General features: G+C 34.2%; 4 protein-coding genes across 6 annotated transcripts; 2 read left to right on the top strand and 2 right to left on the bottom strand.

Moving 5' to 3' along the window:
* The first annotated feature begins 6,691 nt into the window (after positions 1-6,691).
* Positions 6,692-37,929, top strand: LOC131842002 (protein dissatisfaction). Its single transcript, XM_059190434.1, has 10 exons — positions 6,692-6,701; positions 12,284-12,364; positions 12,915-13,076; positions 32,231-32,385; positions 32,956-33,120; positions 33,464-33,574; positions 35,024-35,263; positions 35,544-35,625; positions 36,949-37,054; positions 37,483-37,929. The coding sequence occupies exons 1-10, from the start codon at positions 6,692-6,694 to the stop codon at positions 37,682-37,684; spliced, it is 1,314 nt and encodes a 437-aa protein (XP_059046417.1). The 3' UTR covers positions 37,685-37,929.
* An 802-nt stretch (positions 37,930-38,731) lies between these two features.
* On the bottom strand, positions 38,732-43,194 carry LOC131841931 (cysteine and histidine-rich domain-containing protein morgana). The gene is made up of 6 exons (XM_059190329.1): positions 42,979-43,194; positions 41,708-41,844; positions 40,889-41,091; positions 40,278-40,494; positions 39,865-40,059; positions 38,732-39,084 (listed from the first exon to the last, which is right to left on the bottom strand). The coding sequence occupies exons 1-6, from the start codon at positions 43,055-43,057 to the stop codon at positions 38,857-38,859; spliced, it is 1,059 nt and encodes a 352-aa protein (XP_059046312.1). The 5' UTR covers positions 43,058-43,194; the 3' UTR covers positions 38,732-38,856.
* A 613-nt stretch (positions 43,195-43,807) lies between these two features.
* Positions 43,808-81,407, top strand: LOC131842094 (WD repeat and FYVE domain-containing protein 3). Its single transcript, XM_059190598.1, has 55 exons — positions 43,808-44,008; positions 44,193-44,438; positions 47,968-48,126; positions 48,669-48,861; positions 48,966-49,030; positions 49,311-49,432; positions 49,560-49,598; positions 50,382-50,583; positions 50,966-51,285; positions 51,361-51,743; positions 52,119-52,288; positions 52,596-52,763; positions 53,141-53,286; positions 53,572-53,728; positions 53,877-54,076; positions 54,604-54,762; positions 55,348-55,479; positions 55,590-55,744; positions 56,171-56,392; positions 57,144-57,293; positions 57,679-57,848; positions 58,168-58,542; positions 58,764-59,048; positions 59,131-59,711; positions 59,967-60,122; positions 60,866-61,151; positions 61,594-61,714; positions 62,173-62,351; positions 62,719-62,808; positions 63,578-63,787; positions 63,888-64,066; positions 64,239-64,417; positions 65,323-65,525; positions 65,881-66,065; positions 66,692-66,950; positions 67,562-67,710; positions 68,053-68,156; positions 68,368-68,465; positions 68,633-68,862; positions 69,144-69,249; positions 69,563-69,712; positions 70,173-70,391; positions 70,841-70,992; positions 71,439-71,566; positions 72,559-72,793; positions 73,152-73,378; positions 73,651-73,904; positions 74,316-74,570; positions 75,178-75,366; positions 75,719-75,995; positions 76,379-76,672; positions 78,893-79,132; positions 79,906-80,069; positions 80,592-80,699; positions 81,087-81,407. The coding sequence occupies exons 1-55, from the start codon at positions 43,808-43,810 to the stop codon at positions 81,249-81,251; spliced, it is 10,791 nt and encodes a 3,596-aa protein (XP_059046581.1). The 3' UTR covers positions 81,252-81,407.
* A 6,700-nt stretch (positions 81,408-88,107) lies between these two features.
* Positions 88,108-113,552, bottom strand: LOC131841920 (protein numb). 3 transcript variants are annotated; one of them, XM_059190314.1, is made up of 7 exons: positions 113,182-113,552; positions 94,624-94,899; positions 93,687-93,838; positions 90,980-91,191; positions 90,226-90,421; positions 89,808-89,964; positions 88,108-88,781 (listed from the first exon to the last, which is right to left on the bottom strand). In XM_059190314.1, the coding sequence occupies exons 2-7, from the start codon at positions 94,828-94,830 to the stop codon at positions 88,470-88,472; spliced, it is 1,236 nt and encodes a 411-aa protein (XP_059046297.1). In that variant the 5' UTR covers positions 94,831-94,899; positions 113,182-113,552; the 3' UTR covers positions 88,108-88,469. The 3 variants fall into 3 exon arrangements, with proteins under 3 accessions (XP_059046297.1, XP_059046298.1, XP_059046296.1); XM_059190315.1 differs by lacking the exon at positions 113,182-113,552 and adding an exon at positions 109,411-109,625; XM_059190313.1 differs by lacking the exon at positions 113,182-113,552 and adding an exon at positions 101,918-102,983.
* Between the last annotated feature and the right edge of the window lie 1,022 nt (positions 113,553-114,574).

The raw sequence follows: 114,574 nt of genomic DNA, 5'->3' as shown, positions 1-114,574 counted from the left end.
TTACTATAGTTATTATTCAATCGAATTTGTCAATTTTTATTTGTCTAATCAATTATTATTTATGTACCTAGTCCTTTTTTATGGCGCAAGCCAATATGACGTGACTAGAATAGATATAGTATATAACAATTAAATGACCCCAATAAATAGCTTTAATATTAGATACCTCATACATTATTACAAATAGTAAAGTCGATGGTTTCAAATATATTATACAACTACATATTTGTGAAATATACGCAATTCGTTGATTATATTGTAAGAAACATCCAAACAGGAAAAAAGTAATTTGAGTTATCAAGAGACGTGACTTACCTAAATAACGTCATTGTACATTAAAAAATACCGCTTCTCTTTACGTTTGCATCTCTAAATCTTTGAACAAACAGTCGGCACTTCCCAGTAATGGGTGCCTTTCCATGCGAACGTGCCGCAACATTTTTAAAAGGACTTTTTCGCGACTCTCCTGGGTCTGTTTGTTTAGCAGGGCGACAATACTCACTTGTCAGGCTTTTAACGAGCAAATGAATTCTGCGGAATGATCTGAATCCGAGTAAACCGTTTAGCGTTTGTGAAGTGCCACAACGATATTTATATATGTACACCTACGTATAAAGCGAACATTTTAATTTTTTATTGCATGTTTGAATTAAAGATTACTTTTATTTGTATATTTAAATTGTATACATTAGTTTAAAATACAGCTGTTTATTATCTTTAGATCTCTTTTTTTCATCTTACAAAGATGAACTTAGAGAGAGCGATGTTTATAATTAGCCGAGTTCAAAGTTAATCAATATTATGATATGATTATTGAATAATTATTTTTGTTAAGTTTGTAATATGCATTATATTGGAGTCAGTCTCGAGGAAGACTAGTGCTATGGTCTATATTACCATTCATCGTGTGTTTATAAGGTTCCTAGTCATGATAATCCGAAAATTCATACACTATAAAAATAAGTCTAATACTAAACGGAACTACTGAATAATGGAATGAGTTGTTAATTTTTTAATATCAATGTTACATAGCACGGCAGTGGACCGCTGGGGGGCGCAAGCGTTAATTGAAATAAATTGTCACGTCTCGATGTCGCTGGCACATAAATCAGAGCGCTGGAGGCGACCAGCTAAGTGCCTGCTACGCATTGCTACGGCGTAGCAACATGTAGACACGGCGCTTGATTACTGTGAATTTAGTTTATGGTTGGATAATGTCGCATACGCTTTCAAGATATCGTTTTATTACTCTAAGGATTATTAGAAAGTAGATAATGTAAAGCAAGAAATATCGACTTAACATAACATTAATAGTCTGGTTGCTAATTTTAATTACTTATGTTATACTAGTATTATCTGCTTAAGACACTTTTAATTTTAGATAGGCAATTTAAGATTTTTTATCTATGATTAGACTTCAGAGTTTTAAATATGTACAAACGTCACGACTCAGCACTCGATCGGTTGGGGAGATATGTTCTATATATATAATGAAATAATACTCAATAGCAGAGTCTGCATACATACAAAAGGGTACCCCAATAACTCTACCCTACTCAACTCTCACATAACAGTGTCCTGCTTAAATGTTTTCTTATCATTGTGATCACTGTCTTCGATCCCTCGATCATCATAAAATTAAAATTAATATAGTTCGGTAATGTCTGTTCGTTCTCTACGTCATTATCCGAGGATGACGCTCTAAGAGACACCGCGAGACGAATTAATTCAGCCAAATGCGGTGAGGCTGGCGCGATTTTTACCCGTAGTGCTCATTTGTCACAAGTACAGGTGTATACCATCGCACCGTTAAAAGCAAACACGAAACCTGTAATAAACTCGGTCTGTACGGAGGAGGCATTCGCCTCCTTTTATTAGACGTTTTATTGAACTTATAGTTTTTATCTTTGATATACTAATTTACTTGTTTTTTCATACTTTTATAGCCATGGAAAATAAAATGTGCTATTTCCCAATGTTTATGCTATATGGGCAATAGTTAAAATACATGAACAGAAAATATAGAACATTCTAAGCATGATAAGAGGTAATTCGTAATGTTGTCATTCACAACGCAAAGAATATGTGTTACGTATATTAAAAAAACTTACACATATCCAGTTCAATTGTTACAGTGTTTTATCATTTTGAAAATTCAAAATATATTTTTAAAGAAAATATCAAAACGGTACATTAGCAAAATTAGGTTTATTTGACTGTTATTCTTATTAAAAATATTGCATATCAATGTAGTTTTAGATTATCTTTAAATTAATTGGTAAAAATGTAGTGTAGGTACAGAATATTTGTCAATAAAAAGGTATGTAGACAAATATACATATAATCAATCATGTGAGAATAAATTTATTTACAACAATTGATATTTACTTGTCCAAATTTTATAACTGTCACAACTCCTTAGTCGTTACTCGTCATATAATGATGCCGAATGAAGGGTAAAGAGCCGTGTTTTGATACAGAATGAGTTGTCATTACGTGTCTGACAGCACATTCACGTATTCAAAGATACGCAGGGATTTGATAATGAACCATTCGTTGTGCGAACTCGGTAACTATGAGTAAGTACGGTACTTCATATTAGGGTTGCCAGTAATTGTACATTATATAATAATAAAATATATATACATAAATACTTAATACTAATTTTACTCCTCCACTGTGCTTGTTAAGTAGTCAATAAAATTAATATTTTTACCATTTGAATGCATTTATTTTTAATATTATATTATTTTCTACGTAGTTAATTACTTTTTGTAACTCTTGCCTGAAATAAAACATATTCCTGAAAAATAATTTAGCTAACCCAATTATTGTAAATACGATGGGGCTAATTAATTTGAATCTGTTAATTGCAAGGAAGAAAATTAATGAAATAAGCTTTCACTCATGACATCTATTAACTAAATCGGTTATATTTGTATATAACCACACCTATAATCAATACCAGGATAAATATCTCGTCTATGTTTGCGTTTAATATATGTAGGTACTGACATAGATATTAAATGAAAAATAAAAACGAATGTCAAATATATATATAAATTTTATTGCAATCAACGTTTATGCATTAAAAAATAATATAAGACACGTGAATGCAAACAAATTTTGTGCCATTATAAATAAGGGACGTGAGGAGCCCTCTGACAATGGTGTGGTCACGCGCGTATTATTTGATTTTTTCCAAGTGCTCCTAAGCATCACCCCTTTCATTTTATGCCGGTCGTGCATATGTTTTCTCTTTTAAAATGAACAATTGCTACTATACAGCGAATAAAAGATTCAAATATTAGTTTAAAGTTTAAGTGTTTATCTCAGATTTTAGTTTTATTCGTCAGATTATTTTATAAATAATGGCGTGTGAAACTCCCATGGACATATTTAAAATTTTTTGAAATACTTTCCCCGATATTTTATACTGGAATTAGTATTTCAAATATTGAAACTGATTTAACAATACTGACAGTTTCACAGGTGAAAGTCATTTATTACTTAAGTTTTGCAATAGATACTTACATGGAATAAATATTTACATTAATGTTAATTAAATACATGTTAATTATTATATTAGCGTAGAATAATTAACAATATCATAAAATATTGTGTCTTACTGCTCTATCTAGTATTACTATGTGATAAAAGTGTTAACAGTGCTATAATAATTACATTTTATAGAAAAAATCTTCAAATACGTGAATATTTCTGACATTTTTTGTTACATTTATGGTGAATTGATATTCATCAATTTATTAGTAGATAAGAATACGTATTCTGTACCGATTACAATAATAGCCTATTCTTACTATTTTAACAATAAATAACATCAGGTGTAAAAATGAGATTGAGAATTGGAGAAAATTATCAATTATAAAAATATATAACAACTAGCTTTTACCTGTGGCTTCGCTCTGACTTCCTTACTGGCTGCTAGATGGTGCTGATTTATAACTTCATTACTGGCTCCCAGATGATGTTAAAGTAGCAAAACATTAATATTTTTATTTTGTTTTTTATAAAAACTATATTTGTTTTTTTTAATAATAATCCTATGTTCATTTTAAATACCTCCAAGAACATATGTACAAAATTTTATGATGATCAATTCAGATGAGCGTAATTCAAACAGGTGTAATAAAAACAAAAATTCTGAAAGTCTTTGAATGATACGATATGAATATTTATTTATTTCTCCAAAAAAATTAACATAAATATAAATAACAATAGCATTCATACTATTATAAAATATTTAGGAGACTGGACCTTGAACTTCATATAAGATCTGTATCTTAGGAATCCTAGACCCCATCTCATACGCAATTTGGTAACTTAAGTGAACTTAAAGAAAATTAAATATGATAAAGAGCTTTAAAAGAATATCATTTTAATCAAGTAACAATAATGTAGATTATAGGCCGCAGTAATATGTTAATCAGTGAATAACACCGGTCTTCATTACGAGTATCGTTTCAGTCAGACGAATTAGCGTAATCCAAGTTGAGTTGAAATAAGGAAATAGTTAATGCAATAGGAATGAATAAAGTCCAAAGTACTATCGCGTGCGAGCCACTCCTCACCGGCTCGCTTCTGGATTATCTCCCACTATATACACACCGAGCCGTGCTATTGAGAGGACTAGGATTTGGGGAACGTGGACGTCTTTCAACTACCGACAAAAATAAACAAAGGCCATGTGCAGATAAGCTATTTTATACTATTAGCACATTATTAGACACGTTTATAGGATTGTGCATTAAAATGTACAAGTGCTGTTAAGTAGATTACTTAAGTTCTATTGTAATGACAGACAGAATGACAATTCTAAAAATGTACCATGGAATTTTGGAACTTGTGATTCTTTGGCTGAAAGGTGCCAAAGAATCCTAAGAAAACTAAGTTTCATTTTTGTTCTCACGCCAATTGTAGTTCAATTAAAGTTATTTAGTATTTATAGTATGAACTAAATCTATATGTATATGTATGTGTTTATATATGGTATACATAGATAATATCCCAACTAAATTAGATATCAAAATATGTAATGGACAATAATATATAATGGACAATATAAATATGGTATTACTAAGAGTACATTAAAAAACATTAAAAATTTGAGAGAACACTTTTAATATAAATAGATTGATTATAGATTTTAATAAATAACCTAAGCTATCTTTTTAAATTACGTTCACATTCTGCACCTGGGCATATTTCTATATAAGAAAGAAACTTGTTTTAATTGTACTTTTTTGTATGTTTATTTCTAATGGGATTTTAATTATTCTTTTCCAATTTATAAGGTTTATGAGTAATCGTAAACGATTAAATAAGAAAACCGTCAATCTTAAGATAATTGTGTTGAAGTCTCAATATTTACTTACGATTAGACTTCGATTTCCTTTTGAGGACCAAAATATATTTTTTCTTAAAGTTACCTTATTATCTTTCAAGTAATTTCTTACAGATTCAACATTACGTTCTTTATAATGTCTAATATATTATCTACATATTTTTTCTGATACCTAGTTTAACATTGAATTATTGAAATCAACATAAAGTTACACAAAAGCTGACAAGGGCTGAATGAATCAAGGTATTGCAAATAATCTTTGGTTAAATGTGAAAAGCGCCTAAGCACGTGGCAAGTTCGCTTAGTAGCTCGATCGTGCTCGAGCTTGCCAGCTACGCGCCGCCCCCTCGCCGCCGCGCCATGCGATTGGTTGCCGCCGCCGCCCAAACAATTAAGCTGCCTCTCACCCCGACGATCGACTTGACGTTTTAATGTTTACTCGACAGATAGTTTACACGATTTGTGATTTTTATACGGATCTGTGTAATTTTGGTAGGCGATATTTTCAATTAACATATGCTCATTTGGAAGGATGGACATCTTCCTTAGAGTTACTAAATTGGTATATTTTTAATAATATTTGTAACTCTAACATAATTTTTAATTTATTAGGTAATACTACTAACGCTATTATGGAAAAGTGATATAAATGATAGAATAATTTATCTTAAAACGGTTCGTTACTACATACGATGAAAAAGATATAAGCGAGTCGAAAAATATCTCAAAATAATAAAAAAGTGGAAAGTTTTCGAAATGAAATGTTGCGTAAACGTGGCCTTATCACGTAACGTGCCCATTATGTTTGCACGTAATTCGGTCAGATACGCCGCCGCTGATGCCGTGACAATGTAGCCTGTGGACCGGGACACAAGATGGGATCAAAGCTATCGCACTCGCACCCTAACAACCCACATAACCCTCTCCCGCTCAGGGGGTGGGACTCGGTGTAATCAGGGGATGATGTGACTCGCGATCTCCGCAGAGGCTTCAAAGATCACAATTATCAGAGCAGTCTGCCGAAAGCCGCGACTGGGTGGTGAAGTCATTTCACAAAAGTCATAAATTTCGTAAATATATTTTTTTTTCACACCACTGTCCACTATAAAATCTAAATGTTAACTGAGAGTGTATAGGGAATTTTTGGATATTTTTATAGTTGCCGAAAAAGTTTGTTAATTGTTTTACTAGTAAGTGAAAAATAATAATTATGTGTGTTAAAGGCAGTGGTAGTGCGTGTTAGATTTTTGTAGAGTAAGTAGACCAGCAGCCGAGCTGTCTGCCTTTTGGGAGAAGCAGCGGACGCCGGTAGTGGCCGTCCGGAGAATGGGAACAGGTTAGTGCTTATTAATTCACTTCAGTTAGTCTTACTGAACAACACAAGTTATCTACTTTAGAATATCGAAATTTGTTTAATTTATATTATATAATAAAGAATTCTTTTTAAATAAGAAATTTAAGAATACATCATACATACTACATGAACAACTAGTTTCATAGTTCAATTTCTTGTTAATGCTCGTAGGTACATACATTTTATATGATTTGTGATGAATAGAAAATATTATCTTAATACCATTAAAAATAACTTCTGTTTTTATAAACAGAATCTACCAATATAAAAGTATCTACTTAACAAATAATAAATCATTAAATACTACGGAAATCACTTACATATTATATTTATAGTATTATAAGTGTCTCATAAATTAGACAAAATAGCGGGCAGATGTCAAATACATATAAGCGTTTAGATCGATCGACATTAAGATATAAAATTCGAAAGCACTTCAAATTGACGGCAGATTTGACATATCCTAAAAGTCTGTAATAGACCTACGTGAATAAAGATATTTTGATTTGACATTATTATCCGTAGCCTAATTCTTACAACAATATCTAATTAGGTAATTGTATTGTAATAAGTATTGCTGTATACCTACTTAACTGTATGTCTAAATAAAGTAAAATATCCTATAACAGTTTTAGTAATTTGAAACAATATATGCATTTAATATTTTTAAACAAATAGTTTAGATTTCTATCTTGTCTCGTCAGTGCCTATAGTTTCTGTGGTTCATCTTGTTATTTCAGTAAAACTATATAATTCTGCCATTCATGGAGAAACCAATAGTTTATGACTCAGAATTATCCATACACAACGCGGCACCACTCATTATTCTTTCAAATTAAACAAGTTAATGAAATATTTTTTTATATTTTTCTATTCTTGCCTAAATTCTAAATTTTTATTAAGCAATCTAGAGGCTTTTACTATATAAACGATTAGGTATTTGGGAGAAAATTTTATACAGCGTTAGTTAATCGTTATCCTTCGATATTTTTGAAAAATTAGCCTTATGAAAAGTCATGTATTTTTTTCAAGATTGGAACTGATTCAAAATATATTATTTTGAACAAAAATTTTCTTGCCAATTCTTCTTAACGAAAGTAGCTAGTCGAACTGGATGGTAGGAATAGTGATAAAAAATTATGATAAAATTGCATAAGAGGCCTACAAGTCTCTATAGGTATGAATATGAATAAATATTTCTTGACTTTGACTTTCTTATATCCATACTATAGTTGCATACAATCTTTGCAAGGTTATAAAATACAAAAAAATATGGCCAGCCTTACCAAGAATGGTATGTCACATCTATGTGATTTTATTCTTTTATTTATATGAAATGGGACCACGTCAAATAAAAAGAAAACAATAATTTGTGTACCTACTTATATTTTCGATTCTATCGAATTAGGTACTTAATATCAGTATCATAACCATAACTTGGCTAACTATACTAAGTTGTAACATTGTGTGTACAGCCATCAGTAGTCGTATTGTTCGTAGTTAGTACGCAAATAAGATCGTGTAAGTTCAGTGAGACGGGACAAAGCCCGAGCGGAGTCCTCACTCCTCACGTAACTTAGGGACAGACCCGAAACTTCGTTAGTTGTCGCACCCTCGCCAGATTCCCTTATACAGTATGTTTTTGTAACGTTTATAATTAAAATAAGAACACAGTTGTGAACACAACTAAAGTGTAAATATAGATACATATTACTAAATAGAAAATTTCTTTGAAGAAATTGAATTTATTGGCAACAAAATTCTTTCATTATTTTTAAATTAAAATGTTTATTTTTAAAGTTTTTTAATTCCGCTATAACTGATATTCATAAGATTATAAGGCGGGTATGGTGTAAAAGGTTCTTCAAATTAGTTATGTACCTATATGTAACAGGGTATCTACTAGTAATAATCATTATTTCCTATCACATGTTGGATGTCTCACACCATTGATGGTTGCGCAAATAAACAAAGTCATTGTAATTCAGTAAGTAATTATTGTAGGTATAGCAGATAGAGTTTAGTGTAAAAATCTTTTCCTTATAAATATATTTTTACTGATTACTTATCAGATTACAGTTGTATTTTATGTATGGAAATGGACACTGCTCTGTTTTAAACACTTTTGAAGGTTGTTTACAATTGTAAATATTCCAATAATGTGTACAATTATGAAAATGAAATTATAATTGCTTTCACTACACTAAACTGTTGAGCACCAGATACTGTTGATGTACGAGTATAAAATTATGTAACTTTTTTGACAAAATTAACTTTTGAATATACCTAGATGTCATTTTTGCCACTTACTTCAAAATAAATTATCACTATCCCTACGTTTAGCTAATTAGCTACTTCAGTTAAGAATAGCTGTCAAAAATATAAACTGGTATAAACAATAGATATATATCCTAAAGGGCCTCTTTTTAATAATATATATTAGTTATTATATTATATTTTTTAAGGTTTATAATTTTAGGTTCTTAGTTGTACAATTAAGTTATGTAAATTAATTAATTAAATTGTAATTTTACTACCTATATTAAAAACTGTTATATACTTATATTCTTTTTAAACTTGTCACTTTGTTAATTCAGTTACTTTACAAACCTTAACCTACTTAAAAATATCTTTATAATTTAGATTACATTATTATAAATTTATTAACATAAACATCCTGTATACAAAGTTTCATGAAAATAGTAAGCATCTTATGTTTGGTCTTCATCTTAAGCCCACATAGTAGGGACATCGTGCGTCGGCAAATCAACATAGAGCTGATATTGTTATAGAACAAAGCTGTAATGTATTACGTTATCGACTGGAAGAGTCTGTTGTTGCAAAAGATTAAATTATATTCGATTACAATTTACATATACATGTATATGTCTTTTGAGTGTTGTGCTGGGACATAGTTATTTATTTAAGCGAAACGAATAAAATATCGTTATTAAATTAGTCGACTTTCAATATAGCTAATAGTAGTTAAAGAGTAATTGTAAATATAATTAAATAAAATATAATTTAAGTTATCCTCTAACCAATGTAAGATTTAAAATTCCTGTTACAGTTTTTCACATTGAATAAATAATTGATGGCCTAGTGGTCTAGTGGTTTAGCACACTGCTTTTTTTGCTGCTTCCGACGGTCGCGGGTTTGATTCCTCGCACGGTACAAACATTTGTATTCATAATTATGATTATTTCTATGTGTCTGTGTGTTTACTATGTATACTTCTTATGTATGTGTAGTACCCATAGCACAACTCTTATCTATATCGGATTACTTTGTCCAGTGGCATTATTATTATATTTTCATTATATTAAAACTTAGTTTATACCTGTCTGCACTCCTTGACTGTATCAGTTGCACTTGTTGTAAGCCGCTATAAAAATGTCTGTATACTAATAAATATTAGAGATAAATCTACTATTGCCAAATGAAAATATAGATCATATTCTAACATCATGCAAAATATCAAAATAATTATGTCTTACATAAATTAGTTATAAGTACAACCTGATATAGCATACCAGATCATTATTAAGTGTTAAATCCATTGTTGATTATTGATATTACTAATAACTAATATGCCCATGCCTACTACATAACCCGGTGTAATCCAGTAGACAACAGTTGTTATACAATAAATAAAGATAATAATCACATGTTAAATATGGATTAGTGATATATAATCGTTCGCACTAAACATAATCCCTAATGTGCATAATATATCGGTAACTAAGTAGGTATATCCGTTTTCAAAGCCGCGACTGCGTTCACAGCCGTGGAAGATTGTCAAACGATAGTTTGAATGTGTGTTGTATTTCGCACGATCGTAATTTATCGCACATTATCATAGTTCAATGCGCGGGCCGTGGAGGGATACGCATCGCTGCACAATGCACATCAATATATTGACACTACCTACTGCGCCCAGCTTTTATTAGTTTTAATATTCTATTATACATATATGTATATAATAATCATTAATAATTCGCCCCAGTATACGTTCCGGTGCAATTAATGTATTGATTTGTGTATTTTTTTAATATAATATAGACCATGTCACTTGCTGATGACCTAGCTTTTTATAGGTTACAGAATAATTATTTTTATTAAAAATAGTATCTGCTTTAGAAAATTCTAAGATATACATATTCATTAGAGCTATTTTTATTTGAAATTATAATATATATTGTTTTTATTTTAATGTATATTGTTTTATTGCAATGTCTCCGAGTTTTTTTATAAGTACATAATAACGTCTACTATTTATGCGGCGCGAATTGTCTGTGGTGTGAATCTAAACTTGATTGTAGATACTTATAATTATACGTTTCTGATTTACCTATACTCAAACGTACCGAATTGAGACAGGTACTTCTCTTGCATTAAATCGTTTATATATATTCAAAGCAAAATCCAATAAATTTCTTCTGTCATAAAATCCCTTTCAAACTACACCAAAAAGGGAGATAATTACGACACTTCGCGGCTTTTCTTAGAGGCCTGAAAGACGAACAGCAAAGTCGTCTAAGTCCGTTTCGACGAAAAAAGAAAAGATCTTTACTCAAAAGGATTCAAGGCATTTAGGGTGGCAACGTGTCACACCGTACATGTATAAAATATTTGATGGTGGTTTGTTTTACAAACACCATCTATAAATATACAAGTGGTTAAAGTTATATTTAGTGGCGCTTGTAGGTCATTTATAAACATAATTCAACTGTGACTATACGTTAGAAACGCTTTATTCTATAAAGAAGTGAAATGAGCTAATAATTAGATTGAAACTCTGTCATTTCAAATGCAATATTAATATAATAAGCTTCAAATAATATAATTAAAAGAAAAATAAACGACCATCATCCTAAATGGCAGTCCCATTGAAAGTGGCAAAAAGAACTGCATAGAATCGGTCCTAGTAAAATGTAGGTATTTTATGGAAAACTTCGGTGTAACAGTAGGCTTTTGTAAGCATTAAGGAAAAGGGGCGAAGGGGAAGGCTTCAGTAAACGGAACAAAAACACCAACGTTATTAGCGAGATTGGTGTAATCTGACTAATCTATTTTGGGAAAGGGGCTCTGCGCGGTGCTTAGAGGTGTCAATTAATAAATAAACAATTTCTTATAGATAAGTAAAGCGATATTGTATATCTATACGGTCCTAACAGCTACCACAGACAAAGCGTTATCTGCGGCTGCTCCTGAGTTGTATTTGTTAAGGGCCATAATGGTTATGCTTTTCAGAACTTCATAACATCATCATTTTCTGTTCTTCTATCTATAAAAATTACTTTGTTGTTTTATTAATTTGAATAAAATTACTAATAATTAACGGTGACAAATTGCTTTATATTAAAACGAAACTAAGATCCAGTTGTATGTATTTTTAATTTTCTAATTAGCTTAGTTAGTTATTATAGCCTTAGTTATTACATATATCGTAGACCATATCATTATTTTTTAAGTTACATATAAGATCATATGTCGTAATATAATAAATATAAAAATCATATATTTCTATCGATATACTTACATATAATGGTGTGCTGTTTTAGGTGATCGTCTCCTGGATATCCCATGCAATGTTTGCGGAGATAGAAGTTCGGGGAAACACTACGGCATTTACAGTTGCGATGGTAAGAATGATGAATGAATCTCCTTAATAAATACTAATAATTTAAACAGATCAATTGATATGAAAGATAGTTTTTAGCTGTATGTAACAATTTATTAAACGATTTTAATCAAATACAGGTAAAATTAACTATAATTACAAATTGTGGTTAAGAAATAAATGAAAATAATATTATAGTAATTAATCTAAAAATAGGAATGCAATTTTCACGATCATGCTGTACCTACAAAGTTATTATTTGTATTAAATATATAAAATACTTAATAATAATTATATAAGTAACTGAAGGCGTAAGTAACTTACGGAACCTTACGTTTGATTTATATCTGCTAAATTATATGAATTATTCTTAAGTACCTAAGAATAATACATTATTACATAGATATAGTCATTTTCGTACGAACTTATTTTTATATGGGCACGTTGAATGTTTATTTCATTATTATATATTTACCTGCACATCGATAAAATGAAACAAAACCTAACTTAGTTTTGTTTCATTTTATTGAAATGTATTGTTCAGAAAACTTCAATTTAGTAATTTTTGGCAGGATGTTCGGGTTTCTTCAAAAGGTCAATACATAGAAACAGAGTGTACACATGCAAGGCTGGCGGGGACATGAAAGGCAGGTGTCCCGTGGACAAGACCCACCGAAACCAGTGCCGTGCCTGTCGACTCGCCAAGTGCTTCCAAGCCAACATGAACAAAGACGGTAAGGCTGGTCTGGGCCTTTGTTATAATTATGTAATATTTTTCATATCTATGTTATAAAACTAACGCTACGCCTTCGTATTCAGAACAATAATATAATAGTTTAGAATTCTTTTGTTTATGTGCCGATTGTAATCAAATAAATACAAAATGTTAAGAGAAGTTGGCTATAAATATATTAATAACAATTACCTACACACAAATGGGTTAACGCTGTTCTAATATTAGCGCACAAAACAAATTCTAATTTGAATTCCATTGCATTAGCTAAGTACCCGTCTGTACATAAAAGATACTTGAGAAATACTATAATTAGGGGAATTATAGTATTTCTCAAGTATCTTTTATGTACAGACGGGTAGTTATGGTTTACTTATGATATAATTCACTCATTGCCAATTTTTTTCTGCCTTATCACGTTATAAAAGACGTACTAATGACCACAGATTATAATTTATCTAATATGCTTTGTATATACCTTACATAAAAAATTCTCGTGTCATCGGAAGAGTATGGTAATGTTAGTTACCATACTCTTCCGAAACGTATTGAACGATTTTTATGAAATTTTATATACAGATTCAGTAGGTTTGAGAATCGCCTATTATCTATTTGTCATACCCCTAAGTCCTGAAGGTTATCCGCTCCTAACATTTCTTTTTCAACAATTTTTTTTTATAATGTAGCTTTAAAAATACATAGATACAATCTTAAATTTTTATATTCATATTCTTTAATGTTACATTATGTTGTAGACAATAATATGGATGTATGTATATAGAACGTATACTTAAATACATAAAATGACAATGGATGTGGACAATAGTCCAACGAAATCTATCAGTAGTTATAGTCTGGCGTGGTATTCGTGCGTCCATCAAGCTCACAGCAGGTTGTTTTGTCCCCTGCTCACTCGTTGAAATATTGAGTGAAATATAGCGTCTGCCGGCGGCCGGCGGCCAGTCCCATTTCCACCGCTGTATTTACCCGATTCTATCTGTCATTACGTCATCTCGATATATCCAATATCCTGTACCATATTGCGTTTTTCTGTCAGCCTTTGTCACTTTTATTCATCGAAAACAAAACATTTTAACATTTCGTATAACGATTTTATGTTTCTATAAATTGTTATAACGCAAACGTATTTCATTCAGAGGAAAGATTATATTATTATATATATTATTTGCTAAAATCCGAAAAATACTTAATCGACATTAAAGAAGTCTTTTACGTCATAGTTAGGTATATAGGTAGTTTCTTGTCAGTTCTTCTCATCTCGAAATCGTTTCAAACTGACGGTAGATTTGACATATCATAAGAGTCTATAATAGACCTACATGAATAAAGATATTATAAATTTTGAATATAACACTTTAGTAACGTAAGTTGTATTTAAAAAAAACCCGGGATATTGCTAATTTGTAGATAAATCTTCTACGGCACGATTTCAAAGATACTTATTTCTTGATTACATTTGCCACCGATTTTGATATTATATAAACATATTTATGCCCTGAGACATATATTCAGTAACTTTCAATCTCGTATCTAGTATCACAGTATATGCAAATGCTCTCTTTAAGTAAAATCTTGTGAATAATTGAATATGCATGGGGTCCCATGTCAGCCGCAAGTTGGGTCTAACTCTCGATTGTAACGCCTTTCATTGCTTATTTAGAAGAGGTAAGTGACTCCTATAGCAGTACTGTTATATACCTACAGCGCAAGAATTCAATTTAGGAGATTTATCTCATAGTTTGAGTTATTGTTCTTTTTTTAATCTAGTTAATTTATATAAAACGTTTGCATTTTATTTAACGTACAAACTTCACTAACATTGACTATTCTAATAATATCCTTGGACAATAAACACAACGCCATCTAGTCAAATGCTAAGCATAGCTTGTTTTATGAGTACTAGACAACTGATAAAAATACTTAAATTTTTTAGACCAAGACCGATACAAACAATCATGCTCATGAACACAAATGTTTGTACCGTGCAAGGTATCGAATTCACGACCATTGGAAGTAAAGCAGTGTGCTAAACCGCTAAACCAGCGAGGCCGACATTGTGACAATTATTCATAGTACCAACATAAATAAATTCAAATGCCATTGATTACACGTTATGTTGATCCTATATAATATGTACAGATCGAACGAAAAATCGCGACAGTAACCATGGACAGTAATACCTTGATTACTGTGTGTCGCTATTTTTTCGTTTTCACAATTTCATGGTAATAGTTGAACAACCTGCACCCATCGGTATTGAGATCGCTGTTACTCCAGTCAAATCGTGACCACGCCTGGTGCAACCTAATCCAAACGTCGAGGGAGCCAAACTTTTGTTAAGCACGAAATTGTTCGTGTTAAGAAAGAACTAACTACTAAATAAGACTCTAAATACCTACATTAGCTAATTATAACAATATTTTTGTAAAAGATAAAAAAACTTTCTTGTTCTTTCTTGTTTTGCCTATTTGTGTTAATATTAGTTACATGAAAATAAAATAAAACAGTTAAAAACTGTGAGAATGATGCGAGTATTTTGTATACGCCATCGTGTGCCAGGTGCAGTATTACGAGTAGGTAGATATTGTAGATACTCGTATGTATGTAACGGCGTGGAGGCTGCTGGGGGACCGGAGGCTGGAGCTCCACGCTGCGGTCTCGCCGCAGGTGCTCCGACGCTAATTTATTCACGAGCATCACTTTGTGCCGCCGCGCGCCGCGGCCCGGATTACCTTTATATGTTTGCTCGCTTGTAATTATACGCCCTCACGAAACTTGCTCGTCGAATAGCTACCTATTATCTACTTATTCGTCATCTACGTGAATTACATAATATTTATCATTTAGTTCTGCAATTCCAAATTTAAATAATAAGAAAATTATTTTGTTATAACAGTACTAATTCCGTTATGTAATATATGTGAGCATGTTTTTATGTAAAATATTCTTTATAATTAGACACAGTTGCCGACTTATTTTTAATATGACTTCTTAGTGTATTCAATAATTTAGATTCGTATTACTTAATATACATTTTTTTGAACAAACCAAGTTGATAAGTAATTTAAAATTTAATTTATCATAGCATCTACATATCAGTATTGTAATGAAATAATAATAATAGTTGAGCTGTATACTGATAATCATTATAATTATTCAAACATCATCGTAGAGAGGCTTGTACATACTTATTGAATATACTACCGTCTCAATTTCGTATTGATTAAAAAAATGTAGGTATCAAGCTATATAAATTGCAACTTTTAGTAATGTAATTGTGCTAAATATATAGAGAGTGTGGCTAAAAATCAGCAAGTTGCCGAACTCCGACTGGCATGGAGCCAATCAGCTAATACTAATATCGTTGTGCAAACACGGGTCAACTCCAAGTTGAGTGTATTGATACTGACACTCCGACGTCCGGGCCTTCCAGCTGAAGGCCATATAAGCACATCATTAGGTAAAACTACCTGTAACTTATGAACAATTCCTTATGATAAGGATTCCATTTGATCACAACATAAGTTGATTTATAGCAAAGGAGTAGATAAAAGTGCCACTTTTCATTGTGAATTGGCCAAGACATTCCAGTACATACAATCGTATGTAAAACTACACTAGTTAGGCCCGCAACTTCTTACTGCTTTTATTTCTAAATCAATAGGAATAAAATGAACGTAAAATTTTAAATTAAACTTACCACAATAATCAATAAAGATCCTACATAAATTGGTTAAGTCATTTGAAAGTTTAGCGCGCACAATCTCACAAATAAAATAAACATACAAATATTCTAACAATAATTGTTTTTGACTCTAATAACTTTAAAGTCACACAATCGTATTTTTTTATAATTGCTCCTAATGTAGTATTATTACTTAACTAAAAGTGCAATAAAAATGTATATACTATTATAGTAATAATAATAATAATAATATCAGGACAATTCACACAACGCAATCTAGTCCTTAACTTAAGCTAGCTAAAGCTTGTGTTATGGGTACTAGATAACTGTTATATATACATAGATATTTTTTTATCTATATATACAAGTATATATATATATATATATACAAGATACATATAAGTATATATATGTATATATATATATATATATATATATATATATATATATATATATATATATATATATATATATATATAGATATATACAACAACAACAGATAACAGATATATATGGACAACAGTAAAATTAGGAATACATAATTTTACAAAAGTAAGAACTTCCATTCATTGATAGATGGAGACGTAGATATATGTAGGTACAGAGAAGAAAATATAATCTCATTATTAGTTAGTACTTTCAATGCACACTTTTTTATGTTTCAAATTTTAGGTTGAAGACACGTATATCAAAATCTGAATTATCATATAACATAAAATCGGTCTTATAATTCCGCAGATACCAGATATTGATAAAAGGATGAATGAGCGTGAAATTAGGTCACTTGCCCACTATGTGTAAAGTTCACATAGAATTATCTAATACACTATATACCTTACAGTTTATATTTGTTAATACACATTACAAAGTGTTCTTTTAGTGCGTTCAATAAAGAGTTATTATATTACTTTATATTAAATCGCCATAGCATATAAATCTGGCGTCAAAGTACTTATTCAGCAACAATTTATCACCTTCAACTGAGATGCAAAATAAGTAGTTATGACAAGTATCCACTTAAATAAGTAAAAAGATACGTAACTCCTAGATACTAGATAGACATAAAGACGTTGTTTTGTAGTTAAATAGTCATATTCTTGTTGGAATACCTACTACTTATATATGGTATTGATGCAGTGATCTCTAATTTTATGAAATATATTTAAGCAGATTTTTAAATTAAAGTTTTTAAGGATAAATAATTTTTGTTCTCCGTATAATATTGGTATACAGAAACCGTATCAAAAAGTATCTCATTTCTCTATTTCGCTCGTTGAATATGATATAGGTTCGGGAAAATCGGAAATCTCCAAACCAACCGTTTGAACCGTCAATAAACTTAATACCCAATTTAACTTCACAAAATTAATTTAAAATCTACCAGTCCGCGAGCAAGCTATGCCTCCGCTCACCAAGTTATTCGCACTTTTTAATATTCGTTGAAAAAGTTAAAGGGTTTATTTCGAAAAGATTTTTATGCGAGTCCTTATTCTCTAAAGTTAATCAGTTGCCTTCACAAATTCAATAGGAAAAAGTAATATTTTATTCTAAAATTACAGCTGTCCTAATGAACAAAAAACTTGTATATACATAGTTACATGTCCTGTCACATTATCTATATCACTCCATACACATATTTATAAATCTGTGTTTTTGTACAATAACTATTTATACTATTTATACTCCATAAGAAAGATTTTAGCTAAAAAGGTACAATGGGATAGTACGATGCGATTTTGTCTATCTTTTTTTCATAACTACGAGTGCTAGCTGGATGATGTCGGGTTAGCACTCGCAGTTATAATATCACATTACATTTTTTAATATTTATGGGGAAATTGAAAATATGTACATGGTTACTCTTGTAATTACTTATGTGTTGATATTCTTATTTAGACGATGATACCGGAGACGTCATTTACTCCGTACATCACGCTTCTATTCCGAACATAACTTGGAAAACTAGTTGCTTAGCGGCAGAAACAAATGAACATGAGAAATTAACAAGCTCTGAACTGAAATACGTAGAGCTCTAATATTAATAACTTTTTATAAGCAATTACCATAAAGCCTTGTGATAAAACCTAAGTGTCGCGAAGACGTGTCGCCGTCGGCATCGCAGCCGACAAGGGGCAAACTTTTCAATTACCGCCATGTCGTGTTACCCCGCAGCGGGTTAAATTAATTCTCTCCACTTCACAAAAAGATTCACCTTACCCCACACCACCCCTGCGAACCGACATCGGCCGCTCTACGTTTCCGCTCTTTTTTAAGTCTGTTTTCCAGAATGGACCCGTAACATACTGACGTTTCGCAATATTTATTTTTAATTTAACGGTTCACGCGCAAGATTCTGATTGTTTGGAACGCTTACCTTTTCGAAGTCCTTTTGTTAAAAAACGAGAATTTCAGAATGTAATGAATTGGATCGCAAACTCGTTACGTTGTTCAATATTTGTGTTATTCCTTTTGTTGATACGTTTTAGATAGAATGTTCTACAGAATCTTATATCAGTACGTACCTAATTATATAAAGGATTTGTTATTACAATATGTTAAATTAATTTCCAGTGTTATTAATTTAAACATACAAATTGATACTCACATAATTATTTAACGTAACCAATTTCCTGCAAGGTTTTAAGATAAATACATATACCTATATCTTTTAAGAATATTAAATAACGATTTACTTAACTCGTTCTGCTATTCTGAATTTATTTAAGTACCTATATTTCGTTTTAATTGCTTTTACACCGTAGTGCTCTATAAATTTATATTACCCAATAAAGGGCCATCGCGTGTAAACCGTATCGAAACCGGAACAAATTGAAGATCGCTACTTTTGAAACAGTGTTTAGGATCACTAACACGTGTTCAACACCTATTGCGCTCCTGACTGCAACCGAGAGCCCGAGGGGAGTAGCCTCTGCAGAGGGTGTGCAATTGTATTTTAATAGGAATATTAGTAATGCTTGTGGTTCTCTATCTATTAATTAGCACTACAGTTTATTGTTATAATTACAATATTTAGAGAAACGTGAGAAATTTTAAAAAATGCATTGTTTTATGTTATTTTTTCTTAGTTTCTATATAAATAGAGAAGCAAATGAACTCTATTATAAAAAAGAAAAAACATTTGCGTCTACCACGATTGCAGATATTAATATAATGATAAACAATAATAAATTCATATTTATTCCATTATATTAGTATGTATGGAAATTTTTAAACAGTAAACATCTAGTATATTAATATTAGGTTATACATAGATAAATATGACATACATATAGGAAAATTAAAGCATTACTATTTCACCCTTTTTATTCTTATATTAACATTTAGGTAATATTTACACGTGCTTACATCTAACATTTCATAATACAGAATACGCAAAGGACGTTCACAATAAAGGGCAGCCGTAGATATCTTCGATCCGATTATGTGATTTATTCACCGTTTCCGTGTTTACCCGACCTTCCTCTCCACTAACTAAAATATTACCTATATTTTGACAGAGCAAGTGATTCAACCCTCGGCTTCGGGGGCGAATCTCGCCCGTCTAATTTCATTTTAATGTTGTGCGTGAACAAATTATTGCACTGTCATATGAATAAAAATAAAATGTTTTAATGGGGTAATTCGATACATCTGGTCCAGGAATTTTTTGTTAAGTTCTCGTGGTTCGTAATTAATTCTCGCGTTGCATAGGGAGGGTTAATTGTATTTATACGGGAGTGGATTAGTTCAGGTCTATTAATAATTATTATTTTGTGTGTTATGTTAAAATTCAATTAAAGCTTTATGGTAGGTACCTACTACTGGCAGTAGCATTTTAGTTGTTTTCCTTTTTCTAAAACGCTCAACAACAACACTTACATAGGTAGATATATTTCATTTATAACTTAACTTTAATCACTATACATAGCTTTATCTCTATTTACATTTCAGTTTTTCGGTATTTATCAAATTCAGGCTCTGTAACTATAATAATCTGGTCGGATATCTGTAACTTCAAGTTCCTATATGACATTTCTACTTTCTATAGTTCAGATTATCATTCAGTTATTTTAAATAAGTACATTCACCCTAGCGGACATAGCTGGGTTAAATGTTTTCTGTATAGTATATCATGACTATTAGAGTACTGCCTGCATCCTTACCATAATAATATTTTTACGAATGTCATGGAAAGCATCTTATTTCATAGTTGCAAACGGTACTTTCGAGTTGGTCGATAAACTTTGTGGTGTAACAAAACAAAGTTATTTATTGTGGCGAAATAAGCGGCACGGTGCACTTCCAACTTGTTCAGTTCTGAAACAGGCTCGGTGCTCAAAAACCGCTGGCGGTAACTTCGCGACAAGTTTTTCAAGAGATGGAACCTAGTTCGTATCTATACTTTAAAACATTATTGAGACATTTAAGTCCTAAGCTAGGACTCTAGTACTAGTTTAATAGATAAATCGAATCGTTTTATTATGTATTATAATAATACTCATTTTTATTATATTGTAATAGATATTTAGACTTAAGTTATTTGTTGTTTATTGTAATACTGGGGATAAATAAAACGTAGGTGTAACAGCTGTTTGAAAAATATATGTATTATATATTTTACTATGTATGTACTACATGATGATAAGTGGTAAGCATCGCCTATGTACAGCAACACAGCAATCAATTTAACTTGATATTATTTATAATAAATTGTTTATAAATGAAGCTTATCAAGAGCGTTGTATGATCTTGTCATTTTAGAACAACATAATCACTATTCTGTGATTACAGTTATGTTACCCTCTACATGTGCAACAAAAAAAAAATATCGAAAATAATGTTTTTTGTATAATAGATAAGTTCTGTGGCCGCGGGCTCTACCATTACAGAGAACTTTAAATTGCATTTGTTACTAGATACGTATCAATATAATGGGAAGATCATTTTCAATGGATGATCGAGCAAATACTCATGTTACGTCACTTGGTACAAAGTTGCTTCCCTGAAAATTCAAATTAATTATCATATGCCTGTTAATATACCTATCTTCACGACTTTTAATCTAGTCGGGATAGTCTAATGCGTAGTCAACCATCAGCGTTATGACAATTTACGGCATATCCACCGTGATAGAGGGCGAATTTACCACTGTTTCACGAATTACTTTGGTATGTTATCGATGTGTCCATCACTGGAGAATTAGTCAGAAATATAAATAGGCAAATATATTTTTTTAATATCGGTCAAATTGAACTCAAGACCTTTTGAGTGTAAGTCTGGATAATAAACCATTAGACCACGACGGTCTGATGTGTTATCTCAAGAAAGAAACCGCACAGAGGAAGATAGGGCACAAAGAAAGAGAGGGCACTTGATTAAATGTGACCCATTGTTTATTCGTATAAATTTATGTCGATATGAAAAGCTCACATAACAAATCTTGTATTGAGAAACAAAAGCGAATATGTGAGAGGTTACCGTTGTCGTCTCGACATTGTTGGACATCTATTATACATATACGAGGTGTTTGTCCGGCTCTTGAGCGGGCGGTGGACCCCACACTCACCGGGCGTAAGGTGAATAAAAACCTGGATATTTCTCATATTTATGTTGGTGCACTCAAAAATATTCCCTAAGATCAGTGGTACTCGGCTGGCTCTTTAAAGAGATGTACTCTTTAAGTGCAGTCATGGTAAGGAGCAATTTTGCGCGCAGGTGTATTAGAGCGTGGGACATCGCCCACCTGACGCGCCCCCTCTGCCTCTTCGCTGCCCTCCGCCCTCTCTGGCTCGTTAATGATGATGTGCTCAGCCAGCAGACTATTTCACTTCTGAATACATCTTTCTCACTTTTGGTCCTCCATCCTTTTCGCGCATGCAGCGGTTCTCGGGGTGTCTCTGTCGTCCAACATTCGCCTGGTCGCATCCACCTAGTCAATTCGGCAAACGCGTATCTACTTTGTGTCGGAAATGTAATGGAACAAATGCGGCTGGAATTAACGTCGAAACGAATGTCGGGACACGGGGTCGTTCTCTCGCCGGATATTTTCCACGCGATGATTTTGATGCGCATCTATGGAGCGGTAATAACGTTTGCGGTTTATATATACCTGAATAAAACACCTTTAGATAATAACTCAAGTGCATTTTATACATCATACTTAGGTCTCTACTACCCTAATACATAATCGAAATATTTATTTTAAATTACAAATTCGAAGTTGACTAAAAATGGGTTTATAGATGTTACCCTACTAGTTGCTTTTTTCATATAACTTTATAGACACTTTGCAGTTCAAGTTGTGTTGAGGTAATAAAACTAATTCTATTATAAATGTACCTACTAACCTGATCAAGTTCATGTTAACAGATACCGAGCAAATTCTAAAGCAACATAGGTATTGAAACATACTGTAATAATATTAAAGCACAAATACCTAAAACTTTATATATATAACACATAAACATCTCATCAAAAGGCTCCATAGGATTAATGTTATGGTGCTATTAAGAATTTTGAGATTATTGTCCTTAAAGGAAAAAACATAATAAGTACATTTGTCAATCAATCTTTATGCCTATATTCTGATATTTCAAGAGCTATATAGAGTATCTACCTCTCCTTTTCGTCAGTATTATCGTCACTATACGAAACAATTATTACAAATGTTTTACCTGACCTAAGACGTTACGAAATCCAGCCATTTTTATAAAAATGATCCGGAAGCAGATACACACATATTAACTATTCTGTTAAAGCTTCTCTATTGTAAATTGGATGTGGTGGTAAGGATGATCGCTCTTTTGAGTATTGTGATGCGAAAAATACGTAATTTAACATCTTGATCCGGGTAAGTAACTATTATGTGTTAGGTGGAGCGCACCTCGCCTCTTGGCATTCGCAAACGTCGAGTCACGTTGTTAAATTACCCTCATGTCCGTCGTCCATGACGGTTGTATCAGCTACTTCATAACCTTTTCAGGATGATGCAAACACTTTCAGACGACTAATAACAATAGGAGGTAGGAATATATTTTCTAATACTCCATATATTGTTATTAATTATATAAAATAGGCACTTACTTTACAGAAATTAAAACCGCCAATATTTCTCTTTTCATAATTTCATTAGATATAACTCTTTAATGCATACAGATTAAAAATAAAACGTAATGTTTAAAAAGTGCATTACAAAAAGCGGTTTCATATATATACTAGCTGTACCGGCGACTTCGTCCGCGTGGAATTTAACTTTATTTATCTAAAATAAAAGTAGCCTAAGCTACTCCTTATTACATAAGCTACCTGCCAAAAAAAGACCCGTCAAAATCGATCCAGTCATTTCAGAGATTAGCCGGAACAAACTGACAGACAGACAAAAATTGTAAAAAATGTAATTGTAATTGTAAAAATATTTTTTTACAAATTTGTATTCATATGCATGTAGTAAAAAACTGTTATTTCAATACTACAAATAGACACTCAAATTTTATTTATATGTATAGATATATGACCAGCGCTATAAGCAATAAATCTTAAAAATAATAACTTTTTAATATTTTCATTACCATTGTTTCCATTAAATTCTTATAACAAACTAGACACTAGTACCTTCTACGACTCCGGTTAGTAATTGGCTGGAAATTAGAAGCTACTGCCAAACAGAAAATATTTAATATGCTTTGGTAAAGGGGCGGAGCAGGTCCGTCAGAACAACATCTTTTCCTGAAAACAATAAAAACAGCTGGAATTTCAATTATCCTTAGACAGGGCAAATGTATAGTACAATAAGTATAATTTAAAGATTGTTAGATGAGTGGTCTATTAAAAATATGACCGTAAAGACAAATTTTCGCGGTTGTGTTTTTACAAACATTCACTCCGTTCCTCTATCCAAAGAGCTTTCTGTTTAGATAAGATTGATTGATTATTTTAAATACAATATGTACGTACAGTAGATGTATTGGATGTAAATACATACTAAAAAGTAAAAACCTAAATATTATCTATTAACCAATCACTAGTTAACTGAAAATATTTTCTTCTCAGTATTATGAGTAGGTATTTTACGGACATGGTCATTGTCTCCAAATGCCTCACGGCCGTTCTTTAGTCAATAAACCTTTTGACCGTACACCAATTCGGCTTCGTGAAGCTTTCATAGGGCAGGCGGCGAGCGGCTGGGATTATTGGGTCATTAATCACCCCACACCCGGCACTAGTAGACTTGCGCCTGCCCGGCCCTGTGGTCTGCACCTTCTCCATCACAATATCGATACCAAACTCCTTTAAGATTACAGGAGTGGTAACCATACAAATAAGTCTCTAGCTTTAAAACAGCAACTATTTTCTTAGTTATTTTAATTGCAAATCAATCTTTGTTAATATTTAGTATTGACGTAGTATGAATACGAGACTTTTTTACATTGTTTGGTATTGGAATATTTTGTTTCCCAATTTGAAATTATGATTAGGAAATGTTAAGAAAGTAAAATTGGACTGAAACAGTATGCAAAGGTGTAAATTATGGTTAAATATACGTGCTTAGTTTAGAATACTATTCATTAACATTACGAGTATATGATTAGATAGATATTAATAACTTTGTCGATAAAATTATCCACACATCACTAAAATATCGACCTCAGAACTTCGTGTAAGGAGCCATAACGACGCAGATAATGTAGCTCACAACCACCCAGCAAAGAATATGGATTTATGTAGTAGGTATATACTTAACACTTGCGTTTACATACATAGAGACATACTAAACCACCACTATAAATACATTGTGAGAATATATAAACAATTTTCTACTTTGTCACAGTAGCATTATTGGACGACTGTAAATATTGTTACGCATTTCTCATGAATCCTTGTTACGGTAAGGTAAGGAAGTGTTTGTGTGACCATAATCGTATTACTAAATAATTTATTGAATCCAATACAAAAAAATATTACAATAACATGTTAACCGTAGGTATATAACTTCATTAGTTTATTTAAAAAATCAAATTTTTAAATGAACTAATGTAGTTATATACTTAATTATTTAAAAAATAATCTCCAGTGCAATGGAGTATCCATCTAAACAAAAACAAATGAAGATTTTATAATAATAGACAGCTTTCCGAATAACCGGTAGATTGAAAAATAATTTTTGACTATTCAAAAGTGCTTAAATTAAGTTTATTTGAATAAATGATTTTCTATTCTATTACTTCTTTTAAACACAATTTTTAGATACCTAGACAATCCATATAAAAAAATATATTCCACAATTGTATTTAATAATTTATGAGCATTAGAGTATGTGTGTGTGTATGTGTATGCGCGTGTGTATCGCACCCTCGTTATTTTTATTTTTTTTGTTTTTCCGAATTTGTAACTTTGTGTCAATATCCTAATCTTTATATAATACTAGCTGTACCCGCGACTTCGTCCGCGTAAAATAGTGACCTTAACCAAATAATAAAATATATGTATTAATAATCTAACCCAATAAAAAAGTTTCATCGTTCTAGCTCCAAAAATGAAAATTTCACATATGGCTGAGTCCTGTGAAGGTAGGTACTAATATTTTCTCAACAGCCTAAAAAATAAGTTTCAAGCTTCTAGCTTTAAAAATGTCAATACTTGCATACCATATTTCACCTTTTGACCCTTACAACCCATTTTCGTTAATTATATTTAATCAATACGCAAAAAATAAGATTCAAGCTTCAACCTTTAAAAATGACGATACTTCTATATAACCTCCTCTTTCAATCTCTTATAACCCTTTTTCGGATTAAAAAGTAACCTATGTCCTTTCTCAGGATCTAGATTTTAAACTTCATTTAAATCAGTATAGTAATTTTGGCATTTAAGTGAGACAGACAGACAGAGTTACTTTCACTATCGTAATATTAGTAAGGTATTTATTAAACTGACCAACTGACAAAAAAGCGAATGAAAAAAGTTTCATCGTTCTAGCTTCAAATATGACGAATTTCCATAAAAACTATTATCTGCTATTTTACTTTACCCCTTGAATGGTGACATTTTTACAAATTTAAATGTCATATTTATTTATATTTAATGTATAGTCTAAAAATTTCTTTAACTTCTTTTGTAAATTGGTAGTCCAGTTGGCCAATAATATAATAAAAATTTGTTAAATCAAAATAATAGATGTGATATTCTAAATTGCAAACATCCCTCTACTTGCGCAAACCATACTTTGACTCTACTGGCCAGAAGGGAGAAACGCGTATTCCGACCCTGAATAGCTCGGATGGAACGGTAGATGTTGTTTCTTCCAAGGAAATGTTGTTCATATGTATAGACAACTTCATTCTTAATATTATATATTGTTTTAATCTTCAAAAATATTAATAATATGTGATTACGATCTTGTCCAAGAGCAGGGTCATCAGTTATAGCCCGTACCAGGATTATATTTATGTATTTATAAAATAATATTGCAGAGCAAACGATTATACATTTAAATTCATAAGGAGACAACGGATTGACAATAATCAGTTGCTTGCGCAACTTCGCATGCGCGCTGCTTATACAAATGACATATATGTTTATTTATGTCGCATATCTAGTACAATATTGGTGTAATTCAGAAATTAAAAATTTTTAAAGTTAGACTTAATACCACAGTTATAAAGTAGACTTTCCAAAATTTCTAATTTTTTAGTTAAGCCAGTATTATACTATGTGTGTATTAAACCGCATAAAGATAACCTTGTATTTCCATTTTCAACCCCTTACAACCCTTTTTTCGCATTAAAAAGTAGCCTATGTCCTTCCTCGGCATATAGACTATTTGCGTACCAAATTTCATTTAAATCGGTTCAGTAGTTTTGGCGTGAAAGCGAGACAGACAGACAGACAGACAGACAGAGTTACTTTCGCATTTATAATATTAGTAAGGATTATAAACTCGAAAGTTTGTGAGTATGGATGTTTGTTACTCTTTCACGCAAAAACTACGGAACGGATTTTGATGAAACTTTGCAATAATGTAGCTTATGCATCAGAATAACATATAGGCTAAATTTTTATTGAAGTTTAACGTGGGTGAAACCACGGGCACAGCTAGTATACAATAAATATAGCAATTCGTATTACTTTTTGGTACATGTTGTGTTAGTTTTGTTTCAGTAACTATTCTGTACGACTTGATAATGTTGTTGTAGGCGATTACCACTTTCAGCATGTGAATCGTCAACTTGTATACCACAATTGCATAAATATAAATTGTATCAAAATTTTGTACTTGATTGAGAATTTGAAATTGAATGTAGGTACTATAACTTTCCAATATGTAGATGTTAATAACCTTTTATTGGCAACTGTATTTTATAAAATCAACAACGCTGAATAGCAGGTTAATTGATGGCTCGCGGGTAAAAAAATAACAAATACGCACCTACTACTGTATAGTTTTTGCAAGAGCTACCAATTTAAAAACACATTTTGTTTGCTTTCAATTCAACTGTGCGAGGGGCTTCTTGCTGATGTTTGAAGTTAAATCTCCCTTTTAAACGCTTGAAAAGTGATTCAGTGAACGCCTTTTGAAGGGGCTGAGTGACTACGACTTAAATATTGGATACATTGAAGTCGATGCGGGTTTTTTTAATCTCGTAAATTATTAAAATCTTTTATATTTTATTAACTTAGGTTCATTCTATGTCTTAACTAATACTCCTTTAAACATATTTCTACTATATATTAGTATGCTAAGTCATTTTGTACCAAATTATGATTATATTTAAAAAAAAGGATTAAACATTCCTGTCACTAAAAAAGGTTTATTAGTTCCTAATTTCGTATGCATATTATCTAAAAATATCTAGTTTTGTTGACATATCTATACTTAGATAAAAGAAGTCAACTCTACCTTCTCGAATAACAAAGCCGCAATGACGTAGCGCCGCGGTCATCAGATCACGTGTAGATTTTGTATCACATTTGCCTCCTTTTAATTAAAATCTAGCTTATCCACATCACACTGCAAACTAAGCCCCTTGCCTTGGCCGACCCTTGACTAATTACTTACATACAAAATCACACCCTAATGCTTTATAATAAAGGTCCTTTTATATAGCAATTATCTGACGTGATCAGGAATGACGCGAGAAAAAGCACGTGTTCTATTTGGGATTACACGCGCCCCATAAACAAAAGGTAAACAATTGCGTTCACGTCTCTGTGCACGCCATCTTCCCAACCAACTAATGTATATATTAACATATATACATTAACTTACAAAAATATATTTATATCGATCATATCTAGGATTATATCCATAACGATACGAAAAGATCATATCAATCAAGAATATTACATCTCTTTGTAATATTCTAGACTATCATATACGATACTACTAAATTTTTTTTTATAATTTAAGAAAATTCCACATACAGAGTGTCCCAGAACTCTACGTCAAGTCAAAATGGGGCGACAGGATAGATTACAACCATCATGAGAATAGACAAAAAAATATCTAACACATACAGTTTGAGAAATTATGGGCATTTAAGAAAAACCTAGATATTTGGTCAAATTGGTCAAATTAACCATTTTTCGGTTATAGTGGTTAATTTTTATTCATTTAAACTTTGGAACCGTAATCCTAAATAACATTTCTCGAACCACAGTAAAAAAAAATGACACAATTGTTCCATGTTTTCTAAAATTAAGACTATTTGTAAAACTATGAATTTAAAATTTTCATAATTTGTCGACTTTGAAAGGCCTTCCTCTAAAAAAATGTACTAAAGTGCCTTGGCAAATGCCATTAAAAGTTCGCACATTTAATCAAGATTGTAAAATAGTATAATACCTACTTGTTAGTTTCATACTAAAAATAAACCAGTAAAACCTCAAGTAACCCGAGTTTTGCAAACCCATTTTACTCAGTTCAAATGTTATTTATTTGCACAAGCTCTTGGTAGGGACTTAATTTTACTGCAAAATGATGAGAGAGATGGATAGTGGATATGTTTGCCATGAGTGAGTAAAACAGATAGTGACGCCACTTTTACCAAAGTCAACGAAAGTAAGTAAAATTAATAAAATAATGAAAAGACAAACCTAGAAAGATTTCTAGATTTGTCTTAGAAAATCTTTCCTAGAAAATCTAAACCAAGTTTTGTTTAGGTTTATTGGAATAAAAGTCAGATGCAGAAGCAGAGAGGGAAACTCCTAGCAGTTCTCGGAACTTATGACCCGGGTATAGGTTTAAGGGACCCCTTTGCCGACTTACGTCAACATTCATCTTCACCTTTCGTGTTGGATATTCAGACACCAATCAATTTATTATAAAAAATTCCTTCTTAAAACCTTGAACCGCATTTACAGAAAATAATTTGATTGTTTTGGCTTAGTAAAGCCATGTAGGTAAGTCATTGATAATTTTCTACAATTTTGTATCTGGAACTAAGAGATAAATTGTTAAATAATACATTTTTATCTCATGCGAAGAGTAGTTTACACTCTAACAAATAATGTATTTCCGTTAGTGGGAAAACGAATACAAATGGAATTTCGTTGCAAGAAAACAATACGCTTTCGCGTTTGTTTTACATACACAGACTAACTTTAAGCCTCGTAGTGCGTAACCAATGCGGCGCGCGGGAACTGCAGCGTATGCGCCGAGCCGCATCGACATGTGCGGACACAATAGCCACATTCTCATGGACTCAACACCGTTAAGCTGATTGCGTGACGTCATCACACCCTAGGCCAGTTGCACATTGATGCAATTACGAACTGCTATCGACTTTATATATTTTTTTTATATAGTATAACAGATACGAAAAAATCCTTCTGTTACGTCTTAAAGTTGTACTGAATGTATGCAATTAATTAAATATAAATAAAAAAAGGATATACATAAGTTATGTGAAAATTACAAAACACTTCAATAGCTGAAATACGTTTCAGACATACTATATGTCGGAAACGTATTTCAGTGTTCTGTACGATTTGTTGTTACGAATAACGAGGGTAGTGTGAAAGTTAGTTCTACAAACACAGGGTTTGTACCACTATGTCGTCAAGCATGTATTTAATGTGTGTATTTGCTGATTCTTATTCTAACTATATGTTTTACATTATTATTATTAAAATCAAAGACTGTTGTCATATATAAGAGTACATAGGTATATTTCGATTGTTTTATAATATTTTTTTAATTATTAATTATATAGGTATAAAAAAAGATTTTAAACATTTAGAATACCGGTTAGATTAAATTCCAGTATCATAGTATCACGTAGTATCCAGTATCATATATCGTAGTATCACGGCTCTAAGTAATAAAGATTAGAAGAAAAATCACTAAATGATGCTGTCTTTTATTTATACCGTTGATGATTGATGATCTTTTGGATTGTAATCAATTACTAAATACCAGACGTAAAAGTAGCTAACAATTAATAATATTATTGCGTTAAATGTTTATTTAACTTGTAACAAAAAAATATTAACGCAGATATGCACGCGGCCTATTGTTACGTAGACTAAAGAGGGCACGATCCCGGCTTACTGAAGGATCGAAGCGAATAAGCGGTTCACGGCTATATAAGTCTATGATCCGACGTGTAAAACAACGATACAACATGAAAGTTACATTCAATAGTCAATACACGTGTCTCAGGCGGTAATAGCCTATAGAATTTCCTAACATTCTTAGAAGTCACACCTACAAACGTTACGCAAATGTTTATAGGTGTATTAGTGCAAGTGTGAGAAACGGTTAAACCGATTTGAATATGGTTATTTTTAATATTGTAGCAAACTTTATTGTTTAATTCAATTTGTACATACCTTGTAGTGCCAAACAAGGTGATAGTCTATAGATAATGGTACCTAAATCACACCCATCGATCAGCTCATTCAAATATAGCCCATTAAGTAATTTGTTAATTTTTCATAATTATTCTTTTTATGGCTCTAATTAACAGAGTTGGCAATATAATACAGGTTAAATTATCTAGGGTGTAATTCAAAGTTTGTATGTTTATAATCGATATAGGAATTAAAATAATATAATATAAAACTAAACTATTGCTTCAAAATATCAGGTCTAAAACAGAAGCTGGTCTTATGATAAGTTAAATCTACCATCATCATATAAGCATTAAGCCGAGAAGAATTGATAATAAATTCTGCTCTTACTCTGTTCAAATCAGATTGTAATGTACGTAACTTTAACTATTATAAAAATAAAAAATCTGTATTGATGTAGGTCTATTACGGACTCTTATGTCAAATCTACCTATAAATATATTTTTTGAAATTATGATTGATTTTAATATATTACCATAGTATCGTATAGATACCTACTAGGTAAATCGCCACCCTCGTGTGACTTATACTACAGGTCAACTGTGTGATTAAATTAAAAAAAAAATAGATTTATATATTATAATTAAAAAATTGTTCAGCTGTACAGCACGAGCGTGGTCCACGCAAGCCTAAGTTACACGCGGGTTTATCTGCACTTCCGCCTCCGCCTCTGGCTCACGCTCATAAGCCACACCCGCTCAAGCTGTCTCCTCCATCGCCATACACTCCACTCACACAACCCTTCAATTTCCAGGTAAGAATCTGATATATGTATACTTTAAAGATATTTTCATATAAAGAGTATCGAGTATTACTTATCTACAATAATATTCTTTTTTATTATCTACTTATATTAATTGTTTTTGTTACTAAACATGACTACCCCATTATATCCAATTTAATTATCAGACATAACTTAAACAAAAACTATATAATTACCTAGGTACTATGAGGGATCTATTTATCAATTGACTTTAACAACACATATAAATTACGTACCTACGCCCTGAATGAACAAATCCCCACATCAAATTTGTTTAAGTTTTAATAAACTCTCTTTACTCGATTACTGTCACGTTCCGTCAATTGGTGAGTTGTTATTTGCGAAATTATATTTTATTTGCAGGCAAATTCTAAATTAAGATTTTGTTTTTTTCTATAACACCATTCAGCCATTAAGCCATTTTTACCATGGGTAGGTACCAAATTTGATTGATGAGACTTGTAAGAGCTTTCACTAGGTGCCTACTGAAATGCGTTCGGGAACAATTTTGTACACAGTTTAGTTCTAAATTCATTTAATAACTATTGAATATTTCTGTAGTTTAGTATGAGCGAGCAGGCTCCATTGAGTACTGCGTCGTCAGCGGGCTCCAGTGGTGCTGGTGGGGCTGGCGCAGTTAGCCCACTACCACTCATGCCTGAACCCTTCCTAGCGCCACCTCCACCAGGCCTGCTCCACATTCTCATGTCTACAGATAAATGTCAGGTAGTAATAGCAAATATTTGTTATTTCATTCTATATATAGTCAATTTTATTCTATAAATAACATAGGTACCTACTAGGTACTTCAATCGTAACAAAATCTTCATTTTCTAACGATAAAAATGGCTTATAATAGGTATTCACAGTAAAAGTAGGTAGATTATAATAATTGTAAAAAATCCCTGTTCAAAATCTGTTATAACAACCCTTATTACAATTTAAAATGTTAACCATAAATATTTAATTCTACTAAAATATCGCTGAACTTTTAGTCATTTTTTTTATTGCTCTCGTTTTTTTAACGTATCAAAAATAACGACACTTAACGTAGCAATATATTGTAAAGGAATTGATGTGGAGCGCCAAGCAGTTACAACTACAAGGTGATCCTACACTACTGCGACCCCCTCCTAGTGCTTTTGGAGCCCCATTGGCACCCACCTGGGAATTACTGCAGGTACCTATCTATCTAATTTTACTGATTTAGCAATTTATTCACTGAGCACGTGTAAAGTTATTACTTATATTATGTAGTGACATTTGCACCACAGAAATGGTAGAATTATCTATAAAATATTGGGACAGGCTTGCTAAACTTCACATTCAACATTTTTACTCTACATAAAATTTATATCGAAAAAGTTGCAGAAGATTAATAATTAGCTTAAGTAACATCAAGACTAGACTAGACTAGTGCTAGTAGTGACAAGCTGATCTCTAAATATCAATTCTTATATCTACCCTTCATAAATAAATAGGTACCATCTACTGTAGTCTCTAAGCGAAACCTTGAAAGGGGTAATTCATTCCACAATTTGAGTGTGCGGTAATAAACTCCTAAGAAAACGCTCTGAAGGTAGGTATAAAGACACCATACATGGGAAGAATCCTGTTTCAATTCTACTATAACTTTAAGAGATATTCCTGTGTATTAAATGTTATCAGTCGTAGGTAGTTAGATATTGTTTTAATTTGCTCTAACTTATCCAGTTCAAGATATGTTGAATATCTTAATATCGCATCTGTAGTTGGAGATTTATGGGGGTGTATACAACATGTTTAGGTAGGTGGCTTTTTGACTTTAGGGGCGGGCTCAGAGTCGCGATTGGGCGGTCGGCGGTGACTTCTCGCCTTTACTTGACTTTACCCCGCCCATCGTAGCGCTCGCTGTCTCCAATGTAGCGGCGTAACAATAAAGTTTTCAATTGTTTTTGTGCGCATTATTATATTTTGAAATTATAATGTTTACGGCGTTTAGCGGATATGTATAACCAAGTGTTGATACTATCGCTTTTTTTTCGAGTCATAATCCTGCCACCTATCTACTACATTCTATTAATACTAATATTATCTATATATTGTAGAAAGAAAGACAATGGACTATGTTATGGGGAAAGTGTCCCTATGTATAGGTATCTTTAAAACTACGGAACGGATTTTGAAGCGGTTTTTTTAATAGATAGAGTGATTCAATAGGAAGGTTTATAGGTAGGTATATATAATACATGACACCCGTGCGACGCCAGGGCGAGTAGCTAGTTTTACTATATTTAAAAATTTACCTAGTCCCTAGTCCCTTTAAACCTATAGATACCTAGTAGATAGATAAAAATAACTTGAATTAACACATAGAACTTAACATAACAAACTGTTACTAAAAATCTCATGAGGAATACCGTTTAAGTAATTGTTGCTGGCAGCTTGTCTACCATTCTTTTTATAAACTTTATATTTTTATATCTATTTTTTATACGTCACTTTTGACTATCTATATTGTTTTGTTACTTCTTGCTGTGACCCCTTTTGGGAAGAATACACATTTTTACTAATATTTTGGTTTTTATTAAAATAGTAGTTGTGTTCCCGCTCCAGTAACAGTAATAATAACTAGATTTTTTTTTGTTAGGAAACAAGCGCCCGCTTGCTGTTCATGGCTGTGCGATGGGTTCGATGTTTAGCGCCATTCCAGGCGTTAGCTCCAGGGGATCAATTAGTCTTGCTACGAGCAGCCTGGAAGGACCTATTTCTTCTACATCTTGCGCAGTGGTCTGCACCCTGGGACCTGGGACCTTTGCTCGCTGCGCCCACAGCCAGAGCGCGTTTACCTCTAGAGCCACTTGCTGATTTAGAGCTTAATACATTGCAGGTAGCCAATATTTACTTTTATTGATTTATATGCTTAAAACAAAATACATACCTAAGTATAAAGTGTACTGGCCCCGTTATTGCGTACCTACAGTTGTATCTATTGTAAATTACAATTAGAATGCTGGTATTAAACTACCCACCTACCAACTGCCATAGATAAAATAATCGGGGTAGGTACTACTTAACATGAGACATAAAAGTCATATGTCTGTCTATGATCTTTATTTTATTAAAAAATATGAGTAAGAAATACCTACTCTATATTTTATTATTTCCAGGAAATATTATGTCGGTTTCGTCAAATAGCACCTGATGGTAGTGAATGTGGCTGTATGAAGGCAATTGTGCTTTTTTCGCCAGGTAAGTAACCACTTTACAAATAATTCTACATATAAGTACCTAATCTTCTCCAGGTCACGGTAGATTGCTTCCGCGTTATAGGAGAGTTCCCGTATCTACCTATATCTAACGCCTTTTTACGATACAGTATAACACGTTACGTAGAAATTATTCACATTTAACTTTTCTCGCAAAAGGGGGTTACTGCCTACCTACGCTACGAATTGAAAAATTTTGTTTCCTGAGCCTTTTCGCGAATCATTCGTCAAAAGAAACTAAAAATAATATAGGAACCTAATAACTATACCTCTTTAGAATTTTAGAATTAATGTTTATTAATCACTAAAAAATGATAATCTTGTGATATTCAACCGTATGTATAAATAACACAAACATTTGTATCTTATTCGTATATATTATTATATTATAGTATCTACCTACCGAATGACTTTTTGTATTCGTCTGTTCTCATTCGTAGGAAAAAGTAGAAATATAGATAATAGATTAAAATAATCTTTATTCAAATAAACTTAATATAAGTAATGTCGAATAGTAGTTAGTACCTAATATCAGTTTGAATATTTTATAAATACCAGTCATTAGGTCCTAGACGAAGTTGCCGATAAATACCACCAAAAAAGTTATCTATAGGTACCTATATAAGTGAACTTGGTTACAGCATAAAGAATGGAAAACCACCTAAGTCTTGCCTTACATAGATATTGTTACAAGGAATAATCTTTATTTTTTATATCGCTTAGATATCACATCGACTACAGTGTGACTATTGATAATGTATGTAACTTAAAATATTAAAACTATGTAAAGCTTAAGTAAATGTACAATCAAGTCGTAACAAACTCCATTGGCTGCAATACAGTCTTTTAAACTTTGACGCCTTCTTGGAAAAATTCCTCACTACCAATCTTATGGATTGCCTTAGGGATACAAATTATGTAATATTTTGTTTACTTTTAATTGTAACTGTATCTATATTTTATGGGTGATAATGGAATGGCTTTCTGTTTCTACCCAATGGTTAGCTGGTAGAGAATGCCACATGGCATTACGCTCGCTAATTGTACATTATTTTAAATAGTGCAATAAAGAATAAAATGAAATAAATAAATAAATGGGGTGCACCATTTGCCTTCACTAACGGTTTACACTGGCGGGGCACCAGAGGATTTACTTTTCGCATTTATAATATTAATAAGATTTTGTTTATTTTTAATTGCAACAGTATTTATGCCCATATTTATAACTACATATAAATATTTATAACTACATAGTATAAATATTTATAAGCATTTTGTAAATAATCTATGTTTTTTTTTCTTTTAGATACACCTGGACTTAGTGAAACGCAACCCGTGGAAATGTTACAAGATCAAGCTCAATGTATCTTGGCTGATTATGTACGGACTAGATACACCAGACAACCCACCAGGTAATTGATTGATATGTGATATTAAGCCATAAAATATATATAGGTCCTATATATATTTTATGGCTTACCCACCTGTGAGCATGGTGGCCTAGTGGATTACTGGCACTGTGTTTCAGTTGTAGGATGCATATTAACCCACTGCCTAATCTCACGGTTTTTATCATGTAATTTCACTAAATTACAAGATAAGAGGCGTGATGTCTTAGTCCTTTTAAAATTCAAAAAACATTATTCATGTAGGAAATTTTAGCCGCTTATGAACGTCAAATTATTTGGCATTCATATTTTTCCCTACCGTACCTTTGGAATGTTCATGTACCTATCTAGGCAACGGTTACCGTTTAGTATCAGATGGGCCGCCAGCTAGTTCGCCATTCTGATTAGGTATATAAAAAAAAGCCCTAGTTGGATAGAGGTATCGTTTCCAGATTTGGCCGTTTGTTGCTGTTGCTGCCATCGTTGCGTGCCGTTCGCGCCCGTTCGATCGAGCTACTCTTGTTTCGAGACACTGTTGGCGACGTATCGGTGGCTACATTGTTGCACGACATGTACCGTATGCAGCCCGTGCCAGTCTCCGCGACCGGGTTCCATGCGCCGCCGCCTACCACCGAACACTGTAGTTCCCCTTAAATCGCCCGTATAACTCGAGTATGTGGCTGTAGTTTATATAATACCTGAACCTAACGGTATCCTATCCATACTGATATTATAAATTTGAAAGTCTGTTTGTTACTTTTCATGATATAATATATACATAAACTTTTTATTGTGTACACAGATAAAAAAATAAGAAAAACAGTAAATAGTAAAGTAATAACAAAAGGCGCTTATCGTGCTTATCGTTATAAGTAATTTATTAAAGACAACCTAGACAGACCAAATGGCTGAACAGATCCTAATAATATGTACCTATAAACTAGTGTTATATGAGTCTCTGTTATCTATCTCTGCCGTTAATTTGAGCATGAGGCATTCGTCAGGGTAACTATTTTAAAATTCGTTTTACATAACCTGATCTCGCCAGAAAAGTATATACATACGTATTTGCTAAATAGCAAACAAAAATATCGCACATTTTATTTATATTCGGCGCTTTTGCGCATTATTTATTATTTAATTGAGGATAGGTTCTGTTCAGTATTATCTAGCAAATAGATATTATTATTTTAAACAATACGTTCGACGTGCATTTTGTATATACAAATAAGTATTACCGATTGAATAATAAATACATTAAGTACGCACTACATTTTTGTTGCATATGTACTTGAAATTATGTAATAAAATATAATTCAACATTTTCAATAATTTTACAGGTAGAATAAAATACTGATCGTAGTTTATTTATTAATCTAGTCTAATGTTCTAGTCTTTGACAAATAAATTGTAAAATTGTATAGTTAAAATATGTAAGTAGATAACTAATAATATTACTAGTCATATGTATAAGCCATAACTATACTTAATCAAAGATTATTCGAGTCACAAAGACTATGTTGTTACTACTATTATAAATTATCTATATATTTCATCTGTTCATAAAGTCTCTTGAAAAAAACTTATTGTAAATAAAACATTTATGTTAAAATCTAAGATTATTATTTGTTTAGTAGTTACACGTCAGAAAAAATATCTACAAGAACCAATTAAAACAATATAAATAATAATAAAAGCAAGTTTTATTTTCTACTGTCCTCGATACAATATTACATCAAATACATAATCGTGCTTCACAATCCAAATTCAACTAATAAAAAAGTGAAAAACATTTTATACATAAATAATAATAAATTTTGTATATTTCAATCTGTTACATTAACTTTACCAATAGATTGTATTGCTTCCACTGTAGAGAGGTCAACTGAATCATCTTCTTCCGTAGGTACTAATGGTTGTGGAAGAACGGGTTCCTTCTTTGGCTCTGCTCTTGGAAAATCTAGCTTACTCCAAGCACCTGGTTCCGCCTTTTTCAATTTAATTTCAACTTTTGTGCCCAGCATTGAAGCAGTACTATTCTCTACATCTATCACCTACAACAAGAATATTAATGTGTATTTCATATGGACAGGTCAATTACTTTAGTACATGGTAAAATACAATAGACCCTGTCCATTAAAATAGGACTATGACGTAAAGTACATGCACAAACATATTGCGTATATAAATATATAAAACATAGGTACAGTCGGATTAGATTACCTTTTCATTTTCAGAGTATTTATTTTAAGTTTCAGACAATTTATATATTTACATTGGTACTTGACAGTGACTTTTACTGTAGATAACGCTGATATGTTCCATCACTTTTAATACTTATTCGATTCGTTATAATAATAAATACTTTAGTTATAAAAAAAATAATCACAAAAATCAATACATAGAAAACAAAAGTTAAAAATCTGATTATATAGTGTTTTGCTTATTTCTATAGAAGCATGCAGGGCAACATTAACATCTTACTAATAACTTGTAATCAGGACAAGGTATAGTTTAGTTGCGTAATACTAAATGGACTAATGATGGACACAGACATGAACTGGCCACACAACTGCATGGATGGGGGAGTCTAAGAATCTCTCAACATAAGAGATGTGACTAGCGGAAAGATTCACAGACAGCGCCTGAGAGCCGACTCATTGGACCAGCCTCATAAACTTAAAGGAATACATCAATTCAAGAAGAAGAGCCATCAGATTGGACTACTGTATGAAAAACAGATTGCCAATTAGAAGAATTTAAAATAAAAAAGAAAAATATTGAGAACTGATGTAATGAAAATTATTTATGATGAGTAAATAAAATTTACTTACACCTCTTAATTCAAGATCCAATTCAAACGTAGCATTACCTTCTTCTTTAAAGACAAGCTTCGTGTCGAGTCGAATGGGGTTCAATTTTACGTAGCTTGTTGTTGGATCGTATTTCTTTGCATAAACACTTACTATGACATAGTCAGGTGTTTGATGCCAGTCCCAACGACACTTCACTGTGCCAGCAGCTGGACCCTTAAACGGAAAGTAAAAAGCTAAGTACTGTGTATTTTATTTTACGGGACTGGAGCGGTAAACAATCTGTCCTACCTGACCTACCCATTAAAGCGGCAACTGTGTCGCCAATATATGTATCTATAACTGTACCGAATGAGATTTTTAAAGTTGTATGTTGATAATGCATATCTTTGATTATATAGAAAAAAAATGTAATAATAATAATAGTATCCTACCTCCTTAGTCCATTTGTGGAAACCAGTGGTACATCCAGGTTGACTTAGGAAAGTATTGAAATCTGTAGTTCTTTTCTGACAACATGACCAGAATTTGAGACCCTCATGGAATATTGGACACCCTGGATGATAAGTGCACACCAATTCGTTTGTTTGTGGACCTTCATATGACACATTGCATCCCCCATTCTTACATGTGGTACCAATAGGTATATCACTATTGAAAGAAATAAGTCTAATGTATTATACAGATTTATTATATACACAAATATTATTAGAGATGCTGTAAATATTTGAGTTTTTATGTATGTGGAATTTGTATTCCAATCTATGAACTCAAAATTTAAGTTTTGTTTTAAAATCGCTTGGTTTCAAAGAATGGGAAGAACAGATAGACAGATGACTATTTTTTTTATGTAATGTACCATATATGTATATCTAGATATGGATTTAGGGAAAAACTGTTAATTAGAAATTACAAATAGACATTTTTTTTATTCAACAGATATAGATGAATGTAGACTTACATTATGTACTGAAATCTTTCAATCTAGGTGAATTCAGTATAGTCATTATAATTGACAATAATAATAATTTCATAAGATTCATACCCATCACTGGCAAGAGTTACTTTTTGAACAGTCTTTTGAACTTCTGCTTTAAGTGAATCGGCAATTTGTGGCTTTAGTTGCACAAGAGGTGTTTCAAAAGGTGGCCTAGGTATTTGAGGTGTTTGTATGGGTGCCCTGATCTCTATGACTTCCTTCTGCTCTAAGTTTTTATCCAAACCTTTCTTTTCTGGTTCAGGTGGTTTCTACAACAACAATTTACAATAATTATATAATATTACTTCAGTAAATAACATTAATAGATTGATTATATTAAGTAATATTTACAAACAATGAATTATGTAACATAGTTACCTATTCATATTTAAAACAAATTAAATGTACATTTTCACTTATATAGGTATTTTACAGTTGCAATCGTTAACACACCTTAAGTAAAATGGTTCATACAATTATGGAAAATATCCATTTTTAAATTGCTAGCTAATGTTACATAATAAAGGAGAATTAGAATTTCAGTTTCAGACGAGTTGTGAAATTATTGTTTACACTTAATTATATACCATAATATGGACTGTGTACTATTTTTGTATATTTCTATGGAATGTTTGAAAATTTTTGGAAAATATGTAATTTGGTCAAAACAATGATGGGACAATTAAAATTGACCCATAATCATCAAGAATACTTAGACCACACTTAGGATAACAGTTTAATGGAAAAAATAACACAACTTACACATACAATTGTACCAATAGCAGTAATGTATGTTTATTTACCAAATCAATATATAAACTATCCAAGAAGTCCTGAAAATTGATGTTAGCAAAATATTTCAAATGTTTAAAAAATTATACTAACCACATTAGAATGCTTAGATGTTGTACAGCCTTTTATATTTAAAAATTCAGTGAAATCAACACTTTTTTTGTTGCAACATGACCATCCTTTATAAGCGTCATGGAAAACAGGAGCTCCTGGATGGTGACTGCATTCATCTGAAAATTAGGTAAATATAATAATTGTTGTATGACAAATAAGTGATATTATAAATACATTCTCATTAAAAATTATAAGAGTTTCCACCTCTATAGCCCTTCTTGAATTACCCACAAAATATTCAAGTTTATCTGTGCTCACATGATTATACAATTACTAATTAAAACTAGTGTAGATTTAATTAAGGATTCAGTTGGGACTGACCTGGACTGGTCAATCATGTTCATGCAAAAGAATCCAGGAGCTTCAATAGCTTGTTTAAATACTTCATTTCAGTTAAGTGATCTGATGACAATCTTGCTACTTGAGAAATAAAATGTAAGCACTTATCTATCACCATTGTGTAAAAACTACTGAGCCTAACAGTTCTTAGATTATCAGAGACATAAATAGATGCTGTACTTTATCCCCTATCTTTTGGCATTGGTATAATTGAGTGGTCTCTTCCATTCATTTCCATTCACAGTCATCTCATTATTCTCTTTCTTGACATATGTTTTTACTCTCCATCCATCTCATTTCAGCCTTTCTCTACCTCTATCCATATACACATATATGTTCCCTTTAATTCTTTAATTTAATTCTCTACATTCCTATGCATTACATGGCCATCTCATTAAATTGGGGAAGAGTAAATAAGAGCAATTAGAGATTGCTAGTCATTTACTATGTCAATTCAAATTCAACACTTCAATGTGTTCCCCCTGGGCACAAGTGTTGAATTTGTCATCAAACATCTGGCCTGACTTCATATCCATCCTTTCACTTTCCAATTGTTGCCTGCCTACCAAAGGTGAATGCACAATACCATATTTATTTGAAAACAGTTTTTTTTATAGTTGGACAATAAATCCTCATGATAATATTGCAATAAATCACCAGCTAATTGCTTTACATTTCAAATAGTAAGTGTATGAAAAATGGAACCATGTTATTAATAACAGATAAATATGTGGTTATACACCTACTGTAATATACTGAGGTTATTCCGCATGGTTTTATGTAGGTATTGAAATTTATGTGTTATCCAGTACCGTGATTTTATGTAAATTAATGTATATAATGATAACAATCGATAGAAAATCAAAGAGCAATAAAAATGTAAACAGATGAAAAATCTGGAAAATTCCAACCTTTATCATTTTTATTAGGGTCGAAAAGTTGACCACAACCGCGATTGTAACATTGCAGTAAATGCTTATTTTCAGGCATAGTGGAGATAATTTGTACAAAATAAAATTCACTTTTAATTATCAATTTATTATATATTGATGTATTACTATGACTTAAATGTATTTTGACAGATTTAAACAAGCAAAATCGCTTTCCTTTAAAGGATAAACAGAACAAAAAAGCAAGATCACAGAAATCACATTGATTGGTAAGGCGTAAGCTGTCAATCCGTCATTCTTTCATTCACCTTCAAATATAGTTGTTCCAAAATAAACACATACCGAGTCTCAGTGATTACTTACTCAATTACAAAAACTATTGCACTTTGAGTATCCTTAAAGCTATTGCATTGTTTTACGGAAACTGAAACGATAATTATGTGTTAACCCGGCACACTTTTTAACATTCAGAAATATTAAATATTTTTTATTTGCTTTCTTCAGTTCGGCCCGAAAATCTGATTGTGATTTGACAACACTGTCATCTATTTTATTTCTCTTGTTTGAATACTGTGGGCGTAAAATTGTACAACAAAATAATATTTATAGACTAAATCTGATTAACTATTATTTCTGTAATAATTCCGTTTAATATAAACATCAGTAAAGTAATTAGTATTAACAATGTACTCCATGTTTTATTTAGAATGAATTGAAAAATGTTGATGTGTTTAGAATATTTTCAACCATTAGAATTCCCTGTCGTTAAAATAATGGTGAAAAATACAAACACTTATATTCTCCCGGATTTTACATGATTTTCTATTAGTTTGAGTTATTAGTGCTCAAGATGAATTTGATGCGCAAATTACGAGGTGCCTCCGCCTCGGCTTCTTCTGAAGCTGCCGAGGCACCCAGTTCATCGTCTCACATGCAGTTGGGTCTCATGCACCTCAAAAAACTTTTTGCTGAGTATACACATCCGCCCCAACCTTTGACTGAAGCTGAAAAAGACGATAAATTGTACAATATGCTACCACTGTTTTGCAAGGTAATGTTGCTAAATTACTTAAGCTAATAATGTAAATATTGATTTTCTTGAAAAATGAATATTTAATGTATAACTAATATCTGTAATGGACTATACAGCGAAATAGACAATATTGTTGTATTGTATAAGTGTATTGTGTATTGTCATAAAATTATCAGTGTGGTTTAATAAAAAGTTTATGCAGGTATTTGGAACTAGTCCGTCAAGTGAGATGAATGAAAAGTTTTGGGACATATTGTCTTTCTGCCAGCAAGTTGCTAAGCTTATGGTATCGGAGATAAGAAAAAGAGCAAGTAATCAAAGTACAGAGGAAGCGAGCTGTGCCATTGCTAAATTCCTAGAAATAGAAAACTCAGAGGAATCAAGTAATGGTTGGATGCTGCTTTCTACTTTAAATCTCTTGGCAGCCGGTGATCAGTCATTAATTCAGGCAAGTGTAATTTAAGCATATGGAGTAAACATGATACAATTGATTATTTCTGAATGGAGATATCTAAGTAGTACTAATTATATCATGAGTATATACATTGATATACATCACTGTGTTATAGACTTTCATTAATACTGGTTTATAAGTGCTCATTTAAAAGTGATTAGTTTTTTAATTTTATTTATCCTTTGATATCTATTGAACTATTTGAAATGGTAAACATTGATGATGTTCTAATCTAATGTATCTTTCTGTTTCATTTTATACTATATATAGTTTAGTAGCAATTAATATTAGGTTAATTATTTATCATTTAATATTATATATTAAATAACAAATATCATAAAACAATATTGACATATTATTGTAGTAATGTTATAAATCTGAGGCATACAAACACTGTACAATAGTATATTTCATTTACAAGCTTTTTTCTAATACATGAATATTTGAATAGCTACAGTGGACCCGCAGTAATTGGGCCCCTGTCTTATCTGGCCCCCCTTGTAATCCGACATGGTCTATTATTTATTATTGAATATTTTTTTGACAATCTTGACTAATACGTAATTGAACAAGTTTGTATCTTTTAATAGTTGACATACATTTTTTTTTTTTTTTTTCCCTTTTAGATCTTGCAATCAGTCACATGGACTATAAGCAGATGTGGTGTTCCGTCTGTAACAGGTAGAGTGCCGCTCTCAGTAGAACAGCTCCTCGCTCTTAAAAAGTCAGTCCTGTCTGACTATCTTGGTCAAATATATCACGTCTTTTCTTTAATCGGCGCAAGTTTTCAGGTATTGTAAGTTGCCCAGCGAATTTATTTGGGTGCCTGTGTAGTCGTGATTTGTATTTGTTGCTGTAGTCATCAATTACATCCTTAACCATGGGGATATCAAGTAGTTTGTGGATCTCAGTTGTTTTTATAAACCATGGTGCATCCGAAAGTTGTTTCAATATATAGTTTTGAACTCGTTGTATTGTCATTATGTTGGAGTCACTAGCAGAGCCCCATAGTTGTATCCCATATGTCCAGATTGGCTTAAACATTGCCTTGTAAATGAGAAGTTTGCTATCGATAGCCAGTCTTGAATTTCTACCAAGCATCCAGTAGAGACTTCTATATTTATTATTTATTTCTTCCCTTTTCATTTGGACGTGCTTTTTCCAAGTAAGTCTGCGATCTAAATGCATTCCTAGATACTTAACTGTATCTTGATGTGGAAGTTGAGTACCATTTAGGGTAACTGGTGCACAATCGCCTTTCCTAAGGGTAAACGTTACATGGACTGATTTAGTCACATTGGCAGCAATTTTCCACTTAGTTAGCCATTTTTCTACTTCATTTAGGTTTTTTTGTAAGATGTTGGAAGCTTTAATTGGACATTCGCTCGAAGCAAGCAAGGCTGTATCGTCAGCAAACGTTGCTGTTGTAATTTCAGTACTTTGAGGTAAGTCGGATGTGTACAAAATGTATAAGACAGGTCCTAGTACAGAGCCCTGTGGTACTCCTGCACGGATTTCATAAAATCCTGAGGTGCAGTCATTTTCTTTCACCTGAAATAGCCTATTGGACACATAGGACTTGAATATTGAATAGAATGTGTGTGGAAGCAAACATTTAATTTTATATAGTAATCCCCTGTGCCAAACTTTATCAAAGGCCTGTTGGACGTCAATGAACACAGATGAACAATATTCTTTCTTTTCATAGGATTTTCTAATTTTGCGGCATACTCTATGAACTTGTTCAACAGTGGCATGTTCTTTTCGAAATCCGAATTGATGATCAGGGATAACAGATTTTTCTTTGAGAACACTTGTTAGTCTGTGCAGAAGGGACATTTCAAATAGCTTAGACATGACAGGCAGTAAACTAATTGGTCTATAAGAAGCAACCTCATGAGCCGGTTTACCAGGTTTGTGTATCATTATGATTTGAGATACTTTCCACAAGTCTGGATAATGTCCAACTCTTAAAATTGCATTATATAACATTGTGAGATACACTATGGCTCTGGAAGGCATCTCTTCAAGAACCTTTTTGTCGATGAGGTCAAACCCTGGTGCCTTGTTGTTTTCCATGGTTTTTATGTTTCCATAAATCTCTTTGGGTGTCACTAGTTTTAGAGGAAGGTCTAGCTGAAGATCCTGTTCAAGAATTGAGTCCATTTCAGATTCGTCTACATTCGGAGCAGCATTGTTGGGCATGAAGACTCTACTAAGATGATCTGCAAAAGCTTCAGCTTTACACTGGCCTGTTTTGGCCCACTTTCCGTCGTGTTTCCTAAGAGGTGGCTTGTGATATAATGGTCGATTAAAGTTTTTACTTGCTTTCCATAGTGAGTAATTAGATGCCTTTGTGGCAGTCAGTCCTTCTAAATAGGTCTCTATTGCGGCAGTATTAGCCTCAGAAATCAGGGCTTTTAGTTCTTTGGTTGCTTTATTGAGCAGTTTTTTGTCACTAGGGTGTCTACTAGTATGCCACACACGCCGAAGTCTCCGCTTTTCAAGTATTTTAAAACGTATACTTTCAGAGTATACTTTGCGTTGTGGACGTTCAGTAGATTCAGGAGTACACATCCAACAACTTTCTTGAATTATTGTAGTTATAAATTTAGTTGCATCATCAATGTCAGATTCAGTTTTAAGTGCAATTTTTAGATCAAGTTTTTGGTTTACAAGTTCACGAAAAGAGTTCCAGTCTGTTCTTTTATTATACAATTTTGCTTTTATATCTGTATTAAGAACAGTATTTCCTACTGTCAATATTACTGGGACATGATTAGAATGAGCATCCAAGCATGTCTTTATCTGGTAGAAAAGTCTAGATAAGCCCTTAACGACAAAGAAGTCTATGACATCCGGTAATCTATTGGGATCAGCGGGCCAATTGGTAGGCTCTGCAGTAGAAATTGTGACAATATTATTCCTGTCTAGGCTCTTCTTAAGTTCTCTACCTCTCGTATTGGTTAATCTAGATGCCCAATGAACATGCTTTGCATTCCAGTCTCCACCAACTATAAATCGCGGCCATCTAATCGCGGTATCAAATAGGTCATCATATTGCTCGTTTGTTATTTTATGTTTAGGAGGAGAATAAATCGCAGAGACATTGAATGTTCCGTTTCGATCTTCAACCGCAATAGAGGCTGCTTGTATGTGGGCTTTTTTAAATTGCGGAAGTTCGTAGTGATGTATGCCACTTCTCACGATAATGGCAGCCCCAGCATGTCCTGTACCGTCGGGATGATTGGTAGTTGACATACATAATGATTTATACTTCAGAGTGCATATACATACATACATATATAATATAGAATCTTATCACTGGATCAGTAATTTGTCAGATTACAAGATACTCTTTTGTAAAAAATTCCAGACTATAGGGGACCCTTAGGCAGCACTCTAATCTGACAAATTCAATGGTCTGACACTGCCCTGCAAAATGTTTATCGGATAACTGGGGGTCCACTGTATTGTCATTCTTATATAACATAAGATATTCAATATTAATGTTTGTTTTCAGGTCATGACTACTGCATCAATACCTTCAACTTTAGTCAAATGTTTGTATTTATTTTTTGACCTTCCTGAAATACCTGAATCGGAAGCAGATGTTCAAGATGGAAATAGTGAGTTTACACCCAGGGAAAGAAGGATTTTATTGCAGAAAATATTTGTACAGGTATGTAAATAGACCACTTTATTTTAATGTATGAATTTTCTCACTAACTGGTCCCAGTAACTGTATTCTCACCATAAGTTTTGCAGCCATTCACAATCTAGTTGTAAACATAAGTCTTGCTATAAGGCAGCAACTAATTCATTTAACCAGATAGTGATAACTTGAAATAATTTATTTTTAGTTATATATCTGGGTAACATTTAAACATGGTGTAAATAGTTAATTAGTTGTATAATTATTTGGAGGTAGTGCTGCAGAAGACTAGAGAAAATAAATACATGTTGAACGGAAATTCTAGCTGGAACTCTGATTAAAAATACCAAATTGGTTTTTATAAAAATAAATATACTTTCAATAGGCATTATTTTTACATTACTTAATTTCATATGTATTCCATTGTGTAACGAAAAATTAAATGTAGTCTTGTTACTTAAAACATACTTATGTAATGTTTTAAATAACAAGACTACATTTGATTTTTTGAAAGTTTGTATATTTATAAAATTGTGAACTACATTCAATATTACAAAATAATTCAACAGGTACTGGTGAGATTATGTAGTCATCCATTTCCTTGTGAAGAATTGGCAAGGAAAGATGATTTGAGTTTGTTATTTTCTGCAATAACATCATGGTGTGCACCATACAATATTATGTGGCGGAAGTCTGCAGCTGAAATATTAATGACGCTATCCAGGCATGGATTAACACAATCTGTGGTACAATATATACATAGTAAGTGTAATAGATAAGTAATACTAACTAACTACTATGAACATAATAGACACAAATAACCTTCTTTTATTCTTATTTCAATAATAAAACTTTAATATTTTCAGATAAAGGGTGTGTAGGACTCTGTATAGAAAATATGCAAAAAATACCAGAGTTGACTCCCTTAGAGGTAATTATTTTATTATATAATAATTTTTATTCAATTAAAAAAAATACTACCATGGTATAGTGATCTAAAAGACTGTCTACTCTCATCTTTCAAAGTTGCAGAATTGATCCCCAAAGAGTACAATCATTTTTTCATTAGTACCTACCTCTGATTGTTTCAGTTTGAATGTTTCCTATGTACTGTATGTATTTAAGTACTATCCTTATTGCATAGTTTGGTACAATGTTGCACTGTGAGATCTTGTACATGAATTATCTATTTATTTATTTTCTTATTACAGGTAGTAGAAATGTTTGTGGCAGTTTTTTGCTTCTTGAAAGATTCAAGTGATGTCAGTCAATTACTACTTGATGATTTTCGTTCCTGTCAAGGATATTTATTCCTTTCCGAGTTCCTTCTGAAGTAAGTGAATTTTAGAATAAATCTGAAGTTATTGTGCATCTGCATCTGTATATAATCTTTCTTTGTTTTCTTTTTAATATTTTATTTTCTTAATTTTTTTATTTTGTGTTTTGTTTATTTATCACAGACATGAAACTCCAGATGTACCTGATTATTTGACATCAGGGTAAGCACTGTTTTTGTACTAAGATAACATTCAGCATTTAACAGTATTTTTTATTAATTCATGATAACTTGATCAGGATATATTTCTTAATAATTTATATGTATAGGATTGTAATTGTCTTTTAAACTGTACAATAAACATTTTAAACTATTCCTAGTAGATAAAATAATATAAAAGTAACAAGCCGCAGTGCATACTGATGTTATGCATGCTACTTTTTTTATTTTTTATTATAATGTAGGTATATTGTGAACAAATCGTATAATATCTTATTAGATATTGGAAATGTGCAATATCTGTTAGAGATGTTTGTTATCCAATCACATTTAAAAGGCGGAATAAATTCGAATGAAATGCCTTCTATGTGTCTGTTACTATATCATGTTTAAACTGGACCCAATTTCTGTGAGGTTTGATATATTGTAGTAAGTAGCAGAATGTAGTCAACTAGCTATATCCATATTTTTCTATTTATGAACCTACATAAACTATTAACCATTCTAAGCGCAAATTAAAGTTTGTTAAATTAAAATTAATACAAATATATTATTATATTTATTCTATATCCGGATATATCCTCACTGCACGTAATCGTTATATGTGTATATAAAGTTCCACTTTTGTGGAAGTCCTAATACAAGGACTTGTTTCTACTCTTTATTTATCAAATGTATGTTTGGCGATAATTGTATAAAACTTATTTATCGCCAAACTGTTAAGTGGGTTGGTGAATACAAACATTCATTTGCTGTGGATGTTAGTTAAATAATGATGATCTTTTAGGCTGGAGGAGGAGCGAGTAAGCGGCACGGAAGCTCGCGCGGCGCTCCGTAATCTGGTACTAATGGTATCGTCGCTGTGCGCATGTGGATTCTCTGAGCTGCGCCCCACACGGGTCCCTACAGAATTATTTCAACTGCAGGGATTCGTGCTCCCGCAGCCCTCCACGCCGGGACAGGCGGTTAGGAATGTACAGGCTTTTCAGGTTAACTTTTATTGCTATTTATTTATTTTATTAAAATGAAATCCACTAAAACAGCATATGGAAAAAATATATACGTATATAAATTATTACAGTGATATAATAAAATTATGACTAACTAAATAAATTAACCCACTGATATTATTGTGGATTTGTTTGTAATTAGATTTGTCATACTCTAATGATAAAATAATAATCGAATATTTATTTCCTATTTACTCATTGGGGATAAATATTCTCATATATAGAGATAACATCCTATTTAAATTGACTAATTTGTAATTCTGGGTTATTTATTTATTCAGATTTTTACATAGTATAATTTACAATTCTTGTCTGTGGCGAATTATTACGTGTATCCAATGTTACATAAATTTTGTTACAGGTTTTACAGTCTGTATTTATAAAGTCCAATTCGCCGGCTCTGTGTTGTACGATATTAGATGCCATATCAAGTGTTTACCACGCCGACAATGCGAATTATTTCATACTTGAGAACCAGAACACACTTAGTCAATTTTCAGAAGGCATACACACCAAGAATGCAGAAATTCAAGAAAAATTCTTTGAGCTTTTAGAGTTCATTGTTTTTCAGCTAAATTTTGTGCCATGTAAAGAGTTAATATCTCTATCCCTTTTGTTAAAAGCTAATAGGTCAAGGAACTGTAGCATATTATGTATGAAGACACTATTAAATATTTTAAAGTGAGTATTAGTTCAGATTAGTTGAAATATGTCTAGTGTTAACAATTATCTATAATTTACATTACAATTTCACAGACACAATGCTATATTCAAAGAAGTCTATAGAGAAGTTGGCATGCTTGAGGTATTTGTGACTTGCCTCTCTCGTTATGCAGTATTTCTAAAGGATAAACAATTATTAGAGGAGGAAAAAACCAAAAAAGAAACTAGTGAAATGGAAACAAATGAGTTACCTAAAGCACCTGAAAGAAAGAAGAGATTATCATCTAAACAAGATTCTCTCATAAAGGATCCAAACATTGAGACAGAAGAAGAGGAATTAGGTTCATTGGTGATGGAATGTTTAACAGCACTATTAAACAGCAATTCTAATAATTGCAATGTGTTTCGGGACTGTGGAGGTGCTAAATGCGTTCATGGGATGCTTGTGCATGAATCATGTAGAAACATGGCATTAGGTATGTCAAATACAAGTTTGTCACTATTGTGTTCAAGTATACTTATTTTTAATTTCTATGTCATTACATTTACAGGCTAAAACTACAATACCATTGCTTTAAGTGAAAGAGATTTAAAAAATAATCTAGTCTAAATTTGTGAATTAGTGGCATTTAATAATCACTTTGTTTTTGGATCTTTCTTTAAAATCATGGAGTAAAGTTATATAGTTAAATACATTTAGAACTTAAGTTCTGTCATATATATTGGCTGAAAACATAGATTATAACAATATCATAAATGATATTGTATAAAAATCCATATTGCTCCTATTATTATAACTGATGTAAAATTAATAAATCTAATATGTCTTAACTGATTGAGATGTGATTAAGGTGTGATTCGAGAGCTGATAGTGAGTGGATCAGGCGAGGAGGATATGGCAGCACTGCTGTGTGGCATGCATGCGGCACCCAACGATGCCCTACTTCTCAAGCTGCATGTACTTAGGGCGCTGTTGGCCTGCCTCAGGGACTCGCATCGCACTAGAACCATATTTCGAAAGGTTATTTATTATAATATAATAATAATAATAAAGCCTTTTTCCCAAGATTGAGGGTATATTATGTAGTTTTCTGAATGTCCCACAACTCTATTTCTATTTAATTGTGTTTGATATATATTATATAGATTAATTGTAAATTAATAAATACTAAAATTTACCTTTTATGATTGGTTATTTAGTCAGTTTTCAAAAGTAATTATTTAATAATAAAAGAGTATTGTAATAATAGTAAAAGAAACGAAAAGTTTGTAACTAGAAGTTTTATCTTGTAGCCTAATAATTTAATTAATTATTTTGATATTATTAGGTCAGTGGCTTCGTATATGTAACAAGTGTACTAGTCTCCCTGGAAGGGAAACTGAAAGGAAATGAAATAATGGACCATGATATGCTACAACTCATACATATTGTGTTCTACACAATCAGTACTGCAATGAGGTTCGAGCCAGCCAATGCGAAATTTTTTCATCATGAGGTTTGTTTATTTAAATATCGTATATAATTGATGCATTGTTCCACATTGTAACTACTAGTTATATTATTAATGTGTTATCTATGTAAAATCGTACTCTGTCAAGGTTCTGCTGTGAATAAATGTGTATATCTGCAATATGTATGATATAATACATAAAGCTGCATCCATACATATCATCTACCAGTAAATAAATTATAAGCCATGATTCTTACTTTTAATTTATTACATTATTTTTACAGCTGTAGAAATCTTTCCCTTCTATTATGCAGGTCAGAAACGTTGCGATAGAGCTGTTACTGTATTTCGCAATAATAGCTCAATACAGTTAGTTTCTAGTGATTTCTCGAACCATGCATATAATTAAACATATTTTGTAGATATGTATGACAACATTATGTGATACAATTCGGCTGCTGGGTTGCTTTACAGAAGATACAGAATTACAGAACGACGTTGAAGTTGGCGACATTGAACTTTATGAAGTATTTCATGAGATATTTACTGGGAATATTCTGGAAATGACGTAAGATTAAACTTTAATATATTTAGTTACGGATCGCATTGACACACTCCGCTCGGTAATTGCTTTGAAACATATAGATTATCCATACTAATAATCTAAGACGATAGATTTGTTTCTTTGTTTGCATTATTGAATAGGCTCGGAAACCAGAATTAGAATCCTACATTATCAAATAATAAAAAATAAATACATTCAGAATGTTACCATACAACCATTAAAACTCGAAAGAATTTTGTGAACTAATAACCATTTTGAATTGAGTCTATATCTGTTCTTTTTTTCTAGATTCCCTGAGAAAGTTCCGGTGGTATTTGTTCATGCTTGCATAGTCTTGCGACTATTGTATGATGTTGCGTTAGATTCATTTGACAAGCCTACATTTTGTGGATCTTTAAATGTTAAGTCGCCCAGTTTAACGAGACAAAGTTCTGCCATTAATGAGGTAATCTATGTTTTAACATCGTAATATTTAATATTAGTATCAACAATCAAATTGCTCAAAAATGTATGTGCGCTACCAGTATTAAGGTACCGACACATTATGAATAATATAATGGATCATATTATGTTAGAATAACGTTTAATTTTAGTCCAAACCTGCTGGTCGTACTGCACCTTTAAACCTGTCGTCAAGTGGAGGCACGTCGGGAGAGGCGTGGGTGGTACATTCTGGTGTGGTCATAGTACTTGCTAAGTTGTTACCCGCTCTACCACGTCCCCCAGAACACCAGGCATACGCATGGGCGATACGGGATTACCTTGCTCATGTACTGAAGAGTCTTGTAAGGAGGTAAATATAAGTATTTATTTTATATACCTGTCATCATGTCATTGTTATCTCTCATAGACACACCTATATTGAGTTTCATATATAAATAACAACTGATAAAATTTATAGTATATAGTCTGTACATATACAAATAGTTTTATATTTAATGAAAATCATATGAGATAAGGTATTTAATATCATGTTTCACGCAACGTTATTTAGACCTAAATTAATCTAGCTAGTGCTTATGTTATGGGTATTAGTCAACTGATACAAATACATAGACATATATATATTTTGTAAATACATGGAAAACACTCAAAGCAAAACAAACAATCATACTCATGTATACAAATGTGTGTACCGTGAGAGGAATGGTACCCGCAACCATTGGAAGTAAGCTAAACCACGAGACCACTGAGACCTTCAAAAATATGGATCATTTTCAATTGAAGTATCGACAATTATAGACTATTCATGTAACATAACGTCCCCGTAATGGAATCTTCGTGTGCATATAGGAGTATTTTTTGTATGTTTGCGTGCAGCGAACGTAATCAGCAAGTGATGTGCGGCGCGGGGCTGGCGGGCGTGGTGCTGCGCGTGTGTGGGGCGGCGCTGCGCGGCGAGCGACATCCGCTGCACGCGCCCGCCATGTACATGCTGGAGCGGCTCGCGGCCCACGCGCTGCGGCCCGCCGAGCTCAGGTACCTGCACACAGACCGCCGTACTGCCTGCCACCCGCCGCACGCGCCCGCCATGTGCGGAGCGCGAGCGCTGCGGCCCGCCGACATCCACAGACCGCCGTGCACGCGCACGCGCCATGTACATGCTGGAGCGGCTCGCGGCCCACGCGCTGCGGCCCGCCGAGCTCAGGTACCTGCACACAGACCGCCGTACTGCCTGCCACCCGCCGCACGCGCCCGCCATGTACATGCTGGAGCGGCTCGCGGCCCACGCGCTGCGGCCCGCCGAGCTCAGGTACCTGCACACAGACCGCCGTACTGCCTGCCACCCGCCGCACGCGCCCGCCATGTACATGCTGGAGCGGCTCGCGGCCTACGCGCTGCGGTAAATGTAGACAAAGAAAACGCGCGCGCCGCAACCTCGCAATTTCTTTCGTGCGTTCTTCATGATCGCGCGAGAAAAATGTGTCTTGTAAAAGCCAGCCATTGGCTGCACCATCTCGCAGACAAGGTAGTGTTCTGCTGAGTATAATGCCATGGAAATCACAAGTCTTGCATTTATGTATAGATGACGCGTATTTCAATAATTTGTTTTTTATTTTTCAGAGAATTTCTACGAATGGGAAATCCATTGAATTGTGTGGCACCTGAATCTGGTCAAGTTTGGAAACCCGGAGGACCAGTGCCTCTCACTAGGATTAAAACTTTAGTGTCAATGACTACACCTCGTGATTACAGGTTAGTGTAATACAATATATATTCCTCGACTATTATATTTATTTGAAAGATTTGCATTGTTGTATTGGTTTAATAAAATCCTAAATTAAGGTCTATTATTTGAAAAACAGATCTCAAAACTCGTGCACACTTCCACCATTTGTGGAGTTTGATATGTCAGCAGAGGGCTTCGGATGTCTGTACTTACCTAGCATCGCGCCACAGTCCGCTAATTTGAATGCCCTCGGTACACAAGATAATGCTACTCTAGGAGGAATTGGATCAGGTAATTAAAATAAATACAAATGAACCCATTTATTTGCCCATATATCATCATGTTATTGGCATGAATTCGTATAATTATATCATTAATACGTCAAAAGTGAAAAGTTAGGTTATGTTGCAATTAAAGCTAAAGAATTTAGAAATATTTTTGTGCTGTGTATGGTCTGCTATATCACATTCAGTTTAGACTCTTATGTTAATGCTTGAAGGTTACGAAGATATAAATGATAGTTTTAAGGCTGTTAAATAACTTGATTTGTAATAATAATATATATATGTATAACTACGTAATGATGCTTGAGTGTCATTTGAAAAGAAAATGTGTAAAATACTGACACTGTACAGTTAAAAAACATAATAAAAAATTAAATATCTTGTATTTATACTTTTATTAGGGTGGTTTGACAGAATATTTTTGTATGACTAGGAGACCGAGTGTTTCCGCCACAAACAGGGCTGACGTACTCCACATGGATATGTGTGGAGAAGTACTCGGAACCGCGCACTGACCCGCACTGCGTGCGGCTGCTGACTCTCGTAAGAAACATCAACAACAGCCGCGACGAACACCTCGTTTGTCTCGCGCTCGTACTCTCCGCGCGGGACAAGGCCATCATTGTCTCCACGCAAGAAACCCTCGTGCCACATAGTGAGTATAATGCAGCCTATTATTCTCAGTTCATTAATGTTATGTGCTAAAATATTCACCAAAGTATAAATGTATAAACTGCTTTATTTGTATATACCATAATATTACAACATTAAAAAAGGAGCAATATATAACAGTTGAAGTTAGTTAAAAGTAATCAGGAGGTAGAAAGTTACGTAATGCAATATGAGAACCACGATAACCTATACTAGATATTACCTGTGCTATAGGTATCAGTGAAATCTTGAGATTATTAGAGGAAGTTCATTTGATTCTACTTATTTTAATCATGTTTAATATAACTTATATGCTAATTGACACATTTCAACACTGTCCCCATATAATCCTACTTAGGATTAGTAGGATTATATTGATGAATTATTGTTTAAATTATTGTTAATGATTGAAATTCCGAAAGGAAACTACGCAATATGGCTTTTCTTTTTTGGAATTATATTTCTGTGTGCCCTCTTTCAATAGTAAAACAAAGCATATTTGTCGTACAAATTTCACAGAACTTATAATTCATTTAATATATTTTTAGAAATAATATACTTCATTTCTTTATTGGTGTATATATGATCAATACTTAGAGTGACAATTGGCATCAATAGTGCCATCTATTTTTGCGTATATTTTTACGGATAAAATTAGAAATCACGACCAGGCTGCTTTACAGACAATGATTGGCTATGTGGTAATAAATATGTCAGATAATATGTATCCTTTTCTAACGGTATGTTTTTGGCAGACGTGGGCGAGTGGGAGCCGGAGGGGTCTGGCGAGTGCGGTGCCCGCGTTTGGTGCCCCGATCTGCAGCACGAGGGCCAGTGGCACCATCTAGCGCTCGTCCTCAACCGTGCTGTACTCAAGAATTCCTCCTTCTCACTCTACCTTGACGGTCAGTACATAAACGCTAATGCTGCATAAACAATTCAACTATAAGAATTCGTAATGTTTCCGAGTTGACAAAATGCCAATATATATATTTTGTGTCTGTGTACATGTTTCCGTCCTTTCTGCGACTAAATTGATGAATGGATCTTAATGATATGTGTAATTGTGCGGATGAAGTCGCTGGTAAGAGATACGAGTAATATCAATATACATTAGACATAATGCGCACAATTCATCCGTTTCGTTCATGGACTGCTGATAATGTTTATTGTCCGAGTGACTGTTCATGTTGTGCCTCAATACTCTCGAACAACCGGACGTGATAACAAACTGAATTTTATAGTTTTGTCAATTAGTAGCGTTAGCAAAGAGATATGTTTGCGGTGCAGGTCAGCACATGCACTCCGGCAAGCTGCACTACGTGAGCGCGAACCCTGGCGGCGGCGCGGCCACGCTGTCGGGCGCGTCCAGCGTGTACTGCGTGCTGGGCACGCCGCCACAGTGGCGCCGCTACTCGCGCCTCGTCTGGCGGCAGGGGCCCGCCCTACTGTTGGAGGACGTTAGTCTAAACCCACTTCCGTACTTAGTTTGTTTCTGCCACTGACATTTAAACTTTCTGTTATTTGCATTAAAGTTCAATTTCCCATTTAAGAAAACAATGTAATATTAACCGTTACAATTTTTATTATAATTTTACTGAACAGTTTACGTTGATAATTATATTTAGATTATAGCTATTTTCAGAAAATTAAATAAATACAATGTGATTCGTGTTATTTCTTTAACACTCAAGATAAATTATGAAATATTGTATGATGATGGATTTATAGCATGTAGTGTTGTATAATTTACATTTTAGTGCAAATTTTTTTTTTCAGGTGTTACCAGCGCAAACGGTATCAATAATATACCAGCTAGGCCCACATTATGTGGGCACTTTACAAGCCCCATTGCCCCCAGGTCCCAATCAAGAACCCTTGCCTCCACTTGTCGCTGAAGAAAAAGTTGTATTCGGAATCAATGCACGTGCTATGTCACAATTAACTCTTGCCAAGATCCGAAAAGTGTACAGTAAAAATGATAATAAAGCCATAGCGAAGCAACTCGGCATGTCTTCACACGAAAACGCAACGCCTATAAGAATTTTGCACAATTCCGCAGGTCATTTGATGGGCCCAGCCAGATGTTTGGGAGGGACTGTAGTGGGTTATTTAGGTGTTAGAGTGTTCTGTTCCAAGCCTGCTGCTATTATGGTAAGTTATACAATAAAGTTTCATAGGATTATACAAAGCGAAAACTTTCTGAATTATTATAAGATTAATTTTAAAATAACATTTTGTGAATATTATTCAATTTTATTTTAAAATCCAACTGAGTGTTCTATCGTTATTGGGTCAAGCATTTATTTACCTAACTAAATTATTTTCCGTAATAAATAATGACATCTGAACGATATATCTACTTTTCTTTTTAGATTGACACAGTCGGTGGCTGCTCGGTATTATTAGGTTTAATAGCGATGGCTCAGGATGTCGAGTGTTTGTATGCGGGAGTGAAAGCTCTAGTGTGCGTCGTACGGTCAAATAAATCCGCGCAGGCGGAGATGGACCGCCGGAAAGGTTATCAAACTCTCGCCATGCTTCTGAGAAGGAAGAAGCAATTGCTCAATTCCCACATACTACATCTCATATTCGGATTAGTCGGTACTGTTGACAGTCAAAAGGAAACCTCCTCTATACCTAATTTAACTGCATTCCAGGTAAACAATATAAATATTAGTTACATAATAGTCTTGATTCGTATTTTAGTCATTATAGTTTTACGAGGGTTTTTCCTTACAGGATTTAATATGTGAATTGGATGTATGGCTGGGTGCCCCAGGCGGGTTGATAAAATCTCTACTAGAACATTTATTAGAACTAGCAACAGAAACAGCGCATCGAACGCACAACTTACGCACAATGAGGGATTTGCAGCTAGTGTCTAAACTACTTTATATTATAAACGATGTTAAAATCGTCAGCACAAAAAATGTGCTCATTCAGTTGCTAGCAGCATTGTTGGGAGGACAACCTCGACCCAATGATTTATTGTGCCTTGGCCAATTTATGGCGTATACATTACCTCTTCCAACGCAAACCGAAAAGGATACAGTCCTAAAAGAGAGTGACTGTGAGAAAGAGAGCGAGGGTGAACAGATAATTTTGCGCAATAAATGTTTTAATGTATTACACGGCCTGTTGTTTACGGCGCGTAACCTGGTGAATACGATAGTGTGTGAAGAAATATCACGAGTGCTGGGGATGGACTGGCTGCTTATTTTTATGCAGGAAAATGTTCATCCGAGTACAGTTTTATGGGCTTTAAGAATACTCGTTATTTTGTGTTCGGGACAAGGTCAACCATCAGCTATAATGCAGAGGTATATACAATTTAATTTATCATAATTATTTAAATAACAAGAATCAGAGAATCTATTTACAATATATACCCTTACGTATATATTGTAAATAGTGAAAGTGCACGACAAATAATAGTTTATTATGTAAACAGATGTTTATGTTTATAATGTTAACAATAGACATGATCATAATTGATCTTAAGGTAATTATAAAATGATTTTTTAAATATAGTATTAGGAACAAACTGCTAAAAATAAAAATACACGTACCATCAGATTTCGCGAGGGTGTCGGCAACGGGGGCTGGTTACGGCATACGGAAGTGTCGTCTTCACCGCAGCAGGCTGGCGTGATGGTCACCGCCACGCCGCACTCCAATTCGCACTTACACACGTCGCTGCTTCACACTTCCGGATTTGTACTACTTTCCTGGTGAGAAATTAATTTTTTTTATATTCGTAATTCAATACGTTCTTTCTCGTTCTCTTTATCTACATTTACATACATATTTTTTTCTGCATGAAAGCTTATTTGCGCGTGAAAGAGCGTGTGGAGCAGTGTTTCCTAACCTTTTTTGTGGCATGCCCCACATTAACCTTTCTAAACTCTTATGCTCCTTCCCCTTTCGCCAATATAATGTACATATTTAATTATTTTTTTTTGTCACTAAAGATATTAAATTACACGTTTTATGAAGAAATCGCTAGGAAATTATTAATGTAACACTGTAAGTGAATTTTCAAAACATAATGAACTGAAATAAAAATCTAAATAATTTAATAAAGATTTTTTTATATTAATTTGGTGATAAAACAGTTACTTGAGAATTTGTTTTCTTTTTTCATTAAATTTTGAGACCGAAAGCTAGTATTGCATTTAAATATCCCGGAACGGAACGGAAACGATTAAACGTGTCGAGTACATATTCGAATTACCTCCCTTAAAAATCAAATCACCCTTTGTGGGGCGTCGGCCCCGCGTTGGGAAACACGTGTTTTATTAATATTTGCATGCAACCTATTTTATTATTCTTATGTGTCAGTATAAAGAAAAAAGTAATCGATTTTATCTGTAAAATCACATATAATTTTGATAAAACACGATTAAGATTTTTCATTATAACATTTTATATTTATACAACCGGTGTTGCATATAGAACGTTGGTATCGCCGCAGGCTGGTGTCGGCGCACGTGCGCATCCCGGAGTTGTACTACCTGTCGTTCGGGCTGGCGCTGGGGCAGCCGATGCGCGCGGCGTGCGGCGAGCGCGGTGTGTCGGTGGAGCGCGTGTGGGCGGCCGCGTGGGGCGCCGCGGCTCCGGCGCGGCAGTCGTCGGCGGCGCTGGCGGCGCGCATCTCTCTCTGCCCCGAGGCCGTGGCCGTGCTGCTGGCCGCCGCGCGCGCCCTCGTGCACGACCCGCAGCCCGACTGGCTCGCTGACCACCCCGTCGCCATAGTACAGGTGCGAGACGTGTTTTGACTCTAGTCCAACGTTCAAGTTAGACATCAGTCACGGGGACGTTATGGTGCATGAATATGTGCACATATAATAGTATATAATTGTCGATACTTTAACTAATATATGACGATAGATGAAAATAATCCATATTTTTATGGCCTCGGTAGTCTAACGATTTAGCACCCCTCTTTGATTTCTTTCTCTCTTTATATTATGCAAGTATTTACAAAACAAAATCTAAATATTAACTGTCTAGTACCCACAACACAAGCCTTGCTTACTGTGGAACTATGGCGCTGTGTTAATTGTTCAGGGTTATTATAGATATATATAATACCTATGTAACCAATACAAACAATTATACTCATGAATACAAATGTTTGTACCCTGCGAAAATTTAAATTATTTTGAAAATTATATACACATTGATTTGATGGATTTGCAGGTGTTATTCTCACTGTACAACACATTGCCTGACTTTGTCACCATCATGATGACTTCCGAAGTTCTCACTGCATTAGCCTCCACATTGTTCCCACCAAACACCCCTGATGATATCCAGATGCGTAAGTAGAATAATACGTGAACTTTTAAAGGTTTTGCTTAATATATATATTGTGAAGGTTTTGCTTCATATTTTATTATAAAAATACCAATTTTTTCAAGAGTTACTTATAATGCAATACCTTACATTATATGGTGCCATCTTTGGTATTTCTTACATGTTAGTAAGACTTACAAGAGGAGTAAGATGTAATGTTTCATATTCGCTAGCGTCACCATTATATTTCACCTTACAAACAGGAACCACAGCAAGAAACTGTACGATATCTGAATTAATAATATATGTGATAAAGTGAAAGTGAGCGATGGGTGACTGTTAATTATTCATAAATGGGTTAGAGATTTCCGTGGAAGACATTTTTATCCCTCTAATAAACAAGTAATACTAATTTAATGTATAATTACAATAATTCAACTGAAATATCTCATTTATGTAACCAATAATGTAATATTATTGTAGCCATTTGCGAGAGCGGCGAAAGTTCTGGTGCATCAACGCCCGGATCTGAGAAAGAAATAATCATAATGGGCAATTCCGCCGGGTTAACGCAACACCCGGTCAGGCAAGGCGTCATGGATTTCCTGAAAGTCATTGTCCTAGATTCTTTATCAATTAGTGTGTCCGGAAAAGTTTCACCCGTGAGTACATTACTATATTTAAGACTAAAAATCTACTTTATTTACAATATTACTGTTTAGAATTGGCGAAAATATTAAATAACAAAAAAAGTAAGCCTAATTTTTGAGATTTATTATGGCCAGTTGTTCCAGTAGTATATCTTGAATATGGCGATCATTGAATAATAGGATAGTTTTTTAATATGAACAAATTATTATTTAAGAAAAGGTACAGTATTGATTAAAACTACCGATACACTTTTTTAAGTTTGTCTCACTTATTTGTTGTACAACACGAGTGTTTTTAATACAATACAGTAGGTTTTTATTAAACAAGTAACTATACAAAAATACTAATACTGAAAGTCGGCTCGACCGTTGGTTCTAGAGCGCAGCACCAGCCACTGACTCAGTGCCACCATCAATGTTTTGTACGCCATGTAGCCCCTGCTCCACGCCAAGATCATTCTTTTATAGCGTAAATATTGGGAATTTTTTCGTTTTATTTGCGCACGTACACTGCACTATGTAATTAAACTACTGATTAATAACTAATGGAGAGTTGATGGATTTATGTTTTAATTAAATTATGTATTTTAATAAATAAAAAATAAAAAAAATTTAAACGCTGTGGAGTAAGTATCAGTGGCTTAATAGGATTAGTTATTAATCACTGGCTTAATTAATTGCTTTCTTCACATCTATTTTTTTCATTCATTTTTATTTCTTTTGTTATGCTTTAAAATACCAGACATTTTGTGTTACAGCTTTAAATCATCCATAACACAATATACATTAATATTGGTGTATAAATCGTCTAACATATATACCTATACATATATCACCTATCATTTTTGCACTGTAATCGTCATCCAAGATTCGTCTTTTATATTAGTACATTACATAGCGCCATCTAGTTTTAAAAAGCAAAAGTTTTGTCTATCTGTTTTATTACCTTTTACGGCTTAATGACTGACTGGATGTTAATTAAATTTGACATGAAGGCCGTCATATTACGAAGATGAACGTTGGCTATATTTTATATCATTAAAAGCAGATTGAGTCACTCTAGACTGCTAGTATTTATATACAACACCTATGTGCATTGGCCACACAATCCTGATGAATGTATGGCCTTACAGTAGTCAACCATCAGTAATTTTAGAGTTATGTTTATTCATGTAGATAGACTTGGAATTCATTACAGTTATTCAATAATTAAGGCACTTGTTACTGATCTGTTAAAGGTCATCGATCTTGTTCTCGACGCATCGCCAGCGAATTCGACTAGTCAACAACAGATTGAATATCAGACTGAAGTACTCACCACTTTAATGGAAAACTTATTAAATACAGAATTGTTTGGTTCCGAATCTAATATATCAAATGTATGCTATTTAGCTGCGAGGTTAGTTGATAAACTTTGGCAAGGGCAACTATCCAGAGATCCTCACGAGGTATGTACTATATGAGGTGGATATATAAAAAAATATTATGTACTATAGTAAATTCTTTGTTTTAATTTTCTAAGTGTCTAAACTGATAAAAATGTTCCAGGTTTTCGATTTTATTGTGAAATTAGTTACTCAGGCGAAAAAGAAATCGTCAGTGATATCTCTAGAAGGACTGCACCATTGTCTTAATAGAACCATATTGTTCTTACTATCTCGGTCTACAGATTCTATAGCTGATCAAATGTCAGTACTCGAGGCGTTACATAAGCTAACCACCAATAGGTTAGTCAATATTTGACTATATGTTGTTATGTATAATTTAAAAATTGCTAGATCATGTATAATAATATATTTTTATTTAAAAATAGAAATAATTAAAATAGTTTTGATAGCTACTTTTTACCAAACTTTTTAAAAGGTGGTGATGACACATTAATATTTATATTTTTTTTAGGTTACTAATTTTCGGTGCAGGAAATCACGAACTAGAGTTCATTGGATGTCTAACATATTGCTTAGTACAGTTGAGCGCGAACATGAAAATAGCGCTAGACTCTCATATGCGCACAACATGGCACGTGAATCCCAGCGGAGACCTCGAGTCCAGGGACGATAAGCTGACCACTCATCAAGGTATCTGAATATCTGAGTATAGTGTACAGTCAATTCTTGTTTAAGTAGCTTCTTATATGAGTCGTATTATTACTAATGATTATGATAGGACGTTAGTTCAGCGCGTGTTGTACAAACAAATTTATTGCTACACCCCCGTTGAAGGCCCGTCTGCTTCTTGTCTAACTTGAGGATACTGTCAAGGCTGTCATACCATTAAATTTAGAAGTACCTATAAACTTAGTATGTGTGCACGGATATTTGATAAGTCTGAAATATCCGTTCATATGTTTAAAATTTGAACAAACATATGCACATGTGCGTAGCTCAGTCTACATGCGCAATGTTCAATACTAAGCTGAGTATGAACATTCATGTATGGCTGATATGTGTTGGAAGTATTTTAAGTTATGTTTAGCGGCGGAGTGGGATGATTTCTCTTTATTATCCTTATTATAGAATGTTTTTATTACTATGGTTGCAAACGAGCATACGACTCCACTGATGGTAAACGTTACCGTAGTCAATAAATGCCTGAAACACCAGGGCGTCACATACGCGTTACTGACCTTCAAGACTTCTTGAGAAAGTCCATGCTGTAAGCTGTCGAGAAAGCCTGGGCCGGTAGTTCATTCCAAAATCTAAGGGTACGCAGGAGGAAGCTCCTCTGAAACGACACCGTCCGAGGCCACTTAAAGTGATTTTAGGACCTTTACATAAACTAATATGTACAAAAATATAAAAAACTGTTTTTTTAACCACAAAGGGTATTATCAGGGTATCATTATTACTACTATAAGTGAGGCAGGAATAACTGATTACCGCGAATGGCGTTCTCTTTCTACATTCGTACGTTCTACTTTAGAATGGAGAGGAGTGATTAAAGTTGCGTTAAGTTGAGTTATAAATGTACGTGTGGGCGTTAGGTCGCAACCTGATGGGCGGCGCTGCGCGGCGCGTGTGGGAGGAGCTGTACGCGTGCAAGAAGCCGGCCATCGAGGAGGTGTTCAAGGTGACGCTGGCGGCGGCGGCCGCGCACGCGCGCGCGCCCGACCTGGCCGCCGTGCGGGAGCAGCTGCTCGACCAGGCGCACAGGCTCTGGCTCAACTACATCGACGCCGAGCGCAAGGTCAACACTACACCGGACACTCACTACCCTCACTCTACTCATTCTATCACTACTAATAAGGATGTCATAAATTTGTACAAAGTTTAAACAACAACCAGTGTAAACAACACTGGTTGTTGTTTAAACTTGGTACAAAAGACATACAGTTACATACACACATACAGTTAGTAGTAACGCGGCCATCGAAACTAAGGCGATGTGCTAAAACGCTAAACCACCGACGCCGTCATATATGAAAAAAAAAACTAACTTAAAGAATTCGCTATTTCATGTCTAGTGCTGATTGTAATAGAATACAATAAAAATATATTATTTTAGAGCATATTTGCAATAATTTAGTAACATTTTTTTCCAGGCGGTTTACCGAGTACCGTGGGAACTGCACAATCAGATACAGTCTAAAATACAAAAGGTGACAGGAGGGCTGACTCGCCTAGCGTCCAGAACGAAGGTAAAGAAGGAGGAATCGGCAAAGCAACGCCCACATCCACCTCGGGAACATGCCCTCGCATACATGCAGGATCACGTGCAGCTGGTTAGGTAAATATTGCACTATATTGTTCTTACAGTATTTTAAGATTGTTTGGCTTATATATAATATTTTTACTATTTAAATTTTTGCTGCTGAAAATGGCTCTAAATGTGGTTTTTAATGTTACATACATGTGTGTGCTACCATAAGATTATAAGGCCTGACTAGTTAAAAGTTAAAATATAGAAATATAAAAAGAAAGTTAATTTAATATTTTATGTTATTATTAAGATTCTAATACTGATTACTACTACACAAGTGGTAATCTGTATTATAAGTTAATAATGATGAAACTTATAAATTAACGATCTCGATGGTCTAGCGGTTTAGCACTCTGCTTTAATTTTGATGGTCGCGGGTTCGATTCCCCGCGCAGTACAAACATTTGTATTCATGAGTGTTATTGTTTGTATCGATCCGCATATTTTCCATGTATTATGCAAGTTTTACAAAAAAAATATCTAAGTATTTATATCAGTCGTCTAGCACCCATAACACAAACTCTACTTACCGGGGGACTAGATGGCGTTGACAATTGTCCAGGGTTATTATTATTATAATTTAAATTAAGGTCTAATTTCGACCACTAGTTATTGTAAGATATATTTAAAGAAATATATCTGGTCGCGGACAGACAAGCATGGGCAAACGCACGCGCAGCAGCAGGCGTGACGGGAGCGCACACGTTGCGAGACGTTCGCGCCGAGTGGGCGGCCGCGTGGCGGGAACTTACACGTGAAAGGGCTCTTTGGGGCCCGCCCCGCGCCGCGCCCCTGCACAAGTGGCTGCTCGATTCCACCGAAGGCCCGTGCCGCATGCGTAAGATGCTTCGCCGCAACCACCTCTTCTACCTGCACTACCCGTACCGCCCGCATCTGCAACATCCCGACAACGTACGTACTTACACTACATTATATGTTCTGCAGTTTAACATATGTAAAATAGTGTTTTATTTGATAAGTTGTTGATATAAACTGATAATTTTATTTGTATTATAGTTTAGTTGTTGTGTTGTGCTACCGTAGATATTTGATTATATGTTATAAACATGGTAAAATATCTACATATGTTTAAATTTGGAATAAAAATGTTCTGACGAAAACTAGCTGCACAGGAGCATCCTGTGGGCAAACACTGAAATGTACTTTCTTTTTTGTGATTTCATCAAATAATAATCTAATTATTTATTTTTGTGTAACTAAAATAAAAAATTAGCTGACGGAATATATAATGACATGACCGTCACATATATATGAACAAACACGAATGTCACGTCATTGTGTAATTACCGTTGTACCCCTAATATGTTGGCATGAAGGACTAAGATCTAAATAAAACAATTTAATGAATGAAACATTCACTTCATTTTACTTCCATCTAATTGTTTCTACACCAAATTTTCTTGAATACCTTCATGAATTATCGTTAAAATCTTTTATGTTATTTTAATCCTAATTAAACAAATTTACAATTTATTTTTTCAAACAATAACTTTACTTTTTAGAAACAACTCAAGTACAAAGTGGCTCAGAGTTTAGACAGCAAAGAATATTACAAGATGTATCAACAATGGCGAACATCTTCAACTAATTTGGGGGAGAATGACTTCATAGACCCCGCTGATTTGGAGACATATGAAGAGGAAGTTGCGAAGTTTGTATTACTATTGAAATAATTATTATTTTATAATTACCGGTATATCTGTAAAATGAGATAATTAAAAGTACTATGTTATTCCTGACCAATACTGAGCCTGCTTTTACCAGCTAATAGAGATAATAATAATAATGTGGACTATAAACAATGATATAGTTTACCATCACTATATTTATATGTCAATATATTTCAAACTAGAGAAAATTGGTTAACACGGCGCGATGCTACAGTGGAATGTAAGTTACGGTCGAAACCAGTGAATTCATATAACAGTATCCGTACCTGCTATCATTACCTTAAATAAAATATACATTAATTAAGAATTTACTATGTTTCAAGTAACAGGGATTCATCATTGGATGTAGTCAACGAGGACGGCTCACCTTCGGACTTAGTCAGCAGTGGCGTGGTCAGCCGTGGTGTTAATCAAACATCTGGAGAAGGTACCTCTCAAGTATACTGCTAGCTATCATCACTTAACAATAATAGTTATTGCTTAAATATTGTTAAATCATGATTTCGAATTTTTTTATAATTTATTATTTGATAACTTCTTTATGTTAACTTCTTGATTACACAATACCTCTATATTGTTTTATTATCTGCTACTGTTTTTCATGGACTAAATAAAAATATTTTGTTTCATTATTTTAGCAAATGAAGATGGTCCTGACAATGAAGATGAGGATGAGCCACCACAACCGCCGCCTGACAACCAAACTCTGTTACGACTACTAGAACATCATGAGAAGGTGAATATATTTTCAAACACAGTCCAACAATCCATGTATACATCTTATTTACTTTATTAAGAAAACAGTTGTTAATTTCATAAATTCGTCCTTATTGTCTTTACTAGTAAAGTAATTTTTTATATATCTGGTAATAGAGCAAGTGATAATTTAAAAAAAAATTACAGATCTCTCACATGTTCCGCTGTGCAAGAATACAAGGTCTAGACACTACAGAAGGTTTATTATTATTTGGTCGAGAACATTGTTATATCATTGATGGTTTCACTTTACTCAAGAACAGAGAAATTAGGGATTTAGATAGTTGTCCTGACGACTACGAACCTATACTACCCAGTCAGGGCATTCAAAGGAGCAATCAACGGCAATGCTCGAAATTTTTATATGAGGACATACGGTGAGTTTTATATTAGTAGAACTAGTTAAATATAAGTTATTACGGATTTGTTTGCAAACCGATTGCAATGAATAAGTACTAAATGTCAAGGCAATTCTCAGTTTAGTATGCAGAAATTATTTTAGTGGTCTCATGTCAAATATTATTTTAGTGGCCTCGGTAACATAAGTGCGACATTATATATATATAGGTATAAATTTGACTTATTTATGATTATTTGTGTACTTTATAAAAATGACGAATTCCTTTTATTAACAGCTCTTGTTTTTTGTCATAAACAGGGAAGTACACAAGAGACGATATTTGTTGCAACCGATTGCACTGGAAGTTTTTTCAAGTGATGGCAGAAATTATTTACTTGCATTTCCGCGAAAAGTGAGAACGAAGGTAAGCTTAATGTAGTAAAAAAAACATGTTTATAATTTACTGTACAATAGAACCATAACTAAATGTAGGCAAGAAAATGAGAAAGACTGCGCATTTTTGTAATCGATATGAATTATACAGATGCCAGAAAGAAATAATACAAAAAATAGAAAAATTCAGTCTCTCAACTTTGCGCGCGCTGACTTTCACGCGCCTGATAGCGCGTGAAAGAACGTGTCTTGTAAAGAAAGCTAATCGTATTATTTTGGTTGGTTTGCCATGTTATGTAGGAGTGGTATAATGTGTGGCTTATTTGAGTGGTGTTGTGACGCAGGTGTACAGCCGGTTCACGTCGCTGGCGACGGGCATGGCGGACAGCGCGGCGGGCTCCGTGGCGGGCCAGAAGCGCGGCGTGGCCGTCGAGCAGCCCGCCGGCCTGCTGGCCACGCTCATCGGGGACACCTCCGTCACGCAGCGCTGGCTGGTCCGTATTACTATCACAGTTTTATGTTATACGGCCAAATATAAATATGTATATATGTACATAGGTATTTATGCATAGTAGATTAGTGTGTATTCGTATGTACGTATTAGGTGATGATACCGGTCTCTTACTGTATATACATACATCCATGTGTCTGTATGATTAATTTACTATATTTATTATGCCATTATATTACTACTATACGAGTGAGGCACTTTTTATAGAGATAGCATAATATTGTAATATATATTGTACCTTAAACTGTCCAAGTTTAGATAAATTATCATTTATTAATTTAATTTGAATTATATTTCTATTATAGCATACTAGTTACAAAACAAAATCCTTTTAGTATTTTCAAAAACTTAAGGCGATGACACATAGAAACTAAAGCTTTAGTCTATCTTTTTATATAATATAGACCTAGATATTTATTTACATACTATTTTTTGTTTCTTAGCGGGGTGAAATATCTAACTTCCAATATTTGATGCACCTGAATACTTTGGCTGGACGATCCTACAATGACTTAATGCAGTATCCAGTTTTTCCATGGATACTAGCCGATTATGATTCATTAGATCTGGACCTAACAGACCCGGCCACTTTTCGGGACCTAACTAAACCAATGGGAGCTCAAAGTACAGACAGATTGGAACAGTTCAGGAAAAGATATAAGGTAATATATATTTTTGTTAAAATACACAAAATTGCTATAGAAAAATTAAATCCAGCTATTAAAGGATTATAAATTCTATCTTCACATTTTCTTATTACTCTGTAAAACATCAAGTGGTACTTTGGTAAATGGAGTTGTAATTGAAATTGACGAGAAACTTTTACTGATCTAATACATATTATGTTCATTTCAATTTACTAGAAAAGACAAAAATTCTCAATTCTACAGTAATATTTATTGTTCATAAATTTTATATAAAATACGCATTTAATTATGATGATTCCATAAGACAAAATAACAGTTGATTTCTTTCGATTTTTTTTGTTGGATCTTGAATCTCTTCTATTATATGCCTATGATTATATATACTAAAAATGATGGTGTTTCACAAGCAAATTCATGCTGGCACTGCTTATTGGCTTCGTTATGACATTATTACAAATTGAAAGGAATGGGACGACCCACACGGGGAGACGCCGCCTTACCACTACGGTACCCATTACTCATCCGCTATGATCGTGTGCTCTTATCTCGTGCGAATGGAGCCATTTACGCAGCACTTCCTGCGGTTACAGGGTGGACATTTCGATCTAGCTGATCGGTAAGCATCTTCCTTTATTGATAAATATAATTTAAAATAATATATTTTTCACTGTTTACTCCGGTTTCCGTGCTCTGGAAAAATAGGGAGTATTTGCACTGCCGCAATCTGAACTTGCTGAAGTGAAGGTTTCTAGTGCATTATTTTGTGCATTATTTCAACACCTGACGACATGTTTAGTATTTATCTGTATATAATGGGGACTATCAGTAACTAATATTTATTACCATAAAAATATTTTTTACATATTGTTAATTACCAAATGGATAGAGTAAGAAATAATTTATTAATGACGGTTTACATGAATTCAAAATATCCCCACAGAATCCTTTAATCCCGTCGGGTATCTTGAATATTGTTATTATTCATATTTGTTTTATATTTTATAAACTATGTGTAATAAATGTATTAATGTTGAATTATTGCATCGTTCAATTTTGTTACAGAATGTTTCATTCCATAAAAGAAGCGTGGAATTCAGCATCGCGACATAACATGGCTGATGTTAAGGAACTCATACCGGAATTCTTTTATTTGCCCGAATTCTTGGTCAATTTAAATAACTTCGATTTGGGTAAATATATTTTTTGTATTAATATAATAACGAATAGTAAAATAAAACGTCTTTAGAGAATAAGAAAGGATTATAATCTACTCATAACATGAACATAAGTGAGAGGGGGTGTACCACAAGGTTTTAGACCTGTTGCAATTATAAGTTAAAATACAGGGAAACTCAACCGTGTCTCTTGTAAAACATGACAAACTTTAATTTTTTCGTTGTACCGTGCCAGTCATCCGCTTTATTCTAATATGATGTCACGACTTAGCAAGATCTTCCACCTTATTCTGAAATGGTGTTATGACTCGGCGACCCGCGCCAGTTCTTCAGTATCATTCTTATATGGTGTCACGACTCGGCGACCTGCCTAAGTTCATCCGGCTTATTCTGATATGGCGTTGCGCTGCAGGCTGCAAGCAGTCGGGCGTGGCGCTGGGCGACGTGGTGCTGCCGGCGTGGGCGCGCGGCGACCCGCGCGAGTTGATCCGCCTCGTTGTGATGTCGTGTTGTGTTGTGTGTCCGCTGCAGGCTGCAAGCAGTCGGGCGTGGCGCTGGGCGACGTGGTGCTGCCGCCGTGGGCGCGCGGCGACCCGCGCGAGTTGATCCGCCTCGTTGTGATGTCGTGTTGTGTTGTGTGTCCGCTGCAGGCTGCAAGCAGTCGGGCGTGGCGCTGGGCGACGTGGTGCTGCCGCCGTGGGCGCGCGGCGACCCGCGCGAGTTGATCCGCCTCGTTGTGATGTCGTGTTGTGTTGTGTGTCCGCTGCAGGCTGCAAGCAGTCGGGCGTGGCGCTGGGCGACGTGGTGCTGCCGCCGTGGGCGCGCGGCGACCCGCGCGAGTTGATCCGCCTCGTTGTGATGTCGTGTTGTGTTGTGTGTCCGCTGCAGGCTGCAAGCAGTCGGGCGTGGCGCTGGGCGACGTGGTGCTGCCGCCGTGGGCGCGCGGCGACCCGCGCGAGTTGATCCGCCTCGTTGTGATGTCGTGTTGTGTTGTGTGTCCGCTGCAGGCTGCAAGCAGTCGGGCGTGGCGCTGGGCGACGTGGTGCTGCCGCCGTGGGCGCGCGGCGACCCGCGCGAGTTCATCCGCCTGCACCGCGCCGCTCTCGAGTCCGACTACGTGTCGCACCGCCTGCATCACTGGATCGACCTCGTCTTCGGCTACAAGCAGCAGGGCCAGTCCGCGGTCGATGCCTGTAATGTCTTCCATCATCTCTTCTACGAGGGCAACGTCGATATATACAAGTGAGTATAATACACACAAATATTGTAGATATGTTTAGTAGTTTATATAGTCAAACGATCCCTATTCGTTCATATCATAGTAGTGTAAAAAACTACAGTAGTTTAGGAAAAGCAACCATTTTTTAAAATGTCGACTACTTCGTGATAGGACCATTCTAGGATGGAATATATAGGTGTGTATTTAGTTTATGTTATCTACAATTATATTCTTTCTTTTTTTCGTACGACATGTGGTTTTCACATGTCTGTTTTGGCTGTCTTGTCTTCTAATATCTTACTTAATATCTATCTTTAATATGACAACAATTCGATGAGAACAACGGTAAACTTGTTACGATAATAAATCTGTGTCTTTCAGCATTGATGATCCACTGAAGAAAACGGCCACTATCGGATTCATAAACAATTTTGGTCAAATTCCAAAGCAGTTGTTTAAGAAAGCGCATCCTAGCAAGAAAATGTCACAGCGTAGTTCGACCATTCTGGATCCTAATAATATCATACCATCGCAAGGAATCACTCCACCAGAGAAGCTATTTTTCCATAATTTGGAAAATTTAAGGCCTTCTTTACAGCCTGTTAAAGGTTAGATTTTTTTTTAATTATCTCTTTTCAAAAAAGTGCACCGAGTAAGAAATAATTTCGCGAATAACTTCCTAACTATGAGCAATCCTTATAATTGAACTAACAAGTGTCTGAGGCGTATAAAATATAATTAGTGAGCGTGTTACATCAAAATAATAACTGCATTCTATAATTACATTATATCTAGGTAACCGAATGGTCAAGGCTAACAAACACTGTGTCCCATAAAATCCTAATTGACTAATTTATAAATAAAAACTCGCATTTTGCAGAAGTGAAAGGTCCGGTTGGTCAAATTCTCTACACGGATAAAGCAATACTGGCCGTGGAACAGAACAAGGTGCTAATGCCTCCGTCGTACAATAAATATGTGGCGTGGGGCTTCGCGGACCACTCCCTCAGGATTGGTAACTACGACAACGATAAAGCGGTGTTTGTGTGCGAGACGGTCGCGCAGGCTTGCGGCGAGATTGTTACCTGCGTGTGTCCGTCTGCTAAGACCATCGTTACCGCGGGCACTAGTACGGTGAGTGTTTAGTATTTATTACTAAATGGACACCTTTATAATGTACATGGAACCGTGAACAAAATTAAAAGTGTATCTTTAATAAAATGTTATAATGTTGTAAATTATTAATTCTTAATGCTATCAACAAGTAAACTTTCGTTGCTTCTCATAGTAATAACAACTAATAAACATGTTTCATTGTCGGCTCAGTTCCGTGCACCCATAAGAGGCTGATCTAGACAAGCCGGGGGCTCGTTATATTATTTAGTCAGTTTATGATCTCTCTTGTAATTTTACGATGATTCCAACCAAAACTCGCAGCGTGTAAAGGGGTTGAACGGGTCGGATTCGTCGGTTTAATCGGTTTATGATCGCTCTAATAATGTTACAATGTAAATAGTATTGTAAGTGCGCGTGGTGCTCGTGCAGGTGGTGACTGTGTGGCAGTACTGGGCGCGGCGGCGGCGGCTGGCGGTGAAGGTGTGCCTGTACGGGCACGAGGAGGCGGTGACGTGCCTGGCGGCCAGCCCCGCCTACAACCTGGTGGTGAGCGGGTCCCGCGACGGGCAGGCCATCGTGTGGGACGTGGAGCGCGGCGCGTTCGTGCGCCAGCTGCTGCCGCCGCACGCCGCCGCCGGCCCGCCGCGCGTGCCCGTCTCCGCGCTCGCCATCGACGACCTCACGGTGACGCCTCTCACGCCCCTTAAACATCTCAAACCTCTCACATCTCGCGTACACACACACGTATATATATATATATTATAAATTTATTGTGGCAAACCAGTCGACACTTAAATTAATAATCAAATATAACCTGTAGCGCGGTGGTTATCCTCATCACCGTAGCGTTATATATGTTGTGACGTGATGAGGTGTCGCTACTTAATATATTATTTATTGTAGTAGGTAGGTAGTGAGTATACCGGTAAAATGATTGCAATATTTATTAGAGATTATTAAGTCTATTGGTAGTGCTACATGGTTTATCAATAACGCGTCCAGTCGACGCGGAGTCGGGACGTAAACTGATTTTACACTTAACTTAAATCTATATTTGTGGAGATGTAAACTAACGGAAGGGTCTCAAGTGTCGACAGAAATATTACAAGTGTAGACACAAACCAATCGTTAATGAAAGAACCGAACAGTGCCGAAAGTAATCATACCTAATAAAGTGAAGTAAAGGAACCTCCTCTGCTAGTCTAGAAAACTCAAACAATGAATCCAGAAGTAAAATAATTTATACGATGACTAGACGACGACTGTAATGAAAAATTATGATGTGGTACAGGGCGACATCGCGACGTGCAGCGGCAGCAGCGTGTACGCGTGGTCCATCAACGGCGAGCTGGTGGGCGCGGCCGACACGGGCGGCGGCCGCGAGCGCTCGCACCAGGTGCTGTGCGTGGCCTTCAGCCAGACGCGCGAGTGGGACCCGCTCAACGTCATCCTCACCGGCTCCAGCGACGGCGTCGTCAGGGTGAGCGCCACTCGCGATACGTGTAGGCCGCAAGGGTCGACGAATAACATAATAACAGTCGGGATAGAAGAATAACACTATATTATAAAAATATTAGCTGACCCCGCAGACGTTGTTTTGGCATATAAATTAATAGTGCTATTAAAAAATAGGGCTGGGTGATAGAAGGGTGACAATTTTGGATTTTTTTTTAATGCGACATAATAAAAAAAATATATATATAAATATATACTCTTTAATTTATCTCTTTGATTTTTTTATGGAATTTATATAAATTTACTCTTTGTTAAATACATTTAATAAAATACCTAGTCATTCTAATCAATCTATGAAAAAAATTTGCTTATTGCAGATGTGGTCAATAGATTATGTGGCAGAAACGGTGGAAGATCAAAATGAGAGTTTAGAAGCTGTTAGTCTAGATCCTGAACCTACCTCGATAGATATAGACAAAGATTTAGATGAACATAAACTTTCTGTGCAAGATAGTGAAGACACTAAGTCAGAATATGACGCGAAATCCGAGAGTGAAATAAAAACCGAAGATATGGAGCAAACTGACCGAGAAGCAGCTATAAAACGGGTAGAAGAACTAGTGAAACAAATGAGTTTATCTCATGAAAATGAAGGTAAACATTGTTTTAAATATTATCACATTTTGTTAGAGTATATGTTGAACATATCTAATGTTCAGTGTTGTAATATTGTCATTGATAGTATATTTTATTTACTCTGTATCATATAATAATATATTTGTATATGAGATATGTAAACGGATGTTTGTCTTCCTGAGATATTTATCTTAAAAGCAACATTATATCAATAAATATTAGCAATGTGGTATAAATAGTAAACATATTTTTCTCCAAACAATTGTAATTCAAATATTTGGTCCTCCCGAACATTTCCTGCTGTTTCTGACATTTGACTGTTTAATCAATTTAGCATTATTTAGACAAAGCTGTTCAGTCACACTTAGTATTAATATTTATACTAGTATTATAATTTGTAGGAAATCTCACTAAATCAGGATCGGAAAGTTCTTTATCTGATGCATGTGAGACCACGAGTGCGAAAGAATCCGCTCGGCGGCACGAGGAGAAGGATATTTGTAGTGATAATGAAGATCCACAGTATTCGGAGGAGAAGGAAGACAATATAGACTCGTGCGACGAAGCGAAACAAGAATATGATAACGAGAAAGACTTAGATATCGAAAAGGACACTATAAATAGGAGTAAACTACAGAAGCAAGGGAATGTCGTGCTCAGGAGAAAATCAAAGGGGAATCCCTTGTATCGTAAAAGTAGGTTCAATTTATCGATTTTACTAGTCTTGCATATATGTAGAACTATGTAATGGGATATATTTTTATGAGTTCAATTAAAAATTCAATCGCACGTTAATCTATACATCTATACATATAAATAAAATTGGAGTGTGTGTTTGTAATATTGAAATAACCGTTTTTTACTACATGCATATGAATCTAAATACTGTACATACACCAGAGTATTGTTTTTTTTTTCCAATATTTGTCTGTCTGTTTGTTCCGGATAATCTCTGAAATGGCTGGACCGATTTGAACGGGACTTTTATTGACAGGTAGCTGATGTAATAAAGAGTAAATTAGGCTACTTTTATTTTAGAAAAATTCATATATTTTAGAACAAAAAAGAAATTCCACGCGGACAAAGTCGCGGGTACAGCTAGTAAATGTATTGTGCAAAAAGAGAAATTTCTTTGTGTTCATTCTGAAACTTTTCCACTTCCACTTCGGGTCGTCCGCTGGTCCTTGCGGACCGCAGGGTGCGGGCCTCGAGCAGGGCTCTTTACCCTGGCGTACTGCTAGGGTGAACCACCCCAGCGTAATTCGTTTACCGGCCGGCCGGAGGGCGTCTGCTTTTCAGCAGCCACCTGTAGCCGTTTTGTGGCGGGGATCATACTTTTTGCTCGCCGAGCCGGCTTAACGCGGCCACGTCACGCAAGTGACGTGATCACTCGGTGGAGAGTAGGTCGCGAGTGGCGTCCGGTGGGCGCGCGTGTAGGGTCCCGTAGATGCATTTGTCGCCCGCTGTCCGCACGCGAGAACATCGCGCGCGTCAACCGGACGACGAACTGGTCCACCGATTGGACCTTGAGGTCACGGGCGATCACGTCATTGCGGACGCACCGTCCGGTATCAGTGCACAGACGGAGGGCGTCGTTTTGTTGGACCTGCAGTCTCCGCCGCTGTGAGGCCGAGCACAGTGCGTTCCATGCGGGGGCGGCGTATGTGAGCCGCGAACGAATGTAGGTTTTATAGATCCCTACCTTCGTTCGCAGCTGCAGCCTGGATTGTAGGACCGGTTGCAGCATTGCGCGTGCGGCCTTTGCTTGGGTAACGGCCCGGTCCACCTGCGCCGTCACGCGCAGCGACCGGTCTATTTTAACCCCTAGGTAACGCACTGTGCGTTCCCATTTTATGGGGGCCTCTGAGTGTAAGGGGCGGCGGATAGTGGCACCGGCTGCGGGTAAGTAGCGTCACCGTCTTGCCCACGTTGACGGTGGTGCGCCACTTATCCAGGCACTCGGGGAGCAGATCCAACAACCGCTGCATTTTGCGAGCGGCAGCATGGGCTCGGCGAGACGATGTGAGAAATGCACTGTCGTCGGCGAATAGAGCGAGGACGACATCTCTCTCTCCCTGTCGGAGCTCATCCCTCAAGGTGGGGATGTCATCTGTGTACATCGCGTAGAGCGCTGGCGATATGCAGCAGCCCTGCAGGACTCCGGCGGCGATTGGGCGCGTGGTAGAGTCACAATTCTCGACTGAAACATAGAAGCTCGGGCCAGAGAGGAATGCGTCCACTACCCTCACGTATGCGCGCGGCGTGCTCGTGTCGAGCAATTTCGACACGAGGCCATCGTGCCAGACACGATCGAACGCCTTCTCTATATCGAGAAAGACGCCGACCGTGAAGTGGCCACGATTGTGCTCGACACCTAGGTGGTGGAGCACGCGCGTCAGCTGCAAAGTCGTCGAGTGGCCGCCTCTGAAGCCGAACTGCTCGTCGCGAGGCGTCAGTGTCGGCCTCAAGCGACAGAGCAGGAGGCGCTCGAACGACTTTGCTACGTGCGAGACCAGAGTGATTGGCCGGTAGCTTGCCGGCAGGCGCTTGTCCTTGCCGGGTTTCGGGAGAACTATGACTCGCCCCAACTTCCAGCTGTTGGGAAATTGGCCGGTCCGGAGTATGCCGTTGTAGAGCCTCGCTAGACTTACTAGGGCTCTAAGGGGTAGCTGTGCGAGCGCTGCGGTAGTGATCCCGTCCGCTCCGGGCGCTTTGCGCTTCGGCAGGCGGCTGACGAGCCGCCTTACCTCGCCGGGCGAGATGAAGCTCATTTCATTGACGTCCGGCGGCGGAGCGGTACGGAATTCACCGGCGGCGGAGCGGTATGGAATTCACCTCTGAAACTTCTTGGCATTTCATACTCTGTTTAGTCTGACGTAACTTTAACGAAGAATGATATGGAGTTGATGGCACAGGTGGCGGCAGTATCGGCGAGTCGTCGGAGTCTGGTTCGCTAGAGGGCGCGGCGGTAGTGCAGGTGGGCTGCGGGGTGAGCGGGGCGGGCGGGGGCGCGGGCGAGGGCGGGTTACGCGCCAGCAAGTCGGACACGAGCCTCACGGACTCGTTCGTGCTCGTGTCCGCGCCCGCCTCGCCCGCCGCCACCTCCTCTACTACGCGGCAAGCACGCACCAACGCACAAGGGCAAGCCGATGCAGGTCAGTTTACCAGTTTACTTTTTTTTTTATTGATTAGAATGGCAATTGAACAGATGAACTAACTACCTAATGAGAAGTGGAAACTGTCGTACACTACGCACGTTATCACATGCCTCTTGTTCTGTAATATCACTGCCTTATGACACTCCAACGGAAACATATTTTACAAATCAGTGTGCTTTGCTTAGTAGCTGAAATAGGTAAGACAGACGATTTTTTTACAAAGTCTAATCTTGGTAATTTTTATTAATCAATTACACGCAAATAATAATGCATTGAATGTTTTTAATAAGTATGCAGTATGGTAGACGAAGTTTGGCATGGGTACCTCTGTCTTACCTATTTCTGTCATCTAGCAATTTGCTTGTGTCTTTCAAAGCGTGAAATATACGAACGACTTAGATGTCATGCATTCAGCTAGAATGCATGACATCTAAGTCGTTCGTAATGATATCCATTGTAGTACTATTCATGAATATACCCAGCGGTTGTCACTGTTTATCAGATGGGCTTGTATTTATTAGTTCACTCACAACCAACAAATTTTATGTAGACAAGCAAATAGTCTCATCGCACGTCAGATTCAAACGACCAAAATTACGACGGCCTACTAAAGTTCAAAGTTCTAGCAATGTCCTCAGAGTAAACTCGGCATGAATTGACGTTCAACCGGTTAATAATTTTCATATGTAAAACTGTAAAGCCCAGCTGCTGTCAACTGCATTATAATAGTTAAAAATTATAAGTCGATATGTGGCATTCGTGGTGTGCAGGCGTGTGTGCGGAGACGAAGTGGCGTCGTCGGCTGGTGCTGCGCGGCAAGCTGACGATGCACACGGCGTTCGAGCGGCGCGACAACGCGTGCCCCGCCGCCGTCACCGCGCTCGCGCCCGCGCGCTCCGGCCGCGGGCTCGCCGTCGGCGACGCGCGCGGACGGGTACGTACCGCGCCGCCACCACCATATATAGTAACGAGAGATGAAGTAGCGTGACAAATATATAATAATCCTCCTAGACAATTCACTCGACGTCATCTCGTCCTAAGGCAAGCAGAATTTGTGTTACTCTTTGACATCACAATGCTTACCTTCATTCCCACTTTCAACCTTTTCATGTCTTCAATACGTCAGTAAAATCACTGACACAACTCATAGTTTTGATGTAGGTTCTTAGATGGTCACCTTTTCAACAACAAACTACTAGAAAGGGTAAAGCGATCAAAAAGTTTGAGAAATAAGTACTGCTGTAGATAATAGTTACTAAATTACAGCATATTCTTATTATACATTTACTTTGGCGAAATGCATTTGTTTTTACCCATGTGCAAGTAATGTCTTGTATAAGTAACGATTGTGAAGGAAGATTTATCGGCTTACTTTAGCACTTTAGGACTGTTATGTACATTTGATACAATGAGTATATTGAATTTTACTACTTTTATACTTATTGTGTTATCACAGATATTCCGTTGGTCGGTTCCGGACATGTCGAGTTCTTCTGGAGCGAAGGGTGGTCCAGCGGACCACTGGATACGTGACGATACAGCTCCTTACTGCACTCAGTGTCAGGTTCGTAATGCAATTGAAAATGATATGTTTTGATTAATATGACAGTTTCTGTCAACAAAGATGAATTTACAATATTCTTAATACAATACCAATTAATAAAATAATAGTTATAGAACTGCTTGTGTGAACGACAATCAGGTGTACATAAAAGAAACCTTAGCTAGCTGTTACCCGCGGGTATGATAAATAAATTTATTTTCATTGAACAGTTAATGAGACATTTCAAGTAACATAGAACGATTGCGTTGCCACATTTTCCTCAGATCTCCGACAACAGATGACACAAGGGTATTGAATTGACTTTGAACTTGGAACGGGGTATATTTTCGTAAAGCTAAAGTGTAGGTATGCAAGTTAAGGGGCGTATAATAAATGTATGCACAATAGGTGCGGTTCACGGCCCTGGAGCGGCGTCACCACTGCCGCGAGTGTGGCGCCGTGTTCTGCGGACGCTGCTCTCGGTACGAGGCGCCCGTGCGCCGCCTGCGCGCGCTGCGGCCCGTGCGCGTGTGCCAGCGCTGCCACGACCACATCCACGCCGCCAAGCAGTAGCACGCGACGCCCCAAAACTCACACTACTCCACGCTCCGTGCCCGCACACTCCCCTCACTTCGATCCCCCGTCCAATTTAAATGGGGATCGACATTACGACGCCCTGAGCCGAGGTTAGAATCGAGTCGTATCCGTAAGGCGGAAGTTGACTTCCAGCCGCTCCCTATTCCGGTGAAGCTGTAAAGGCCAGCTGCGGCCAACAGCTTTAGAGTAGTCCGAAATAAAGAAGCCGCTGATAAATAGTCGACGCACTGCGTACTATACGTACACAAAACAAATACACTCGTCGATAAAATATACGAATAAATGTTATTATTGCAAAATATATTGTATTGTCAGATACGGACACGGAATTTTAATACCGTTTATACCACAAATTACTAAGAAATAATATTTATTATTTATACATATTAAATATATGTTCCTTAAATTTAATCACCTCGTAAAATAAAAAAAATATTCGTCATTAATAAAAAATAATATGATATAAAATATATGTGTGTTGTATGTATTGCCACGATTATCACACTTAACATAAGGTATATACAAAAATTACACCACTTTTGTTACACGTAATGTTGATTTTTTTTTGTTTTGCGTCGTTAATATTTAGTATCAGGCTATATGTTACGCCCCACACGCAGCAAGACTTGCGTGTGATTCGTATAGTGCAATTTGAGAAGGGGTGAATCATCTCACTTGTACTTGTCACTCTTTACAAAACACGCCATTTTTAATTATTTCAATAAGTACCTACATAAGTGGTAGTCACACTATAGGAATGACATCCATAAACTTGATCGACTATATGGAGCTCAATTTTAACTTGTGCGTATTAAATAATTTGATGTTATATCTAAAACAAATCACAAATTAGCGCCGAAAGTGGAAACGCCGGACGTAACCACTAGACAACTGATGCTGGTCCATCAATTTAAGAAAAAAATTGACTACACTAATTGTAAATTAATTTATTCGTTTTTTTATAGCAATGTTAATGAATATTACAAAAAATATGGAGATGATGTCCATGACTTACGGCGAAGTTGAATTATCTTACTTTATAATATTTCATCATCATTAGCTAACTTTTATTCATAATTATGACAAATTAGAGAAATTGATATGAAAATGTTTATATTAATGTAACAGAAATAGCAGCTTGTATGTCTGTTATAAATAGACTTGTTGGTAAATTTAATATCCGTTAAACATGCATAGTTCATTCCTTTGTAGTGAATATTAAAAATAAAGAAAATAGTAATGTAAAGATTAAATGACAGATATATTACTATTTTTAAAGAGAATTGTGTGCCCCATTATGTAGATTATATGACATGACTAATATCATGACATAAGTCATGACAAGGCATGCGACGTAATTAGCTAACTTAAAAGATAATGATTCTTTGATATAATACAATTAGAGTATAGTGCTTGGGGTAGCAAATATATAGTAGAAAAGAGTGAGAATACTGTAGAACCCCTTTGCCGTGCAAAGATTCGAAATTCGATAGCTAAAGCTATTTGTAAGATGCTTGCTTTTTATACCGCAGCTAAAATATACTCATCAGTATTTCATCATATTAATAACAAAAATATAATTAACATGATATATTTTACAATATTATAATAATTATTATCTATGACATTATAAGGTAATAAAATAAATTCTGTTCCAATTACGGAGAATACAATGCCTAGCTGCTTTTTATCTAACTTGTTTTTTTTTGTTCCTATTTATTTATACACTCACCAAATATTTAAATGTATTCCATTGTTTATTACAAAACATATTGTTTGTGGGTTTAATCAGTAATATGCTTACATTTATTGTAGTTTAAAAAATATAAAAGACATATTGTCCTGATATTGACATAGTTGACTACTCTTAAAAAACCAAAATACATTTTATTGCTTCTTATATGAAACATATTTTACTTTTTTAAAGAATTTATAAGTTTTATATTCATTTATACGATTTGTTGGTCTATTTATAAACACTTCCCATTGAAATTTATAAATTGTAAATATATACTGTAATATTTCTTGAACAAAATTATTCTTATTTGCTTTGACTAGCTGTTTGTAAATTATTAATCAGTATTAGTATTGTAAGATTATACTGTGAAAATTGATTTTATTATTATTTATTGAAGATCTCAAAATTCGTAACCTTCAATGAGTTTGTGATTTATAAATTATGTTTTCTGTATTCTAAATGCCGTGTTTTTTTTAGAAATGTGATAATATATTTTGTTTGTAAGAATAATAATAATTTTAAAAACGAATTCCAATTATGAATGGAAATTAATTTTTTAGTCGAATATAGTTATACTATAATTTACTAGTCATATTGTGTATACTTAAGTCTTTAGTTTGATTATGTGTCCTCAAAATTAATATATTTGTTTTGAAGTAAATAATTGTGATTTAATATAATGTTCACAACTATGATATTAATTTGTTATTAAAATTATAGAAACTTTGCAAATGGAAACAAACCTGTAATTTGTGATGTAACATTATTGTACTCACTTCATTGTACTTGCCTTTAACAGAGCTAACCAAGAATAAACAACTTACTAAACAGGACTGAAGTTATATATATTGTTAATTACAAATTGAAGAATATTACCAGCGAAGTATGCATTTGTAGATGACATTCCTAGTCTCAATTATTAGATACAGCACTGAAAAACAAAACAAATTAGGCTAGATATAAGTGGGCAGCTAAAGTTGATTACTAAAGAAAAGGTTGCTCAAGCAAACATAATGCAGTTTATTTTGTTGCATCCATTACTTCAGAGAATATGTCAGTACATTGTAAAGTGATATACTTGAACCTGTATCCTTTTGAGTAGAAGTAATTATCTATTTTGCATTTTAATGTATGAATATGAACAAACCTAGTTGTCACCCACCGGGTACGTATTATTAAAATTATTTAAAGTAACAATTTTAATGCAAGCTTCAGAAATCACAAATGTCATTAATTAAATTACAATTGAAAATACAAATTATTAAATAAAGTCATTCCAACCTAGTTTTCTATATTTGTAAAACTAATAAAAAATTATGAAATACTTATGAAATTGTAAAATGAATATTGTCTTGGTAGTATACAACTAAAGCTACATTAAATTAGGGCTTTATTGTAAGTTGATGTTTCTCTAGTAATCAGATCTGTATTGTATAGGTAAATAATTTACAGACAATATATACGTTGTTTAGGTAGTATGTAGGCCACTGAAGTTTATGCCGTTGACTAATGTATTCATGTAATTAATTAATAAAAAGGTGCAGCAAGCCATACAGTGTTTCAATTGAAATTCCACATTTATTCCATTATCATAATTTCAACCACATATTGGTTCATCGAGTAATGTATGTAGTCTGCACGCCATACTGCTATTGTCAGTATTAATCGGACATACTTGAGTTTTTGTTGTTCACTTATATATGATGATACAATTATAAAAAAGGTATATTATGAAATAAAATATTTTTTATATTTAGATTATATTATATTAGTTGAAATAAAATATTTTTTATAATTTAGATGATGAAATTCATAAACCCTGATTAGAAATAAAAACTACTTGTGTGATGATACTAAAAACTCGCTAGCTGCATTTTGTCTACTTCCTATTGATGGATCTTGGATCAGCTCCGTCATATGGCACCAAGGGAATTATTCGTTAGCAAAATTAAAGCTCAAAATGTCAGTATGATGTAGATTCTATTTTATTTAACAGACATACAGCACGATGGGCTGCAGAGGACCCAGTATTAAACGTTTGGATTGCAAGTAAAAAACATTCCTGCTAAGGATCGGTATTCACCTGACATACAATTCATACATGGCATTATATATTTGTAAGGATTGAAAAGCTATGATAATCAACAAATATTCCTTCTATTGATAACGATCTTATTACACAAAATGCCGAAAAATGTAGGCAAGGTCAAAAATAGACAGTACAATATAAAAAAAACATTTTTCTCAACTAAACATAATATTTAATATTCTTCATAATATTTGAACTTTCGATATCTAAAATATCTACATATTTGCGTCGATATTTACATGCTTGACAAAGTTAAAATCACTGTAGACTGTACATAAATAACACCCAACGAATAACTCCAAATAACATTGATTTAATTTCACATTAAGTACATTTTGTCCAAGGTTACGTACAATTTTAACAAGCGCTGTTACATAAAATTAATATTAAGTACATACAAAGTTACAGACTTACATAAACTACGTCTAGGTTTGTATATGTACTGTGTATGTAACAGCGAGTAAAGTTCACAAAATATGGTGCTGTGTAAAATGTGTGCATATCAATTGATTCCATCCTACAACACATGTAATTACGATATCACAATATATTCATATTTAGCATAAGAATCATTACAATTAACCATTTGATAATTATACCATTGAATAATATAATTACCATTACACACTACTAATATATATATTTATATAATATAATCTAATTATATATATATATATATATTTCCGAAGCAATACTTCTGAAATAAGTGAATTTTGAGATAATATAATATTTGTCTTTAGTGTAAAATATTTGATGGATAAATTCTTACAAAATTATGTTGTATTTAAAAACAAAAGATGATTTACGAAATAATGAAAATTATGCTATGAGACCAATACTAACGTATTAATAAAATAGAAAAAGATAAGTACATCAAAGAACAGAGACACATTTTTTACAGTAACAAATTTATAATCATGTTATAATAGATGAATGTTGGATACATATTTATTTTTTATACATATTATTATTCACTATGTATAATATACACACAATTAATATAATCTAATGTATAAATATATAATTATTATATAAATTATAAGTACAAGTGCAGACATACTTTAATGCAAGGCCAGCTACTGATATGCGTTTTTGTTTCACTTCATTAACTAGATTGTGTGGCGTGGAATGTATAAATGCAAGATTGCAGTTGTCATTACTAGTTATGCAAACTTTTAATATACAATAGATCAGATATTCTTAAACACTGGTAATATAAAGTAAAAGAAAGAAACCAAAAAATTGAAATGTTATGTTACTAAATAAAATCGTCGAAAACATAAATAACAAAACAGAAACTTTAAGTAACATTACGACTAACCAAAGATAACATGTAAGTACAATAATTTACAATGCTGAATTCACCTAATTAAACTATAGTATGGTGTCCTATGTCCTTTTATTTGTTATTAAATTAATGCAATAAAAAAGTATAAAAAAAACAGATCCACGAGCGATAAAGGTGTAAATATCCTACAAATATACAATTATATACAAAAAAGGAAAAATATATCCAAAACCACTATACATTACGTAATCGTTTAACAATAAAATACTGCATTGTTTGATTTGTTTGTACACAACGCATGGACATCGCCGTCGACCAATTAATACTGCATGGACGTACCTACAACGTGGACTTACTTGCTTACGAATTATACACGAACACGATATAGAAATGTGTGCGACGCAGAAGCACGTGCAAATACGGTTTTACGACATAATTACGTACGACATATATTTATTTAGCTATTCATAGTTACAATTGAATATAAGTGCAGTGTACACAGAGACTGACAATATTTGGCGTCTATCGCGGTAAATAAAACTCGTATAATACTCACAGATAACACTATATTCTCACGCTTGACTTGCAGAACTATATTTTTTACAGCTGCGAATAGTTTATTCAATGAAATCTGGTGTCTCTAAAATAAATTGAAAGCTTTTCAACAGTTCCACTGCTGAAATTTTTTTCAACTACAACCATCGTCAACACGAACTTTACGCATGTACATACCTTTCAGACTTTGATATGAACAATATTATTAATATTAGGATAATCTCTGTACATAAACAATAATCTGTTAAGAAATATTGTAATTACGGTGAACTTCATATAAAAGTCTATTCAATAGACATGCTTTAGACGCGGAGAAATAGAGAAACAGCGACTGGATTCATGCTATTTAGAGATACATATTCCATATTATTTTGGAAAAAAGGACATACATTTTTTAAATATACACGCTGAATACATTGTCAATCTAATCGATTTGTTCGTAAGTAAACTTTAATTAAATAGTATTTAGTTTAAGTACAAAATTCATTGTGAATGAAAGTGCCATATTAAGTTGTGTGTAAGAATATTAAATAAGTACATTTGTAAAATATTTGATATTGTAGTAATATCAAGGAAGCATATTCTTTTACGAATATACTACACAGTTAGCAAGCACATTATACACGATATTATTAAGACACAATAGGAACATATCAGAACAACTAAGTGAATAAGCTGCAAACACTATTTAAGTATTAACCGTCGTTTACTCTCACTCAATATGATATTGTAATAAATGTTTGTAATGCAACTTCTATGATAGACTTCACAGATAAATATCTAAAACAAGGCTTCGTTTCGTTGCGGCTGACTCTGATCATTAGCGATGAATACGCAAAATTTAATATAAGTTCAAAGGAACTCATACCAGGCGTTGCGTTATATCGCGTATATTTTCAATATTTTTTATGCAATCTCGCCTGCATCAACCTATCGTTCTATCCGATTGTTTTACCATTCTATTAACAGCACCAATGTCCTTGCCCGTCCATTATTTTAGTTAAGGGCAATATAATATATATCGTTTCCATTGGCCCCTGACAGCCATCACATTCCATTCAAGTAGTGGCAATTTTGTTTAGTTTTTAATAAATTGTTCCCTGATGTGCATATGTCGCTGGTGGGACCGACGGATATACTTTTTATAGTTCACTATCAAGAAGTGAAGAAAGTCTAAGAATCAGCGTCGAGTTACGGCATAGTTGTGCCTCAATCATAATTACATCGATCAGATAGACCCGTCATTTATTATCCCGGCGCCAGACACATCTTAAATTTTTAAGATCTTTATCACTCCTTTGACATGTCGCCTCTGTCCGGCCTTACATATAAACACTTACAGTACACATTCAGTACTGTTGTACCAAAAGTGTAGACCACTGTGAACACATTGGAACTTGGAATATTTCGATCAATTGATTCGATAGACGTGGGATAACGTCTGGCGCCGGCTTTATCCGTATTTCGGTCGTGCTCAGGTTTTAGACAATAACGAGTTATATTCTTCCTTTTCACCACTACGTTCTAAAAGTGCGCAGCGGGCGTGGGATGCTGCGAGGGTTGCGGCAGTGCGGGCGCGAGGAACGGGTTGGTGGAGACGACGGAGTGGCCGGCGTAGGAGGCGGCGCGGCCGGCCGCCGCGAGCGGCGGAGCGCGCGCCACGCGGCCCAGCCACGCGTCCGGGTGCGGCAGAGGCGCCGCGACTACCGCGGCCGGCACCGCGGCCGGCACGACCGCCGGGACAGCCGCCGGCACGGCCTCCTCCGTCAGCGCGCGCAGCCCCAGCGACAGCTGCTGGCACATCGCCGCCACCGGGTCCGCTTCCGTACGCGACGTCTACAGCACACGCACCCATATTAATTATATTACTGTAGTTAATGTTTGTCAGTTGCGGTTGAAGATCATGCGATGGTGACTGGTAACCGTCGCCTATATACAACAGGGCATCACGAGCACGTCGTAATGTAATGCTTGTAGTACCTCTCATGCGCTACTAGTCTGGAGAACTAAAATGTGCGTCTGTACACCGTAATTTCACTGCCTTATCTCACCCTCAAAAATAAATACAGAATTTATATACAAATTATACATATATAAATAAGTTTATTAGTTACTCTGTGGCTGGTCGTATTTTTTTTCGGACTACTCTAATGCTGTTGGCCGCAGCTGGCCTTTACAGCTTCACCGGATGATAGGGGGCGAGTGCAGACACAGCACTGCAGTATATAGTGCAGTGAAGGATTTATGGAGCGGCTGAAGGGCAACTCCCGCCTGACGGATACGACTTTAGTCTGAGGGCACCTAGGGGTAGAGGCTAGGGGTTCGAACCTCAGCTCAGGCCGTCGTAATATCGATCCCCGTTTGAATTGGACAGAGGATCGATCGGAGAGGAGGCTAGTTGTATTAGATGAGATATACGCCCCACTACATAGCCAGCGTTATACAAAGTCTAGTCTGATAAAAATGATAAGAACCGGTATTATTATGAAATTTGAGGTTACATGTTTTTAATACAGAGAGTGTTGAGCATGCTATTTATCTGTTTATTGTACTTTTAAAACCTTAGCTTATCGTCGATTTACAAGTGATCGCAAAACTGAACATTATTGAATATATCAAAGCCAAGGAATATACTATACGATCTGACATCTGATGATAATGTTCTCCCTATACACAGAACTATGACGGCAGATTATCACTGGACAAATCACATACCAATTTGTTAGAATCGGATATAGCCTTACTGAACTGTTGCCAAATTGTAAATCATAGCTTAATACTGATTAGCTGTAGATTGACGAGTTATTAATTATTTTTATTAACAATTTCCTAATTTCTGTACTATGATGGAGTGTTACTGACCTCGAGAGGGGCGAGGTCCGGCAAAGGGCTAGGCGCGGGAGAGGCGTTCTGTAGCGGTCCAATAGTACGCGGTGGGGAGCCCAGCCCAGCACGCTGCCGCTCCAGGTTCGAAGGCAATTCACTTATACGCAATGACATTTGGCGCTTGAATGGAGAACTGAAAATTTAATAAACAAACATAAATATAAGATAATATAACAAGCTAAGATTACTTGAGAAATAAAGTGAGTTCCCCAAACTATCCTTTCCCATTTCATTCTCTTCACATTAAATTTTCTGATAACGGAAAGTCCGAAAGTACAATTTATAAATATGTTCCTAGACTACAATAATTTAAATTACTTTAATTATGAAAATAACGTACACAATTAAAAATTAATAAATATCTACCAATCTGGTAATATTAATATGAAGCTACCTATTATTAAGATGAGCAAATCCTCGGAACGAGCCTTGTCGTTCGAGTAGATGGGGCGCGGCGTGCGGCCGCTCTACAGCGAACGGATTGTGCGGCGTGGGGCGCGCCACCGCGCTCGCGATCGGCGCCGCGCTCGGCGGCGGCAGCGGCGGCGGTGGCGGCGATGCGTCAGCCTCCGACACGCGCCGCCCGATACCTGCCCCCGAACACACCACTGATTATAAAGACGAAAGAATTCATTGTTTAATAAGTATATTATCAAAAATTTTAAAGATGATGATGATGATATGAACACTGATAACACAATTTGTAAACAAAATACCATAAAAATCCTTATATTGCGTACGCTGTGGTAATTATACACATTAGCTATTTTTACACGTACGCTCAATCACGCGGTAATCGGCTTTCACGCAACAATGTATTACGATTCTATTTTGATGAAAGTTCATCATCATCATCTGCTTTTTCCTTATTCCATTTATTTGGGGTCGGCGTAATGTTTTTCTCTTCATTTTATCTCTGATCGCAGTCATCTCATTATCTACTCCCCTTCTTACCATATCATCTTTCACACAGTCCATCAGTCTCTTTTTCGCCTTTATTTGCCCTTATAACCATCCAAATACATATGTGACACCGTCTGATGAAAATTACTAGTAAATAATTATCTAGAATCTAGATCGTCTCTTTAATCATAGAAATTAATTAAAAACTTATAAGAAAAAATAAAAGCTTTCTAGCATATAATTACCGGATTTGCGGAAGGACCCCTGTCGTGTGAAAGCGTGGCTGGCGGCGTCGATGCTCATAGAGACTGCGCACTCCTTGTCGCGGCGCTGCTTGCGCTCGAGGCAGGCGGCGAACGCGCAACCCACTGCGTGTGACAGTCGCTCGCCGCTGTCGCGCGACGCCAGGAAGCCGTGACACATCCAACGTCGCGTCGTGCCATCGCGACAGATGTAGCTGAAACGACAAATAGCAATTTAATAAAAACACATTCACAACTGTTATCTCAATTGGTGTAGTCAGAAATATTAACGTGATAGAAGAGTTCCTATCAAATTTCAACAATCAAGCATCTGTCTTGTAAACTTCTGTTTGAAGGATGAGTTGTAGCTCACAGTCAGTGTAATTACACAATAAAGAGACATGACACCTGAGTACTCTGGAAATGGCAATGCATCAGAGAAACTGCGGCAGTCACTTACCACTACTCGTCAGTTTATTGCCCATCAACAACATAATACAACTACATAAATTTTAACAATTCTTACATTAGAAACTCATATACATAATCATAAATTATACATAGATAATAATAAATCAAATGTTTTAATAGTTCCGTAATTTGATTACTCATCGCATATCTCAAAGTATCATACTATATTACGGCATCCAACATGTGTGTATTTGTCACAGCTAACCACTCGTAAAGTATTATAACTATGATTGTAATTTATTTGTATACATTATACAAATGAGATATTTACTACGATAATATTATTTAAGTGCTCCCACTATGCCAACGTCAAACGTCCTGGTCAGTCGTACCGTAACCGTTTATGTAACGTGTACAAATTGTAAATAACCGTGAAATAAGTCACTACAGAACACAGTTTAACGCTCTTATAAGTCAGTCTCTGTCTGTTTTATAGTAAGCGGCCTTAAAAGTATTAATAAGAGATTCTGATATCTCAAATTGATGTGAATTTGTAAAATATTATTAAGGATAATTAATAACCTATATATAAAATTTTTAGTTTCGTCCTCAAAGGATGGAATTGGACAATTTATTTTCCCCAATGGCAAAATACACTTAGGTATATTATATATATATATATATTTATATTTCATAAACATATTTGAACATAAATTAAAATTTTCATCAAAATATTACATATACGTTTACGATACATTTTTAATATATAAAATTCAATATTTCCTATATTACGTATTCTAAAATAAATTTAATATATCTTCTAAAAAGAGTTATTGATAAGCCCTAACTGTCGGTTTGATATCATACGTCATTTGGTGGTTGAGTAATTTAAGAACAGCATGTGGGGAAATGCCCGAGTTAATATGATTAGGCTATGTATAGTAACGGCAGTTGCCTCGTGGTGATAGAAGGTCATTAAACGAGCCGATATATTACTAATGCATAACTTTATAGATAATATAATGTATCTGTACGTACGTACACTTGGTAAGAGATAACATAAATAATATATCAGCCAATAATTCCTGACGACTTTCATTATATGCAGACAAAAAATATTTTCTTTATGTAAAATTACGTTACAAAATATTATACACAATAAGAGCGGCTATTAATATTTTTACAGAATTGAAATTAGTCATAAATCTATACATATGATACAACTGAAATATATGTTGTATCAGTAAATTTAGGAGTAAGTAAGGAGTATTGAACCAAACTAAATAAATTTCTCTAGTGGCAAATAAATGCCACTAGAGACATTTATTTAGTTTGGTTTATATTATACATTGGGGGGGAAGACGTTTGTTAGTAATAGAATTAGTAACCCTACAACTATACGTGTACCATGTCAGGATGACCTCCAAGGGGTTCCCCAGGCAATCATCATAATAAATTTAGGTCAGGATTTGACCTCATGCCGATTTTATAATTCTCATTAGTACCTCGGAAGCGTAAATCGTTAACGCAGGCGGATGCACCATTTCATTATGATCTATAAAAAAAACTGTAGAGTGAGGGACAACCTCGATATCAAATCTGGTCTAACATAACTTGCTATATAGACCACCACATTAAATCAATACTGTTCAGTGAAAGGTAAGGAGTTGAAGCCGTCCTTGCTAACTAATAAACGCAACGTCACGATTCGTTGTATTTTTTTATTTTTATTTCATTATTACCATACCGATTTATGTCACGACAATTTCAAATCAGAAGTATGAACAATACTATTATATATGTAGTGTCAAAGATATATTTTGAATTTATTCCACTACAAAACCTGATTTACTTAATATTTTTAATAGATGGACGACGATATCAATGAACACTGGTGGGGCACCAGTGAAAGATATGATTTGGACGAAATCAGGCCAGTGAACTCATCGTGGCAAATTCACCAAGAATTATCTATGACATGGCACATTAAGAGCAATGGGAATATCCCATTAACAATCACTTTCCCTCAATGTTTTCTTGTTTTAATTTGAATTATTGCTATCATGTTGTAGCCACAGTTTGGAAAAAGTAATGTATGAAGTTACAAATCACGTGACATTAGTGGGACAGTAACTCGTAGTCTGTGTAAGCACGCCTTTAGCATTTAGGATTTCTATATAATGGAATTCTTAAAATACCTTTATCAGATTGTCATTTCACATTAATTTGTCAATTGTAAATATTTTTAACGACAGTACTAGTAGTGTTTGTAAACAAAAACATTAATTAACACACGTACCTAAAACCCCTTTCATGATTTCTGTCCGGAGCACAAAATGATACTTTCTCTATAGTCTGATCCACAATGAGCCCCTTGGTTTCCTCTTCAACTACTCGTAGACCGTCCCCACTTACGTGCAGTACAGTGCGCACCGGACGTCGACGGGAGTTCTGTAATGTTCATTACATAAATATAAAATATGTAACGATGTTTGTACGGGTAAATTGTAAATTCTGAAACTACTTAATCAATTTTTATAAAATTTAGTACATTAACTAAAAAGTCGCACAACATTGTACTTTTTACTGGACTGAATCAAGACTTGATATTTTTATTTTGATAATAAAAACAAGTAATCGGTAAAAGTAGGTTTGCTTGGTCAGCAAATTATTGTAACATCTAGTCCTAAAGCAGTATATATCTATCTCATTGTTACTAATGTAATGTTTATTATATGTAAGAACAAATAAAATCCAGACTTACACATCTCACATATTTATTTAGAAAACTTACAAGTTATTTCCTAGTAGAGAGAATGACTCAACTATAACTTTTACTCTTGTGCAATTAGTAACTATCTCAAGAAATGAGTCACTCTATGATGTGAGTACATTGACTTGTATTCGAAATGATTTCGAATACAAGTCGATGTACTCACATCAAACTCAAACTCTTCAAGACTCGGAATGGTGAATTAGCTGATGATCATCGAGAAAAGCTGTAATTGGTATCTCTCTGATACGACTGTAAAATTAATATTATAAAAGTGAAAGTGAGATGGTATGTATGTTTCATACACTTTAACTTAAAAAACTGATGATTCGAATAAAAATGGTACACAAATAGATCATATCCTAGGTATATATATAGATATGCATACTTTTTAGCTGATTTTACGACTAGCGCTGGGAGCTACTCTAAGTAAATAAATTAACAGGTATGTATTAATATTTACCCTAAGCACTTTAAGCGCCTCTTCGCAGACCTGCATACCCCGCGACTCGAACACCTCGACGCAGCCGAGGTATTTCACGGGGAAGGTGCAGGTACCGGCGCGGACCGCCGCCTCGTCTGCGTGCCACTGATGCGGGCGCGCAGACTCCGGCGGCGATCCTTTGCGCCGGCGGAACGACTCGCGAAACGACCGACGCAGCCTCTCCATGCCGGCGCGCGGAGGCGACAGTGCTGCGCCCGCGCGCGCCCTTCTCAGAGAACTTCGAACTGACGACTTCTGTGAAGGTAAGGTAGTAATTGTTTAGATTGGTTTCAATGGACGTCACTTCACTCTAGCTGTTGGCCGTAACTTCTAAATGTCTGGTTATAATTAGTATCTACTTTTCTCTATTTGTTTACAAAAAAATAATTGCAATGAGTTTTATATCTGTTATACAATTTCTGTTTAAACGCCGCAGTTTCGATCAGCTTGTAGTATATAACAAAAGGGTAAAACGATATCGTCGCTTTCTAAGTTCTATTTCTTTTCCATTCAATTACGTTTCGTTGGAATAAATCTTCTTGAAGGTAATTACAATTTTTCATTACTATTATTAAAATCAGCTAAGCATATGACAGAAGGTTTAATATAGTCAACATTAGGAGCACCAAATAATTTCTGCCATTATTAAGATAACAATATTAAAATTGTGTTCCTATTGTAATATATCTTTCATATGTAATCAGAATTTACTTCAGGTACAGAAGGAAAATTTACTCTTGTTTTCGCATGCCCCATCTGAATGCTATACTTAAATGATATGTTATGTGACAAGCTCATTATTTATATTTTGATTGTATGAGATGTACCTACTTATTATTTACTTTTCTGCGAAGGTGGTAAACGATTTCAATAAACATTATCAGTCATACTATCTGATAAGCAAATCAGTAACCCTTGAAGTACATATTTTTAAATAGGAAAAATACAAGCCAAGTGTCAATGTATCAATTATAAATTTAGCTTACATTAAATAAAATAATGGTTAAATTTAAATGTTATTTATAGATATTAAATGTGTAAAATGTGGTGTAAGCTAATTTTATGTAATATTAGTTGCCAATATTAAAGTGTCGTTGCTATGTGGGCAAATTCAATGCAATTATGGTTGGTAGTGACTTACGATTTTCGATAATCCAATATAAACACATTTACGTGTGTATTTTACATTTAATATATAATTAAATATTTCATTATTATTATCTAAGTAAGAAAAAAACCATTTATGAATACACTCAACGGAATCAACACTTTATTTATTTTAGCCGCCACATTGCTACTACCTGTCAAAATGTATGAGACACATATGCATCTGTAATTGAGTATAAGATATGAGAAACTGATAAGATTAAATGCTAGGCACGTTTATATGAACATTTGGTATGTGATAGTCGCAGAAATATACAGTTATAATATTATTTAGTGCTGGAAAGTAATACAAAATTTATCAATAGTGATTTATATATTAAGTATAGTTTTAAAAAAATAGCTTTAACTGAAAATAATAAATACCATTATAATGAAATCGTGATTGGCGTCTACTGTCCCCTTACGTCCCGTTTATACCTACGGGTGATATTTACATTAAGTCAAATATGAATGACTGCTACTGTAACTATTGAAAAAAAAAAAACTATGAATGTTAGACGCGTAACCGAATTTCTGGCTCCAGAGACATTCCATTTTTTTTTGAGTTCGATGCTCGTGTGGAAAACCTCTGCATAATCCATAAAAAGATAAAAGCAGCGTATATAATATAATATAAAAAAACTACTACTAATTTTGAATGATAGACCGTTATATTCTTCCTTTATATTTGTGTTGAATTACACAAAGTTAAGTTTTTTTTCATGTTATTAGACATTGATTAATGAGCTGACGTTTATGCTGTATTTTACAGTTGTTAAAGAATTTTTATTAACATTATTTATAATTATCTATTATAATTAAGATTTTCAAAATCACATTTTCTGTCATTAATCTATTATAATTAAGTATAAAATTTTATAGGGTTTAAATTAAAAATTTCAATATATTGTAGATTAATTTTCAAACCCCATGACACTTTTGTCACCTTGCAAAATCTAGGAACCATCTAAATTTTAAATAAATAATTATTTAAAAAATCTAACAATCGTGTTGTATGTGTATACTCTGGTAGGAATGTCTCCAATGCTACCCTACGTGAAAGTAAAGAAGAAAATACACGTGGGAAGGAAATTAGCAAATAATACTTGTGTCGTGAACAACATTTTTTTATAAGAATGGCAAATCGTGAAATTAATGGAAACCAAGAAAGTTGTACGAAATTCTGGCTCACTTCTGTGTGGAATGAATAACAGTATAATTATAAGGTTAGATAACAAGAAAAGTAAATTATAAGGTTAAGTATATATAAGAACACTTGAGTTCAGGAAAGCTTTAGGGGTACACCACGGCTGAACCAAACGTGATGTCCGTGGTGCTGGTCATCTATAACGTTTACTACTTCCCATTCACTATCAGCTAATTTACTAATTTACGTAACAGTAAAAGATTTTTAAGATGAATATCTAATATATTGGAGGGTGAAAACATTGAAGGTGAAACATTATATGCAGATCGCAATAACGGGGAAAACCCCGAAGAATGATGATGACGTACAAAACATTTAAGTTTTCTGATAACCTTCAGACTACATTATCAAAATTGAACAATAGTTGTCGTCTAATTGGTAATCGAGGCAATCAAACGCATCCAAATTGAAATAAATTGGTTTTAGAAAACAATCAAAACCATATCTGACTTAGGCACTTTTATTGGGTATCAAGGACCAAGAAACTAAACGTCTTAAAAATTAATAGTTATCATCGATAATATCCAACCTTAAACGATTAAGTCAAAGAATTTAAATAAATGACGTGGATGCAACAGAACATGAGTTCAACGATGGACTAACTAACCTGACTTCACGGGATGAGTATTCTCTCATCTTCCACCATATAATATCACGATAGCATATATCGTAAGTGAACTCGGGCGCAAAATGCCAATATTATTCATAAGTCTACACACTTTAATTCACCTCTGTTACATGTTTATTCACTCGTTATTAGTGAATAATGTTACTGACAAAAAATCATGGGAATACAGTATAATGTTTACGAGCTTATGGCAAAAAATAGTTACCTCCTTATTAGATTAGTTGAAGGAGGTAACACAAAACATGATATTTTCTAGAACACATACAAATTGTATGCAGCATATGAAGGTAAGCATATTCATATATTATTATTTCTAACTTTTTATTTACACTTTATACACTTTTGATTACTAGATTTTGTTTTGATATATGAATAGAAGAATGAATGATGAATTAAATAAAATACAGAAGACAATGCGACTTGGTCAATTTTTACTTAAAATGTAAAATTAAATAATTGTGAACAACCTTGGTGGTATAACGGTTTAATACACTACCTCACCTTGCGATTGTGCATTCAGACGTTAAAATAATACACAGAAATATAGGTTTCCTCTACAGCCAAACAAAGACACAGAGACTGAGTATGTGAAAAAATGATTATCTAATCGGGTGTATTTTGAAAATGGATCAAAAAAAAATTATATCAAATTCACATTAATAAAGCACAACGTTGTGAGACAAAATCCAAAAATATAATTATAATAATACCACTTACGTACTATAGAACCCACAACTGTTCATTCGTATGACCATATGTATAAAACGTGTGAGGGATTCGTACGAGACAGTAACAACTCAATTACAACAAAAGGATTTGTTACAATTTGGTCGCGTGCACAAGTGGCCCAAATCATTTACATGCCAAGTACTAATGATAGGCCGGTCCATCTGTCAGGGTGTTAGGAGGATTAGAAGTACCTATGGTAATTAGACGCGGATTGTTGGCTTGAAAATATTTACTATAAAAACTTGTTTTTTCACACGCGCAGTTTATCTAATGTTCTAAAATAAATTGTTGTTCGGTGGTATTTATAAATGTTTTTCATATATCTAAAAATTTTATTCGAGCTACTCCTGAATTATTTATATGTATAAAAACTAATAATCGCTACAATAGTGCCAATGGATCTTACAGTCCAATCACTAACAATAAGTCTTGTAACTATTACCTTCACTTCACCTCACAGGATTAGGTTTATTTATTCCTGCAGTACAGTATATCTGCGAAACAGTGCTAATTTTGTTTTAATTAAGGAAAAGTATAATGAAGCTATAACATAAGTACAATGCCGGCGATAAACTTTTAAAACGTATGAAAGCAACTGTCAGGTTTTTGAGACCTTGTCACGTCTTAATCGCTTGTTTCCCATGCCCTTCTACAAAGCGTAACACAGACACGTTTATGCAACATAACATGTCTGTGTTGTTATTTCAGTATTACATGTAATTAATTAGAACCAATGAACCTTTTATGCTCCCAATGATTTTCAATATAATACAGGGACAGAGAACGGAAAATACTCTCCAGAAGTAACTTAATTCATGAAACCATCTTATAAACGGATGACATGATACATCTAATCCGTATTATTTACTATTCAGTCACATATCGAGCTATTATAAAAAATCTTATCTAACTTACGCTTTTTAAAGCTAAGAAACCTGTCAGGAGTTACACCAATATTGATCAAACAATACCTAAAGTGAAACATTGGGTTTAACATTACTAGAACATCAAATATAGGATTACACTATCAAATGAATGACACATAGCAACATCTACAGACTGGGAAAGGAAAAGATCACAGCGGGTTCTTTCAGCCACACCCATCGTTTCAATAATGCTGGCTACTAGTATAAATGTAACCTAAGCTACCTAAATGCGCACTAATAATAAACTCTTGCATCCACATCAACATTGTTAATTCAAAGGAAACTGTAAATCTAAATAAACTCTGTATAGTCTACATCATATAATTGTTATATCAGAGGTTATGGTTACTTTACCTTCAGATCGAAATACACAGATTTTCACTACATTGTAGAAATAGGTAAGATTAGGTGTAGATACCTATATAAGTGAATCACAGAAAACTCTAGCAGTAAAGCCGCGGAACACGTACCGTCCTTCACACGACTAAAAAATAATAAAGAATACCTTGAGACAAAGTAAATTCTTTTAAGAATGAAAAGGGAAAAGCCGTAGATGTTAGTAACGAATTAATTTAAGGGTTTATGATAAATTTGATCGAAATTGGCGTATCAAGTTTGTTAATGTGCGTAACAAAACATTACTTAAATGAATAAACCAAGACAATGGAAGTTTTTGGTATCGTAACCTTTTAGTGTCGGAGTATTTATTGATTTGGATTGCAGTATTGTATATTAAGCAGTATTGAGTTTAGTGTAGAAGTGCCTTAGCGCTAAAATAACTTAAATAAATATATTATACAGATAGTTATACGATGTATAATAAACTTGTTACAATCTAAACTGAACCGGCTCACATTACAGGTAAAACGCATATTAACAAAACCACACCTTCTTAACAATGACAATAAATAGTAGGTAGTAGTAGTACCTATATATATTATACGTTTCATACATAATGTAGTATACCCGTACTTTGACGGATATATAATTTATTTACATCCAATAAATAATTAATGTGTCGCACATTTATTCTATTCAATGACTTTGAATCTAAAAGTACTTAGCTTACATAGGTGATGTAATTTATTTTACACTCAAATTCATCGAAAACAATTAATGTATGGCTCATTACTTGAATATAAATAAATGTTTTGATGGTATGCCTACCTTTTAATTTATTACTACCTCAGCAGGTAACTAGTTCTTAGAAAACGTTAAGAACAATAAACTCTAAAGCCGCGATTACATTATCGAAATTGAAATGCAGTAAAGTAAGTTGACGCGTTTGTATTGTAGTTATATAAGTTAGTGATCCAAAACAAGAGTACTGTATTTTGTAAACCTATAAATTATACTTACTTAATACACAGATAGATATTATCAAAAAGTATTAATAAAAAACCTAGGAATCCACATACAGGTGACAATAATAAGACATAGGCCAAGGATGTCACCACAAACGAATTAGTTTAAACCGACAGATATTACTTTAAAACATAAAAAAAAAAGATAGATACTATATTATCAGATTCACTACTTTCTTCTCAATAGTCTTTTTTGTAATTTAGATAAGCATCCCGTTCTATATTACCCAAATATCTAAAGTAATCTCTACAACAAATAAATAATGGAAAATGGATTTTAAAGGCAAAACTGTATAGTTGATTTGCCCAAAATCGTGCATAAGCAGGTAGGTATGGTAGTTTCCGAAAACAAAGCAACGAAAGTTCACTACGTAACTTTGTTATATTTATGTGTTAGCTATTCCCGCGACTTCGTCTGCGTGGAATTTAACTTTATTTTATTCTAACATAAAAGTATCCTAAATTACTTAATCTTATTACATTACAGTTACATTACCTGCCTGATTAAAAAATTCCCGTCAAAATCGGTCCATCCATTTCAGAGATTAGCCGGAACAAACAGAAGATAAAAATTGAAAAAATGCTATTTTGGTGTATGTCTCGTATTTATATTCATATGCATATAGTAAAAGACGGTTATTTCAATGTTACAAACAGACACTCCAATTTTATTTATATGTACAGGTGTATAGATGATTACTTAATGGATATTCTTGTTGTGACTGGTGACTTAACTCTTAGTCGTATACAGAATACCTACATGTTAGTTGGTATCAAACTCATACTTTTCATAGATATCTTGTTGTTTAATTAAAATCTTATTGCATGGTTAACGTCCAAGTCGTTACAAAACTACTTTTTAAGATTTTTCTTAATTTTGAAAATTGTTAGATTTGAGTGAACAACTCGAGTAGTACGTATGAGCGCTTTTTTGCAACTACTAAACTTCACAGTGCACTGCAAATACGACAATATAAACGAAGCCTTACTGCTTGTAATTCTAGTCGACATACCTACCTATGTGTACGGACGGACATTACCGACTTACAATAGGTACCTAACTTGCCTACTGAGACACTGACTCAATGTATCAAATTATGAATTTTAAATAGACATTAAATAAATAGCACCTAACTACAGGACGGCCGAATAAAAGATAAATTGTGTGAATGGTATATATAAAGTGGAGGACGATGACATACTGCGTCCACCCCAAATCATGGATGAAGTAAATATGATGATATTAAAGAAATAATTTTAAAGAGCTTCGAACCATTTTGAGGTCGGGGTTCGGAGCCGCTTGCGCTCGATCCAGCGGCTCGTGAGGTGATGATCCTTGGTTACCCATCCTGTAACCTGAATCTCGGAACTGCCTTCAAGACAACCACTTCATTCACTAATAATAATTAAGGCACTTCATTCACAATTAATAATTTAATCACTTTGATTACACGTCATCATGCAACATTCACTGTATGTCACTATGCCATTGGTAGACTTTTGATTCTAACGTCTATTTCATAACTTGATTCATCAGCACAAAACGTGTTGCCTAATCGGTATTACAGTATTGTCTTCATGTCCTCTTCTGATATAAGAACATTATTTCTAGTAGGTACAATTATATTAAAATTTTGACGATGTTGAAACTCGACAAACATTACAAAACTCACAGCAAATAATATAGTTCTCCGGAATGCTGCAAGCAACCTTGAAATCTTGCGCGTAAAAACAAATTTATCAGTAGATACTTCTGTATCACATAATTAGGTGCCGCATAATCTCCATCAAATACATTTGAAATAATTATAAAAATTAAGTACCTATATTGTTTAAAAATTCAGACATAATTATTCTCTCGTAAAACTTTCAACTTCTCACATAAAATTGCTCATCAAAGATACAGTAGTCACTGTAACACAAATCGTGTGAATTCGTTAACAATATTTTTAAAACGGGGGTCAACTTTTCCCACAAACGATGAATAAACGCAGAGAGGCGCATTGAACCCGGCACCCGGCTCGAGGGGGGAGAGAGGTTAGGTAGGTAGCTGGGAACGAGTGCCGATGCCAGCTGTACGTTATTTTTTCCCACAGCATTGTTCTTTGGACCGTAGCGCGTAAGAGTTACAAAATTTATCAAAATATCACAAAATTTCACTTTCACTGTGTAATATTTCCATTAACAATAAATATACGAAACTACATTTTGACTAGAATCAATTTAAAGAATGTAGTTTGTGTATGTATGTACACGGGATGAGCGCACGCGTCGCGCTTCGTGCGTTCAACTGTCGTACTGACTGAGTGGCCTGGCCCGGCCCGTACGGCATGCGGTGTGAATCGCACAAAACCCTGCAGTGTGGCGTGGAGTCCCCGTCCCGTCTCTGTCCATGCCTCACCCCGCGGCGACCGGTCCTTTGCATTGTCAAGATTGACGATCGGTGAGATCACCAGTAGAATCCATATAGCTATTTAATCTAAACTCAATAATGCCATAAACCTGTTCTCAAAACTTGAAACGTGCAAATCTTACCAAAGATATTGGTATCGAGAAGTTTTCAAAGATACCCAAATTGTATCCGATCCGATGTAAAATATTAAAAATGAAGTAACAACAAAGATACATTATGATACAAATGTATTTGTAATAGTAGGTACCTAGTACTTATAAGTAAGTATTGTAAGTAGATATAAATATGCATATGGACGTATCAGAAAACTATCCAAGATCATTCATAATTTGTAATTATAGATAATTTTGAACTAATTAATGGTTGGTAAAGGTTCGAAAAGGATTTATTTTATTATTTCATAATGTAATATAATAGGATGTCGGTTAAATTTCTCAGTTTGCGCCACATCTGGAATAGCACGCGCGAGCAAGACGTGCGGAGTTGCGGACGCAGGTGTAAACGCCATATGCTTCATTTGCAGACTGGGACAATGAAAACCTATATTTATTTAGATGTCAATCATTATTAATAATACTAATTAAACTATGTATACACTGGTTCAAGATAAATTGGAACGGATCGAAATATAAACAAACATTATTATCAATTAGGACTGTTAACTTAGTTCATAAAGGATAGATTTTTATGCTGGAATGTAATAAGATTAGATAATGTAGATGAGAAAACCGTAATGAAGTCCAGTTTGACTCATCATGTGAGTCAATGTATATTTTAAAAATTATTGATGTTGTAAAGAAGGGTGATTTAAAAATATTTTAGTAAGTCATTATCAGATGTTAAATGAATTAGCTAATGCAATAACGCATACAACAAAGAATTTGTATACAAATATATTTTAACTCTATTATCGTTTACTATAAATCAGGCCTTATCAATTATTCATAATAATATTGTTTGATAATACTCGTACCTTGGAGCTTAGGCCAATATTTTACACGTACGAATATCAATGCCTTTGAAATGAATAGCAAAAGGAAGCGATAATTTACGTACAGAACACAGTGGAACTTAATAAAGATAGATATATCTATAAATAAAATAGTAACTAGAATAGAAGACAGGTTTACATCATACAGGTCTGAACTGATATGATCTGAATATATATACATATACTCGTATGTATATTTAATACTAAAATCTTATGAATCCTAAGATTTTAGTTTGAATCAACCACATACTAATCTCAACTCATTTAGAGTGCAAATATCAGTTTGTATTGGAATCGGAACTATCTATGAAGTAGAAATCAGTTAAATTTTTTGCCAGTTCTTATCAACTGAAACAGCCAGCTCTAGCGTTATTAAAATAATAATTTGACGTGGATAAGTAGCTAAATATCCTACATATGAATAAATGCTTTTGACTTTTTCTTTGAACAATATAACTTTCCTTGCATTAAGCTGTGTTTCGGTTGTTCCCCTACAACCGAAACTAGACTAGACTAGCCAGTGATATTACAGGCTAAGAGACATGACATCTTAGTCTGAACTGGAAACACATGATTGGTATCACAGGTGTCACATGATGACGTGATCCGTATTGGGACTTATGTATAGACGACGGTTAACGTTTAACATCAGATGGGCCGTCAGCTTCATTGCATCACATTTAACAGTCATACATTGATCTAATAGCCTTCGACTATATGAAATGATTTGAATAAATAGTTATTTATTTTTTGGAATCATCATAAGTACATAAATTTTACTAAAATGTATTAAAACCGAATCGCATTTTCCATTACTCTACAGCTATGTATAGCTGGATATTATATTTTTCATTATTTTTCAAAACACATTGCTCTGCTGGCCTCTTGTCTTTACTAGAGTTTAATGGGATGAACTTAAGAAGAACAGATAAATTTAATACTTATCAATCACTGTAATTTATTTTATATCGATAATTCCAATAAGGTGGATTTTGGGAATAGGGATAATGAATATATTGAAAGTAACTATTAACAAAATCATTTGTCTAGTGGGAGATCGCCTACACACGCCGCCCACACCTACGCACTCGTTACAAAGTGTACATCACCACACCACCTTACCGCATACTTTTTGCTTCACAACTTCCTCGGTTTATATTTAAAGCCACAAAATTTCTAAATTACGCCTATAATAAAAACATTGAGATACTTTCTTAATGGTTAGAAAATAAATTCAAACTCTGAATTTATTTTTTATGCATAATAATAGTTATAAGCTTTCGTTTAAATTACTAAATACGCTATAGTTATTTTGAAATAAAAAATAAGGCCTGGAATGGATATCATTTAGGATATACATATGGTAATATTTGAAAGGATAAGAATATAAACTTCCTACAGCTAGCTCCTAGACTACTCGATGCGGATAGTTGGAACCTGCATACTATACGTGTAGGCTGAGTTAAGGAATTGTTATAAACGTAGTTGTGGAGCCTCTAGAATAATTATCAAAATATTTTAATTATTATATTAAAATTCCGGGTCTAATACAGAATATAGTAACTGTTTTCCAACAGTGGACAGCAAAGGAAATATAATGCGACCAATCAGTGCATTGAATATGTATTTTTTATAAACTTCATAGATATTACAATTAACTGAACGACACGTTTGATTTATGTAGAACAGTAAACAAAGAGGTGTATGCCAGAGGACAGTGACATTGTTCCACCATCAACAACCGTAAAATCGACGCCATTGTTACTGTCTATTCTGCCACGATTTCCGCCAAATTGTTCATCTCATCCGTTTAAAGTACTGTTACTTATACAAAACCTATTTTATGTGCCTGTGTGCTATTGATAAGTCTAGGTAGGCTTGGTTTAACTTTTTCTTAATCATTCCTTTCGTAATATAAACAAAAAAATACCAGTTCCATAGACTACCACTGAAGTCTGAACACTGACCTACATAATAGAACATTGTTAGATAAACGTATTATTTGCAGGTGATATACTTAAATACTATCTAATTTGTTGTGATTCCTACAAATTATTCCTAAATAAAATATATTATTGTCATGTCAAATAGGTACATTATTATTGTCACTGCAAAATCTTGTGAAATTTGACACACAGTTTTTAAAACATTGTCACGTTCACTTGGAAGTTCTCGTGGTATTGTAATTAGATAGGTAGTGAGTGCTTATTATTTGCGTGTCATATATATGATTATTTGTGTAAACACAATATTATGAGTTTACACAAGTACTTATTATTGTATACTTTATATAATTAGACCATTAACTCCTAAGTGTGCTTTTATTATTATTGTTTGCATGAATCCTAACAAACAATACTTCTATTAACAAATCCGATTTATAGTGAAGTAGGATTTAAACTCGCATACTGATCGTACCAAACAAGTTTTTATTTTCTTCACGTAATAATTTATTTTTAATCAGAGATACACTATTTATGTAGATACAATTGCATTATACTTACAATATAATCATATATTTATATGCGGTGGGTTTTCGATAATAAAAAAAAATTACTAATTATAAATTTCCATTCTAATATTGCAAAAAGAATCATAGGATCTGTTAAGTTTTTATTGTATCACTTCATATAGATACACAAAAATTACCAGTATATTAAGGAACCGGCCTTTTAGAAGTCATTAGATAACAATATGTACAAGTATTGTTTTCACCTACTGCGTGAATTAAGGAAAACCAAAACAATTCAATAAAATTTATTATTTAGCTTATTAATTGACTATTGACTGTTGTTGAATATTGCTACAATGGGTATATTAGTATCCATTGATTTCATGTTAACTGAAACGTGCAATCATCACACACCGCTAACTCTAACAACAATGGTGTAATTCGATTGTACATATACATATGATGTACATCAGCTTCTACCTATTTAACATAAATGACCCAACTTCCATGCGCAAAGCATACAATTACTATGAAAGTGTAATAAAAATAATTTAATATATTGTCATTATTTTACGTTTCCAGATCAAATAGGCAAAAAATGGAGCCCCTGTTTAGAATGCAGCATTGTCCGCGACATATTTCTACCAATAATATTATTTAAATATTGGAATATATAATATAAAATTGTGGGCAAATCCAAAAGTAATCTCAGATAGGTAGGATAGCAAATGACATTTGACGTGTCCATATTTCGCAAAAAAAAATTTAGCAGTTAGTCCTACATTTCAAATACGAATAGATATCCTAACAAAACAAATTCTGTATCATTTTAGAACTAAATTGCGAAAACTCAGAAAACACTGACTAAGCAGTTCATGTATTCGGTTAATACTGAATGTCTGTATATAAATATTTATATTTATAGCGAGCAAAATCAATAACCCACAAATATCCACTTATTAAAAGAACGGTGTACCTACGTACATGGTGTTGTAGGTGGAGTGTGTTGTTTATAACGGCCACCAGGCTATATGTAGCCAAGGTTGTCAAACGCAAGCCAGAGCCTGCATACAAAAGATGCTGTCACACCGTTGACTCTGTACTTATTGCTATACACAGAATTGTGATCACGTTTTCAACACAGCGGAAATGTGTGACCAGATTTGCAAGTACCCTTTAAAGACCTTTGCAGCAGCAGTTACCTAGCGGCTTTGCGACTGAACGGATACTACCGAAGGAGCACTGTTAGTTAATAAATTACCATTTTATAACAATACCACACAAAAAAAAATTCAAATAATTTGTCTGACTTACATTTCAATAGAAACACCCATAATACGTCAAAATCGATCACGACGGCGCAGTACGGGGACAAGGCAATGACTGCGTGGACCATGTTCAGCTGGCGGAGACTGTACAATGGAAGAGTTGGAGAAGTGACAGAGGAAACAAGGGTAGAATTACCAGCAGACACCAGACAACTAGTGTACAATGTGTATGTATACTTCAGTCGACGGCCGGGAAGAAGTGCTAAGGTTGCACTCTCCAAGACGGCGAGCGCCACCATGTTACCCAGAGATATTGTTGCAGATATTATAAGGGACAAATATAGAGAGTGAGAACTGTGGAATGTTAAATATAAAGAATGTTTTGAAGTTATATGTAACAAGAATGTGAATCACTAAAGCATAAAATCCCATAAAGACAAAACAGTGCTACATGGTGAGTCGAGTCGATAATAATTAGTTATTTAAAGAAATCGATTGAGTACTACTTTGTTTGCAAAAGGCCTTGATTTAGCAAAGAATATAACTGTTAATAACGTATTTTGTAATTATTGGCGGGGTATAATTTTAAAACCGCATGTGTATAAGTTAAAATTCCTCAAATAATTTAGAAAAATCGGTGGGTGGTATCGGTGGTAAATCATTAAAATAATCTCTTTGTAATTATTGTACATATGTAGTTTGATACAGTAATATTATAACAATAAATTGTTAAATATTGTTAAAACAATAATTGTAGAATAATTTGAATGAATGAATCAATTTGTTTGTGGTTTACAATAGGTACCTATATATAGTATTATAGTACTTAGATATTTATTTATACTTGTTGATCTCAATTAATTAATTTGTCAAACTTATAGAACAATAAGCAATAATTGTTAGACATAATAATAATAAAATAATACACCAGATTCTGATTTGATTTTCTTTTATACGTAAATGATGATTTTAATTATTGGATGTTTGTTACTCTTTAACGCAAAAATTACTGAACGGATTTTGATTCAACTTTACAGTAATATAGCTTATGCATCAGAATAACACATAGGCTATATATTTTTTATTGAAATTATATATTGAAAATTTAACGCGGGTGAAACAGCGGACATAGCTAGTCTACAATATACATGTTGGAGATTCCAATAATTCCACAAAAAATATATATATTCTGTTCACAATTAGATTGTTGTTGGTTAGTGAAAAAACTTTGGTTCCTGACTGTAAACATCAGTAATATACTAATATATAATAATACATAAATACATTTCGTGACGGTTATCTGTCTCTACCAATAAATTGTAACCAACGTAAATGTAGATATAACAATCGATTTGGCGCGGTGGCAGGCAGATTGCTTTGCGCAAAGGAGATACGATGTTCACTTTTTGGACTTACGTCCTCGTGAAAGAGTCGGGCAGTTAGTGTGAATTTTGTGATTGCTATGATGTATTAAACCAATATACCTATAAAATACTTTCCTTGTATATTCCATATTCTGATTTTTGTTTACTTTACGGAAATGACGACACAAAGATAAAATGTGTAGGATTAAGGATAATGACATTGAAAACTGAGTCATAATTTAATCAAGATTTAATGCATGAATACAATCTTTACTCACTCAAATCCGTGCCATTAACAGTCAGTGATTTTTGGCGGCTGTTCAACACTCTCCTTCATCACACAAATAGTATGCAATTGTTACTGTGAAGTCGGTACAAGGAATAAGGTCACGCTTGTTTACAAAAAAAGAACAAAGTAGTGTAAACAATAATATAATTAATTATAGACTGTAATGGTTACGCACTTAAGATATTTTTATACTTAAAATAATTTTCACACACGAGTCAAGCGCCAATATCAGAATATTAGTAGACGGGTACTTAACACATCTAATTATTGCACTGCACTGGCTATTTCAGGCGTGCGATCACGTAAAAGTCTTCAACACACTGATTCACGCTGTTTAACTTGAAAGTTTCAACGCCCAGACATTTTTTCAATGCCACAGATGGTCTGTGATTGAGTGAATCAAAACCACAAAAATGTTTAGTAGCTTATAACTAGTTATACATTTTGTACCACAAGAAGACCGATTAGCAATCGTTAACAAAATAATAGGTGGGAACTTGATCTTAATCCGTGACCAAGAAAGAAATATCAAAATAGAGCAGACAAAATATCTCCTGATAGCAAATGGTTTCAAATCAACTGCCATAACATATCGGTTTAAATAAAACAAGTAATTAATATAACAATCCCTTCAACCCCTCCCCAACACAGTGCAATATCGCCCACGTTCATTAAAACACGACATATAATAAGTAGATACATAAATTAGTGTCTAATTTAGGGAAGGAACATTCTATTTCGTATAGTGGGTTGTGAGTAGGCGATATTACATTGTTTTCGTATAATTTCGAAAGATCTCGGGTAAGGAGTACTTTATGTGTATTTTACCTGTGGGTCTTTGGAAGTCTTTGGTACATTAGGGAAATATATAGATGCCAAAGTAGAGTTTTGCTCAATCTCGTGGAGGAATAGTTTAATTAATTTTGTAAGTAAATCGTACAACAAAAATTAGCCTTCTCTTCCTCCTTCCTTCTAAAAATTCAATGCATTACAAAGTTATTATGTATTCACTTTTGAAAAAGTTGCTACCCGGCCTATGAAATCAGATTGGGCCAGTAGAAGAACATACTTGTGTCTCCCCTGGACAAGAAGTAAACTTTACTTGCCCTGTACCGGCGTACAGGGTCTGAACAAGGTACATTCGTGTCAACCACAACATCGTACTAAAAACGTTAAAACGATGACAATTCCAGCTTATGACGATATTTTCTAGAATGTAATCATCAACTTCCATATAAATTTGATAAAGACAAATATTTCATTACTCCCATATAAGTTTGTTTGATTCATGTTCTCATCATGTTGTCTTTATATAAAACGCCTGCTTAAAACCTATATATGATGTATATAGTAGTTAGTTCGTAGTTCTGTTTCTATATGCCGAGCAATTGCGTGGCGCTATACTCATAGGTATTGAGATCAGGGACGTCGGTCGTCAACAAATAAGCAATCTTTTAGTGACGTGATGGGGCTTCGTTGAAGACTCCGGAATAATTATGAAATGACGAGAATAAATACATATTATAGTAAATATGTGTCACAACACCACTACGGTCACACACGGCTAACAGCTGGTCCAATTGTGAATCAGACGTAATTATCTCCTCTCCAAGTCTGGGGTTATTTTTATTCAACAATAGTGGTTACGTATTAGAAATCATATCGTATATATTTACAAGAATTAACCTTGTTCGTAACCAAAGAAATAAATAGTGTATAGGTAATCTGATTACTAGTATCCATAACGTATTTAATTTTATTATAATATAATTGCTCGTGAATGGCGTAACGTCATCTACTTGGTGTATTTAATTGAACGTATAATACACAATAAATTCACTCCAAAAATAATCGACGTACCTAGATGTTTCTAAAATTGTTTTATTGGAGGTATTACAAAGAGGGACTTTTTAAAATAGATGGTTGAAAACGAATAACTTGTTATACATTTTTATTACTATTTGTCAACTAAGGTCAACTTTGTTGATTGATAGTAGGTTATTATTTTGTGTCAATGGGTTAATTTATAGTAGGCGCTAGCCGCGATTGTGAGACGCCATTCAATTACCGATATGAAACAAATGTACGTAACTATCTCTGATTCTCTGTGCAGTTGCAATCAGATTAATTGTACAACCATGCGGTTCTACTTGAAATAAATGTCAATTGATCATTTAGAGTAACAACTTCACAAGGACACGGGTCGGGTGCGCTAAAATAGAGTGGGTCGATAGAATTGCCAACGTAATTTGCTTATTTAACTACAAATTCTAAAGACAGGGACAGATAACTTAGTACATTAGCCTAATATAGATGGAACGATTTATTAATAGACAGATAAAATATTGCAAACTTTCTGGTTTATTTTTCTGATTGATCTCATAAAGTGACATTTTATTACATACATACTTCGTTGTCCCAGATGAATGACAATAGAATTGTGCACCCGCTTGCGTTAACGGGTGGGGCACCAATGGAAGATAATAGGGTGAGCATGAAGTTACATCCGTCATTGTGGTGAATGCCCTATGAATTATCCAGTTTGGATTCCAGGGCAGACCGCATGAAGGTCTATCTGATACAGTACATTTACTAGCAATTTGAGTCCAAAGTGGTAGGGGTTGACTCTTATGTCTTGTCCCATATTAGTTTGTTGGATTGTTAATGGTGTATCCAAAACTGGAAAATCTGTCCGAAATGTAAAATAATGGGCTAATAAATTAAAAGCTCATAATATCATAATACTTTAATATTACTTATGTACATGTATATATAAAAGGTAAGTATATATATATACTAATAGGTACCTTTTCCTTTTTACATACATATACAGAAACTAACAAGAATATCACTAACACCTATTATAAAAGTCACAGTGAGTTTGTTACAGTTTCACACTTTAGCATACACATATGTAGGTACTTGGGATAGATGCGGACAGACCCTATTTTTAGCCCAAAGCCGAATTGGAAGGTATTGTGGAGTTTAAATTTTATCCTTTTTGTCTATGCCAAAGTGAAAAATTCATTCAATTATCCTTACTAATGTTCAGTTTTATCACCACCCATTTAGCTAAAAGAAAAATATGATATATTAGTGACATTGCTCCTATCTCTTCCATAATAAAAAAATATAGATCATGATAAACTATGAGATTTTTTCAGTCTATTCTATAGAAAAGTTTGCAGCCCTTAATAATGTATATTTTTTGTATTATGATATTGTCACTTACCATAAATTAATTGGATGCTGTTTATTAATTAATTATATTTTACGATGAAAAGAGAACAAAATAATATATGTACTTACTTAAAAATCTTATTGGTATAATGAGTCACACTCTGCCTCACAGGAGACACCATAAACATATGTGAGTAATTTGCATGTTTGTTTTTTAGAAATAAAGCAAAATAAATAAACATTACATGTATTTAAAATAATATTCTATATTTAAGTTATTTGTATAAAAAAAATAGCAAATAGATCTAATCATGTAACTTTTAATTTTATTAAAATTATTATGCATGTAAAAGAAATATCTTGGTTTACACAGGATATATATATATATTATAAAGTAGTCATATGGTCTGCTTAGTTTAGGCCTAGATGGCGCTGTGCTGATAAGTTGTTTTATTTGAATTTAAAATATATTTATAATTATTATAAATTATTGTGTATTAAATAAAAATATTTATATTGCATTAAGCAATACCAAGTTAAAGTGAAAATAATGTGCTTCAGGTATAAACTAGGTACTTACCTATCATAAAACCAGATGATTGTAAGTTAAGATAAATTATGGGAACATTTATTAAGAACTGTGAAAATTACACTGAAGTTATTTAACTTGAATAGTTTCATTGTCTCGATCGCTTCAAGATACTTTCACGGAAAATCATCACCCGCGAATCATAAACCCGTTTTTTCACTATACAGAAAATGGCACAGATTGTTAAGTATTATTGATTATTTAATTGTAATATAATAAAAATGAGAATGGTTCATCATTGAAATAATATCGAATGCTACGCTACACCACTTGAAAAACAGATAGAGGGGAAAAGGAAATCAAGAATGATTCAAATCAATGCAATAGAGTTGTTGTTCCTTGCTACTATACTTCTACTCAGAAACTGTAGACAGAGAAAGCTAGGAGAATTGATCATGTTTGACTCTTCAGTCAGTTCAGTTTTTATGTTATATATAACTATATAATGTTCTTGATTATATAGGTAGGTTTATATGTACAAATGAACATAGCCTACAGTGAGAATGTCATATACTGTCAAAGTGACAGTGACTTTGACAAAGATAACCGAATCTAAAAATCTAGACAACAATCTGGACAAATCTGGACAATAATCAATACTATTTTATTAAATTAATAAAATAGTATTGATTATTGTCCAGATAGAATATTAAAATAGCAACTAAGCTAGTATTACGGGTAGTATCAACAACGATAAACGAAGATGATAAAATTATTACTTTACTTATACGTAGGTACTTTTCACTTCGACCATGTAAACCGACTAGGGAGCGTATTATAAACCTTTCCACAGGCTTTAATTTTGACCCTCGTTTTACGAAATACGAGTCATACGAAAAATAATAAGCCAATTTAAGGCCTTGAAATAAACTGCCTAGATTTAAAAAAGTTCGTAATACGCTTGCAGGATTGTGCACACAATGTCGTGTTTCCATTTAATGATTATAAATAGATAGAACCAATATGGTCAAATTGAAACTAAAATAAATATGATTATAAACTCCTAACTGATTATAAACTTGAAATCAAAATATATAAAATGTATGTTACATTTTATATATTTTGATTTCAATCTTTACTACTACGTGTTTAATTCTATGTACAAATGATTAGCTTATACGTACAAATAATATTAAATAAGAATATATTGTTGTCATTACGTCACACGTTTTAGTCACCGATATCTACTTTAGCGGGGCACGTTGGCGAACAGTTGCCGTTACCGGTAACACTTTATGTATTTATCATCTTATAACGTAAGGAGTAACAATAAACTATAAGAGGACTGGATATACACTGAAAATTTCGGAAAGAAGTTGTACGTCATATTTTGATGTAATTTTTCTAAAAGAGACTTCATATATTATTATCCAAGCCTAGAAAG

The sequence above is a fragment of the Achroia grisella genome, unplaced genomic scaffold (genome assembly GCF_030625045.1).
Source record: "Achroia grisella isolate CSIRO2021 unplaced genomic scaffold, CSIRO_AGI_Agris_v1 utg204, whole genome shotgun sequence".
Lineage (NCBI taxonomy): Eukaryota > Metazoa > Arthropoda > Insecta > Lepidoptera > Pyralidae > Achroia > Achroia grisella.
Note: the sequence above shows the minus strand (reverse complement) of the source record. Positions and strands in the feature narration are given on the sequence as shown.

Excerpts from the sequence above, each read along its gene's own strand:
- LOC131842002 (XM_059190434.1), top strand. Across the intron at positions 32,386-32,955 it reads CACAACCCTTCAATTTCCAG|TTTAGTATGAGCGAGCAGGC; the intron begins GTAAGAATCTGA and ends ATATTTCTGTAG. Across the intron at positions 33,575-35,023 it reads CCACCTGGGAATTACTGCAG|GAAACAAGCGCCCGCTTGCT; the intron begins GTACCTATCTAT and ends TTTTTTTGTTAG.
- LOC131841931 (XM_059190329.1), bottom strand. The coding sequence starts at position 43,057 with ATGCCTGAAAATAAGCATTTACTGCAATGTTACAATCGCGGTTGTGGT. Across the intron at positions 40,060-40,277 it reads TCCACAAATGGACTAAGGAG|GGTCCAGCTGCTGGCACAGT; the intron begins GTAGGATACTAT and ends TTTCCGTTTAAG. Across the intron at positions 39,085-39,864 it reads TGGATCTTGAATTAAGAGGT|GTGATAGATGTAGAGAATAG; the intron begins GTAAGTAAATTT and ends TTCTTGTTGTAG.
- LOC131842094 (XM_059190598.1), top strand. The coding sequence starts at position 43,808 with ATGAATTTGATGCGCAAATTACGAGGTGCCTCCGCCTCGGCTTCTTCT. Across the intron at positions 54,763-55,347 it reads CTGCGGCCCGCCGAGCTCAG|AGAATTTCTACGAATGGGAA; the intron begins GTACCTGCACAC and ends TTTATTTTTCAG. Across the intron at positions 70,993-71,438 it reads CATTTCGATCTAGCTGATCG|AATGTTTCATTCCATAAAAG; the intron begins GTAAGCATCTTC and ends ATTTTGTTACAG.
- LOC131841920 (XM_059190313.1), bottom strand. The coding sequence starts at position 101,992 with ATGGGTAACCAAGGATCATCACCTCACGAGCCGCTGGATCGAGCGCAA. Across the intron at positions 93,839-94,623 it reads AGGCGCTTAAAGTGCTTAGG|AACTCCCGTCGACGTCCGGT; the intron begins GTAAATATTAAT and ends TGAACATTACAG. Across the intron at positions 91,192-93,686 it reads AATCATGAAAGGGGTTTTAG|CTACATCTGTCGCGATGGCA; the intron begins GTACGTGTGTTA and ends TTGTCGTTTCAG.